The sequence below is a fragment of the Dunckerocampus dactyliophorus genome, chromosome 10 (genome assembly GCF_027744805.1).
Source record: "Dunckerocampus dactyliophorus isolate RoL2022-P2 chromosome 10, RoL_Ddac_1.1, whole genome shotgun sequence".
Classification (NCBI taxonomy): Eukaryota; Metazoa; Chordata; class Actinopteri; order Syngnathiformes; family Syngnathidae; genus Dunckerocampus; species Dunckerocampus dactyliophorus.
This window is the reverse complement of record NC_072828.1, coordinates 30,314,289-30,439,489: the sequence shown is the minus strand read 5'-3', so window position 1 is coordinate 30,439,489 and position 125,201 is coordinate 30,314,289. Positions and strand designations below refer to the sequence as shown.

The following is a 125,201-nucleotide window of genomic DNA, read 5'->3' as shown; positions in this document are numbered from 1 at the left end:
GGTATCCACAACTCATATTTTGTATGAAAACATAAACAAAAAAACGTTGATCTGCAGCTTGTGTTTCATGAAATTCCCAACAAGTCCATCATTGTCAACCAAGGAGCTGTTATAATGAACACGTCGGTATTTGTCACTGATGAATAGCTTTCCAGGAGAGGTCAAGTAAGAATAATGGCAACCGTCAGCTGTACGAGCAGCAAAGGCATGATTCTAACAGACTGTCAAAGGAAGGTTTGTTTAGGGTTTGAATGTATCTGTTCTATGTCGACGGACAGTTTCACATGTCTGCAGGGTTGTGTACTTCAACCTTTTTAGGTTTCTGACGGATGAGTCTGATGAGTGGTAGGCTAAACTATACACTGTCGTGCAGGGGTATTTGACTGAAATCATCAGTTAGGTCCAGTTTGAGAACATCATAATGTTTAACTTGCGTTATGATTGAGTGGGTGATATTCGCTCCTGATCAACATTTTAAGACCAGTTGAAAAAGGCCATGAATTTACATTTTCCACTATTGGATCTGCAGTTTTTTTGGTATTTTGCCCATCATCCATATGAACACATATGTCTTTCTCTTTTCTGTGCGTTTTAAAAAGCGACAGCTCAGTAGTGCACGTAATGGGCTACACCTATGCCGCCTACAAAACCCACTATTAAAACACCTCCAAAAACTTCCAGTGAGGTTTTATGGTTTGACATACATCCTGTGACCATGTAATAACAGGTACATTCATGATAACATCTAATACTTACAGTATTTGGCGTATTTCGGCCATTGTAAGTATTACTGGAACTTCCTTGCTCGGCGCATTGATTTCACATAGCAACGTCGTAGAAACCAATGCCTACACCTAGCGTTAACGTTTCCAAAACTCAAAAATAAAAACACAGCAGCAGTGGTGGCATCTCGAATACGTAGCCTTACTTGCTGACGCGCTACAGGCGAGTCTCTGGTGAAGCTAGTCGCTAGCCGGCTAGTAGCTAGCCAGTGTGTTTGTGTCAATACGCCAGTAATGTAGTTCAATCGGCGGAACAATGTTAATAATAATAATAATAATGTCACTGTAGCTAGGTTAATATGCACATCACATTATATGCTAATGGAGGGTTGTTGGCGCTTTTTGGAGACATTTTCAGACAACTTTCTCAGCCGAATTTATAGGATGTGCAGGAATGAGCTCGCTCTTTTTTTGAAATCTGTTTTTATATACGTGCATGGCTCAGATCAAGGGTACCCTTTGCTGTCTTCAACTTCACTTGAGTAGTATTTGAAACTGTTGTTCTAACAATGTGTACTATCCCTATCACTCTGACGTTTATAGAGTGAGGAAGCTTACCAAACCATAAATGAAGCCTGTTCACGTTTGTATTTTGCGCTAGCACGGCTATGTTGTACAAAAGTGTATATATTTGGACATTGAAATGTTACATGTAAAGCATGTCTACTTTTGTTGTGAAATTAACAATATTTTCTCTGATCATTTTGTCATGATTTCTACTTAGAATTAAAGAATGATGTCTGAAATTGGTTTCTAATGTGTTTTATTCAAATATTCTCAGTGTAAAAAAAAATAACTGTCGTGTAATCATTAGTGAAACGTACATAACCTTCGTGTCCGTTGATGAAAATTTTGAAGAACATAATTCCATGGAAAAACAAACCCCATGATGATTACAATGGTATATATTCATGGAATAATTACTCAACTCTGCAACTAAAGTGATTTTTTTGTCTATAAAAGAGTAAAATAAGATTATTTGAACAAAAGTCTAAAACACCCAAATTTCGTGTCCGGCCAGTAATGTACGTACACTTGGAGCTCACAGCATAAATTGCGTATTGCTAGTAAATATTGAATTAGAAAATAAAAATTGCCTTCTTGGGCCAAACAAAACTTGTGTCCTTCCGCCGGTTATTCCCCAAATACGCATTCAGCAGGGGAATGTTTTGTTGTATCCGCCATTTTGTGTTAGCGTAATGTACGTTCATTCACGAACTCGGAGAAGCAGCATCATTCAATTCAACAATCAATCTGTGGTTTAACAGCCATTGTCAAGTCTAAGGTAAGATTTTTTCATTTTTATATATATTGGAGAAGATCTTTATGCACTTTGAAATGCTTTTTTTCGTCGGGTGAGTTACAAATTTTGTGTTTATCGAGCAGTGTAACTCGTTTTGACAGCTGTTGTTGTTACTTCTCGTAGGTCGCCGTTCGTGTCGTGTGCACGAAGCGGCAAAAAAAACATGCGAAGTGGGCAAAATTATTCATCATTACTAGTCGGATTTTACTTACTTTTATCCGTCGTATTATATGTCGTTGACATTTATCCGAACCAAATAAATTCTCGCGTGTTCGTTGATAAATTGCTCCGTATTTAACCCGGAAGCGATCGGCGTGTCCCTCATGGGAGGTCAAAGATGGCCTTATAATTTTAGGTCTTTAGCATGATAATTCAAGAACCAATCACTCAGTGCATTTCACTGAATCCTGGCTCATGTTGCCACAGTGCTGCAATGATTAGCTTGTATTGTGGAGTTGTTAGGTCAAAGTTGATGTCATTACAGTCTTAAGAACGGCTGATGGGCTTTGTAGTCTTTGTAGTGATACAACAATGGCATGGGAAGGACTGAAGGTCCATTTTTCTTTGCCATATTTTCAGAGCTTTAACTCAAGATCTAGATTTGTCACTTGTTTTTATTTACTTTATGATACTCTCTCAAATAGAAGTTACTTTTCTAACAAAAGTCAAATCTATGCAGAGATAACAGCAGAAAGTCAACACCAAGTTATGTGCTGTACATTTAAGAAGAGTGAACTTGGGAGGGTTGCTATGGGAAATGGAAGATGTCTCCAGCTCTGGTATGTTGGGTGTGTGTTTTGCAATGTTTGAAGTTTGTGTTGATAACATTACCAAGGTCTATCCAGCAGTTTGACATTTTACCCAAAATGTAACACTTGTGTACCCTTGATCTGAGCCATGCACTTATTTAAAACGCACAGAAAAGAGAAATATATTTGTTCATGTCTCACATAAGGATTGTGGATTATGGGCAAAATTTTAAAAAAGTGAAGTTTTCCTTTCAGACCACAGCCTTAAAAAGTCAAAATCTTGGCAAAAATGTGGATTCAGCGTCATTTTCTGTCAGACATTCACACCGTCATGGCCTCTTGATGGCAAAGGCAAAAAAAAGCTTTCTCTTTTTGAATGCCGTCAGATTGTTGACAGGCACCACTGCTGCTGGTGTTGCACGCATGTGAGACTTCTTCACAGATCCTGAGGTTTATGCAACAAAAAAGTATGGTCAAAATTTGTCTCTAGTGGCCTAAATCCCAAAGAACCACGATCCATTCTTATACGCTTTGGAAGTGTTTGGCTGTTTGATAACCAAAAACTAAAATCCTATGAAAATCAAGGTGCCAATGCATGTGCAGCATGGTTACCACCTGGCTGGTATTGTATATGCAAAAAAGCATTCACACGTGATCCAACAGAGATTGAAACCAGGATCTCCTGACTGTCAGGCAGATGTTGCCTGTCTTTAATCAATAGTATCTAAATAGTAATGTCCAAATGTCTTGTACTATTGTGTGAAAAGTGCAGATAGGGTTATAGTATGTGCTCTGAAATCCGCACTCTTACGTAAATATTTGGAGCGGAACAGATGGGCTGGATCCAAAGGTCATGTTGTCGTAACACAAATGGACTTACAGTGCAGGCATATGTGGCAGCTCTTAAGGGATTATGAGTCATTTTGTCTGCGGTGGCATCGCAACGTCAGCCTTGCTTGTAATCCACAGTGCCTGGCCTTCACGCAGCACCTTGTCTGCGTACATTAACACAAACTCCCCACGTACGCGCACGCACACACACACACACACACACACACACACGTACACACGCACACACATTGAAGTCTTCTCTTGAGGAGGCTTCATTTATTCTACAGTACCTGTCTCAGAGAGGAAATGCATTGTGGATAATTGGGCAACAGCCTCACAAGAAAGCATCTCTTTTTCCGCGCTCTCATTATCTTCGGAGTTGTCTCTAATATTTGGGCCGCACTGGTTGTTAGGGAACACGTCCTCAAGAGAGTTTTTCACTAAAAGCAGCGCAGTGTAAATAGGACAAAACACACACTTTTGAGTTAGCTTTTTTTTATCGCCATGCCACGTGTGCTAAGTATGTTGCTGCAGGATATGCATTTTTGGGGGTGCGTTGCTGCGAGGAGTTGGCACGTGCACAGTGCTTGCAAATGTGCGTTGCTCCATAATTGTCCACTTATCTAATGACCGACCTTAACTTTCAGTCCTGTTCCCCGTAACGTTCCTGTGGGAACGCGTTGTCCTGTGCAGTTTAATCAGCAGATTTGACATCGTCCAAATGGACAACAGGTTTGCAAAAAAATACAAAATAATAGCGGAACCATCTCTGGGAGCATCTTTTTTGTGAGGTCACCACATTATTATGCCAGTGATGACAAAGAAGAAGATGTGTGATGGTGAGCGTCAAATTGGAAATGTGACATATTGCGACGTAGAAGTGGCGTACTAACTACTACTAAGTGGTACTGGCTGCTCAGTACAACACGGTAAAGTAACAAGATGACATATATGTGGTGGATCAGCTTGGTATTTACGCCCATAATCACACACCGCAAGCCTCGAAGGCGACGCTTACACACTAATATTAAAACAATACTATTGGAAACTCATTTTTATGACCTGCAGGGCATGCTGAGAAGCCCACACGCAGCCACCCTGGCCGGAGTTTTCCAAAACCGCCGTTTTTAAAGACGAATACCAGTGTTTGCGGGAGGGCGAATAGAAAAATGCGTTTGTAAAAAATCCGTATTTGTGTGGACATAGCCTGAGAACGTACTTCCATAACTGCTACATTTCACTCACACATCATTAAAGTATGTTTACTTTCATTTTATTATCAGCGTTTTTGCGCCAAGCAACGCCCAAACTCACTCGGTGGCGCCCCCACTGCAGCTACCTTCACCGATGTCATGACATGCAGTACACATATCTATCATGACAGGACGCACAAAAATATATTGATGACCCGTGTCGTCTGCCAGTTTGATCTTAAGCAGTCATGTTTTGGGAGAATTCCAAGGGTCGTACTTTATCTATTCACCGGGAATTTGCCCGAATGATCGCAAAGGATTTTAGGCAACGGCATCACATGTGGGAGGTACCTTTGATGACTCGTGAAGCAATGCCAAACTGGAATAACTCCACGAGGTCAGACTTTGATCATAAATGGTGTGTATGATGAATATGACACCCTGGAGAGATCCATACGTCCCTTCCATAATTAATCACATAATTAATCCCAGTCCCACCTAGTGGAGACAGGAAGTGCCCCAAAATTACACGCCTCATACATAAGCCAACTCCTCTGAGGTAATTTATAGCATCACTTTTGCATTTATACAGGGTGCATTAAACAGACGGGTGATGTGAAACATGAGTTTTCATCACCGGAGGTGAGTGGAGCATGGCGGCCAAGTCTGTTCCTCGCCATTTCCTGTCCAATGTACAGGTATAGTAAAATAGTATAAAAATGCTTTTTAAAAAATAAATGCATCTATGAAGATTTGTTTCAAACTCAACATACTTGCATCAAGTCCTGTGTCCTACTTGCACACCGACTTGTGTGAATCACGGTTTGTGTGGGGGTGTGCAGCATTTTTAATACCTGACCGCGATAAGTGAATTTCCGCGAAGTAGGATTTAATATTAATAAACAGAATGTTTTCATAGTTAAGAGTATAGAAAACCTGTTTGTGACTTTGTAAATACTGGTTTTAACATTAGTAGAGGCCTGTAGACATGAACCAACGCCCCACTTTTACACTCCTATTATTAGTAGACTACGGGATCAATGCAGGGACATAACAGACGGCCGCCGCTAGAATAGCAACTAGTTAGCAATGATCCAACCGCCATCCTTCCGGTTTCTGGACAACATGCTCTACCTCCTGAGCCACGGCCGACCACTTATAATATTTTCGAGACTCAAACTATTTGTTGGTGAATATATGCTGATTAAGTGTTCCCACAGTAACTTTCAGCTGAGAGGAATATATCTTTGTGTGCAATATTACTCATGGGAATCAGGAATTACTGACTAACTGATCGGGTGAAACGAGACGTTGCCCACTCTTAAGCCATAAAAAGCAATGACCTTTTCCAGAACAAATATTGTATAAAAAGACTCCTTGAGGGTTCTTAGAGTGCAAGAATCCATCCCAGGTACTGTATGTCCAAATGGCTCTTTTGCATTCCATTAACACAACGCAGCACCCCCTGGAGAGCAGCACGGGACATACGAAGCGATAAATGATTTTGGTATCACAGCAGGCCTCTGCTGTGCTGTTGTCGCGTGTGAGAGGAACACAAATGTTTTGGAGAGTGTGAAGAACACGCCAAAGGGAATAGAAGAGATGGGAAGCAGACAGCTGTCAGAATGGGGTGGATGGAAGTGTCAAAAGTAAAGAATTATATTGGTTGTTTTTCATGGCCATGAACGATTTGGTGATAAAAACCTTTTTTGCTTTGACTTGAGTGCAGATTGATTGGGAGGCGCGAATCCAGAAATCCTCTAAGGCAGACATGTTTTCTTTTTCTCCATCTTCATCTACTATATTTGCCCAAAAAACACCGTTGGTTGGGAAAACAGTTGGAAAGGATCGTGTCAATCACAACTTGCATCTGTACACTGCAGTGCAGATGTGGGTCGTACGCAAAGGAAACGGGTCTCACAGCCGGCTCTTAGAAGTAAACAATGGGAGCCGGTTCTTTGAAGTGAACAAGAAGTTGTTCTTTTTTCTTGCCTTTTTTTCTGATTGGTGAACACGTGTGGTGCCGTATGTGTCGACACTTAACAGAATTGTGAGGGACTGGTTTCATCACTACTGCAGTGCACGTTAGTGAGGGAAATTTGGCTTTTTTAAGGGAAGAATTGCTGTGGTAGGGGTACTATCAACACATTGCAGTCTGGTAATAAACTGTAATAAACACCTTCAGATGCAGTATATTAGCTCAGTGCACTTTCAGTCGAAGAGCTTCTCATAGAAGGCCTTCTTGACACACACACGCTCACATAGCACAATCAGAATTGTGCAACAGGTACATATGATTGATGGAAAAATACACGTTCTCTCTCACACACACAAGCTTGACCTTCACTTTCTGGAGGGGCGCAGCAACTGCTTTCTATGTTCTCTACGCCCATCATTCTGGGCTCTTCCATGCTGATGCTGTAACCAATGATATTGCTCTTATTTTTTAATACACTCCTGATCACAATTTACATGTTTTTTTTTTTTTTACTTTATTTAGATTTAACTTTAGTTTGTGCTGTCTGGGCAAACCTTTTGCACTTTTGAAAATGCCACAGCGCTGGTGTTTCAGGTGGCTGATAAGGTTTTTTTGTGTACAATGTTTTTTTTCCCCCCTGATCGCCGAGCATTTGGTATAACATCCTTCCTTATGACAGGCTGTTAACATCACAGGCAGGAGAAAAATGGGACGCTTGATTTGCTCACCTGCACAGTAATCGCGCCTCATTGGAGCGTTTTTTTTTTTGTGGTTATCAGATCTATTTTTAATGTTATTTGATTCATCGTTACGATGTCATAATTCCCTGATATAATTATCCTACACCCCTATTTAATATATTGAACATTTTTTAATGAAGAACGGCATCTTGGTTAGCTAACAAGTTAACATCAGCCAGGCAAACAGACCTAAATTGGCGACTCGTATTTCCACCTCATGCATGTAATCATACACATATTTCATTCATGTAACGATATGCAATAAGAGCCAAATCCCCCCGTGTCAGCAGTTCCTCCATGGATGGTCTAAACAGAGCATCCTGTAACTGAATAGATAAGCACTATTTGCCACTAGATACCATAATGAGTGTCTAAATTTAGGCCACTTGAAAATGCATGTTTAAACCCACTGTGCATTTTGTTCGACTTAATTACACAGAATGCTGTGCCCTACTTGGATTTGCGCGCTTTAGTATTTTTTTGGAGGACTAGGTAACAAGAGGGAAGAATGACTGCTTGGGAGAAGAAAATCCCAAATATAAGTGTCAAGTACGACTCATGCAAGTGTGTCAAAATCAACAAAGGGATCTCAAACCCGCTGCAACAAAGTTATTTCACATCCACTATGTTGCATTCTAATAAAGCACATTCTCCCTCAGTTTTATCATGACTGCCCATTTGTCTTGGCAGCACCACGCAAAGTTAAAAGCAACACCGGTGACTGAAGCAAGCCATTTGTCTTTGGTTTGGTTCGTCGAAGGCCAGGACCTCAGCTCTGGTGAGTGATCCGTTATTGTGTTCGCTCACTTGCCCTTGTTTAATGACATGCCTGTATGGGGTTTGCCATCATATCTTTCAAAGCTTATCCATCTTGGGCACCGGAGGTGTATAATGCCGTCGTGTCATATAATCCAGTGTGTGACAGCGGAATATATCAGCAATAACTGAGGAGAGAGAATGCTGTCTTGACAGCTTTTCCATAAATACTGTGTGGCTTATCATAGCCACACATCACAAAATTATTTGGCCTCTTCCTAGACTACACATGAATAATAAAAAGCATACTTAGATCTACTGTTTGAAGCCCTTTTCCCCTCGTAAGAGTCGGATTAAGGTTTAACTGTGCTTTCTGCTTGTATTTATGGCCTCCTTTTTAATTTCTTTATAAAGAAATGTAAAAAATCTGATGCATAAAAAAAAAATTATGTTAGACAAAGAACACTGGGGCAATAAAAGAGAGAGAAATCAGAATTATGAGATAAAAGTCACATATCCGAGAATACCGTCATCTTTTTACGAACATAAACTTGTAATAAGACGAGGACTTTGTGAAGATGTCAAGTTGAAATGAAGCATGCTTCGGAAACAAATATATATAAAATATACATATACATATATATATATAAAATATACAGTGGTGTGAAATGTTTTTTGAATGTTTGTCACACTTAAATGTTTCAGATCATCAAACAAATTAAAATATTAGTCAATGACAACACAACTATACACAAAATGCAGTTTTTAAATGAAACTTTTTCTGATTATCTCAATAGGATTCAGGTCAGGACTTGGACTAGACCACTCCAAAGTCTTCATCCATTCAGAGGTGGACTTGCTGGTGTGTTTTGGATCATTGTCCTGCTGCACAACCCAAGTTGCTTTCAGCTTGAGGTCACCAACAGATGGCCGGACAATTCTTCAGGATCCTTTTTGGCAGACAGCAGAATTTGCGGTTCCATTTATCACAGCAAGTCTTCCATGTTGGGAAGCAGCCCCAGATCATCACACTACCACCACCATATTTTACTGTTGGTATGATGATGCGGCATTACTTTTACGCCAGATATAATGCGACACAAACAAAAACAAAAAGTTATTAGTATTTTCCCAAAGGTCTTGGGGATCATCAAGATGTTTTCTGGCAAAATTAAGATGAACCTTAATGTTGTTTTTGTTCAGCAGTGGTTTTGGTCTTGGAACTCTGCCATGCAGGCCGTTTTTGCCCAGCGTCTTTCTTATGATGGAGTCATGAACACTGCCCTTAACTGAGGCAAGTGAGGCCTGCAGTTGTTTGGATGTTGTTGTGGGGTCTTTTGTGACCTCTCGGATGAGTCGTTGCTGCGCTCTTGGGGCTCATTTTGGTTGGCCGGCCACTCCTGGGAAGGTTCACCACTGTTCCATGTTTTCACCATTTGTGGATAATGGCTCTCACTGTGGTTGGCTGGAGTCCCAAAGCTTTAGAAATGACTGCACTCTTCCAGACAGATAGATCTCAATTAATCTCAGTTATGTTTTAATGGGGGGGTGCCGCACACATGTAGCACTGTTAAAAAAGCTCACGTTTTAACATTTGTAACATTTACATTTTACTTGAAGAAGCAGCAGAAATTCTGAAGCTGAACTGAAATGTCGAAATATCGTAGAAATCCCACACGCCATCCAGCTGTACAATACCTCACCTGCCTGTAAAAGAAAAGCAACAACATTATTGCGCTGTCCTGCCTGCTCCTCCCTTGTGTAAAGTATAAATGTGCTTATATTTTTACACACTCTTTCTAAAATTCCAAATCTTGTTTGGTCGTATATTCTGTTTATTGTCCATCCATCCATCCATCCATCTTCTATACCGCTTCTCCTCTTTAGAGTCGAGGGGGCATGCTGGAGCCTATCCCAGCTGACTTCGGGCGACAGGCGGGGTTTGTTTATTGTATTATGTTTTATTCACATCGCACTGCACTTTATTTAAGAGTCTTTTTCTTTTTCTTCTGCAATTGAGCTACTGTAACCAAGCAAGTTTGAATTTTGTGAGTGAATTGTTCTCTTGTTCCATTCCTGGGTTGTTTGCCATTTGTGGGTGGAAAAGGTGGGGATCTACTGAAATGAACCCACTATTATGACGTTTTCTACCAGGTACACCCAATTCAACATGATTATTATGCTACTGTCATCCCTCGTTTATCGTATATTAGTTAAAGAAAACATCACTAGAGCCCTCTAGACATGAGCTAACACCCCTACCTCGTGTAGTCACCTTTACACTCCTATTACCCAATGTAGTATAATAAGAAAAAATAAGACATAATATACTCCCACGTTTGTGAGTTTGTTTTTTTCTTACTTCTGGGACTTCTAGCTGTGGCTAATGGAACATTACTGACACCTAGTGACCAGTGTAGAATACTACATATTTTTCAATGTGTTTTCTGAATGTTTTTTATATTGGAATTATATTGTAGTTCATGGAGTTATTTTTACGCTTAAAAATGAATAATTTACACCAAAAAAAAGACAAATTTGCTTACACATGTAATTGTAATATTAGTAATTTATTAATGATATTATACTATAATATGAGATTATACTTAATTTATATTTAATTATAATAATTTGTAATTTATCTTGGAAATGCATAAAGTATCTGTCTATTTAGCTGTCTAGCAATCTAATAATGGGCCGGATTTTAAATTTGAAGCTCAAAGTGGCAAGGGATTACCCTACTATGATGTCACAGGGGTGGTGGTAACCGTCTGTGATGGAGCTGTAACGTAAGTAAACCAAAATAATCCATCATATAACGTCATCACGTTGTCAGAGTTGGGCTCTTGTCCCGCTTTCCTTTGTGCCTTTTGGAAAAATTTCAAACATTAGCATTCTACAAGCGATCAGAACCGACTGGATTCAGGAAAAAGAATGTTAACACTCCTTCAGTTGCAGCAAACTTAAATCCTAAATTGTCTCTCCAGGGAAGGCATTTGTGTGCGAGCGGCAACAGAAGAAGCAACCAAATCCGAAAAGAACAGCGATTCAGTCATACTGATACTGCTCTCTAATATCTGCTAGCGTGAGATAAATCTGTATTTCGCCACCTCACTCGATGGCTCCCCCAATGACGAATGCGTTGCTGGGACAGAAGTTTTGCAATGCCTGGGGAGATCTCCCAGGCCCATTGTGGCGCTCGTGCTGGACATCCCCATTGAGGCAGGAAAGAATAGGTGGCCACGAGGTGTGGACACAATGAAACAGAAGTCAGGGACCGGAACAATTGCTGGAGCTGTCAGGGGGTGACAGAAACCGTAATTAATGATATTTTCTATTTTAACAGAGGAGAATGGGCATCTGACAGAAGCGTTATTAATGAGCGCAGCCGTGGAGGGGGGAATAATGGCAGTTTATTAGCAGCAAGATGGATTTAACGGAGCTCTCACCAACAAAGGAGTTGGACACGATGAAAAATCGACACAATCTGCCCCGGGATCCAATAGGAGCAATACCAAAATGTTTGCATTGTGATCACTTTCTTTTATTCCCAGGAAACCATATGGTTGATAGCAAAGATGCCTTTTTGGCTCGCGATGAAAGAGAGCCAACCACGGACCCGTACCAAAAAAAAACAACAGACTTTTGTAAATAACTACATCAAACTTTAGGCAAACGCATATCGATTTTGAAAATAAGGGTGATTATTAGTGGAACCTTAGTTAGCTTGTTTGTCCACAGTTTGTGTACATTTTGCCGTTGTGGCGTCATTAATACACTGCATGAGTCCAGCTGTGTTCTTAATGTGTTAGCAGCTTGCGGACGCATGGAAACAGGAAGCGCAAGTCAGCAGTGATGTCATGGGCGGTTGACTGTCGTTCTTTGCTAACTAACACAGTTCCGGCACAAGTCTCAAAAACGTGAGCACAAAACACGTTGTCATTTTACAATTATAGTTACACAACGAAATAAAAACATACATGAACATTTAAGGTTACTTTTACCTTCAGACGTGATTTTCACGAGATCAACACGGACGCCACCTTCGTGTTTTGCCACGAGTTATTTCTTGAATTAAGTAGTGTTTCTCGCCTTCTTTATCACTTGCAACTTTCTTTGGCTCCATTTTGGCTTATTTTGCAGCCGTGATCAATAAGAAATCAGAGACTTGACTGACTTCTGGTTTCGGTTTCCATTTTGTTAGCAAGCTAGGAAGGACATTTTGTAAAAGTTTTGTAAAAGAGTTGTGTCAGATACTCGTTTTAGACGAGTATCCGTTACGGATAAAGCATTTTTGCCGAGTACGAGCATGAAAGGAGTACAGCTCATCACTAATCCATAATCGTGATGAAGGAAAATCCTTCACTGCTGGTGTTTTTTTTTCGTCTGCTTGCCGGTAATTTGGCAGTTGTTATAAAGTCAGTTGGAAAACTTTTATGGCATACCGAAGGCGATGCTTTTGAGAAAATTACAATGAACAAGGCTGACAGTTTATGTCCCTGTTTGCCATCACTGGATGTTTGCATGAATCACCAACTTCATACAGGTCATTAAAAAAGAATCTAACAGATCACTTCCACACATACACAGTACACGCGGAGCTGAATAATAATCAATAAATAAAACAACTTCTGATCAATCCATGTCAATTTCAGACTTTAAATTATTTACAGAATTAACCATTTACGAGTAAACCACGCCCAATCCTGGTTTATGCCCCGCCCACTCCGAGGACAGATCATTTTGATGGGTAAACAGACACGGATACAGAGTAGGGCACTCCAAAGCAGTAGCCAGTCTCCATGCAGTGTGAAAGTAACGGATGCCTAGTGACCACAATACTACATATATAGAACTATATAACTGAACACATACATAACTTGTCTTTCAATGTTTTTTGACCGCAGCAGCGCGAAAGGAACGGTGTTTTACCTTCGAGCTTCCACTGTAAATAAAAATCCTCACCGCGTCTCCTGATTTCATATTTGTGAGGCTGTTTTTAAACAGCCGGCTGCATTCATTTCAGCAGAGTGAAAAACGGCTACCATGCGACACAACAGCAGCCGCTTGCTTTTCACTGATGATTCGCAGAAATGAGCAAAATCACTCGCTCACACCCCCGCACCCCCCCGCCCGGCCACCCCACCCCCCCAGTTCATGTTATTGATTCTCATCCAGCAAGTTTGACTGCATTATGTTTGTTTGAAAAGTTAAAAGAATCCGCCTAATTTCTTCCCAACCAGGCAATACTTACCCAGATTAGAGTGGCCACTTCACGCTTTGTTGATGCTTCCAAGTGAAGCAGGGCAGCCCAGCTGCAAAAGCTGATCAAAAGATGCGATGTTAGCATCAAGTGCTTCAGCGAGGCATTCAGACAAAACATGGGAAAAAACATCATTTTTAGACACTTCCTTGACTCATGTTTGGAAGTGAATGTCTCTGTTTGTCAAGCAGCTGTGTGCATCCATACATGGCATTAATTCCTACTTTAACCCGCATAATACGACGGTTCCCTTTTTTCTCCCATTTGCATGTCGTTATTGGTAATATGCTAATGACATCCGCCGTGATTAGTGATGTTCTTCTAATCGTTATTCCACGGTGGACTGGGCAATCACAGAGGTAGAGAGTGGAGCTTTAAAGCACTAAGCTTCTTCTGACTGCTTTCCCTTTCAGCGGAGTAAGAGCTAAACATTTCCATTCAAAGGACAGCTTTTTTTTTCTTAGCATTTTGGCCAGCCTTTATTGATTTCCCCTTTAATTGAAAGCTTTTGCATCACTCAAAGAACAGGTTGGTAAATACAACCTATCGCATTGATTTTTATGCAAGAGAATGTGTCTCAAAAACAGACATTTTTTGTGGGTGCAGCAATAACTTGAGGCTTTTGGAACGCCACTCCCGCAAATAGCGGTGACCTACGGTACAGTAATGCCTCGTTTAGAGCATTCCTTTTATATAAATGGAATATGTTTGTACTTAGAGGATAGAAAACCTTCTAAATACAGAGTTCATAATTATTAGAACGCTCTAAACATGAAATAACACCCCCGTCGTCACCTTTCCACTTGTATTACCCAATACAGTGGTCCCTCATTTATAGCGGTTAATTGATCTCACACCCGACCGCGATATATCAATTTCCACGATCTAGGATTCAGTCTTAATAAATGGAATATTTTCAGATTTAGAGAATAGATAACCTGTTTAAGACTTTCTAAATATGTTTTTTAACATTAGAACCCTGTGGGCATGGAATAACACCTCTATAGTCACCTTTACACTCCTATTATTCATCGTTTACATCACATTGCGCAACTCTGATGCTGCAGGGTCTCGAGACGACCGCTTGCTAGCCGCTACCAAGCTAGCGAGCTAACCAGTTAGCCTCGAATGTATTTCTTCTTTCGGGTGGCGGGGGGGCGGACATGAAGTGATGTCGGGGGATTGAGAGTTGAGTTTTATCTTGGCGGGGGTACGGCCGCAACAGACGCCCGTGTTTTTATTAGAGATTTGTATTTGGGATTATTGTTCCTGTTGTGAGATCATTCAAACCTGCAATAAAAGTCTGGTGCTTGTGTGTCTCACTGAACATTACAATAACATCACTGGCCCCTCGTGACCCGTGTAGAATACTACATATCATCACAACGTCTTTGACCACGAATGCCTTACATTTGTATTTTATTCCATTCAGCCATTTTTTTTCTTGAATATGCTTAATTTAGGCCAAAAAAATACATAAAATTTGCTTAAATATGCTTTTTTTTTTTTTACCGTATTCAACCACACAACCTACAGAAACACCCCAGGTTTCACATGACTCCTTTGCCCCTGTTTTTGGACACCACCTCGGGTATTGTACAGTTTCATTTATCATTTCAAATCATTTCCCATTGTTTTCTGCATGTAAAATTATTTTTTTGTTCATATTTTTGGGTGTCTGGACCGGATTAACTAGATTTAGATTATTTCTGATGGGTAAAATTGCCTCGGTTTTTGTAGGAGCTGGTTTTTGTTGGACCTTTTCTACAAAAACTGAGGTACCACCGTATTTTCATGAGTGTACAGTCGTCCCTTGCTATATCGCGGTTTGAATATCGCTCCCTCGCTAAATCACGTTTTGCCCAAAATAATTCATAAAGGATCACTGTTTTGTGGTCACTAGGCGTCAGTAATCTTAGGAGACATGACGTTTGATTACATGACCCTTCACACTGCATGGAGACTGGCTACTGAGCCAGCAGAGCCCAGCCGACATGCTAAGGCTGAGGCAGACATGCCTTGGCTGAGATCAAATAGAAAAATACGTTCTCCTCTCATTCCGTGTGAAAGTGGTAAGTTTTTGGCTTCTTTGTCCTTCTTCCCCACTCCGTTTGAAACACTTTAAGTTTAGAATAAGTACATTGGAGAGGCTAACTAGTTAGGCCGGTAACTTCTTGTCTTGTCCCTGCAGTGACCCTGGAGCCTGTGCAATGTGATGAACAAAGAATAACAGGAGTGTAAAAGTGACTGTAAGGTGTTTTTTCATGTCTACAGGGATATAATGATGTTTAAATCTGTATTTAAAAAGTCCTAAACAGGTTTTCTATGCTCTAAATGAGAAAATATTCAGTTTATTAACACTGAATCCTGGAAATTCACTTATCGTGGTCGGGTCTGGAACCAATTACCTGCGATAAACGAGGGATTACTGTATTACTGTCACCTACGAAAAACAGCCCTGACCCGAACGTTCAACGTGACGACTAACATCATGGCTCCACTGACTTTCCACTCTATGCTCCTGCAGCAAGGACATTTTGAAAAGCATGTTTTGCACGCCCACATTCACACCGTTCAGTCTCCAATGAGCTCATGCAGAACAGGACAACACAACAGCTTAATCTTGCAGTGAATAAGCAGCAACTGCCCGAGTCCACTTATGAAGCAGTATCACAACAGGGTGCAGTTACTGGGGGGAGCTTGCCATGAAATGTAAGTGCAGTCCCTCCCTAATTGGCATTTGGCTCTGCTACTACGACCAAATCATTTGCATGAGCAGAACGGGCCATTGTCTTGGGAGGAAGTACAGGTAGATAACAGGCTAATCACCAAAGACAAGGCGGACAGAAAGCACAAGTTCAACACTGAGCCATAAAGCATTTGCAAAGTCGTGTCAATTACAGCATATATTCATAATATACTGTACACCCCTGCCTTGTTTCACCACATTTTATGAGGGCAGTAAAAGCTACGTTTCCAATGCAAGATCCAAGGGCCTTCTAATTGAGAATGCAGTCTCAGGAATAGCATAGGGAGTGATCTAATGGACCGTGGCCTTGTATGTTTTCACCTGGCGTGTGCTTTATGTGCCATTGCCTCACAGCAGGCACTTGGACCAACTTGTCTACTGCTTCTCTACTGAGATATGGACTGAAACGTGCACACGCTCCGAGCCTGTCGAGCATCATTACAAGTTCAGCCAATACAAGGTTGTACAAATGACATCAACGGCATGAGGCGTAAAAGATGTATCTGCATAGGTACATGGGACGAGTTTGTCCAGCAGGTAACCCAGCGGGAGTCATACCACCTGGAGAAGGCAAATAGATGCCCTCTACCATCCTGTGATTGGGTGAGATTCTGCTCTATCTGCCACCCAACTGATCCAAGCAGCTTCCTGTTGAAAATACTACTGACTTTGCATGGAGCAGCTGTAACTGTTTTATGGTGATGGTAATACAGTAATCCCTTTATTCATCACGGTTAATTGGTTCCAGACCAGACCCTGATAAGTGAATTTCCGCAATGTAAGATTCCTTATTGATAAATGGAATATTTTTGTAGTTAGAGCATAGAAAACCTGTTTAGGACCATCTTAATTCGGTTTTTAACTACGAAGAGCTCAAGGCATAAACTAACACCCTATAGTCACATATTACCTATTACAGTGGACATAATAAGCGCCTGTGCTCATGAGCTTTGGCTAGTGACCAAAAGGACAAGATTCAAGTGGTACAAGTGGCCAAAATGAGTTTTCTCCGTTGGGTGGCTGGGCTCTTCTTTACTGATAAGGTAAGAAGCACTGACATCTGGGAGGAACTCGGAGTAGAACCGCTGCTCCTTTGCATTGCGGGGAGCCAGATGAGGTAGCTCAGGCATCTGGTCAGCATGCCTCCCGGATGACTCCCTGGAGAGGTGTTCAGGCCACGTCCGACCGGTATGAGGCCTCGGGAAAGACCCAGGACATGTTGGAGAGACTATGTTTCTCAGCTGGCCTGGGAACACATCAGGATCCGCCTGAAGTAGCCGTGGAGAGGGAAGTCTGGGCTCCTGTGACCCAGCCTTGGATAAGCTGAAGAAGATGGATGGATAATAAGACAAAATAAGACATATAAAACGTTGTGTGTGGCTGTAAATGTGTTCTGGAGCTGACAGACAAATCCTGGAGGAGAAGGACGGATTGTTCCGGAGACATATGATGGCCAAAAGAGTGGATCACACTGCCAGATCAGTTATCTGTCCCGACATGTACATAGGAGCCAATGAAATGGGAATTCCAATGGTGTTTTCCAACCCAGCGGACAGGTAGTGGCATAAGGTTTCATAGTTGAATTTTAGGTTGGTGTGGGTTACGGCTGCAACAGTACGCCATGTTAGCAATTATTGTGCCTGTTGTGTGATCATTCAAACCTGTTGTTCCAGCAATCAAGTCTGGTGTTTGTGTGTCTCATTGAACATTACGGTAGCATTACTGGCACCTAGTGACCAGTGTAGAATACTACATATCAACGTCTTTGAATGCCTTATATTTGTATTTTACCTCATACAAGGAGCAACGCGGTGGAGTGGTGGTTAGCATGTCTGCCTGAGAACATAAAATAATTAGAAACCGAGGCAGAGACAAAAATTTGACAAAAATGTTTGGCGAAAAGCGAATCATACGAAGCTCGGGGCGTTTGAAAACCAAGGTTTGACTGTCATTGGTAGAGAAATGCTAAAACAAACATGAAAGGTGGACAAACAAGTCGGAGGTGAAAGGTTAAATAAATAACTGCGCAACCTACATGAAAGCTAAAGCTCGAGGTAAATAATCGCCGTTAAATGTGTTTTTGTAACGTTTATGTAAAAAGGTGGGTCACGCCAGCTCTGACATTTCAAATATGTCCACAATTATATGAATCCATTAATGTAAATCTTAGCTGGAGGCCATCACACGTGGCAGCTTTCAGAGTAAAGGTGGTATTCAGACTTCCACATACATTGTCCCTCATTGGAATTGCTCTTTTCATAACTGTACATTTTGCTCAAAGTGGGCGTGTTTTTGTCTGACGTTGGCACTGTGATTGTCTGAAACGAAAAGGTAAACGGATAAGTAACAATACATTGGCCAACCTTTTGCTAAGTAGACAAATAAAAACGAAACATTAAGTACACAAAGCAAACCCCTAAGCTGAATGACTTTGAAGTCGTGCAATATTATCAGAAAAAGAGTCAATAAAAGCAAACAGTCAGCTACCTCTCAAGACTTGAGTTCATGACGCTATCAAAGGATTAAATCTTCACGTGCGTTTTGCTTTATTTTGGAATGCGTATACAAAAAGAACCAATTTGCATTACCAGTATTGGCCATGGAAAAAATGAAGTGTGTTTCTAACACAGACCGGCCAGCATGCATGACAAGGAAACAAGACAACGGAGAACAACCACTACGTGAAAGTTGGCACAAGAGAGTAAGTCCTGTGTCGTTTACATAATGTCTCTATACACTACTCCACAATAGCGACAAGGCTGCAAAGCATCGTACATGTCATGTAAACATCTTTTGACAGCGATATGTTTACTGTGGGCAGCGTGAGGCCACATGTACAATAAAAAAGGCTCACAGTATCCGAGTGATGCGGAAAGTACGTTTTCTTTTCCAGAAGAGGAAGGTTTAAGACAAAAATGGACGAAGCAGGTGCAGATGGAAGCCCACCTCGAGGTCTGTTCTCCTCAGTGATCATTTCATAAAGGAACACCTTTACAAGAAGCATTTGGCTTGAAAGTACGCTATAAATGCATTTTGAAAAAGGACACTATTCCACCGGTACACAGGAAAGAAAAAGACAAGAAGAGCGACCCCTACGTCTAAGTTGCCACAGAATAGAGTAAGTCATGTCTTGTTTACATATTGCATTCTAAACACTCCTCTACGATAGCAACAAGTCTGTAAAGCATTATTCATGTTATATAAACATCTTTTCACAGCCATGTGTATGTTTACTGTGGTGGGGGGGGCGGCGGCAGCGACTGCAACTACAACAAAATCTAAAATAAATCAAGCTATGAAGACCCCTTTATGCTCATTAAGATGTAAAACAATAACTGAAGAATAAGGAACTCCAGAGTAATTTGCTCTTACCATTCTGTGCTGTGAAGGCGACCAATCGCCATCTCCATGGCTTGAGGCTTAAGTTTATGTTCTGCAAGTTCCCCATTTCATCTCCAAATGTTTCTTCCTCCTCGTAAACTCTTGCTCAAGTCTTGGCTATAATGACAGTAAACACTCTCTGTCTCGTACACCACTGTGTTTGTGTAGCTGAGCATACCACCCCCACTACGTCACATCTGGAAATGAGGCTGAGCTGCGAGCTACTCCGTCATGGCTGCTGCCATGAACTTTAAATGTCATTTTTGCTAATTTATTGTTCGCTTTCAACAAATTGAACAACGTAGAAGGTAATTACGAACAATATATCATATTTTTAAGCAAAGTTGATAAGTCATGTCATGGACCCTTTAACTTTCACTTTCTAGCGGGGCACGGCAACTGCTACAGTATTTACACTCTGTGTATCTTCATTCTTTGATCTTCCTCACAGATGCTAGAGTTCAGCGCAAATATAAGTATTGCTCTTATTTTTTTAATACAATTTGAAAAGCTTTTGTAAATTGTGTGATCACTGACTACTTCTGCGACAGCAACGTGGTCCAAAGATCCAGGAAGAAAGGCTAAGGAAAAGCAATGGCCATTACAGCAGTCCCTCGTTTATCGCGGTTGATTGGTTCCAGATCGAAGAAGAAGGATTCCTTATTTATATATATGAAATATTTTTGTAGTCAGAGCATAGAAAACCTGTTTACGACCTTCTTAAAAATATTTGTATTTTTATTATTTAGCCATTTTTATCCTTGAAAATTCTTAGGCCAAGATTGCGTAAAACTGCGGTCACCAACCAGTCGATCGCGAGCTACTTGTCAATCTTTGGGACTTTGCCGGTCGATTGTGAGAATATTGGGAAAAAAAAGTGCTATAACATCAGTGCCCTCCCCTCCCGGAGAGCGACCAATCGGCACGCATTTTGACCACTGAACACGCCCCTACGCCTCGCCGCCCTCCAGGCACACAACCCGCAAGCTCCAGCCAGCAGCCCAGTCCCCAAAAAGGTATCAGCACACGCACACGGGATGGTCTCGCCGTGAGGCTAAACAAGGAGAGCGAGTGAGTGACAGAGCGCAGCGATGTGCCTGAGAACACAAGTACTTATTGCGCGTTAATATGGCACCAAATCTGCCTTGCTACCCCAAAATGAAGGCACAAATATTATTCCATATATATGCCTCCAAAAAAAACCCTTCAAGTTGCGTCTCGTTAGGGCTGCACCGGTCTCTCTCTCCTCACCATCGTTCGCCCACGACACTGAGCAAACAAGCCAATGTGTAGTTTGCTCATAGAGCCCACGCCACAAGCCCGACCCCGACACAAATCCACAAAAGTAGGGGTTGCCAAAGTGTGGCTCACGGGCCAGCCGCGGCCTGTGGCTCATTTGTCATTGCATCACTGCAGAAAGAAAATGAAATGTAAAAAACAGTAAAAATGGTAAAGAAAAAAAAAAGAGCACAAGGCATAATGAGAACAGGGAACTTGGTCTTAAAAAGGTTGGCGTAAAACATGCTTAAATATGCAAAAGGCCAAATTCCACCAAGAACAGCAATAACTTATTAAGGTATTTATTTTGAAAAACCGTGATGTCAGAGCGCTTGTTTTTTTATTGACACATTTTAGAAATATATATTTTTTTAAAACAACAAAAATGGGGAAAAATAGAGCAAAAGGCATCAAGTAACAAGAAAAATCTGAAATGTAGAAATTAATAACTAATAATAACACAAAGCTTTCTCTTTAGATATGTATCAAGCCTTTTTGCAAAATTAAAAACTATAGAAAAAGGCTCATAAAATATGTTCACGTTTGGCAGGTCTGCTAACATATTTACAAAATAATTTCAAATAGAAGGACTCGGAGCATTTTCATTTTTTATAATCTACTAAAGAATACATCAAGGAAACCATCCTTGAAGTGAAACTGATCCCCCCAGAATCCCCCCTGTCTTCTTTGAAGCTTCTTCAACAATTAACAGCTCTCGGATGATTAGACTTTACTGCGTTTCATGTTTTTGCGCAGGTCTAACTTGGTCAGACATTTGTGCAATAATGCATTAGTGTGTCATAACTCTTCTGAGGTTTGAGAAATGGATTTAGTTAAGTGCAGGAAGTATTATGTGTAGCTCAGGGCAAAGCGTTGTGTTGAGTTGCAGCGGCCAATTACCCACTGTGCTGGTCAGGGGACAACGTGGAGTATTTGTTTACACCGAAGGAAATGAAACTATTTTCTTTTAAGTGCGCTTACAAATGTTACGATTTCACCAAAGAAAATTCAAGACAAGAGAAATTCTGAGTGCGGAGGTGAAAATGACGCGCGTGAGAATTCTGTTTCCTATTACGGTTTTCACAAGTGACCGGGTTTTCGCGCAGAGGTACTGAAGCGATTAGCGTCTCCTCTAAATGTGTGCCAAATCATGCTTGGGTTTCAAAGAGTCAGAGAAACACTATCTCACTTCAATTTCTGGAAACCTGTCCTTCATTCTTGGCTGTTTTACCTTATAAAGGTTTCCCTTTTAAATGCCATGTGGTTCTCAGAGGGCTTGATGTAAATAGCCAACCACGCGGACCGAGCGTCTGATGTTTTATCTCCATCTTTAGCTTGAACAGCTTTATCCATCAGAATCCCCACTGCTGCTCTGATGATTATCTAGGTTTTAGTTATGGATACAAAAAAATGTAGTCACTGGAAACCTCACTTATCTTCATACTTTCACATCACATCTCGATTTTCAGCACAAACATACTCTGACCGCGACACCGTGGCGACAGAGGGGAGGAGAATGAGGAAGGTTGATCCCTGGTAAGCTAAATATGGCCTCCGGTATTTAACAGAGCAGGAATGGTGATGGATCCAATATCGCTTATTGCTCAGATGAAAAGAAAGTGGAACTTAGCCATCATGTGTTGCGCCCCTCAGGAAACTATTTAACATTGCTACAAATCTACTTGCCTGACTACATATTGTATTGCAGAGCAGGGGTTTTCAAAGTGAGAGGCAGGCCTCACCGGAATACGTGAAAACGTCATGGGATGTGAAGCAGCTTGAGAAAAATGAAGAAAAACACATTTTCCTCTTCCGTTCATAGGCAAAATGAACAAAAATGACGAAATGAATGACGTGATTTTTCCTTCACTGAGCGAGAAAACAGTTTGGGATGAGCAGAAAATGTGTTTCTCGGGTCAAACTCGCTGCCCGTGGCCTATTAGCATTTGTGGCCCGCTACTTAAAAGGAAAAGTGCGCTTTTTAAATAAAATAGAAAATCAATTCCCAGTTATCAATAACATATGTGCACAATTTCTCACCATTTTTGACTCAGGTTGAGGTGTAAGAAGCACTTAGGTAGGGAAACATCCTTTAATTGCGCCTCACTAAAAAGAACTGACATTTTATCAACACATACATACGGTCTTCACAATGTCATCCGCCCATGACGCTTTGCACATATACGCCAAGCCGTCAGCAGCTGGATCGCTGCATTTGTGTTGCTATTTCACATCAGCCTGTGGCGCTACGTAATACCCAATGCTTGAAGTGATAGAAGTGTTCGTTGATGAGAAATTAGATTACATTACGTGAAAGCAGCATGATGTCAGCCAAGTCATGTCCGACAAAAAGACGTTCTCCTCACATTCCGTGTGGAAGAGGTACATTTTTGGCTTCTTAAGTTTAGAAGACATAAATTCGAGGCGAACTGGTTAGCTCGTTAGCTTGCTAGCTAGCGGCCGTCTTGAGTCCCATGTGATGTATACAATGAATAATAGGAGGCATGTTACCTCATGTCTGCAGGGCTCTAATAATGTTAAAAAACACATTTAGAAAGTCCTAAACATGTCTTCTATTCTTGAACTATGAAAATATTGTTTTTATGAACAATGAATCTGATGTCGCAGAAATTCATTAATCAGTCGGGTCTGGAACCAATTCATTGCCATAAACGAGGGAGGGTTGTACAAGGGTAAAAGGTAGTTCATTTCTTTAACTTTTCTTCCTGGTTCTTGGGACTGCATTGCTATGGGAGAAGTCGTCTATGATGACACAAGTTGAAAGGTTTTCAAATTGTTTTAGAAAATAAGCGATATATTGAGCAATGAAGAAGAATGAAAGTTGCCGCGCCCCTCTAGAAAGTCAAAGGTAATCTTGTGTAAGAGCGATAGAGAACGATGCACCTGTTGTGTCTTTGCCTCTTGTCCCAGTATTTTTCCATGAGTCATATCTAAGTGTTGCTCAACTCTGATTGTGCTATGTGAGTGTGTGTGCCAAAAAAGTGGAAAGTGGCAGTCTACTGTATTAGAATTGAAAATCAATTCCCAGTTATCCATAACATTATACTGTATATCGTGTGCACATTTTAGAATTTAACACTTTTGACTCAGGTTTAAGTGCAAGAAGCACTGCGGCAGGGAAACGTCCTTAAATTGCGCCTCACTAAAAACAACTGACCTTTTATCAAGACATATGTACTGGCTCCACAATGTTATCCGCCCATGATGCTTTGCACAGATGCGCCAGCCAATCAGCAGCTGCAGTATTTGTGTTAATATTTCACATTAGCCTGTAGCGCTACATAATACCCGATGATTGCTTGTCTGTTATGCTATATGATGAGAAGTGTTCGGGGCCGCTAATGGGAGATGTCTCTGTTTACCACTTTGATGGATGGCCTCCCTGATAGGACCTGAGTTACGTTCAGGAGTGTCACAGGAAAAACATGACAGATGGGCCCAGCTGGTGAAGATATCGACACTTTGACCAAACCATGAAGACATTCATCACTGCGTGGCTAAGCAGCACTGAGGGAACACGGGCGACTTCTCTTATGCGGCCCCTCAGCACGACGCGGCATAATGAAGCAGTCAGTGATCCCGGGTAGTAAATATTATGGCAGACACAAAGACAATATGAACACTGTAAAATAAAATGAAGCGACCCGAAGAACTTGTAACATGATTAACTGTCACCAGCGATTAGGGTCCAGTAATAAAGATAAATGAGAGATTTTTTTAAAGCTGTAATATAATATTAAGTGATGGCAGATATCCAGAAGTCAAAATGAAGAAGAGGACACTAATGGCTCTTTGGAACGTGTCGTCCCAGTCACGCCATCTTGTCATGCTGATAAGCCACAACTCCGAGTCGTGGTGAATAGATGTCATAATAACGCTGCCGTGCTGCACTTAGTGATTAAATATCTATCCTCCCTAATAACGTCACCATTTAGTTGTTTTCAAAGATCCCCATCAACACTGCGATGAGAGGCACTTAAATGTTAATATGATGTACGGTGTCACTCATCTTTGCCTTGCCGATCGCAACCTTTCATGTATCGTACTGAGAAATTAGCATAGATGATTAATTATACCAATATAGACGTGCATGATATTCACTTTTACAGCTGAATCAGTGCATTTTAATGAGGAGATTCTGAAGGAGTGGATGATCGTATATTCTCTTTATGAAAGATGACATACTGTAGTATGTATATGGGGTGGATCAACCCTTTGCAGCAGCGATAACCCTCAAATTACCGTAATCCCTGGTTTATCATTGTTAACAGGTGCCCTTACTTATAAATGAAATATTTCTGTAGTTAGATCATAAAAAAGCTGTTTAAGACCTTTTAAATACGTTTTCAGGGTGTCTTAGAAGACCAGGAGGCTTCATCAGTTCATGCTCAATGACTAGATAGGACAGCTCTAGTCTGACTAGATAGGACAGATCTACTATAGCTGTCCTACCTAAGGATAAACACACTGGAACTTGCACCAATTTCTAAGAATATAGCTGTCCTATCTAGTAGTCACCCTTCTTTTCTGTAAAGCACTTAATTACCTTGTGTACGAACTGTGCTCTATAAATAAACTTGCCTCGGATGAGAGGCGAAACATCTTCTAAAACAACCTGAACTGTCCAGTCGCAATCGATTCAGTGCGCTGAGAATACAAGTACAACGATCCGGTTGAATGAAAATATTCACAGGCATACTTTGTAGCGCCGTTGAGAGATGTTTCATGACCTGAGGGCTGAGGGTTGGGCTCGTGACTTGCAATTCTCTACCAAAACGCTAGGGGGCGGTGTTTTCCACAACTCATGTTGACTAGCTTTTTAGCTTCCCGTGTAGTCGTAGTGACCAGTGACGACTGAAGCAGCATCCATATCATTGATACAGATATCAGTGTGTCATTCATAAGACCATTCATTGCCTTGTTCTTCTCCCGCTGAGGAAGACTTTTTCATTGACTGGAAATGCAAAAAAGATGGCACCTCGTGGCGAGAATAAAAATATAGTTATTATTTCAGCCCTGCAGGGGAGACAGTTTGACATGACTTCAATTCAAGCATCCGCGTGTAAACCAGCTTATAGTTTATTTGAAGCTTCTATTTCGCGCATCTTAAAAGTGGGCCAGTTTGGATACCTGAGGAGATGTGTATTCACCGCACAGCTGGATGTCCCGTGAAGATCCCACGAGTCTTATCAGACTGTAAATTTGGCCAACATTCAAGGAAAAATGGTCTTTCCATGCATAATAGCGCCAGCCTGGAGACAGCTCATGGGTTCCACACAGCGCAAACCTCATTATTGGATAAAGTCTTTGTTAAATTTAGCTGCGATTTAAACACTGTGAAAGTGAGGCCAATAATAATTACAGATTTTTAAATAAATATATATATTTTTTTAATAACCAAAGCAATCTGTTCATTCGCTTAATTGTGTTTACTTTTCTCAATTCTAATCTCATGATTGAGCACATTAAGTGCAGTCATTTATGTGGCAATCAACAAGACAAATACAGACCCTTAAGATCATTCCTACATTGTGCTTCCACACTAAAATGCCAGCAATTTAGCATTACAGCCATCCCTCGCAATATCACGGTTCCATGATCGCTCCCTCGCTATATTGCAGTTTTTAAGAAATCAGTTAATTAATAAATGATTACTGTGTTGTGGTAGACTATGGTCTATTAGTCAAAACATATTGAAATACAAGTGATATGTAGTATTTTGGTCACCAGGCGGCAGAATAAGAATTGCACAATGTGATGTAAACAATAAATATTGGAGCGTAAGGTGACTATAGCCGTGTTTCATGTCTACAGGGCTCAAATAATGTTAAACACTGTATTTAGAAAGCCAGGTTTTCTATGCTCAAGCTACGGAAATATTCAGTTTATTAACATTGAATATTGCGGAAATTCCTTTATCGCGCTATAAACGAGGGACGACTGTACTAGGGTAAAAGCCAGTTCTTTTCTTTAGCTTTTCCTCCTGGTTCTTGAAGCCACGTGGCTATCGGACAAATCGTCAATGATTAAACAATAAAAAATTCAAATTGTTTTAGGAAAATAAGAGCAATGTATTTGGTTGCAGCGCTGGACTCTTAGCATCACTGAAGAAGAATAAAAGTTGCCGCGCCTTCTAGAGGGGGAAAGTTAAGCTTGTGTAAGAGTGATAGAGAACGACGCACCTGTTGTGTCTTTGCTTCTTGTCCCAGTATTTTTCCATGAGTCATATCTAAGTGTTGCTCAACTCTGATTGTGCTATGTGAGTGTGTGTGTCAAGAAGGCATGAGAAGACAGACTGAAATTGCATGAAGTTCACAGACTGAATTTAAAGTTTTAACAGTAATATCTAAGACTGGTATAGATAGTACACGATCTCACAAAAGATCTCAGTCAAAAAATGTGTCATGAAGAAGAAAAAAACATAAGTGGCATTTATGACGGAGCTATTGTCAGAGCAAGTGTCAAATTCACAAGCGAATACGATGAAATCAGAGAGAGGGAACAATGTTTACACAAGGACACAAACTAAAGCTGCAGAATACTGAAATAAGTCATTTTTTAAAGTATGGGGACACAATTCTGAACTTACCTATTTAATAAATGTTAGAATGTTTTCAAAGAAAACGTGACACGGCGCTTGAATGCATCCCGGTGTGTAAAAATGCACCAAACAGCCATATTTTAACACCAGAACTGAATGAAAATAGACTGAAAACCATGCATGTGTATTTAGGTAGTCGAGGGCTGATGCATCAGCTACAATCTCCACGTCAGACATGACAGACACATAGCCTTCAAGCCAGAAGCGTATTAGACGGTATTTCATAACCAAAAGTGTGCCTAACTGCGTCACGCAGTCAACTCGGTGAATTATTGTGGCCATTGGGCATTGCCAAAAAAATCAACCACCACCCCACTTTAACTTAAAGGCAGCACATGTTAAATTCTATATATATTTTTAATATACAAGTCACACCTGAGCATGTAGTCGCAGGACCAAACAAACTATGAAAAAAGGTGAATAGAACCTTTTGTAAATTCATTCCTATTCTAAGAGTCTCAGTGGACCTATCTAACATTATGGTGCAAATCCAGCAGGATGGTACGCAGTGAATACCTGGATGGCTGTCCTCACTATTCTCAAATATGGCCGCATGCCTGGATCTTTGGCGCCATGAAAAAAAAAGGGAGCGAGAGAAGGAGAGTGAAATCCTTGGTGACAGCTGCTTTCCCCATCGCGCTCCATGTTGTGGAGATGTTACGCTCCGAGCCGTATTGAGACAACTGACCCATTGTTCCCGTGGTAATTAAAGAGACCGCAGCTGAAGACACCCAGTCACACAGCCAACGGGTTTCCGCACACTATCAGATGTAAATCAATGAAAGGTCAAACCCTGGCACAGGCCTGCGATTGTACTCGCAGCTCCAAAATGTGGGCCGAGGCGGAGAATCAACAGCATTACAGCATAAGGAAAATAGTTATTGCTAAATAATACCAGGCAATTTGCAATTTACAACCGTGTCATTACGGTGGATCCCGGCACATTCAACATTCAGCATTCACAGTCCAGCAAATTTGTGGATTTTTTGTCAAACAAATACATATATATATATTTTTTTTAATGCAAAATAGGCATTTTTTTCTGCAGAAAACACATCTCATTCATCCTCGTCGGTAATAATTTAGAAATACGCACTAATACAGGTCAAATGTACAGCATACATGCACCACTTTGTACATCTTTATGTCTATATGCTGATAATGACTATCACTGATAATGTTTTTTTTTCAAGCATTGAGTTTTCTGTCCTTGAACGCACCATAATTGCTGTGAGATGCAAAAGTGAAACTTATGTGTAACTTCTGCACCTTGACTCCGATTCATACCGGTCAACCCTCCTGTTTTCACCAGGAAACGGCTGTATTTCCAGCTCTGCCTGAGCAACGCAGCTTTTGCACCACTCAGAAACACTTGCGCAACATCGGCATAACGCATCCTACCAGCATAAACCTCCGCCCCTCCTGGCAGAATTTTTTTTCTTGCATTGAGTGGATGACCAGAATTTCCCTTATTTCCCCAACATTTTCCATAAAGATGTCCCTTATTTTTCATGACATTATTTTCATTCATTCTTACATTCATTAGTGGAGAGTACTGAAATGGCTTTTCAATCTTTTTAGCCTTGCTTCCTCTGTCTTTGGACTGCATTACTATTGGAGAAGTAGTCAATGATTGCACGCTGTAAACCTCTAAGTTAAGCTTGTGTGCCTGGAAAGTGAAATTTAAGTCTGTGTGAGAGAGACCATCTCAAACTAGTTCTAATTATGCTGCTTACTATCTTCTCCTCTCAGTACTTTTCCTTGGCTTATATGTGAATGTTGTGTAACTCTAGTTGTGCTCTGTGAGTGTTTGTGTGTCGAAATGCCCTTCTACAAGCTTCCACAACATAACTCAATACCAATTTTCAATTAGCCTTTGGAGCATTCTTGAGCATATCTGATGAAGTTCAACAATTTTATCATACATCGTGAGAAGCGTTCCATGCTCTGCGATCTCGTCCTCCTCACCGTCCCATGAGCCCCGAGCAGCTGGAAAAGCCAATCATTTCACAGTCGCATGAAAAGCTGAAGACAGGCTTAGCAACAATGTCAAGCAAGACATTTATCAGCCTTGGTGACTATTTGATGCATATCAGCCGCAGCTTTGAAAACGGACTCTCCTCAGCAGATAATGTCAAGAAATGTCTTGGCTAATTAAAGCCGTGGTGTGGGCCCAAGCCACATTCCTCAGGCACCAATCTGATGGAGCTCTCATATTCTACCAGGAAGAGTGTTGGATCAGACTTGGCTTAACGAGGTAGTACCTGGATGCCAGTCATTCAGCATACCTGAAACCTATTTGGTCTTTGATATACATGTTTTTCGTCAATATTTGCTATGAAGGCAAATGATTGTTCAAAACAAGATAAAATGCATACATTTTTTTTAATGATAAACTGGAAGGTGTGAATGAGTTTAAAGGAAGGTGCTATCCAGACGGAAATGTTTCCAGGGCAAAACGTCAAAGTATTTTTCCGTTTCAGCCTTTCATCCACACGGAAAGGGCGTTCTGGGTGCCCTGAAACGGTATTTTCTTAAAATGGCCACCAGAGTGGGAAAATCTGAAAACGGCTATTTGTTGTTTCCGTATCGGTAGCCGAAACCGCTGTTTTACAAAAACGATGACGTCACCAATGTGTCTGCGTCACGTGACCGGAAGTGAGCTTTGACGACAAGCCAACATATCAGAATATTTCAGTCGACATTCTTCTTCTATTTTGTTGTCGTGTTCTCCAAAATAACTCGCAGAAGTAATTCCAGTTTTTCATAAGTCTAGATAAGCCACAGAAAGCGGAAGACGGACTTATGCACATGCGTTTTTTTTTCTTCTATAGTTTGGTGTGTCAAGTGGTCTGTTTACAGCGCCACACGTAGGTGTGCCTTGTGGAATTTACAACAACCGTGGAATTTAACCCCTGCAAAAGTGGGGATCTACTGCAGACTTACTTATATTCAGGCCATTAAGTCATCCTAAACATGTCCATCTGATTTTTGTTTGATTGAACAATCCCAATGTAGTGTTTGACTCCAGCCCTGTAGGTGAAGCTCCATCTCCTGGATCTGGTGGGTAACTGCCCCACTTGGACCCAATGCAAGTGGACTGTCAAGGCAAAAGGTGAAATTCTTCTACTGCACCTTTATTAAACATCACCATTCAAATTTAATGGATTCTTGTTCAGCACACCCTTCCACAAATCATGGAACTTGGTCTTTTATATTTGCGTAATTTGCCCAACAAAAGCCTAAAAACTGAGAGCAATACCTCCGGCAATACCTCCGGCAAGTGCTGTAAGTAGATTATGCTCGACCTCGATGTTTTTTCCAGCAACATGAGGGTCACTGCACCTCTGCACCGATGCAGTCCATTACGTTTTTACTCTCAAGAGAACCAGGCTTCATCACTATTTCACACTTGTCATGTGTTGACTTTTGTGTCCCTGAGCAAAATTTTGCAGCTTCAGTCTCTTACAGTTTTTTGAAAATATATGAATTAACAATTCGTGATGTTTTGGGGTTGAATAAAGCCTAACATTAGTCAGAAATATGCATATTTATGGACATTTTACATATTTTTGGCCTAAATTTGAAAACATAACATTTACCATTGTGTGTTTTGAAGGCGACCAATCTTCATCTCAATGCCTTAAGGCTTAAGACGCTGTTCTGCAACTTCTCTTTTTCTTCTCCAAATGTTTCTCTATTCTTTTCTGCTCGAAAACTATTAATGTATCGCTCAAATCACCCAAATCACTGTAAACATCCTCTGTCTTGTACACCAATGTATTTTTGCGAAGCTGAGTGATAGTACTCCGATCACGTCACTTCTGGAAATTAGACTGAACGACGAGAGCTAGCTAGCCATGGCAAATTTACCGTTTGCTTTCAGAAATGTAACATTGTAGAACATAATTACAAACAATATACAACATATTTAAGGTAAGTTAATAAATCATGTCAGGAAACCTTTAAAATGTACCATTTATTGAGTTATGAAATCAAGTAATGCTGTTTTTAATTCTAGAGCCAGCATATGATTAAATGCAGGTGCCAGTATTTCAGTGGTAAAATGTGCACGTTTAAAAAAAACATAGTAGTGGACAGACTGTGATGCGCGGAGCTGTGACAAGTCTGAAGTCATCAGCGAAGCTGTGAAATCATCGCTGGTTGACTGCTGAAAGTGTCCAGTGATGAAAATAGAAGCAAAGTGTAAAGCACATCTTTTCACAGTCTCTGCAGCTTGCTAAAAGATGTGCCAGCTTCATCTATTTGTACATTTTTAAGGGTAACGAGTGGACCTCATCTGCTTAATATACTGATAGCAAATATTATAATTCTTCCTTAATGATCGTCAAGACTGGACTTCATGATTAACTCGTCGACACCCTGCCAAGATTCCAAACCAATAATCGTATTATGCTACACCAGCCTACACACTTCATTATTCCTAATTTGTCCCCCATCGGTAGAGAAGCATCAGCTCCAGTGACACGTCTATAGGTTGCCGTACAACCTTTTGTGCTGCTGATTAACGTCACCATGCACAATCAAACTGTTTTCTCCCCACTACTTTTCAGAGACCAATCACACTCTAAGGGTAGCCAGCCCATACTCTTCCACACTAAACACAACACTCAACACAAGACGTCCACATCAATGTAGTTCCATGAAAGGGCTTTTCTTGGAACGCATAGTCTTCCGGTGCTTGGCAGCTTCATTGTTTTTTCTTGACATGCCTCATCAAACGTAAAGCAAAATATTATCAATATTATCGGATAGATATCCACATCCTAAGTAACATAAAAGGGTTCTATGTGTGCTATGAGTTGTTGTTGAGTGTTGTCCTGCATGTGGGTAGTGGGCGGTACAGGATAACCACACAGACCTCGGGAGACTGCCTGTCATCACATGAACACTTTATGCACCACTGCTGCTTTAACAGCAATTGCAGACAGCCGACCCCTTGTCATAGGGAGTGTTTACGTCTTCATCTGACCAAACTGACTGATTTTTTGATGAGGACACTCGTACTTCCATGGAAGTAATGAACATTGTTGGCACCCCCCTCCGTCTGCCTGTCATATTTTAACATTAAATCTTGTACTTTTGTATTCACAAATGAATTAAAATAGACTGAAAATCAATATTTAGTTAGTCAGTGGCTGATGCAGCAGCTACAATCTCAAATATAGACGTAAATGGTGTCCTTATTAAACAACACTGCCGTCTGAAATACATACAAGCAAGTTGTACGTATTCATGATCCAAATTAAGCATTCACAAGCATGAAAATGGCAAAATTAACAAAAGACGTGATCTGTGACAGTGTCTGTGACTTGTTGTGTGCACCTTTAAGAACCGTGGCCTGGGAAGTGACGTGTGTGACATAGCTTGGTTGGAGTTGACTATTAGCTGAGTGCTAGCTGCAGGTGAGCAGTGTAGAAAGTGGCTGACAGCAGCTCCTGTGTGAAAGTTCACTGCATGTGTTCTCTGCTTGTTAAAAAAACATTCAAGTATAAGTGTGACTCTGCCTTGGCTAAATTATTACTGAAACATCAATGGAGGCCCAATACTTTTGCACAGCACTTTGGATGTAAACAAATGATATTTCAATGTCAGACACGACATGCGAGGATTTGACAAAGTGAGCAACTGCTACTAGAATGTTCTCATATGAACGCACCAGTAATGATTAGCACAGAACATTAGCTCAAACATTTCATCTACATTTCATGTTTGGTTGTGATTCAGACGTGAACACAGCAACGGTAGCATTTGAAACATTACATTTTGTAACCCTCTTTAAGCACCTCCCCAAAATCCGCTCCTGGGAGAAGAACGGTAACCAGGGAAGGATGATGAATAGGCAGACATGTTGCCTCCATACCTGCCCAACTGTGGCCCATCCTTCTTCCTGCTACTTGGGGGCCCTATTTAATAACCGAAAACCCACTCATCCAACTGGGCTCTTGGGCTGCATTCTGATGGCAGATATATATGTAAACACCTGGAGTAATTACCAAGCGGGGCAGATTATTTATGAAATGCGCTAAAAGTCAAACTTTTGGGCGATTTTTAACTCTCCTATCCTAGTCCAAAGAAAGTATGGCATGTTCCCGGGAAGAGTGACTATTTAACGCCATTAGCATAATTACAAAATCAACATTGCATTGTAGCTAGGGTTGTGAACGATAAACCGATGCGACCGGATATCCGGTTTGACAAGCGAACGATTTGGCTGCGCCGGTAGCAGCCTCCTGTATTGATAATCGGCCATAAATCTTTAGATGAATCGATTGTGGAGACATGCACCAGCTATCGTGAGAGAAGCAATCGATGTGTTTTAAACTCAGCGAGAGCCCGGGCTGCTGGTGGATCGTCACGCAAGCTTCATGGCTGCCATGACTGAAGACGAGAATGGATTTAAATAGTAGCATAGTAGTTTGTATTATTGATTGGACTGAGAGTTAAGCCTTTATTTGATATAGATAGATAATAGATAATACAGCATGCTCGGGGATATGATGTGCACTTTTACACATTTGAAAATACGGTGAGAATGCCATTATATAATGTAAGATTAATGTCTATATCAACAAACATTAACCCTAGAATTGTATCGAATCCATCATTTCTACACTGCGTTGAATCGTATATCGAATCGTTCCGTTTTTAAAATATATTGTTTTTTTAATCGTATCGTAACCTGTGTATCTAGATTCGAATCGAATCGTCCATCACAGGGGTGTCAAAGTCGTGCCGTGAAGGGCCCGAGACACTGCAGGGTTGTTTTTTTTTCCAGCCGGTCACTTAAGCAGATGATTTTAATGATCAACATCTCTTTCAGTTTGAGGAAAGGAGCTCATCAATTAAATGTGCTGAAGAAGCTGATTGAGGAAAAAACCTGCAGTATCTCGGCCCTCCATGGCACGAGTTTGTCTACCACAAAGAGATTTACATTCCTAGCAGTTGATATCATGAATTTGTCTGTACCATTGAAGCTATACTTGGGCCCTATGATTCATGCGTTAACTTAATCAGGAATCACGGAATTGACCTATAAAAAGGGAATTCACTGTTAAACACGGAATTTCGCTGAAAGTGACATGTGGGTGAAATGATGGCATCATAAGAAGAGGGAAAGTTAGTGTGGGAAAGCTTCTCCCCAGCGGGCCGCTCAATCGTGAAGGAATCTCATCACAAACACTAATACTAAAATTCTAAAAAAGTGAAACAGAAAAAACAGAAGTTGGGAACGAATGAAACAGATTTCACAGGCCTAAATCTGAGTAAAATGACAGCTCAAGTTAAACAGACATGCCTTGACATTCATGGTTAAAGCCTTGCACATGTGTGTTTGCCCATGCCAGAAATAGTGGGCTCTTAGTCAAGTTAACGTACACCTGTTCACGGAAAGTATATAACATCATTTCTGGCGTATTAGCCGCTACTTTTTTCTCAAACTTTGGACCCTGCAGTTTATACAGCGGTGCGGCTAATCTATGGCTAAATTCTGACATCTCCTTTACTTCAGAACTACTACTAATTGCTTAAATACTGTGCCACTCATGAGTCAGTGAGGAAACGGTGTCTCTTTCTTTGTCATGAGCCAATCACGATCTATAAGGGAACTCACGACGAGCTTGTCAACCCATTGGAAATCGCAGGAGGTCAGTATATACAGTATAAGTACAGTATATATACAATATACAGGCTGGCAAACAGCTTTTACCTACAGGCCATCAGGCTTCTCAACGAAGCACTCACACACGCCGCACGCAACACACTCATAGCACTTTATTTACTTATTTATTTATTTATTTGTATTAATGTCTCTTCTGTTGTTGTTGCTTAATTTATTGGTATTTATGTTTCTTATGTTCTTATTCTTTCTTGTGTTTTCTTTCTTTTCTTGGGAGAATGAACAGAATAAGAATTTCATTGCATGGTATAACTGCTGTTTTACTGTGCACATGACAATAAAACTTTCTTGAATCTTGAATCTAGAATCTTGAATAACAGTATAACAGACATCTAAGGAAGAACATTAAACTAATCACACAGCAACTCAACACTCAAAAGGTGTAAAGACATGCATAGTACAAACATGCAACCCAGTGACAAAAACAACCCTTTTAAAGTGTTCCCATAATGCATTGTGTCTGAGCAACACATTCATGGGAAGCCTCCATTCATTGCAATAATGTCAGTCTGCCTCTGGGCTCCTCTGGCTCCCTCTGGTGGACAGAGGCAGCATTGCAGCCTCATCCATCCATCCATTTTCTATGCCAGTTGTCCTCCAATGAAATGTTTGCTCAGACAAAATGCATTATAGCAAAACTTTTTTTTAAAAATAATTTTAAACTCTTATTGTTACATGTTTGTATATGCATTATGCATAGCCTTTGAGTGTTAAGTTGCTGTGTGATGAGTTTAGTGTTCTGAGTAAGATGACACCGTGAGTCAGACTCTTATACTGAGTAATGACCTCCTGACCGGACTCGTGCGCTCCACAATATGCCATTTTATGACGTGGACATGTGCGGCTCGTACACCGGTGTGGCTTATATGCAGTCATGGAAAAAATGATTAGACCACCCTTGTTTCTTCAGTTTATTGATCCATTTTAATGTCTGGTACAACTAAAGGTACATTTGTTTGGACAAATATAATGATGATAACAAATATAACTCTTATGAGCTATTTTTGTTGCTATTTTTGTCCAAATGAAGGTACCTTTAGTTGTATCAGGCATTCGAATGAACAAGAAACTGAAGAAACAAGGGTGCTCTCATCATTTTTCCATGACTGGATGTACAAATCTGTTTAAATGTAGTGGGTGCAGCTTATACATTGGAATTTACAGTAAGTGCTGTTTGCAAGTCAGAATCTTCATCATGTCTGTAACAATTCTGCTGTGATGATCCGAGCTCGACATAAAGTTGTCTGGTACAGTTCACCTCCATCAAATAGTCTGTCCGTTCACTCCACACTATCAGTTGTTCCCCCAGAATTATACCAGTGATTCCTATTTTACGAACAATTTATCAGTGCTGCATTGGAGATAGCCTACGTTAATAAATATTTTCTTGCATCGACAGCCCTGCAGGTGCTGCATGGAGGACAAAATGAGCACAGCACCCCATTGTTGAGTGTTCAGGAGAGCTAATTGTGCCAATAGTCGTTTCAGATAGACATTTCTGATTGCGTTACATGAGTGTAATATTCTGCGTGCTGCTGATACTGGAAATGGCAATGAAAAAGACAAACATTGCTCCCTATCTACTCATTATCCTGGTTTGGTTATCTTGGACAAGACCGTAATTGAAGGAAGTCAATCTGATCAAGTGAACCTTCTGTAATCACTTTCAACCAATAAGCGAATTAATCAAAAAGTGCTGACACGGCAAAATGAATTTCCTGGTTTTAAATTAGGAAGAATGACAACAAACAGATGTGACGATGGGATATGCGGCTGTCATCTGAGTTGATGGATTTCACTGATAGCTTTTAAAAGACCGTGACAAATGAAAACCCGACAAATACACAAGCCGACGCTCACTGTTCCTGCAAGTTTCATGGCACTACACACGCAGATGCCAGGAATGTCCTTGTTGTGTGTGAAGTGGGAATAAACACAAGAAATAACCCAGTTTTAGGACGAAATATGTAAATAGCAGTGGCGGGCTGTGCATTTGGCACCTGGGCCTTCAGCTGGGGACTTCACCGACTTAATCCACCTCTTAATACCACCACTATCACGTCGCAATTATACAAACCATCAATAATACACAAACAATGCATGGCACTGTAGAGAGAGAGAGGCGCTTTGTGTATTGGGGATGAATACCATTACTACTAAAGCACAAAATCCAGTCAACCTTTTATCCTCCGATGCATCATCGCAGATATCCTTAAACTGCATTTGTTAGGACCTGCAGGGCAAAATCCACCTGGAAATAATGCTAAGAGTCTCAAGCAAGGTTTACAATTACAAGGAGTAGATACAAGCAGTTGCAATGCCAGCCCTGGAGAGGACGGTCAGCCCCCCCAGCCAAGGTCCAGCGAGGTCCAAGCGGTCTCTAAAGTGAAAATGAGTTCCTCTTCGTCGTATTCCTGCTGTGGAGGCGGTCCCAATGATCAGGAAACTTTTCCTGGTCTGATCTGATCTGGTTTCAACCAGTCATGGCTAGGCGTCTGGGCGTAACATGCCAGGAGACACATGGGTGTCATAATGGAAAGAACAGGGTGTTTTTGTTCCAAGTGAAAGGTCTTATGAGTGTGTTATATCTCTGTTGTAGGTAAGCACATACATGTCGCAGTACCAACCCAGAACAGAGTGGAGAATATTGCATTCCTTACACATTTCTGCGAGTAATGTCCAGTATTATGTAACTGGTGTAAATTTGGCATTCCACCAAATGCAATAAGCGTCAGGCAGCTCCAAACCGCTACATAATCTTTTTTTTTTTAAAGTTATTAACATTATAGGGTGGGAAAATGTGTGACGTTATTGTGGGCCAGCTAGCTGGCCTTGTGAGGCAAATCTGAAATCTGATTGGTTGAAGAAACAGCCCCATTGCTAATAGTGTTTCAAGATTCAATATTCAAGATTCAAGAGAGTTTTATTGTCATGTGCATGGTAAAACAGCAGTTATACCATGCAATGAAAATCTTATTCTGTTTAAGAGACATGGGCCATCACTCCTGATTCTGTCAATTACATTGACATGGCAAACCTAAGAAGCTGGAATCTGATTGGAGCCGTGCAGCCAAGAGACACACTACGAAATGAAGATAAAGACTGTTGGATTTCATGGAACAAATACTAGAATTGAAGTTGTAACTGTAGATGAGTGCTTGTGATAGTGTTTAGGCCAGCGGAGTAGGTTCTGGGGGCCCTGACGGAGTGTACTGTGTGTTGAATGAGGCATCGCTACATGTTGAAGTAGTGAAGCCAAGGTCATGTGATATTTCGTCCAATGCAAAACTGTACAATTTGCTGCAAGTATGACCAAATCATCGCTGGCCAAGTTAGCAGTTTAGTCAGGAATCCATAAGAGCAGATGAGACACCCAGATTCTGAAACTGGTTTACACAAGAAGGCTTGATTCGCACAATGTGTACCAAGTTTAAGAACCACTTCTAATCGATGCAGAGCGGAAATCAAAGTGCCACGGCATGTCCCCGGCTCCAAATATCCAACAATGTTGGATTTCAAAGTCACCTTTCCCACCGAGGACAGCCGTCACCGCACTGCAAAGTGTGGAAATGTGCTCCCGTGGACTGTGCATGTATTAGCCGGGTGTTGCCACGCACGCTCCGGCAGGTGACAGCGATTGTCAGATGTGACAGCGTGCAATATTATACCTCATCCCCCCACCCCCACCCCTCCACAATCATGAGAGGATGATGTGTTTGAATTATTGATACGTTCTCAAGGTTGAGTGCACGAGGCTTTTTAAATTGCTCAGAACGCAACGGAAAGGTTGTGTCAGGGAGGGTACACGGGCGACAAACACACTGACGCTAGTTGCTTCCTGGAACTGCGGCTCTTAAAAACCAAAGTTTGACTGTATTATCATTAAGAGTGAACGTACAGCACAAGGTTGCCCAAAGTGCGGGCCGTTTGTGTCCCGAAGCTCCTTTTTATTGACCCGCGGCACATTTTAAAAATGCAGTTTAACGCGAAAACTAAAACGCTGTAGTATTATGAGGAAAAATAATGTCATTTTCATAGCATAGAGCTGAAATATATATTAAAAAATCCTTTTTTCAAAGTCAAGATATTCTGAGAAACAAAAATGAATAACATTCTAATTTTTGGAAAATTAGGCTGCAGAAAAAAGTTAGAATGTTACAAGAATAAAGTCAGAATTCTGAGAAGAAAATTCACTAGACAAAAATTGAAATAGCTGTAATTTTACAAGAATAAATTCAAAATACAGTATTAAGAGAAAAAAGTCATAGTCCAACAAGAAAAGAAGTCACAATTTTACGTGAATAAACTCGTGATAAAATGCCATTTTAGTAGCATACAGTCGAAATATCAACATTTTTTTTTTTTTTAAGTCGGAATATTGTGAGAAACAAAATAAATGAAAGTTGTCATTTTTGGAAAAAGTCGTAATAACAGGGGAATGGCAAAGTGCATGTGGCATTTGTAAGTTTGCATTTGCATTTCATTTTTCACGATGTGTCCCTTGCTGGAAAAACGCTTGGACACCCCTGACAGAACAAGTAGCGAAGGGAATTTAGTTTCTTTTAAGGGAGACCAAAAACCAAAATGACTTTGTCATGTAAAAATATAATTACATCAAATGTTATCATTTTTATGCATGCTCACCCAGGAACAAACTATGATCAAATAAAACCAGGTCCAATCCTATTGTGTGTATTATTTGTATATTTACAGCTAATTTCCTTTGAAAGAACACAACATCAACAAAACATTAAACAAAATACACACGAAAATGTGCAAAACTAGAAGAAGATGCAACATCCATGTAACAGTTTTTGCTTCAGTGCCTCAGCTTTTACTTCCTGCTACGTAGGGTGACCGTATTTTGATGAACAAAATACTGAAATGATACTCCGAGTTTACGCATATATCTCTATTTGATGTAAAGTGTGCCTTTTGTGTATGGACAGAAAATTGTTATATTTCAAAATACAATCTATAAAAAAAGACTCAAATTTACCTTTGCTAAGTTTCAACGGTGCTAAAATAACTTTACAATCTCTGGAATGAAATCATTTTAGAAACGTTTCTTCTGTATTAGACACATTGGAAGAAAACGATAGCTTTTTTCTAGTCCTACTGGACTAAAAACATAAAAAATAGGATAAACAATGAAAACTAGGAGATTTTCACTTTACAAAAAAAAAAAAAAAGCAGGTGTTGCAGGACAAGACACGTCCTGTGAAAACAGGACACTTGGTCACCACATTTTCCTCACCTTTCCAGCGTGCAGTTCCTAATTCTGTCATGTTTTACAATCGAATCAACTCATTCAATACCAAAGACATTATTATACGTTTTTATGAACCTGAACGCCCGATCACAACAACATATTTATACGTCTTTTACGTGGCAAAAAAGAGGTGATGACGCAACCCCACTTTTAAGCCATAAAAACCGACATAAGGTGGCAGAAGTGCGTTTGATAAGAGCCCGGCAGAGATCATGTGAACGGAAAAATCACACGACGGGAGGAATTGTAGGGAAATTTTAACGCATGCGCATGCACACGCGCGCACGCGCGCGGACACACATGCACACACAGCTCAGTTCCAAATGTGACAATTGTAAATAGTTCACAAAAGCAAAACATATTTGTGTCCGAGTGAAAGTTATGCGTGAAATGTATCTTTTCACAAAAAGCTGATCTCCTGACTGTGTGGCCAATATGCTAACCACGAGGCCACCGTGCGCCCCCCCCTTCTACTTGATGATTCAATAAAATGTCAATTAAGTACAAGAGAAAAAAAGTTTTAATCTTTTGAAAGATTTTGCACCGATCAGTCTTTTTCCGGAAATCGATGCAATTGGGCGACCACGCTCTTCATTATGTTTCACCTTTTTTTTTTTTTTTTTTTTAATCCAGTCATCACTTCACTCGTCTCGTAAACACGCCTCCGGGCAAGAAGTCATTTAGAGACAAAGAACTGTCGTCGACGATGTTTCAACTTGGCCCCGAAAGTGACTTTTTGTGCTGGAAAGCCACAGCGGCGTGGAACAAAGTTTGTAGCGTAATGTGTCTGTGTTGTCAGCCATATTAACAAAGTGAACACACCATTAAACAACGTCATTAAGCACCGACTCATGCTAATGTCTTCCTTTAACTATCAATTGATGCTTAACTTACTGGTCTGAAAGGAGAAATTTGTTTTCTGGATTATTAGTCCAAAATAGGAAGTCAGCGAGCACTTAGAATGTTGCTGAGGTGCCGGCGAGGGAGGGGGCAGCGGAGTTAAATGGAATTGAAATAATTCAAACGGCAAGGATGAGCAGCGTCAGATTGTTTTTATTGATGTATTTGGAGCGGTTAGCGCGGAGTCAGTGGGTCGGTTTTTGCTTTTATGGTGTGTCCTGTGTGCGCTGTCCTTTTTAGCACGCCCATCTAAATGCTAATAAGAAAGCTGTTTTTAAAATGACCCGCAATGTTAGCACAACACACAGGCCTAATTGCACAAGATATTCCAAATCGTGAGGATAAGAACGATTAAGAAACCATTCTTTCAAGCGAGTTAGCGTGTTTTTTAATTTATTTTTTGTCTAAACCTGCAACTCAAGGGAGTAAGTGCAGTCGTCCCTCGGCGCTTTGCAGTTTTTCCTCTCTGACAGGTTTTCAAAGTATAGTAACTGTTTCATGGGTGACTACGGCCTATTATTCGTCACAAATATGAATAATGAATAATAATAAGCATTTTCAACCATAAAAATGGCTAAATGAACTAAAATACAGAAATCCCTCCTTTATCATGGTTAATTGGCTCTGGACCCCAACTGTGATGACTGAATTTCCGTGAAGTAGGTTCTTGATTCTTTATTTTTAAATTGAATATTTTCGTAGTTGGAGCATAGAAAACCTGTTTACGACCTTCTAAATTTTAACATTAGATACCTCTCGACATGAAATAACACCCCTAGAGGCACCTTTACACTCCTGTTACCCAATATAGTAGACATAACAGAAAATAAGACACATAAATAAAACAATATATTAAATATGTAAATAAAACGTAATATAGACTCATATTTTGGCATTGGAACTCAAAACTCTCTCAATGCTAACATGTGCGAGTCTATATTATGTCTTATATATGTTTTATTTTATCTTATAGGAGAAAATGTGACACATAAGACATAATATACTGTTATTATATATTATGGCTTATTTCTGTTTTATTTTCTCTTATAAGCGAAAATAACACACAAAAGACATAATACGCTAGTATCACGTTAGTATTGGAACTTGAAACTCTGCCAATGCAAACATGTGTGAGTCTATATTATGTCTTATATATTTTTCATTTTCTCTTAAGAGGAAATATGAGACATAAGACAAATACGACATAATATATAAATATGCCTTATGTTTTACTTTTTCTTATAATATATGTTTACATTTATATTATGTCTTATTTATGTTTTATTTTCTCTTGTAAAAAAAAATAGGACAATATAGACTCACACAGTAGTATTGGAACTCAAAAGTTTCCCAATGGTAACGTGTGAGTCTATATTACGTCTTGGTTATTTTCTCTTACTATGTCTCTGCTACATTGATTCATTCATTCATTCATTCATAAAATAAAATAAACGTATATAGAAAGCTGTAAAATGGTTTTCTATGCCGTAAATTAAAAAATATTCCATTTCTAAATAAGGAATCCTACTTTGCGGAAATCACAGTCCGGTCTGGAACCAATTAAGCGCGATAAACGAAGGATGACTGTTCCGTACAACATGACACATACTTTTCCTCGCACACCTTTCATGTGTTCCATAACGAGATGTGACAAGATGACCTCAAGTCGCCGCATTCCTCATTCATTATTGATTCCACTTTGGTGACGGAATGACGTCAGAACAATTCAAGACCTGCTTTTCCAATTGTCCTTCAAGCGCTGGAGATCCAGTGTTGCTGTGTGTTGCTGCGCATGACTGCACTCATTCTGCAGCCCCCACTGATCTGGTTGAGCTCATAGGTCCGAAACAGATGGCTTGGCTAACTTGCTGAGTGCGGTCCAAAATGTGAAATCCATCTTTGACTCTATTTGTTTCATACTTGCAAACAGAAGTCATTAGACACTTGGCTTGGGGGAGCGAGGTTACTTGTCACAGAGCCCAAACGTCATCGTCGGGATTTGGATTCATGTCACGGACGTTTTGGAGCAGCCAGGAATGTCTGAAAATAAGTGAAATGTGATGTTTTCAACCTGTTGTGTCTCTTGAAACCCTGCTTAAATACAAGTAGGACTTTGGAAGCTGTTCACTTAGCCTTTACCGCAACACTTTCTGGACTCATATCGATAGAGTCGTCCCTCGCTATATCGGGGTTCGCATGTCGCTACCTCACTACATCACGGTTTTTCAAAAAATAATTGATAAATAAAAGATCGCTATGTTGAAAGACAAGTTCTATGTAGCACTCGGCTACATCTGCTCACTCGGCATCAGTAATGTTATGAAATACTTTTTTAAAATTCCTCTCCCCTGGAGAATTTTTGTTGGTTGGGGGGGTGTGGGGATATTTATTTACTTTCCCAAATGTTCCTTGCAGATTGCCGTGGCTCAAGGATGAGCACTGCCACCACTGGCAGGTCAACTGACAGGGTTGACAGGTATGATTTGGAAACGTGGTTTTATTTCCGGCTGAAAGGCGTCAAATCACACAATTAAGTTGACACAAACTACACTTTGTCTATAAAATAAACACAGTAAAAAATATATGTCCCACTGCCTGGTTGCACATTTACTGTTCTTTTATCTGGAATTTTAGCATTGGTGGGTCGGGACCCAACAGTGGGTTGTGGATCCATTCTGGGTGCGGCAGAAGACAAAAATGGCACTAAAATATTAAAATCCAACCAATGTCTGACTAGCTGGCATGTATTCATTGCACAGTTATAAGTGAACTGTTTGATTTTGTGGTCTTATTTAGTGCAATTGTGATATTTCATTAGAATTCATGCATGATTTGTAGCGTGTTGTACTGCAACTGCACTTTGGACACGTAATTACGTGTTTTGATGCTTCGGGGAGGTCATGTAGGTGATTTTCTTTAAAAAAATGTTTGGTTTGACTTACATAAAGTAAAATCAATAAATGAATTAAAAAAACAAAAATGACAAATTAAAGTGGGTCAAAACCTAACGAGACCATTTGAGAACCCCTGACCTAAATACCGTTGCTATAAATACATTATGCGTTATGTTGCTCTTCTATTAATTCATTTCATGAAAATTAATCTTTAACTTTGCCACAATATATGATTTTCCACAAGGTAATGCTTACATATAATATATACATATAATACATATATAAAATGTGTAATAAGGGATTAGATTTCAGGTAGAGCTTCTCAAGGCACCCAAAGCGCTTCACAATGAAGTGAAGCCATTATTCATTCACACACTGGTGGTGGTAAGCTACATCTGTAGCCTCAGCTGCCCTGGGGTAGTCCGACGGAAACGTGGCATCCTCCATTGGCATTCACACACCAGTGTGGGCATCACTGGTGGCAAGCTGGGTGAAGTGTCATGCCAAGGGACGCGACGACAGTGACTGGAGCGAGGATCGACTGCCAACCTTGCAGTTTCTGGACGACCCGCTCTACCTCGTCAGCCAGTGCTGTCATATAATGACGTCATATTATACCATATTATCATTGAATAGGCGTGTAACAAACAAGAAAGTAAAAATACTAATTCAAAAACAGATTTGCTAGAAACTGTCAAGGTGTAATATCCAGACACGCTGTTATTGTGAAAGTCCAAGAAAGTCCAGAAAGAAAAACTGCTCATTCGCAAAGTGGAGCTTTTCAGTATAAAACAGCAGCTCCTTCTATTCATGACAATTTACGTTAAAGCGTGCGGATTCATGTTGTGTCATGAAACTATTAGAGCTTCTTTTCCGTTTATTTTGAAATATGACAATGAATTCCTGCGGCCTAGTCTTACAACATGTTGTCAGACGGACCTTTTCGGAGAGCCAAAAGCCACACCAGCGGCTTCAAGAAAGATTTACGAGCTTTAACGCCGGTGATTACAAGTCAAACATCAAATCTGGGCCGTTCCTCTCCAAACAAATCAGCGTCTCGCCCAAATATACACGACGATATTTTAACCACTGCGATGAATGCAGAATTCGCTTGTATTTGCCAGAAATATATTTCGTCCCCAAAGGCGCTTGGGGGTGCTTTTTTTTTTCTCTCCCTCTCTCTCTCGCCCTCAGCCCGAGCAATATTGTCCAGCTATTATAAGCACAAATAGGGGCCGGCTCGGTGGAATGTGGAAAAACGGGGCTGCAAGTGACAGCCGGGCAGATGGGCAGTGGATAAAGTCTTTTATTTCCACCATTGAGCAGCTCCACACCTTGGATAATAGGAGCCAATTGGGTTCAGCCCATAAAGAGGTTTATCAGTTCCTGTCAGCGTGGCCTGCAGGGCTGAGGCGACAAATAACAAGACGGCGAAAAAGAAAAGTGGTCGGAGTCCAGTTCCCTAACCGGCTTCCCCTCAGCCAGGAAGCCATCTGCATTTTTCAAAAACCCTCATTTCTGCTTGTGACTCCAGGTGGGAGATGAGAGGGTCCGAAGTCGCGCCGCAGCGGCGTTACAGTCACGTATCCATGAAGTCACGTGATTCCGGCGAGATGCACATGATCTCGGGCGGGGGGGCCGGACTGTATGCTGCCTGGTGATAGAGTACGTCACCCGCGGGTGCCTTCATGCACTCCCACGTGTGTATGAACACACAAACACTAGACTCACTTCATTCTAGTGTTCTTGTTCAATTATTCTCAGATTTGTACTCTTATTTAGTCTTCTTTTCATATTTAAAGCAATAGACACCATATTTGTCAAAACCCCCAGTCCTCGTATCGTTTTTGAAATTAACCAAATGAAGAACTGAAAGGATGTTTATATTTCTTTAAATTTGATTTTTATTTCATTATTATCTTTATTATTCTACAGTAGATGCATATTTATGTTCTCAGATTTTTACTGTGGTTAATGTTAAATTGTAGTATAGCACTATTTTTTTATTTTTAAGAACAGAGGCATGATTGTTGCTAACCCCCTCGTCCTCGTGTCGTTTTTGAAATTGATCTTGAGCTGAAAGGATGTTTAGATTTGTCGTATTTCATTTAAAGTGTCTTACTTTACAGTATCTGCATTTTTATACTCTATTCATTTTATTATGATTTATTTTCAAGACACTGGAGATGATTTTAGATGAAAGCCACTCGTCCTCGTTGAGTTCTGGAAATGTATCTTGAAGAGGCCCGCGTACTGAAAGGATGCTTTCATTTATTTTATTTTTACTACTATTTTATATTATTATTGCATTATATTTTATTCTTTTTTTATATTTATTATTTTACACTATATTCATGTTCTACAATTTTTACCGTTACTCATTTCATTATTGCACTATTTTTATTTTTAAGACACTAGAGATGGTTTTCGAGAAAGCCACTAGCCCTCGTATGCTTTTGGAAATGTGTCTTCTTGGTGTACTTCTCAGCTTGTGTCAGTCTTTCACTCGTCTTGCATGATGTGTACTCTTGGAAGTGGGCTGTCAAATGATATCAATAGGAAATCAATACTGTCAAATAACATGAAATATCTTTAGTATTTTTATTTTGCTGTAGCGGGACATAATAGTGGACCAGCCAGGACACGTCTCATGTTGCTAAGGTTACACTTTTGAGCCGTGTGTCACACTAGAACAATGATTATAGCAAAATACGGTATCGATATAAACAGATGTGCTCAAAATATTTCAGGCAAATTTCACTCTTTTAACTGAAAGCGACGGCAAAACACTGTAAGACAAATTTTGTTTGAAATATGAATGAAAAATGTGCATTTTATTGATATTTTTTACATTTTGAAAAAAATGTGTCCAATTCTGAGAGACAAGCGACGCATACGCGCGTCGTTCTGCATATGGAACTTCTGTCAAAATGTTCAAATGGATTACATTTTTAACACCCGACTGCAAGGGTGTCCAAACGTTTTCCACCGAGGGCCGCATCCTGAAAAATGAAAGGATGTTCATTTTATGTTGTAAAAGAAACGCTGCATATGTTTAAAAGACAAAACTTGGTGTTTTTATTAGTTATTAGTGTCAACATTTCATCTTTTTCTTTTTACTTTTTTTTCGTTTAATTCATCAATTATCCGGTGAATCTGCAACTGTTTTGGTGTTCCGTTCATCTTTTTTTGATGGAAGTATGTGATTTCATCCTCTCTTATGTGAATATTTTTGAATTTCCATGAAAGCTGACCTATTATCTTTTGTGTTTTAGTCAAAACGAGACACTCACACACATCAGCTTTGACTTTGGGAAACAGTGATGGACGTTTTGGCCTCTTTTCGGATATGATGCAGACCAAACCACTCGTCAATAAAAGGTTATTTACTCGTGGAATTATCTAAATGTTATTTTACTTTGGTTTATTTTATGCTTTGGCGTTGGAAGTCAAAGTTTAACATGAAATTTAGAAAAATGTTTATGTATGACCCTCGCCTTTACCTGCAGGCGGCGTCTTGAGCGGTGGTAAGCTAACCATGAGTACGTCACAATGACACATGGGGAAGATCCACAAACACAAGTCACAGATGAGCATTTAAAAGGCTGCTCGCTGGAAAAAAAACAGACCTGTGAAGGAACGTTCCTAAATTGATGCTTACGTCATTCAGAACTACGTTTCTTATTATTTTAAAGTGGGCTCCATTTGATTGAAATTTGAAACAAATTGATACGGGAAGGATGTAGTTGCGTTTGTCGTATTCTGTAACGGATAAAGTTTAAAAAGACTAAAACTTGTGTTACGTTTGCAGGTCCACACTATTGTTTGGTAGTGTAAGAGGGGGCAAAATGGCTCTTTTGATAGTAAAGGTTGCCGACCCCTGGTCAAGGGCCTAACCGATTAATGGATTAATCCCAACAACCAGCTTCAGATTAATCAACAAACAACATAATCGTGAGGTGCTGTGCTAATTTTGACCATTTCTGCTGTAATTTCAGCTCAACAATGCGTCGTCATGCTTCACGGTGTTTTGCCGCTACCTTGTGTCATTTCCAGCAAGACGACTAAAAAATAAATCTTTATATCAAAATGTGTCCAGGATGTGCTTAATTATCGTGTACATTTTCATCTGAAGTATAAAAAACATTTAGTGCCAACTTCCACCCATGCATCCACTTTCTGTAGCGCTCGTCCTTGAGCTGGAGCCTACCCCAGCCGGCTGCTGGACTGGTCGCCAGCCAATCACAGGACACAAATAAGCATGCATACACCCACGGACAGTCCCGAGTCTCCAATTGACCGAACATAGAAGCACAGCGATGTCCTAATGAAGGTTCAAACCATCACTCTCCTGACTGTGAGGCCCACATGCTAACCACTAGACCACTGCGCGGCCCTTCTGCCAACTTCAAAAGTCAAATTCCACTTTGTAATCGAGAACGAGAAGAAGAAAAATGGAAAAAAAAAGAATCATCATTGTCAATAAATGTTTCCTTATTGCAACTTTATGGCTACACTGTTGAAAATATAACTCTAAAATTGCAAAATGACCTCAACTACACAAAAGGAGACACACTCAAATTACACGCTGACATTTGAGGAGAAACAGAAAAGCACTAGATGATGCATTTGGGTGCCGTTATTCTCAGTGCTGCAAGCATCACGGTGGATAATGTCATTTTGCATGCATTAAAACAGGGGTGTCCAAAGTTCGGCCTTGGGGGGCCATTTGCGGCCCGCCGGCACATTCTAAAAATATCATTTAACAAGAAAACAGGGGGAAAAAAGGAAAAATCAGTGGTAATGTTACAAGTCGCAATATTACAAGAAAAAAAGCTGAAGAGAAAAAAAGAGAAAAAAATATTAAAGAAGTCAACAAAACAACAAATCAAAGTTATGTCTCAAAAAATCTTATGGGAATAAAGGCATAATTACCAGAAGAAAACTGACAAGACGAAAGTTGAAATATCAGCAGAAATGTAAAAAAAAACTGTTGTAATTTTACAAGAATAAAGTCAAAATATCAAAAGGAAAAAGTCGTATTCTAAAGAGAAGAAAGGTCGCAATTTTATGAGAACAAACTCGTAATATTATGAGGAAAAATAATGTCATTTTAGTAGCATTTAGTTGATATATTAAAGAAAAAGTCGTAATATTTTGACAAACAAAACAAATAAAGTTGTAATTTAGTTTTATTACTGTGGGGGGAAATGTGCAATATTATGGGAATAAAGTCTAAATGTTACAAGAAGTCAGTTTACAAGAAGAAAGTTTAAATGAATGGAAAACATTTTTAAAAACAGCAACAGAAATGGAAAAAAAAAACAACCGCTGCAATTTCACAAAAAATAAAGTCAAAATATTAAGCGGAAAAAGTTGCCTTTTAACGAGAAAAAAGTCACAATTTTACGAGAATAAAGTTGCAATATTACACAGAAAAAGAATGTCATCTTAGCAGCACGGAGTTGAAATATTGAAAAAACATATACATTATTTTTTAAAAGTCATAACATTATGAAAAACATTTAAAAAAAACAAATAAAGTTGTCATTTGGGGAAAATGAGGTTGGGGAAAAAGTGGTGATATTATGGGAATAAAGCGAAAACATTACGTGAAGAAAATCAGCGTATTACGAGAAGAAAATGTCAGAAGATTATTTCAGGAGACAGTTGAAATATTTGTTTAAAAAACAGCAAAAATGGGACAAAAAAGAGCAAAGTTGATCATGGGCTTTTTCACTAAGTGGCCCTCGCTGGATAAACTGTGGACACCCCCGCATGAGAAGAGCAAATCAATAACAGGAATAGCGACCATAACGGGAATACATTGGGGCAGTGCCGTGTGTCCCAAGCAACTATGCAAGCACCTCCCTAAAATGACGACTTTTTGAAAAGAAAATACGACAGCATGGATAACAATTTGGTCTTTTATTTGTATTTTTTGTGTTTTCACGACGGAGGCTGCCGAGAGAGAGCTGCTCGGCAGAGTTAGCCTGGTGCTTGCCGGAATAAATTGCTACCATATGTTGTGACGACAGGATCACTCAATCTTCTGTGTACCTGAACACCACATTAATCATTTTTGGGGGGGGATATTCTTTCCCTTTCATCACACAGGAATTTCCAAATAGGAGGGCCCCCCCCCTCCCCTTCCCGGTCTTTATTTCTCTCACACATGTCGTGGATTTCCATACGCGGGTTCCACGCCGCCATCGTTAGCCGTGCCACGTTTGACCGAGTTCAAGCTGGAGCAAAACTAAATGTTAGGTTAGGTGTGAGGTGAGACTTCCGTCCTGCTCAACACGTGGACTTACTCGTCCGGTTAACATGTTTTTAAATAAACAGCGCTGGGGGGGGAAAAGCAAATATGAGGACGAAAGCCAAAGAATGATATTTCCACCTACCTTTATTCGCATGGCTAAGGTTTCATTCCAGAACTGAGTATTGGTGCTAAGATCCTTCCACTAAGTCGAGCTAAAGTGAGTTTGTGGACAGCAAAAAGGTGAACGGAGTATTAAAAAAAGGAGGTGAAGTGGCCAATAGCTTTAGGAGAGAGCTAAGAAAGAGAGCGAGAAACAGGACAAAGGAGACAGAGTGGTCTTTATAGCGACGTCCGCTTGATGATTCAGACATGTCTTATTTGTTGGCTGCACTGCCGGGGAATTTGCATTGATTATTGTAGCCCTCAGCAGATACATTTAATCAATGTGGCACAGCGCGGCAGCCAGAACAGGGCTGAGAAAATGCGGGAGGGGTGAAGCTGGAAGAGACCAAGGCTCGGTCAGAGTGGAGGAGCCACAGCTCCCCCTTCATGCCGAGATGATGAGATCAGGACCAGCTTCTCCTTCTCCTCGCTAAAGAGAGAGACGGAGGAGAAAATGCAATCCCCTGCTTCCCGCCAGTGATAACACTTTCTATGGGATCATGCGTCTTCATTAAAGCACGCCGGGTGTGGCTCTTATTTCCATGTGCTTCCAGCCAACACGGCTGGACTGGGATTCTTCTTCTACACTGATGTGCTCCACTTGTAAAGATACATTTACAGCAGGGGGCAACGCTTCAGCTTCATTTCTTCATTTCTTCATCCAATTTGGAGTATTTCCATTCCTTTAAATGTGGATAAAATTACATTACAAAATTACAGCAAAAAATATTTAATTTTGCAAAAAATTACTAATAAAAAAAAAGGTTAGGGTTAGCATGATGGTTAGGTATTTATTTTTTAATATTCATATTCATCTATTTGTGGTTAAATGTACATGTTTATTTGTATGGATTGAAAACAATATACTTTCATTTGGCAAAAAATACAAAAATGTGTTTCTGAGAAATAAATAAATAGAATCCATGACTTTAGTTCTCAGTTGTTCAACTTATGTTTGCTGGAGTATAATCATGTACTTTTGTCGTTGAAGTTACATTTCCATTTATTTCGCATAAAGTTACTTTAAAAAAATATATGTTTCACATTTTTAATACATTTTATTTACATTTTTAGTAGAGATTTGTCTTTTTTAAAAAGTAACTTAGCAAATACTAAATGAAATTACCTTTTTTTGTGAGCATTTACAGGCTACTCATATATTTGGACTTAGTTGTATTTGTATTTGTATGGATTAACACAAATATACATACATTTTGCATAAAGTTACTTTCTAAAAAAATATGTTTATGAGAAATAAATGGATACATTTTATTTTCATATTTAATATATACATTTTTTTGTGTGATGACGTCCATTCTGGCCTCCACTGTGTGGCTTTTAGGTGGAATGTCAACAAACTAAATAAGTCATGAACTAAATAAGTTGTTTTTTGGAGTATTTCTAGGCTATTAATATATTTGTTGTTTTATTTGTATGGATAAATACATACTTTAATTTAGCAAAAAGTAAAAAATTCTGATTAAAATTAAAAATTCTCCAACTTAGGTGTTTTTTTTTTTAGTATTGATATTAATTTATTTTTGGCTATATTACATTTTATTTGCAAACAATATAATTGAATACTTTTGCAAAAAGTTAACTTAATAAAAATATGTTTCTGAGAAATAAAGAAATCTAATTTGATTTGATTTTGATTTTTTGAATACATTTTCATCTTTTCTTGTGGTGGCGTCCATCCCCGCCTACACTAAGCTGGCTTTTAAGTGGATATGACCTTGAAAGGTTATTATGTATCACCAAAAACAACAGATTCTCCAATGTAGCAACATAGCATATACTGTACGTATACGTGTACGAGTATTTATATTCATATATTTGTGGTCAGGTTGAATTATTTGTAAGACTGAAACAATGTACTTTCATTTTGCTCAATAAATGTTTGAGAAATATATTATTTATCGTGGTTATTTTCATTTTTAATAGATTTTTGTCTCTGATGAGGACGTCCATCCTGGCCTAAAGTAAGTGTAAAATATTCTAAAGTTAAAAAGTAACTGACTGATGTAATCTGTTCCCACCAACCAAAATAAGATCGGGCTATGGCATACTTTGTCACTCTCTTATCACTTCTGAGCGTTAAATAAGAAATCATTGAACAAGATGATGTGTTCTTCATTTCCGTGCCGTGAATTTCACCTGCAGCCTCTCAGCCAGCGTGGTCGTCGTACACGCTGCCAGTGCACGACGGGTCGGGAGCATCGCCTGACACGCATTCTTCTTCTACGGGTAGCAAGAGCGTCTCTCGTGAGGGGTGGAGACGACGCTGTTACGAGGCAAATGTGGTAGGGGGGGCGGTACACCAGGGCCCCTCTCACTGGGGATTGGTGGTGAGGGTAACAAATAGTTCTGCGTGGGAGGACTGAACATCACATCAGGACCCTGTTGTTATATTAACCTTCATTATTGGGTCTAAGCGGCCCCAAGTTACACTGATTTTTAATGTATAAGCGTCCACTTTTATGATAAAGAGCTTTGTGTGCAAATGAGGCCCGTTATGAACTACAACACATCAATCTTGCTGTCATAGGCAACATTCAAAGAACGATAAAGTTTGCTCGCTGCCTCCCTTTGTGTCCTGCCGCTACAAAGCGAAAAGCAAAGAGGAGCCTTCCGATATCTCTCGTCTCTGAAAGGCATATCTCAAGTCTGGCGAAGGCGTACATTCGTCTCTCCCCCAGGGTGCGGTGGCAGTCGTGCAGAAAAAAGTGAACTGCCGAGGACCCCACTGTTTAGCAAACATTCTGACTGAGGGGAGGAATTAATTATTCAGAGCCAAGGACCAAGGCAGCGCCATCTGATTGCACCACAAAAGAAAGGTCAGGCCTTTGCATGGGAGGAACGTCCTGGTGCTGCACTCTGCCAGTGGAAGGATGCGTACAGTAAAGCTCAATTAACAGGAAGCTGAGGTTTTAGGGCGGGGGCTGGGGGGTTGGGTTGGGGTGGGTGGACATGTGTACACTAACGTCAACACGACCTCGCTGAAAAATGTGCAGATGTTTTGGGAAGACTGACGAGCAGCTGGCGTGATATGGGCCGATCATCTAGCAAAGTGTTGAGAGAACTCAACGCAACAAGAAAGAAGTTGATGGATTGCTTTGGTCGCTGAAAACAAGGCACTGTCTGGCCAAATACGTCACTTATAAGCAGTGTTGGGAAAATGACTTTGAAAAGTAAACACCCAGAACAGATCCTACCAATTGTGGCACCCTGGGCGAGATTTTGTGCGGCACCCCCCTCCATCAGCCATGTTCATACATACGTACTGACGAATGTAATTGCATCACTTAAAAGCAGTGTTGGAAAATTACTTTCAAAAGTAAACACCTACAACTGGCCCTACCCAATGTGGCACCCTCTGCAAGATTTTATGTGGCACCCCCCTCCATCAGCAATGTTCATACGTACGTACGTACGTACGTACGCATGATTGGAATTCCACCACTTATAGGCAGTGCTGGGAACATTTTCAAAAGTAAACACCCAGAAGTGGCCCCACCCAATGTGGCACCCTAGGCGAGATTTGATATGGCACCCCTCTCGAAGCAATATATAACATTGTTTATACCGTTAAACCGTCTTAAAGTTGTAAGATAACTTACCATCCATTGACTTAAATTACAAATGGACACAAACTAATCGGAATTAACATAAATACCCTTAACTTCAAATAAACATCTTGTAAATAAGTCAAATAATAATAAGTGATAAATTATAAAAACAATCAACATCAAACAATTTCAATCACATGATACTCAAAGTTGACTCAAAGACGCCTTCCAATTTTCCGAGACATTTAAAATAGGCCTCCTCTGTATGGATAGTAAATTGGTGGATAGTAAAAAGACACAAACTCCAAATGCTCATAAAAACGCTTCCAAAAACACAACGACGCAGGAACCTGAGGTCAAGTACTTGTTATGTTTTGGAACGTAAACAATTTTTGCAGGAACAATTTGCTCTCCAAAGTCGCTAGAACTCGGGAAATTGAACCACCGTTGTGCGTCACGTGACGTCCCCGGTTTTACGAGACTTCAACTTGGCAAGCATCAGCGGATGAACTTCGTACGTACTGTATGGATAAAACACCGGGACGTCCAGGACAGGACACGGGAACGGTGCAGGCGTTTGAAATAGTAATTGATTAGGTTATTGGAAGACAGTAATGGGGGCATTTGTAACTCCCGGCACCGCCTATGATACTGTTTCATGGAATTGTGCAAATACAGACGCTCTCCCGTCCCAATTAAACAACTTGGACACACTTTGGTTTGGCTCTTCATTCTCTGGGATGTAATCCTAACCCTATCAAATTTCTCTGTGAAAGGCCAAAGCTTTCATCGAGCCTTGGGAAGAATGGCTGATTGTCATCGAGGCCTCGCTCCCCGCACAGAGCGAACCTCCACTGTCTGTTGCAGGGAGCAGATCACGAGTGCCGCGCACTTTACTCCACAGCAAAATCCAGCTTCAGGCTCCTCTGGGCTCCTGGATTAATCTGCCGTTAAAGAAGAATACCACAGAGGCCCCGTGGCATTGTGGTCTACTACTGCAGGTCATAATCTGTAAAAATTGCAATCCAGCAGAGCCCAGCAGCTGAGAATAAAACCAGGGGGAACAAATTCTACAACTGTGTAACAGGGGGGTGCGTCATCACCCGATTGGTGTGTGAAGACTCCACACACCAGTCAAAACAATTCCATTGGTTAATTCCATAGCTATCTCAGCCAATCACTGGCGAAGAAGCTCTGCCATTCCATGGAAACCAGGCCTGCACCAGTAGCGGCATCCACTACAACTTCCCAGAGCTCCAGTTTTCCCCAGTAACTTGGATTATACGGCAGGAACATCAAAAAGTGAGAAGGCAAAAAGGAGTAGGAGTAGAAACCCCAAAAAATAAATCTTTCTTCCACTTCTACTATTCATTAAACACAAACATTAAATGGTAGGCCTGGGCAATTTATATGCATCATCATTAGGAACCGGTTCATTTCAAGTACGCACCAAATATTAGCAATGCACGCTCCGCAAAGGAAAGCAACATGGACAAATGATTTAACTATTTTTCTCTCATGTATGCCTAATTTAAACCAGAATAATGAAAGGATGGAACAGACTCTTCCATATTTTGGAAAGCAACACTGAGAAGTTCATGTTTATATCTCAGCTTTGTGATACGGGTGGAAAAGCGTATTATTAGTATGAACTTCCATTTTTAGTCTTTTTCTCATTTTGGCTGTTTAATTTTCTAAATATTTAAACTTTCTTCATAAAAAATCTTCATACATTTTGTTCTCATACTATTACAATTTTATTCCCATAATATTATTGTACTATAATAATATATATATTATTTTTCTCAACATAATTAAAAAAAAATTACAACTTTATTTTTTTGGTTTCTCATAATATTACAACTTAAAAACAACAACATATTTTTTCTTTAATATTTCACCTCTATGCTACTAAAATGACATTTTCCTCATCATATTATGTTGTTCTCGTAAAAAAAACTTTTTCTTGTAATATTTTCACTATTCTTGTAAAGCTACAGTTGTTTTTTTTCCCATTTCTGCATTTTTTTTTCTTTTCCAACTATTTCAACTTTCTTCTGATGTATTTTCTTCTCGTAATATTATGCCTTTATTACCATAACATAACTTTTTCTCAAACAAATTTTGCAAAAATATCAACTTTATTTTTTTCGTTTTGTTTATGACTTAAAACAACATTTTTCTTTAATATTTCAACTCTATGCTACTAAAATAACATTTACCCTCATATTATGTTATTCTCATGGGCTTGAAACTGCTTTTCTTGTAACATTTTCACTTTATTCTTTTAATTACAGCTGCTTTTTTTCATTTCTGCTGTTTTCTTTTTTTATTTTCCAAGCATTTCAATTTCCTTCTGATAAATTTCCTTCTAGTAATATTATGACTTTATTACCATAACATTATAGCTTTTTCTCAACCTAATTTTCCAAAAATTACAAATTCATTTTGTTTTGTTTCTCATAATATTACAACTTTTAAAAAATAATGTATTTTAAACTTTATGCTTTATGCTACTAAAATGATGTTATTTTTCCTCATAATATTACGAGGTAATTCTCATAAAATTAGGACTTTTTTTCTCATTAGATCAGATCTTTTTTTCCTAATATTTTGACTTTATTCTTGTAAAATGACTGCTGATTTTTCCATTGTTGCCGCAAAATGGCCCTTTGGACACCCCTGATTTAGACACTTTCTCATTCTATTGAGAAACGAGTGAAATAATAAAGAATCACAGTCTATTTATGATCAATATCAGTAACATTCCATCGTGATCGTACCAACACATCCTCACTCTCTGGCTCTTAAACAACCGAGCACAACATTCCTTGGAAGTGGACTCAAGTTACAAAACTAAAAGGTAGATCAATAACTATCAATATCACCTGAAAACAAACATTTTAACCCAGATTTCCAACCCAATCACTCAATGCCCTCCTAATACCAAGGGGAATCCAATAGTTAGAACAATGTGACTCATACCCCTGCTAGTTGACAGACAGATACAAACTGGACAGGGAATCGGTGTTTCCTGCAGGGAAGAATTGTTGCAGATGGTCCAGCGGTTTTATTTCGGTCTCTCAGATCATTCATTTTGCAGGTAATAAAGTTCAGTGTCGTTAGCACCTTTACCCAACCTTTACGCCACTTGTGCTTTGTTGCTGAACATAGTTCTACTGTATCTCCAAAAGCGGTTTGATATTATTGTGCGGTAAAGCCATCAAGCATTGATGAATCTTCATTTATGACTTCAGGAGGTAAAGCAGTTAAAATCTACCTGCATGGTTTAGTGTTCATAATAACATGTATGGCACAACATGGTCTATATTCATTCATTCATTCATATATACTCATTTAATCCAAACATGCAGTTCCAGTGGCATGATGCATGATGGTTCTCCACTGAAGCTGATCTGATGTACAAGCAACGGAGTGACTTTCTACAAAACTGACCAATGACTCGCTGCATTTGATTCACTGCACTTGAAGTCAATTGCTTGACTTTGAAAGAGTGTTTTCCCCAGAATGGTTTCATCCAATTTCTCATCAATGCTGTGACAACCCAAAGACTCTGCGGTGTGCAAACAGAACCCGAATCGAACCCTGATTGGCAAACACGTTGCTGCGATACCCGCCTTATGGACTTCTAAGGGGGAAAACAGCAACACAATCCTCCCACTAATAACACATGCGGAGATCTCTGGAGCAATAAACTGATTCTGAGAGCACTCATCAATCTTTAATCCGTCCTCGGGCTCTGTGGGGCCGCAGTGAGTAAAAACCTTCCTGTGCAAAACCCAAAATCGGGCCAGACTGGAGTGTGTTTAGGGTTCAAGCAAAGGCCTGGAGGACTTGTTGAAGGTTGGTCGGGGCCAGAGCTAAAGAGACCGTTTAGGTTTTACTAGCCAATGGCAACCGGCATTCTGTCTCAGTCCCTTGGTGATTCTTATTAGAGATTTTAGGAAACCTATCAAATTTAAACCACTTAGGTTTGCAAAACCAGGTACAGTCGTCCATTGTTTATACGAAATGGGAAGAGACATTTTTTTCACTGTATCATGTAGGACAGGCCATGGCTGACTTCATGTCTTCATGCAGTGTTAAGGTGATGTAATGCAAGGTAATGTCTCGATGTTTTTTGTCATTGCTGCTGCCTAGTGACCAGAATACTACATATCACTTGTATTTCAATACGTTTTGACTAATAATAGACCAAAGTCTACCAAAAAACTGTGATCATTTATTCGTGAATTCATTTCTGAAAAAATGCTGTATAGGGAGCGATAATAGAACCGCAATATTGCGAGGGACGACTGCATTGTACTACAGTCAAACGTCGGTTTTCAAATGCACCAGTTTTTGTAGATTCGTTTTTTGACATTTTCACCAAAATTTTACGCCAGTTTTCCTACAGTCTTGGTTGTCGTAAAACTTGATTGTTTACCCTGTACTGCGACATTTTGCAGACACAAAGCGCCCGGCGCCTTGCTGATTGAGACGGTGAGAAACACTAATGAATTCAAAAATAACTAATTTCAAAGCACAAAGACGGCATACCCCAAAAAGAGTCTTCAGTAAAGGTAAAAAGGATGTTAAATGTTCATGTATCAATTTAGTTTGTCTTTTGTAATTATTTTGCATTGTTTTCTGCATGTAAAACTGTAATTATTGTCTATAAATTTTATTTGTTGTTATTATTTTTGGCAAACTTCTTATGGGAAAAATTGCTTCAATTTTTGTACATTTCACTTTTCGTCTGACATTTTGGAACGAATTAACAAGTAACTGTACAGAAATCCAACATACGCAACATTCAAATTTCACGGATTCATTTTTTCAAAATACATGAAGAAATCATCTTTAATTCATGGTTGCTTACGGCCTATTGTTAGTAAAAGGAAATATATGCATGTCGAAGTTAATTTGATGTATTTTTTGGCATAAATTAAGCATTATCGAGCATAAAAATAAATCAATGATTTAAAATACAAATAAACATTCAGAAAACGCATTGAAACACATGTTGATACACTATGTAGTATTTTACACTTGTCACTAGGTGTCAGTAATGTTACACTGGCCACGGCATGAAGTCCCGGAAGTAAAAAAACGGGGAATTCTCCCAACGCTAACATGTGTGAGTCGAAATTATGTCTTATTTTCTCTTATTATGTCTACTATATTGTGTAATAAGAGTGTAAAGGTGAGTTATTTCATGTCACGATTTTTTTTTTTAGAAACATAAAACTTACTTTGGGTGTGGAACCAATTAACTGCAATAAACGAAGGTTTACTGCATAGTCAAGACAAGGTGCTCAAACCGTCCTGGTAGCCAAGAGTTAAGAATGCGTGGGAAGGGGATGGCAACACTAAAGCGTCATGGTGTTTCCCAGGCATGTGAAAGTCAAGGACGCCATCTAAGCTGACAGGACGGAGGACGGCCTAACTAACGAACTATCTGTATCATCGCAACAAAGCCACAAACAAAGCAGCTCAGTGTAACCTGTGAGTCGTTGCCAAATGGATGTGACAGTTCTCCCCACCACTGATGAGTGAAACCATGGAGCCTCGCTGAGTGTACAGCGCAATGATGAAAAATTAATTCAGACACAGAAAAAAAATTAAGTGCTCCTGGAAGCGTGTGTTGTCCGTCCCTAGAGGTTGTTCTCTCGGCATTGAGGTCCGCTTTAAATGTGTCTATTCTGAGTAGAAGCCGGCAGCTTGTAATGTGACCTAAGTAACTGCCTGCTGACTGATGGTGTGAGCCTTCGCCCTGCCATATGTTTCTCTGACACGTCACAGCGCGGGAGACGCAAGTAAATAATAACAGTGCAAACAAAATGTGGCCGGTCAGTCCGACTCTTGAGGAAAGAGCAAAGGGAAATGACACCGTGATGCCGTGTCTTATTTTAATGTTGACCATGTTTTACCATACTTTTTTAAAAAGTCTGCATTGTCTTTCGCTGTGGTCTGGCGGTTTGGTCATCTGTCACTCTAAGACAGGAATTCTCTGAAAAAATTGTTAGTGTCTAGTCAACTAATTGGTGCATCTCAGGCGTTTCTGGCCCCCCCTGTACAATAAACAGGTGAAGCAGGTAGCTTCCTTTATTTTAACTGATGTCTTTCACCACGGCCACAATCATTGTCAGCTTCTTCCTTCTGGCCGGAGGCTCTTAGTCCCAAGATGCAAGACAAAAATGGTACAGATGTAGCTTTGCCCCAGCTGCCATAACAACACTGAACAAGCTGTAGTCACAGCTCCAGTACCTGTATGTATTTATTTGTATGATGTATTCTTTTATTTATGGTAAATGGGCTTTCACTTGCACAGCGCTTTTCTATCAGGATACTGTAAAGGCAATTTTTCTTCTTTAGCCTTTCTTCCTGGTTCTTTGGACCGCGTTGATATCGGAGAAGTAGTCATTTGCACCCTGCAAAACATGCCACGAAAAATATCTCGCCGGGGAAGCACGTTAAAAAGCTTTAATTTATTATGGCATTTGAAAAACAAACACGTGACGGAGTATGGTGAGTTTTAGAGGCTCACGATGCGATCATCAGACAACACTCGCCAGTATGTGCCTGGCAGGCAGAATTCTGACGCAAATTACCTGAAAAATGAGCAGCCTCTCTCAGCGGTGGAAGACACCGGGTTTGCCGAATGCTCTCTCACTGTATGATACCTGGAAGTCCAGCTAGATCACCATCAAACTAGGTACTCTCACATCCAAAGTCTCCTTCTAGAAGTCGTCTCATCCTCTGTAAGTTTCACCGGCGATACATGTTTTCTTGAAAAAGTAAGTCAAACATGTTTTTGTCTAAAAAAGGTGATTTTATGGTTCCCTTTATCATATCATATATCTGATAGCAGGGTGCAACCAGGAATTCTGGGGCCTATGAAAAAAAATCATGTTGAGCGCCCCCTGGCAATCAACCTAACTTCCCCCCCTTTACACGGCACCCCTGGATGGATGATTGGAATCGGCAGAATAAAACCCTGACCGGAGCATCCCCAGTTGCCACACCCCTCTAGAAAGTGAACGTGAAAGTTAAGCTTGTGTGAGACAAAGAGAGAACAATGGACCTGTTATGTGTTTGCCTCATGTCCTTGTAATTTTTCATGAGTTATTAAGTGTTGCACAACTCTGATTGTGCTACGTGAGTGTGTGTGTCAAGAAGGCTTTCTATAAAAAGTTATTAGACTGAATAAAAAAGTGTAGTAATGATAATAATAATAATAATAATAATAATACTGTCTAACAGTACTCTAAGCGTTTTGGAACTGTCACCACAGTTACTGATGATGCAGTATCAGCAATGGAACCAGCAACCTTCAGGTTGGGAGACGACCACTCCACCACCTGAGCCATGCCACTCTGCTTTAAGTTCTAGCTCGTTTACAGTCTGTCCTTGTTTGGGGGAACTTGAAGTAGAAATATAATATAATCTCATCCGATGTTTTTCGTACTTGTGGTATTGCAGGTCTTTTCACGGCATGTCTGTGTTTTTCCAGCATGTTAATGGATGCCCTGATCTCGCTGGCTGCAAAACAAGTTTACCTTCGGGTACCAATAAAGTAACCCAAGAGGACAGACTGCCAGCACAAGTAAAACGACTCACTGGGCTTTGGCACCCCGACCTGAATAAGAACGTCAAGGACACAACGAAAGAGGATATGGTAGGGGCCAATCGAACCATCTGTATCATCATACTCAAGCTTGTTTGGAGGCCACATTACCTCCCCTCGGCCTTTGTGGCTCTTTTTACCTCCACTCAGGAGGTTGTTTTCAGACTCGGGCTTGTCATTTTGTTCAGTCATTTATTTCGCTGCAGCTGCCTGGCGCAATTTTTGAAAAACTAGAAACGCATGGTCAGAGATGACCACAACGTGTCCTTTCGGGCATCGTCAAATTATTTACGGCACTCTGTAAAGGTTCTTATAATAAAATCAGCTCCAATAACATTTTAACTGTCTTTTGAACAGAAAAAAGTCTTTACTTTATTAGAAACTGAAGTACAGTTACAAAAATGTGGATGTGAAAAACCGTCACAATGACGAGTAGGATTCCAACGTATCCTCTGGGTGCCGTCTCTGAGATGGAGGAAGCTTGGATTTACACTGATGGGAAGCTGTCATATCTCCAGTGAATTTTGATGAGACACACAATGATGGCCTAATTAAAGAATAATGAAAACGCCTCCAAATATATATCATTTAGAACGGGCAGAAATATTTTACCTCGATCCAATTTGATAGAAGTATGCCACTATTTGTTGTTGGGAGATCTTCTGCTCCTAAACCATTGCACAGAAAAGGGTGAAAATTTGTCACAACATGCACCCCTACTGAGTTGCTCGTGCTGTTATTTTCCTGAGGCATATGCCGCATGGTGGTGCTCTTTCTGAAGACTAAAGCTTCACCCCGTAAGTCGGATTGACTTGAAATTTGTCGCTCAGCTGGGCGGATGCATACAGCGTGTGCCAGCCTGGGAATATCATCGCCAAATAAAAGGACAGCCATCACCATGGAAGTGAAAATGAGCATCTCTTTTGGTCGCAACCACTCGGCTGTTGCAACCATTATTAAAGATAAAGACTATTGAAGATTATTAGAGGTGTCATGTTTTCTGTGTGGGAGATTTTTTTTTTTTTTTACCAAACTCTGTGCCCGAGTAGTTGAATTTCCTGTTCACCCTTGTCCTATAAAAGGTAGAACAAGCTCGGCTGGGGGCGGACGCAGTGGGATGGGACTACTATGCCGGTTTAGCGCTTGGAGAAGCAAAGCAGGTGGCCAGGTTGATGACAATAAACAGACAGCATTGGCGGCCTAATTTCTTCATGTCAGACAACACCATATGCTCCTCTGCTCTCTTACCTATTTAGAGGATGCATCCACGTAAGTATGCAAGCATCATAGTCCTCACAATTAATTAAAAAGCGCAGGAAACGGAATGAACTTCGCTCCATATACTGTAAAAGACATACTATTAAGGGGGGGAAGACATCCCAGGGGTTTTTATATATTTATATAATGTGTGACGTGCCCTTGAAAAGATCTTGCTTTCTTTCATTTTTTTAACTGCTCCTGAACCACAGGAAATATAGAGAAAATACAATTTACTGCTTCATGTCACATGTAAAAGTGTCAGATGTTATTGAATGGATGCAAATTTCAGCATTTGCCAGGTCCCCAGGCTTATGTAAGGGGTACACTTCACACTTCAGGAACTTAGCAAAACATGTTATGCAACTAAAATACAACCTCAGGTGAAGTTGACCTCTTCTTTAGTGCAATTGGAGTTAAACATTCATTCTCCAATATTCCCCCTCCAATTCATTCCGCTGGGAGTCCCTAAACCTCCAAAACAAAACAAAGATGTCCCTTATTTAAATCCTTTATTGAATGGAATCAAATTGTCAACAATCGTCAATAATTTTCGTAAATTTTCTTTTTGCAATATTATGTCTTTATTCCCATCATATTATAACTTTTTCCCGAGCCTAATTTTCCAGTTGTATTTCTCATAAAATTCCGCCTTGCAAAAAATATATCTAATATTTCAACTCTATGCTACTAAAATGGCATTATTTTTCCTCATCATATTATGACGTTATTCTCATAAAACTGCAATTTTTTTTCTGGTAATAGTTTGACTTTATTCTTGTAAAATGACAGCATTTTTTCCAATTCTCCTGTTTTTGTGTTTTTTTTTTACATTTTCCAACAATTTCAACTTACTTCTGATAAATTTTCTTTTTGTGAATAATGTGATTTTATTTATTTAAATATTATAAAAAATTTTCCCCACCTAATTTTCCAAAAATGAACTATTTAAATTTGTTTTATTTCTCATAATATGACAACTTAAAAATATCTTTTTTCTTGACTATTTCAACTTTATGTTACTAAAATCATGTTATTTTTCCTCGTAATGTTGCCAGTTTATTCACATCAAATTGCGACTTTTTTTCTCATTAGAATGTACTTTTTCATCTTAATATTTTGACTTTATTCTTGTGAAAAGAAATGTTAAATTTCCATTTTTGCTGGTTTTTAAAATGTGCTGCTGGCCATTCAAAGAACAACCGCGGGCCGCACTCCGAACACCACTGTCAACTTCATGGTGATGGCTTTCCTTTTCTTTGGCACGCTGCCGCTAAAAGTGAGCTAATAAGGGATGTTAGGAGCAGGCACACACTGCATTCCTTTACTGTGCATTTTTTCACCGGCACATGCTGTAACCCAAAATGAAGTTTTTCATGAAATTTTGGGAGCGCGTTCGTAACCACGGAACATCGTAACCCGAGGACCACCTGTAACAGTTATTGGCCAATGATTGTTTCCAAATATGCAACTCCAGAGGGTTTCATGACAGCTCTGCTGCCGCACAGCCACGAGTCTCAAAGCGCTACCAGTAGAATTTATTCATGGGCATGTGACTGCAGACAGTGATTGCTGACACAGAGTCTCACAAAGCTGAAGAGATGACAGGTAACAGCGTAAACTGTGGCAGAGACAGGCCGATCCCTTATGTAGAAGTGAAAAAATAGGATGCCATACGGCTCGTATGTAACATGCAACACTAGAAAGCGGAACACGTTATTAACTCGTACTCATATTGCTTTTAGTCCGGCTAATCCTGGTCGTTTGAATTCTGTTTATGTCAGGGGTGGCCAAATTGGCGGCTGTTTTTATTGGCCAGCCACACATTCTAAAGATATAATTCAACAAGAAAACTAAAGAAAAAAAAAAAAGGAAAAATCTGCAGTAAATTTACAAGAATAAAATCAAAATATCACAACAAAACATTTGTAATCTAACAAAAAAAAGTCATAATTTTACAAGAACAACACTAACATTACCAGGAAAAATAATGTAATTTAGTAGCATAAATTTGACATATTAAAGAAAATTGGTGGGTGGGGTTTCGAGTCGTAATATCATTAGAAAAAAACTAAAACAACTAAAAACTCTAATTTTGGAAAATTTGGTTGTGGTAAAAAGTTATTATGAGAATGAAGTCAAAATATTATGGGAATAAAAGCATAATTATGTGAAGAAAATTTACAGAAAAAAGTTGAACTAGTTGTAAAATTTAAAAAAAAGTGGAAATGGAAAAAAAAATAAGAATAAAGTCCAAATATAATGACAAAAAAAAAAGTATAAAGTTGCAGTTTTGTGCGAATAAACTTGTAATATTATCAGGAAAAAATGCCATTTTAATAGTGATAGTATTCTAAAACTTAAATAATGTCATTTTAGTACCATAGAATTTAAATATGAAAGTAATTTTCTTTATTTTTTTTTTTTTATTCAGAATATTGTGAGAAACAAACAAAACAAAATCAAGTTGTAATCTATGGAAAATTAGGTTGAGGAAAGCGTTAAATCACAAAATAAAGTCAAACTATCATGGGAATAAAGTCATAATTGCGAGAAGAAAATTTACAAAAAGAAATTTAGAAAATACATTTTTGAAAAAAAAACAAACAGCAGAAATGGAAAAAAAAACAACTGTAATTTTACAAGAATAAAGTCCAAATATTAAGAGAAATAAACCGTCAATTTTACGAGAATAAACTTGGAATATCATGAGGGAAAATTATTTATAGTAACATAGCAATTATAATAATTCAGTAGCATAAAAAGTCGGAATATTATGAGAGACAGACAAAACAAAATAAAGTTGTCATTTCAGGAAAATTAGGTTGGGGGGGGAGTTATAATACGGGTATAAAAACAAAATATTATATGAATAAAGTCAGAATATTACACAAAAAAGTACACATTATTGAAGTGGAAATATTCAGAAAATTAAAAAACAGAAAAAAACGGGAAAAGCAGAGCAAAGACAAAGGTTCATACTAATAAAACACTTTGCTTTTTACCTACAATCACAAAACTGAGATGCAGTTTTTTTTAAAAATACAGTGGTGTGAAAAAGTGTTAGAGGTCATCTTGAGAACAAGACCAGACAAGACATTCTCCTTCAGGATCTTTTGGCAGAAGGCAGAATTCATGATTCTATTTATCACACCAAGTCTTCCAGCTCCTGAAGCAGCAAAACAGCCCCAGGCCATCACACTACCACCGCCATATTTTACTGCTGGTATATTGTTCTTTTTCTGAAATGTGACGTATGTACTGAGACACACACCTTCCAAAAAGTTCAACTTTTGTCTCGTCTGACCACAGAGTATTTTTCCAAAGTTCTTGGGGATCGTCGAGATGTTTTCTGGCAAAATTTATATGAGCTTTAATGTTCTTTTTGTTCTTGGAACTCTGCCACGCAGGCTGTTTTTACCTGGTGTCTTTCTTACGGTGGAGTCATGAACACTGACTTTAACTGAGGCAAGAGAGGCCTGCAGTTTTTTGGATGTTGTTGTGGGGTCTTTTGTGACCTGCTGTTTGAGTTGCTGCACTCTTGGGGTCATTTTGGTTGACCCGCCACTCCTCAGAAGGTTATTCCATGTTTTTGCCATTTGTGGATAATGGCTCTCACTGTGGTTCACTGGAGTCCCAAAGCTTTGGAAATGCCTTTATAACCTTTCCCACACTGACAGATCTCAATTCATCTCAGTTATTTTGTAATGAAGGGGGCAGTCACTTTCACACAATAGGTTTGTATTTTTTTCTCCCTTAATAACAACAAGTTTCATTTAAAAACTGGACTTTGTGTTCAGTTGTGTTGTCATTGACTAATATTTCAATTTGTTGGGTGATCTGAAACATTTACGTAAGTGTGACAAACATGCAAAAAAAAAAAAAAAATCAGTAGGGGGAAACACTTTTTATAAGTGGCCCGTGCATCCTCTCATTTTTCCATTATGCAGCCCTCGGTGGAAAAGGTTTGGGCCCCCCTGGTTTATGTTCTCAACACCAGGGGTCTCATTGTCAAATCTATAATCCATGTGGCGCACACTTGGACGCAGTCTTCTCATGAGCTCCACGCATGCGTGAAGGAAAGCTTAGGGATCTGCATATACAGTATATACAGTATGTATAGTTTGGAATAAATACCAACATTTGCGGTGAAAGATTCATAGCGCACATTCCACCCCGTGCTGATGCAACTTGTGCAACCTTTCTTTCTGGAGTGTTCCCAGGTGTCATCCTAACACAGAAATAAGAGGACAACAGCAGAAAGTTTCCAGTTTGAGCGTGGTGAGGGGGCTCTTGTCATCCCACCCCCTACCACGGGTTCCCTGCAAGATTGTGCAGCAGGGGATGAATTAAGCAGAAAATGGGTTTGTGCAGCCGACAATGGCGCATAGATAAGAAGAAGGACAAGTATTGAAAATGTCCTGTGGAGGAGGGTTTGCAGAACCGCCTTGTTTCTGTTTGACTGGAATGCCTCGTGTTTAACGGCGCAGTAGTGGGGGTCAACCATTAAGTGACAAAACAATATGACAACATTTGCATGGCGGCGTAGAAATACGCAAGTTGTCAGGCATAGCAAGCTCAGCCTTTTCAGTGTGACAGCAATCCCTTTAGGTGTGAGGCGAGTGCGGCTCAGCGGCGCAGGGGACGGCGAGAGATTTGGTGGCGGGGGATCGGTGAGACTACGGAAGTTGCATGCGGCGAGGTGTGTGTCAGGGCATGAGAGACAAAGCAACGATTACACACAATGAGGAGAGCAGAGTGCATGCTGACACTAATGCAGTCCGAGGGGAGACACGAGACAGAGTGCTTGTGACAACTGTGCGAGGCCGTCACACTGCTGACAGACGGCATTATAGCTAACAAATAGAATAAAATGTTGCTTTTTAACACGGGGATATTTCTGCTCCCAATGACTGAACACCCAAAGTAAACAGACAAAATAATATGAGTTTTGCTAAATGTTTCAGCTTAGCAACTTACATCAAAAACAATCTTTTTTTATTGAACAAAAAATAAAAATAAAAACAAAGGCTTGAATTTTGATGATTTTTTTCCCAAGGTCTGTAAAGTGCTTTTTTAAGTCATATATTGAAATGTCCCTTGTCTATTATATATTATATATTATTATATATTGGACTACAGTCAAACCCCCCCCCAAATTTTCGTCAAAACTTTATCGTACAATACTGCGCTTAAACAATTCCATTTGTCCTGCGCTGTATCGTTCCGTGACATGGCGTGGCCAAACAAAGCACCCTAGGTGTTGCTGTGCCTGCTAAATAACCCGCCACCAGGCCAAAGAATGTTGCACGGGCCAGCAATTGACAAAGAAGGTGAGGAACAATAACCCATCGCAAAGTACAAAGATGGGGTCCCATTTCATTCCTCTTTTAGAATTTCATTTGATTTTTCTGCATGTAAAACTATAATCATTCTCTATAAAATGTATTCTTTGTTTATATTTTTCTTTGTCTGGAACGACTTAAATGGATTCACATGATTTCCTGTGGGAAAAATTCCTTCAGTGTTCAACCTTTTTGAACAAAGTAATTATACCACTGTATAATCAGATAATATAGATGTTATTATGTATAATACATAATCTAGTAATATTTGTAGTATTAGTGTACACTAACTCAAAATAGAAATGTCACTTGGTCTTGCAAGTTATTATTCACATGTGCCTATTTTCTTTTTTATGCACTTCAAGTAGACAACTTTATGAAGTTATAATAAAAGAATAGCACACAATGAAATACAGGAATCCCTCGTTTACGGCTAATTGGTTCCAGACTCAACCGTGATAAATGAATTAGGATTCCTTAATTTATAAATGGAATATTTTGTATTTAGGACATAGAAAACCTGTTTATGACCTTCTAAATGTGTTTTTTTTTTACATCATGAGAGCCCTCTAGACAATGTCACCTTTTCCACTCCTATTACCCAACATAGGAGACATCATGGACGTCATGGACAACCAGCATCATCCAATGCACCGGATCATCTCCCAACAGAAGAGCAGTTTCAGTGGCAGATTACTATCACAGTCCTGCTCCACCGAAAGACTAAGCAGACTAAGCATCTATGTAATCTAAATAATCTCATAACAGAATATAACACAGATAGGGCACAAATAAGATATAATATAGATTCACACACGTTAGCTTTAGTAGAGTTTCTTTTTGTTGATCTTGTTCTACTTCCTGTTCTGTCCAGTACTTCCTGTGGTGGCTACCGTCTCAATGTAACAGTACTGACACCTTGTGACCAGTGTACAATACTACATATCATCATATCTGTGATTGCCTAATATTTATGCTTGGAAATACTTTATTTAGGGAAAAAAACAACATAAAATTTGCATATTTTTAGAAGAATAATAGGCCGCAGTCAACCACGAAGCCGCATTTATTACTTGATATAGTTTGGAAAAATCGTGATCAAGTGGAGCTGTGAAATTGGAAGCGTGAAGTGTCGAGGGATTACTGTATCCCAAAATGTAATAAACGAAATTCCATAAACTGCATGAACATTCATGATTTAGTCTGTTTTTAAAAAGTGCTACTAAACTGTAATGCAGTATGCTAGTAATCTTCTAGGGTTGAAACTATGTCTCCTGTAAAGGGTTAAATAGTCTACTTTGAGTTATAATAAACTTCCTTTTGGACAGATGTTTCATTTCATTCCATTTAATGTGGCGTCATTACAAGGTGTTTGATTTTTTTTTTCCTCCAAAAAAAACACAAAAATCATTTCAAAAAATGAGAGCCCATAAAGTTTGCGCATTAAAAGCAGATGCAGCGTTCCTCATGAAGTCATCCAGCCTTTACAACTTCAAAACATGGCTGAGAAGCCATCAGGATGTTGCACCATCATGAAGTGTGACAGCATATTCTACATGCACGGGGGTGGAGGAACGCTATTATTGGTTTTACTGAGTCTACCTGCTCTGCTTCCTCGGGGGCAGCTTCCGTCTCTTTCGACAGATGGGGATCCTGATGTGTTCCTGACTGCATCTCACTTAAGGGATGTGCTGAGGCGCACGCTGTTTGTAAAAGCAACACCTGTCTACAACGCTCCATGTGTGAAATATTTAGATACTTCTGTACAAACACTCATCATCGTACGCAACCCTCACATTTGAGTCTTCCCGGTGAGTACTGGGTAGCCCTTGTTGGTCTTAGAAAACACAATGTTTAATGCAACAAAGTGAGACTAAGCAAAATATGCACACTGAATTTACCATCTTATGCAAAAATACTGGTTTATCATTTGTTTGAAGTTTCCCTTGAAAATGAATTATTTCATCATATCTCAAGTTAATATGCCATTTATTGATTTTAAGGTGCCTAAATTGAAAGGGTAGACATTTAAGACATTTAGTGCTCTCAATATATATATATATATATACATATATATATATATATATAGTAAGTAATGACACAAAACGTTGAGACATTAGCTTACATTACATTACCCTGACACTGCATGAAAATATGAAGTCAACCATGGCATGTCCGACATGATACAGTGAAAAGAAGGTTCTCCTCCCATCCCGCGTGGAAGTGGTACATTTTTGGCTTCTTAAATTTACAAGAAATAAGTTAGAGACTAACTGGTTAGCTTGCTAGCTAACGGCCGTCTGGAGTCCCTGAAGCATCAGCATAAATTGCAATGTGGTGTAAACAACGAATAATAGGAGCGCAACGGTGACTATATAGGTGTTACTTCACGTCTACAAGGCTCTAATAATGTTGAAAACCAGATTTAGACTCAGGTCTGGAACCAAGTAACCGCTATAAACAAGGGACAACTGGATATATAGTTATAGTCGCTAGCACCCATCTCTTTTAGTCCAGCCCAAAATGTCCTAAATTGTTAATGCACATGTTGTACAGTTACAGTTTTAAATGCATAAAACAATTCAAAATGCATATAAATGACGAATGAAAGTGATAAATGATACTGGTACCTTCATTGAAGATGTGATTGTTGCCAAAGACGCAACGTGGCAGCAAGACCAACACGGACACCTCCTTCTGTTTTGCCATCCATTATTTCTTGAATTCAGTAGTGTTTCTCACTTCAAGACGTTGTTTTTTGTTCGATCACAGCTGAAAAATAACCCACAATGGACCCAAAGAAAGCTGCAAGTGCATTTGTGGTTCATAAAAACACATTAAGAACACAGTGTATAACACAACAAGATGTGCGGCATATTGTGCAATAACTGGAAAATGTACACGAACTGAGGCAGAAGTGTGGCGTAAATTTTCAAAGTTAAGCAAAGCACGCTAACCGGGGCGTACGCTAACCGAGGTTCCACTGTATATGTATTTACATGCGTTTTGAATTGTTTTCTGAATGTAAAACTATAACTGTACAACAAACTATATATTAAACGTGTTTTGTGTTAACATATTTGGCTTTCTGGTAGGAATTAATTGCACTTACATTATTTCTTATGGGAACAATTGATTTGGTTAAGAGTCTGACTTTCTGGAATGGATTAATGACGCCAAACAAGGTTCCACAGTATTTTGTTTACATATGAGCACCAAAGCTATTGATGTCAACATACAGATGACAACGCTGAGTGATCAAAGAATATCAGTCCCAAAGGAGGAACGTCTACTGTTCAGTAGCACTACTCACCACTGCCACTCATTTGGGTTGTGCTGTGCTGTACACACTTTGAAAAATAAGTGTCACAGCTTGTATCTTGCCTTTGGAATAGGTTACACGTAACCGCGCATATTCCCTAAAGGAAGTTTAATGTATTTACATATGTTGTCATAAAGTGAGCCCAAAGGCAGCCATGTCAAGGTGAGATCAAGAATTCTATCTGCAAATGTCATCATTGTACTCTTTCTCAGACAAACACACACTTTGAAAAATGGACGAGCAGCTCTCCCAGATCGCCAGCCAACATCTCAGTGTAAACTCTGCTCTCTTATGACTCCTGACTGGGAGACATTTGCGGGAAAAATCAACAAAGGAGAACTCTTCATCATTTTGGCAGGTAAGTCTCTTCACAAATTACCTTTTCCCCTCCCTCTGTCACACAGGGGATTTCACCTGAGTCTGCAACAACACACTCAATTCATTCACATCCCACCATACTGTAGCTCATCTCATATACTCTGAGTTATTATGCCATAAAGAACGTCACAAATACAGTAGATGAACTAATATGCAAACATGTTGTGGGTGGATACTGTATAATCACGAAAGTTCTCACCAAGGAGGAAGCTGTGGTATACATCAGGATGTAGCTACTTTGGGAGTGTTGAGACTTCAGAAGAGAGCTGCTGGTTAAGTCACAGTGCTGTCCACTTCTGTTATTTCCCTTTTGATTCTTATCATTTTTTTGCCGTTTGTGTTTTTGTTGATGCGAAAATTACTTCAATACACTATGTGACTTGGTCTGCGTCGGTATGACCCTATCGTTTATTGTATCACTCATTTGAGGTATCGGCATATAGTGCAAAGGGTCTTGTCTAAGGAACCACCTGGATGCTCCCATTTGCCCTGACCGGAATATGAACCCCAGTCACCTTTACCAAGCGCCAGTGAAAGATGGAGAAAAGGTGGGGTGCCAATACTAGCAAATAGTAGTGCCAGTAGTGATCGGGGCACTGGGGCCAGTAACCCCCAAGCGGGGTGGATGGCTCCAACAGATACCAGGAACAATGCCTGACATCTCTATCCAGAAGAGCGCCATTGGAACAGCTAAGATCCTACGTAGAACCCTCAAGCTCCCAGGCCTCTGGTGGAGGACCCTAACGTGGTAATATGACAAATGTTCGGGGGTACCGGGGTTTAATTCTTTCAACTGTGACTCAAAAAGTCAGTTTAATCATTTATTTTATTTGGAGTGCATACAAGCGATTATAATGCCAGCACTGGAGAGAACGATCAGCCACCTTACCAAAGTATTAGCAAAGCCCAAGCAGTCTCTAAAGTGAAACTGAGTTCCTCTTCCTCATAAGCCTTCTGTGGAGGCGGTCCCAATGATCAGGAAACTTCTAGTTAACTGTTTGTGGGTGCATTGGTATGATCTGGCCTCAACCAGTATTGACCAGGAGCGTCCAAGCCAGCAGACACAAGCATGACTCAGAATGAAACTGTGTGTGTGTGAGATAACGAAAAAGGGCCTAATTGTTCCAAGTGAAAGGTCTTGCGATTGCCTTGTAGTGTGTTTTCTCTCTGCTGTAGATAGTACAAGTTTCAGTACTCATCCAGAACAGAGTGGAAAATATTCCATTTGTATCAGGAGTGTAAACATACAGTATCTGCACTTGTCAAAGTGAAAACCAAGTGAAGTGACTGTCAGCATCTATCTGACTCTCCGAGTCACACCACAGTTAAACAACCAAGCCAAGCCATGGTGAGCTGAATTGAACGCAACCTCTTGGGGGGCGTTTTATGTACCAATGCCAAGCAATTTGCCCACAGTCAGTACTGTAGATGGATGTCAAAAATATCCATCCAAAAAGAGTGGCTCTTATTCCTCAAATAACTTCTTTTCGAGATAAGGCAGCAGCTGGCGTGACCAACTGTTTGAATCCTTGGTTTCATTTGCACTTGAAAGGCGGCTTGTGTCAGCCTTCCTCCAGGTTGCGCCGCACATCATTCACCAACTGCATCCAATGATTAAGCCGCGGTGAAGCGCTAATAAGCAGCAAGCATCACCCAACGGACTACCCTAATTGGGTCAATCAAAGATGATCCACATGGACTCGGAGAGAGTGTGCCAGCACTTTTGCATCTCTCTGCACTGACGATTGCAAATGAACAGCTAAAGGCCCGTGGACATTATGATGGGAGCCTTTGATTAAAAAGACATAGTCTCCTGATAGCTTGGCAGTGACGTTGCATATTGTGTTGCCTTTCCTTGAATGTGACATTACTTTATGCAACCCCCTTTTTCCTCAGCCCACAGAGAAAAGGGAATGATTTTGTTCAAATGTGAGAAAGGTATACTTGCATGTCCTCGACCCTTCTGTGGTGGATTCCCATCAGACTTGAGATTCTAGAGCCTCTTGTCCATCGCTTTGCATACTGATAGTGTGGGGGCGTGCGGTTGCTTTGGAGCAGCACCGTACACAGTCACCATTTCATTATCTATTAGGCTCGATTTTGCCTCTGGATGAAATGTTGCATCAGGGATATCAATCATACATCCTCTTTTTAAAACCACAGCAGTTTAGGATTGGTTTCAATTCAAATTAAGGTCATTGTGAATACACTGGAACCTTTAAAGTTGAATGTCCCTGAAGTTGTGCAATGTGAAATTCAACCAAATTTTGGGTTAGAACTGTATCTCTAAATTCATTTTTTTTTTTTTTAGTTCAAATTTGAACCACCACAAGCTTTAGCAACCATCCAAAGAATAACACTGCATACTGTATTTTGCTTTTTGTTTGGATTTTGTGACTTTTTTGCAACGCTAAGTCCTAAATAAAGATCTACCTGTGATCGATCACATCTAAAGTATTGTTACTTGTGGGTAAAGTTTTAAAATGTTATTTTAACATGATGCCTTCATCATTACCTCACTGACTGCCAGCCATGCTCAGAGAAGAGAGCTCCACACTGACAGAGTTTTTGGGCATTTTTGCTGAACTTTCAAGACCCACCGAAAATTGAGTTTTAGGACTACATAAACAATGGGCCTCATTCACGAAACGTTCTTACGCACAAATGTGTTCTTAAAGCCTTCTTACGAAGATTTTTGTCATTCACGAAACGTGTTCTTAACTCACAGTTCTTAGATCTAAGAACAAATTCTATGAACGCTCAGGAGGACTCTTACGCACAAGCAAAGCTTGCACTTTCAATGCGCAATCGCCCTCATGATGGATTTTGCAACCTGATCCCAAAAAATGTTGTGCAAATAAAATATCCCAACAATTATTTATCATCAGAACAACTAAAATATACTCCATGGATAAATATATATTCAAATCCCAATTCATCAAAAAAAAAAAAGGCTGGCTGGACGTGCGCTGCAGAGAGAGAATGTAAAGGGACCATTAGATTTATTTGCTGAAAGCCACCAATATTTGATGTCCCGCTTCAGGCTTCAGGCTTCCCTCTCTGTTCTTGCAGGTGTGCAGGATCATCAGAATAACATCGTAATGAAACGTGGTGTGTCTATTGCGCACGTAGCACCCCCAGATAACGACATGCGCCCCCAGCCACGTCTTGAGCCAGAGCACGGGGCTGCTGTATTAATTAGGCAGCGTCTAATCAAATGTAACCACAGAAAAAATACATTGTCACACACAAACTATGTATTTTGACTTTATTTTTCCATCATGATTGTGTAAATATTTTCTAGAGTTTCCGAAATGGTTTGGTTTCTGATTGATGGCCCGCCTCCCGTTTCCTCCAGATTCCTCCGGTGCAGTCCAATCTTTTTTTGAGTCTATTTTAAGTCAAACCACTTCTTTTTAACCTCTGCGGTGGTGCGTTTCTCCGTGGAAACGGCATTTATGTTTCCTGCAATGGTGCTCCATGCCGACTCTTTTTGGATGGCCTGATGACCGGTGGATACACGTGAAAATAAGGTGGTCTTGTGTTCGCTCACTCCTTGTAAAAGCACCTCTATTTCAGTAGAATTCAAGTTTTTCTTTCGTTTGTTGTCCAGCTGCTCCTCAGTCTTGCCCTTGCGCGTTGCCATCTCCGCCTCCAGCTGCCTGTTGTGCATGGCACATTTTGACCTTATATAGGAAATAATAGGCAGTGACCTATGCAAATTAGGCCTCACATGCACGGGCATCGCAGTTGGCATTCATCAACCTAAGAACACCGGTGCGAACGATTATCCCTACTTAAGAACGTGTCGTGAATGCGGCGCAGTTTCCAACCCGCGCCTTCTTAAGTACACTTCTTAAGAAGACTTTTAAGAAGATGTTCGTGAATGAGGCCTTTTTCTCAACTATTGCACAATGGGCTCTTGGGTCCATTGTGCTTTTCCAACAGTAAATATGGATGACATTTTTTTTTTTAAGTCACAATATCACATCATAAAAATAAAAAAACAGCAATTAATGACTGCATGCTACAAATCTTATGACAGGCCACCTCAAAAGATATAATTGAATTTCACAAATTTTTCCTGATACCCATAATGTACATGAATAAAGGATGTGGGATTTACAATATGAATTATGAACTGTAAAACAATGAGTGTATTGCAGTCCCCATGACTATCGTGATCAACTGCGATATACGAAGTAATAAAGATATGGTCATCCTATCCGAACCCTATCTCACTAGAAAGCTCAGACTCCCTCGCTTCAGAAACCGTTTGAATCATTTCGATAGTTTAAGACTTACCGCAACTTAAAAATAGCATTGCAAATCCTATAGCTTCAGCTTTCATGTTAAATGTTTAAAAAATGATTTGGAAAAGTCCAGCTGAATTGAAAGACTTAATATGGCCTACGGGCAGTCTGTCCTAAAGGTACCTCTGCAAAGGTAAATCTGACTATATGGCTCAGATATGGAACATAAAAGAAAGCCCTGGATTAAATGAGAGCTTCTAGAATGTGGAATGTCATCTTAAAAAAAAAAAAGACAAATTACAAGCTCAACAATCACAATCACCAACAGCCAAGATTAGAAACAGTGTGCAACTAAAGCACTCGCGTCATCAGTATAGAAAAATGACAACACAGATGGTCCCGCTGTCCACAGGGGAAACATCGTCCCTCTGTACTCGGAATAAATATAGGATGCAATGATTATATTAAGCAAGTGGGAGGCGATTAATTACTCCAGATGTATATTATGAGCAAAATATGGTTCTCCTTGAAGCCGAGCAGCTTAATTCATGTTGTGTGTATGCAAATCAAGCAACGCCATGTGAGAAGATTGTCTTTGTCGTGTAGACAAACTATTCATGAAACCTACATTGAAAAACTCTACACAAAATCATGTTTCATTTTGTATTTGTATTTTTTTAAGTAACCTTTGCAGGCATTTTATGGAACACAGCTGGAGGGGTAAGACAGGCCAGTTGAAAACCAAAATGAATAAAAGAAAAATGTAAGTAGGCCAAAAACAAAGTGTTGAAGTGTGTTGATACATCACTCAATATGCACTGTGGTGTCAGAGAATTCAAAATGATGTTGACAAACTTATAAAAACAGAATATCAACATTTTATGTTTACATGATAAATGATTTATTTTGTAAATGTTTCATTTTTTTAATTAAATTAATGGAATTAAGGACGTAAACAAAGTTTCTGCCGCTCAACAGAGCCGCGAAAGTCCTATCAAATAAAAATATCGTAAGGTGGCGATTTTATTGTGGGCGCCCGTATGTTTCAATAAAACGGACACCTTCACTCAGTTTGCTGTTGTGTCACTTTCCAGTGTATCGTCGCCGTGCATGCAAACATTGGTTGTGGAGCAACACTGGAGCAGTGTGCTCACAAGTGACTGAACCCTCAACATCTAACTGCCACTGTCAGCCACAAGGCCTTTCAATTTTTAAAATAAACCCTTTTCGCTCCAAACCTGTAAAAAATTCATCACGATTCAACACGGGGAAGCTTTTTTTGCATAGGCAAGTTCAATGATGCTTGGACAGCGTGAAATTCTTTGTGACTTTCATTTTCGTTGCCTGGAGGATAGAGGCGTTTAAAAACATTTCTGCACACATATACTACACACTCACAGGTAATCTATCTAATTGTGGTAAGGGAGGGGCATGCCTGTAAAATATTGAGCAGCTTCCATAACCTTTATTTCACCCTGCGTGTATGCATGCCGCCGCTGACTCTTTACAGAATAGCTCAGCGTTCTTAGGCTTTGGGGGACAGACAAACAAAGCTGGCAGGCTGAAAAAATGACCAAGGTCGAAAGATATCGTTGGTCTAAATTGCAGATTTTCCGGAAAATAAATTGCTCCGGAGTATAAGTCATACAATTTGAAAAACCGGACTGTAAGTAGCATTTATCTAATTCAAGACCAAGAACAGACATTTAATCTGGCAAGTTTAACTACACAATAGCGCACACTACAACACCTCTACAACACCTGCACCACCTGAACCATGTTGTAGTCAATATGTATTCTTTACACTGTACTCTTTACTTGCGTATCTTGCTTGCTTGCTGCTGTAACAAGTGAATTTCCCCGCTGTGAGATAAATAAAGCACAAATACAATACAAATACAATACCCTAGGATAGGCTGAATGTTCGGTATGTTAATGTAACACATAAACAGTTATTTAGCTCCACAACAGCATAAAGTAAGCTAAATTAATTAGATTAACATAACAAGTCAGCGAGTCCAACAAGCAAGTTACCGGTAAGCAAGTTCAACGAGCTCCCGATCTCATTCCACATCACTGAATCCATTGAATTAGCCTAGAACGCCCTCTATCGGCTGTCGATGGTAATGTTCACTCCTTGGTTCATGACAGTCAATATGAATTAAAGTTTTAAAAGATATTACATTATGTACAGTACACTGTATAGTTTTATATATACTTATAGCCCAGTTAATTGTGCCTTTTAGGTAGGACATGTCTGCATACACCCCACATGTGATTAAAATGTACGTATAGAGTATATACAATAAGTATATACAATAGAATGCCACATTTTAGCAATTCTTAAAATTCACGATTCCGCGAACTTTGATCATGTTTTTTTATTTGTGGGAAATCTTGCCATTTTGTGCTTATGATCTCCATAATCAGACCGATATTTACACCTTTACTCACACATCACAAACCAACAGGAGCTTATCAACCCAAATCCCTACCTCACTCACGGTGCAACCAAAAGTACCACTTGTAACTGCATTAACTGTACAGTTATCAAAACAGACACTTACCCACTAGTATACATACAAAACAATGACATGTTTTTATGAATTAACTTTATTTTAGCTATAGATAATAATATAGTATAACAGGGATATCTCAGAATTTTCTAGGATGCATTTTTTGAGTCATTTAGAAGCTTTGTTAACATATAAATATACATTAAAGATGTTATTAATGCTTCTCACAATAGATATATGTATCTCTAAATATGTCTGAATGCCGCTAGAATGTAATGAAGCCCCCTTAAGTTTCATTGTATATTGTGCGCCCTGACAATAAAGCACCTTATATAAATCCTAACATTTTGCTGTAGGTCTCACTCTTGTTATGCTTTATATGCCAGTGAAAGGGTTCGTGCATGGCACTGCGTGTTCCTAGTTCACTTCAGACGTGAGATGATGTACAGCATGTAACAACTGCAAGGTCATTCGGCTCATATCTTACAGTGAATAAATAGTGGCTTGGTGGTGATGAGGTTCAACGGGATCAAATGTAAGTATTTAACCACAGAAAAGGGGAGGCCACCCTCTGGAGAATCCTTGCACCGCGGGTCATTTGTATTCAACCATCATGATTAATGGCTTCAGACAGAAATCACCTATGGAACACTTAAAGCCGATCAGGAAACCAAGTTGTGATATGATGATTAATTTTCCTGACGGTATAACTGAGCATAAACATTACCTGTGAAAATGATTCAATCCTGATAAGTGATCATCACCATGGTTTATAAGAGGTTATGATTAAAAATTGTGTCAAATGTGCATACTTATGTTACATATACACTAACACAAGTGGTGCGGCAAGGTTGTAGTTGTGGTTTACATACAATGAAGTAACGGGATGTTTCAGTTGGATGCTAATATGATGGAATGCAGTACAGCGTAAATATCTGTCAAGGTTGGCAAACCCAACTTACTTTTGTTATCAGGATTCATGCATTATTTGCTGGGAAATTTGAATATGTCAAAAGAAAAGGTTCTCTCTTGTACTGGTAAAAAAAAAAAAATCCTGGCTCTGCAACACCAAAATAAGCTATTAGCAACTGTGACTATGAAAAACCTGAGCAGCATAAATTATTTGTCTCACAAAGTGGCTAATGAACGCATATATTATCATATAACTTATATGATATAATGTGACATAAAGAGTACAAATACTTTCATATGTGGGAAAAAGGACGACATAATCACCATCATCACCTGTGTTCCACCAAGTTCATTTCAGCTGATCTATTCTGTTTTACAGTAATCACTTTCTCGCAAGCACCAACCCCCTATCGCACTTCCATTTACAAACAAATATGAAAAAAATAACAAGATGAATTGTTTGCATTTTGTAAAATCCCTGGCCTCCTGTTGGGCTGCGGTTTCCGTGACCACCGCCGTATCTGCAATTCCTCCCACACAGGAGAGAATGGCATGACATTTAGCAGTGCAGCAAGGCTAGTAATATATATATATATACATATATATATATATATATATAATTTTTATTTTTTTGAAATGGCAAGGCTGAAAGGACCCATGCTGGCTGCCACGAGCACTCCCTCACACTCACACCTGCTAAGCCTGCTCAAATGAGGGCAGTAATTACACGCGTGGAGGCAAAGATCAACTAATTCATAAAAGGTTCAAGTAGTTGGACACCAAACGCGCATCGCTTTGAAACACACTTGGAGAGAGCTCGTTTTCAGAGTTTTAACAATCGGCACCTGATACATATCTGAAATATGCAAATCTTGTGAGACCTCAGCTCTAGTTTCTACATTTTGTGCTGCTTATCCCTTTCAGAGTCACAGATACACTGGTGCCTGTCCCAGATAACTTGGGAAAGGCAGCCTACACCTTAGACTGAACAGAATAAGATTTTCATTGCATGGTATAACTGCTGTTTTACCATGCACATGACTATAAAACTCTTGAATCTTGAATCTTGAATAGACTGGTTGCCAGTCAATTACAGGACATCATCACTGAGTGGGAGTGGGAACTCAATGAGTAGGGTAACCAGGACATGTACAAGGAAAACAGGACACATCCTGGGAAAACGTATTTGCATATATGCAGTACAAAAAAAAACAACAAAAAAAAATTCCCCTGCTGGGACGATTCAATGATTCTTCCCTTCTTCTTAGATACCGTGACATTTGCTTTTGCCAATGTTGCCTCCAGTTGAATCTTCTTAGCAGTTTGTCCTATTCTTCTCAAGCTTAATACTTAAAATCTTATTCTGCCCAGCCTCTGCTTCCGCTAATGCTCAAGCTGCTCTCGTGCTGGCTCTTGGTGGAGGTGATCTTGAGGAAAAAAGGCCTCAGGGAGGAGGCTGAGGTTACGCAGAATTAGAATTTCGACTCGCTGGTAGCGCTGTTCTGTTTACAAGTCTCACAGTGCCTGTCATTTCCCGCAGTTTGTCTGGTGACCGCATGCAGGAGCTGCCACTTCAACACTTACAGGTTACGTTGTAATGTTGCAAACAATCCAGAATGATAAGGCAGACAGATACCAACATGGGGTATAATACTACTGTATAGATAAAGCTGATATTGGAATTCATTTTCTTTGAAAGGAGAAAACAGCATAAAAACAAGCACAGCTACAGTGTCTTGGACGTGCCACTCTACAGTGACTTGGAATTAGCAATAAAAATGTTCAGCCTGCGGCGTAAGATGCACTAAATGTTAATAGATTTTAATGATTGATGCAAAGATAATTGGAATGTCAAAAATGAAGAAGTGCAGATGAACACAAGTGCTTGGAATAAAATAGCTGAGTGCTTAAAGGGGACTCTCAATTACATTACAGCCATGAAAAACATGACGCAAACATCGCTTCTGATAATACTACATGATGAAAACTAGACATGTGTAAGTGCTACTGCCTCATTTTCCCCTTGAAGTAATCACATTGATGAAGAACATCACAGAAACATAAAATGTTCACAGTGACAAACACTTTTCCCCAGAACAATAGTTATTTACTTCTAAAATATTGGAGTACTTAAAGCTTGTCTCTGGTTTAATAGCCTCATTCTCACTCGTGTGCCAGTGTTTGAGTGGCATAGCTCACAGTCTATGTAATGTTTGGGCTGTGAGTCTTATAAAGCATACAAATGTGACATTTTAATGGAACTTAAATATCTGGATTCCACAGAGAATCCAGATATCATGCGATATTGCAAGCCAACGAACAAAGTGTTGTGTTACTATTAGTTATTAGTATCAACATTTCAGATTTTTCTTGTTAGATTGTGAGGGACAGAGATGGCGAAGGGCAGACTCACCTGCCCAGACACCCAAGGAAATTCCAGTCAGGTGACAAGCATATGGAGGACCTCTACACAACGGATTCTGTGAGAACATCTCATTATATATCATCATATGCTAGCACTTGAGGGATACTAAGAAACATCATATGGCAGGACACATAAAGCACATTGCTTTCACTGTAAGGAATCATTTTATAAGTGCAAATATAACACATTTTTCTTACAGACTGTTATTGCATCTGGAACCAAGCGATGTGTGACAACAGTAGATCCAAAATCGGAGGAGAAAGTGTTTGCGGGGGTGGGCTGTATGCCCTCTGAACGAGCCATATACACACAGGAAATGTTGTACAAGTCGACCAATCACAGCCTTATCAGTCCACGTCAAGAATTTTTTTGGAGGTACACGTGAACACAATTAAAATATTACTACACCTTCAGATTCAGTCTCTTAGCTCAGTGCATTTGCAGTCTAATAGCTTCTCTTAGAAGGCCTTCTTGACACACACACACACACACACACACACACACACACATACTGAAGAACAATCAGAGTGCATTGGTCTCCATCTTGCTCACACAAGTGTAACTATCACTTTCACTCACTAGGTGGGCACGGCAAGTGCTTTATATATTCTGTACACCCATCATTCATCATCATTCTGGGCTCTTTGTATATCTTCCTTTTCGATGTAGAGCCCAGCGCTGTGACCAAATATATTGCTTTTTGTTTCCTTTTTAATTGTCTAAGAGTCTGGGAGTCGAGTTTGGGTGCCTTAGGATCCCATGTCTGCTATTCGCAGGTGATGAGGTCCGAATGGCCTCATCAGTTATCGGGGCGGCTTCTGGGATGAGACTCAGCACCTCCAAATCCAAGGCCATGGTTCTCAGTCTCACCCTGCGGGCTGGGAGAGTCTTACCCCAGGTGGAGGAGTTCACGTATCCCAGGGTCTTATTCACGAGTGAGCGAAGGTTGGCGCAGTGTCTGCAGTAATGCGGTCGGAAGCTGAGCCGGAAGGCAAAGCTCTCAATTTATCGGTCGATCTATGTTCCCACCCTCACCTATGGTCGTGACCAAAAGAATGAGATCGCGGATACAAGCGGCTGAAATAAGTTTCCTCTGTTTTCCTCACCCTATGAGATAGGGTCATCCGGTAGGGGCTCAGAGTAGAGCCGCTGCCTCTTCACATCAAGAGGAGCCAGTTGAGGTGGCTCGGGCATCTAGTCTGGATGCCCCCTGGACACCTCCCTGGTGAGGTGTTCCGGGCATGCCCAGCCAGCCATCCCGGGGCAGACCTTGGACACGCTGGAAGGACTATGTCTCACAGCTGGCCTGGAAACGCCTTGGTCTGCTCCCGGTGGAACTGGAGGAGGTGGCTGGGTACCGGGAAGTCTGGGCTTCCCTACTGAGACCCAGGTAAGCGGAAGAAAATGGATGGATGGTCTGATCATTGATTACTTCTCCAATATCAATATGGTCCCAAAAACCGGGAAGAAATGCTAAAGAAAATAAATACCTTTTACAATGCAGAGACTGAAGTCAAAACTGAAAGCTGACAAATACAACAAAATGCGTAGCTGAAGAGCAGCCAAGTGTACCCTTAAAGTGGAGGCTGCTCTTTGAGCGGCAACTGCATGCATATAACTACAGGCCTAATAATAGAAGATAGAATAATAGTGACTGTGCATGGAAAGGCATCATGCCTCACGAGGGGGTCCCATCTTAATAAATGAGCTAGCACTCAGATGCTTGCAAAGACGTCACCTACCAACTAGCATCACAACTGCAAAGATCCTCCTGGACTTGCATCGTGTTGTGAGCGGTGTCAGGTTTAAGACGATACTTCAATAATGATACCACTGCGTCCAACGTGTTTCCTGCAGATATAATGGCATGCATCTTGAGATGTTTGGAAAGTTATTATAATGCAGTATACAGGCTAATTTCCCCATACGCTGCAGAAAAATTGTATTTCAGAAAAGTCGCCATATCAACTGACTGACAGTTCCTAACAGAGATGCATCTCTCCCACTTGGGCTTTATTGATTGCTCCGACATACAGAAAGTGAATAAATGACTTACACGAACCTGTAATGCGTAAAGGGGCTGCGAACAGATGCTGAGATGGAAATAGACGGCAGATTTGGAGTCATTATTTATGATAGCGTCCGTCAGCTGAAATGATGAACAAAGTAAACTGCTGTGTCCGAGGCTCTTGGAAAGTAACGCGTCAGGGATTTCATGGAAAAATCTATGAATGAAGACGTCGATATGTGGTCACTGTCTGCTTTGCTAGTTCAATAGCTCATAAAGTGTGATCAGTGCTGGTTGTTGAGCTGTATTTTTTTAAATTTTTTTGGTCAAAGCCAATTCTAGTTGCTGTTGTTTCCTCAGTGCATTGAAATATTGCTCAATCTAGAGAGTTGACCATTCTGTAGTTGCAGGAACACAATGTTGTAAAATGACATTACATCCATATACACTCCTGATCAAAAAGTTCAAACATTGCAAGAATTTGTTGGACCTTAGTAGAGCTTCAAAATGCAGAAAGAAGAAATGGGAGTGAAACAAACTAATTTTTGTGAAAGCAGTTTATTGCAAACAAGCATTAAGATGAAATAGGCTGTTTATCAGCTGATCCAAAGTTTAAGGCCATAGCTCAAAAAACCCCTAAACGCCCCAATAGTAGAAAACAATAATTGAAAAAAAGGACTCAAGTACCTAGTAATTGCATCATTCTTGGTCATCACCTGAAAAATGTGTTTAGGCGTGCTTGTGCCAGGCATGCCAGTGTTTCCAGGAGGCTAGTGGGAATGTTGCGCAAGGTGGTGAAGATGGCTTCACGGAGGCATCCACTGCCTGGAACTGATGCCCATTTTTGTAAAAGTTCCCTTGCCATCTAACCCCAAATGTTCTCAGTTGAATTCAGATCGGGGGAACATGCAGGATGGTCCAAAAGAGTGAGCGTATTCCTCTGGAAGAAGTCTTTTGTGAGGAGTGCATTGTGAACTACAGCGTTGTCCTGTTGAAAACGCCAGTCATTACCACACAGACAAGGGCCTCCAGTCATGAGGGATGCCCCCTGCAACATGTCCACATAGCCATCTACCGTTTGACGCCCCTGCACAACCTGAAGCTCCAATGTTCCATTGAAGGAAAAAGCACCCCAGATCGTGATGGCACCCACTCGGCTGTGTCGTGCGGAAAAGATCTCAGGTGGGAACTCCTTGTCCATGCCAGTAACAATGGAAGCCATCCGGAACGTCAAGTTTACATTTTTTCTCAGAGAATAAAACTTTCTTCCACCTGTCATTGTCCCATGTTTCGTGCTCTCCTGCAAATTCCTTAAACTTGTGATGAGCTGATGAATAGCCTATTTCACATTAATTCTTGTTTTAATTTAATTCTTGCAATAAATTCCCTCCTCAAAATGTTTTTTGTCTCACTCCCATTTCTCCTTTTTGCATTTTGAAGCTCTACTCAGACCCTCCTTAACAGTACAATATGGAAACTCTTAAATATTTTAAACTGGTCTTAAAATTTTAACAAGGAGTGTATTTGCTTTTTTCTTATTGCTTTATGTAAGAGTTTTGTACTGACAATAACAATTATGTCTTAACAGTTGAGCAGTCCGGAGATTTGTTGTTATGTTTCCTTGACTGTTTTAAAGACTTCACCTGATGTTATGGCTTGCTTTGGAGACTTTACGGCCCTCTGAGGAAACAACCGTTTAAATTCAATTAAGGCTACAAAATGGCACAACTGAAAACAGTCCTTTGAAAGCTTTGTTTGCGTGCAGAGTGGATGTGCAATGACTGTATCCAGGATTGGATACCTAAACAGTGACAACGATGCCTAAAGGGTCGAGCACAGTGTGAATAAAACTGAATTGTGATCAGAAAATTGAACATAATTACTGATAAACAATAATGGAATAAACCAATGGAGCTTCTACCATCTCAGAATTTCATAATTAGCAATTAGTGGCGAGTGTATCATGGCAGGTAACGCTCACAGCGCCTACACTCAACTCACTAACCATGAACTCAACTCCTGAAATATCCCATTGTGTTAGGAAATGATTCATGCTTGTCACAAGAAGGGCTGCAATGGCAGATTAGGCATGATTATGATTGGGCTCATTTATTTTCAACACGCTATTATCTCTTGCAACACTGACTGAGCAAATGGCCAAAGAGTGTTTACGGCTGTGAGGCTAAACTGTCTTTTCCCGATCATTAGAAGTTAGCAATAAAGTCAAAAGTTCAAAAAAACATTGAAAAGGAAACAAGGACAAAAACACTTTAAACACACGAGCATTTAAGTGTAATTACACAAAATTGGGTTGAATTCAAGCATGACATTTAATGATTTCACAGCAAGTCTTGCTGTAAAATCAGGCTGAAACATACATGCTGCAACAATGCTGAAAGGTCCCGACTGATATGGGACGCCACGCAATTGAATATCTGTCAGGTTCGGAATGATAATTATATCAATTAGTCAGTCAATATGTAATCGCTAATATGTAGCTTGTGTGGAATTGTCTGTTTATTGATGATAGACGTTTGTGGTCTAAAGAAGAAGAAGACTTAAAAGAATATTTTTGGCAAAAAACACACACTTTGAGTTGTGCCTGAAATTACTATAAAACATGTATTTTAAAAAATTATTGTTTTCTAAATATCCTGATGCTAATTTGGTCAAATTCCAATTAGAAATGCATTCATTTAAAAAGTTACATTTACCGCCACAAGGACAGATTCAGATTCAGCATTCATGGACCCGTAAATTTGTCGATTGTTTGTAAAAAATAAAAAAATTCTAAAATTGTGTTCAATTTTTTGATTGGCATTTTTTGTTTACATTTTCTCTGAAAATAGGCCGTTCACATCTCATCCACCATGAGTGTGTGATAATTTATGAATACAGTGCAACCTCGGTTAGCGTACACCCCGATTAGCATGTTTTTCTGTTAACATAAAAAAATTTACACCAAAATTTTGCCACAGTTGTCATACATTTTTCGGTTAGCATAAAATATGACTTGCGTCCTCTTAATGTATGTTTTTTTAAATCACAAAACGTCCTTATTAGCAGCCTGTTATCATGCTGAGACATGGAAACAGGAGTCAGCGACTTGGTCAACTATCCTGGTGGTGTAGTGGTGCACACTTTTGCATTTCGTGGCAGAAGGCATGGATTTGATTCACGGCCAGCATTGCGTCAGGTGTACAAACTTGGCCAAAGCTATTCATACAAACACAGCCGTCCCTCGCCCCATCGCGGTTCGAACATTGTGCCGTCACTCTATCACAGTTTTTCAAAAATGTATTAATTATGGCTGTTTCATGGTTAACCGCAGCCTATTATTAGTCAGAAAGTATGCATGTGAAAGCAAATACACTATAAGGCATTCAGTCGGGATATGTAGTGTATGTGTGTTGTGATGTGTGTGTTGTCAGCTACCTAGAGTTGGCTGTATTTAGCTGAGTGTTAGCAATGTGGAGAGTGTGGCCGACAGCAGCTCCTGTGTGAATGTTCACTGCATACAGTATGTGTTCTCTGCTTGTTAATAATGTAATCGAAGTGCATTGTGAGTCTTTCCTTATCCACAAACAGTGCCATTAGAGTGGTATTCTACACTGGTCACTAGGCGTCAGTAACAAGACATTGATGAGACAAGAGACACTGCAGAAAGTACGGTGTCAATGCAAACGTGTGAGTCTATGTAATGTCGTATTAATATCTAGGATGTTCCATTTTCTATTATTATGTCTACTATATTGGGTAATACGAGTGTAAAGGTGACTGTGGGGTGTTATTTCATGTCTAGAGGGCTCTAAAAATGTTAAAACTTGTATTTAGAAGGTCATAAACAGGTTTTCTATGTGAACAACACGTTCTATTTATGGTTAGGAAATCTTACTTCGCGGACTTTCACTTATCACAGTCCAATCTGGAACAAATTAACCGCGATAAACGAGAGAGAGAAAAGACGAAAAGCCGAAAGTGGAAAAACAAAAACAAAAAACAAGAAAAACCCAGCATACAACAGCTGAAGTGTCACCCAGGCCAATAATGCTTCCACTCTCATTGCACCTTAATCCAACAATATCATTATCCAGCATCTTGTCCTCAGTAATTCTTCCAATTTGGTGTCGTCCTCACAGCCTTAATTATGAAAACAAAATGTTCAACACATTTTTTTCCTTTATTAGCAGGTGTCTTGTCATTCGACCGTTGGACTCATCCATTTTAATGAGCTTGTTGAGTAGATGTGAATAATTGATTGAAAACTGTTTTCCAATGGCTTGATTGTCACAAAGCAAGATAAATAGAGTGGAATAGACTCATAAAATATTTACGGGAGTGCTAGCCTGAAAAATGATGAATTCTTAAGTCCTTTAACACAGACTGCGGCGTCGCTATTCAGACAAGGCGCTTGACCATGAAGTCGTCGAAGGGCAGTGGAAAATAAAAAAGCCGATTTCCCTTTTCTAAGAAGGTCCACCCGGTACTGTTAAGATCATTTTAAACCAGAGACATTAGAATAGGTCGGCATGGATTCAAAAACACAGCTCTCTCGAGGAAATATAACGAGTCACTGTGCCTGTGACGTGTCTTCGGTTGGAAAGTACAACATTTTTGACAGGGACTGTAATTCAAGGTAGTAGTAAACACATCTGCTACCTCGCACGCACATAAATGATGAGCCCTCAGCTACAATAAATAAGATGCATAATAAAGAATCCCAGACAGTACAAGACTTACTGGTTACCAAATGATTTCTTTCTGCAGTGGCACTCGCACTGAATTTCTAAAAGTGGATTGGAAATATATATATATATATATATATTTAAGCCAACTGATATGGCTGACTGGAAATATTATGTATCTTCTATTAGCCCATCATTCACGGTACAACCTGCATTCTGCATTCAGAGTGTTGAACCTCACTCTATGATCACTTGGTGCCATCTACTGTTAAAGAAATCATATTCTTTGAGGACGCTTTGCATTTTAAAATCTGAAAAAAAGGCAAATTTGGCATCATACATTTTTGTAATGCTTATACTTATATTGTTTAAATGTGTAATTTCTTTTTCTGATATTCTTCTGTTTCTTCAAATAACCAATTTTCAAACCTTAAAATGTGATAAAGCAGTATAATCACTGATGCACGCCTATTTTTTGGTCAGTCAAACGTTCAAACAATATTGTGACAATCCTCCGATGTCACGCAAACATCAAACATCTCCAATGCTTCAGAGGCGTTGTTGGAGTTACGGTACTTCCGTGACCTTATTTACTGATTTGTGTTGCCCACTTAGACTAGCTGGGTTATTAGCATATCAGGGATGCAGATTAACATACATTAACATGCATTAGCTCTGAATTCATCTCGGCATCGAGTAGAACACCGTGTGCTCTGATTCTGATCCACAAAAGAAGTGTTTTACTTGTTGATTGGATGAAGCATCCAGCAGCAAGTTCTGTGTTTGCCTATGAACGTACAGGTGTGTATGCTGCAGCTTCATATTTTAGCTTCATGTTACTTTATGGAGGCTTGTGTCATGGGAAGGGGGAGAAAAAACATTACATTTTGCTGATCGGTTTTTCAGTCGTATGCGTGTGAAAAGATTTTTATACTATATGACGCGAACCTGAATTTAATTATTGTTTTGCTTTGTAACACTTTGTAGCACGAGTACATGGGAAACAAAATCATACAGTCATTTTATTTTTTCATGACAATTACAATAAGAAAGCAGAGTTGTTCAATTACACGTAACAAAACGTGAGCTAGCATAACTACAACTGCTAAGCTAGCACGTGTCCCCGTAAACTTAATTGACCTGTAGCTTCCCCGTCAGACAAACCAGATCCGAGCTAATCCCACTGCTTCTTTTTTTTTTTTTTTTTTTTTTTTTTAGTCCAAAGTCCAGAAGCTAGGTGGCTAACTCTAGCTGGCTATCTTGCTAGCTGTTGCAGACTTTACAGACTGCAGCCTTACCTCAGTTTTGGTTCTTAATTTGTTGCAAAAGGCCAGACGAAAACTGAAATGTACAAAAGTTATCGGAATAAATAAATAGATTTCTTTAAGATAATTATTTCCTCTTTAACTTCACAGAATAAAAATAAAATATGTCTTTATGAGACCTCTTAACATTAAAACAGTATCAGTCTGGACACACTGTGTTTATGTTAATTAGATAACGTAGACACATGAGTGTTTTCAGCCATAATAATTATGACAACATGTACCACGTGAAGGTGATAGCCACTTGTAGCTTCGACAAACAATCTCCAAACCCAATTGCTTCTATTGTTACTGTGGTAAAAAGTCACATTTGAAGTCCAAACACCAGAAACTAGGCGCATACTGCTCGCTAGCAGCTAGCTAGCCAAGCTGAGGCCGAGTGACAGCCAAAGCAAAGGGAAGCAAAGATACCAGAAAAGTCCAACGGCAATGAGTTTGATAGTTGTGTGATTAGACACACAATTACATTGACAACAAGTGTTTAAAAGAAATTGCGCTAGGATTATTACTACTGCTAAGTTAGCATTTACCTCGTGAACGTGATAGTTACTTGTAGCTTCCCCGTCGAGACTAACTGCATTGCTTCTTTTTTTGAAAGACAAAATGTCACATTTGGAGTCCGAAGACCAGAAGCTAAGCGGATAACTCTAGCTAGCTAGCTAGTCACAGCCAAGGTAATAAATAAAGATGCCAGAAAAGTCCAAAGGCAAAGAGTTTGATAGGTGAGTGATTGGACACGCTGGCATTGATTGGCTTAGCCGTTGTCAGTGGAATCCATTGACATTTTACAGACTGCAGTGGTACCTCGGTTTTCTTAATTAATTTGTTCCAAAAGGTCAGACAAAAACTTAACAGAATAAAATAAATGTATTTCTTAAAGAAAATATATCATGTTAAGTTGACAGAATAAAAATAAATATCTTTATTTACCAGACCTCTTAACAGTAAAACCGCATCATTTCAGTGTGGACAGACTATGTGTTTATGAATTAAACAACTTAGTGTGTTTTGAGGACCAAACATAAGTATTACAATGACAACAAACAAGCAAAGTGAGCTAGCAATACTGCTCCTGCTAAGTTAGCACGTACCTCATGAACGTGACAGTTACTTGGAGCTTCCCCATCGGACAAACAATCTCTGGACTAACCCCCATCGCTTTTTTTTTTGGAAGACAAAATGTTACATTTGGAGTCGGAAGACCAGAAGCTAAGCAGATAACTCTAGCTAGCTAGCTAGCTGCCGCCAAACTCGGCAGAGTGACGGCAAGGCAAAGGTCATGGTTTAATTCATTTTGAACATGCATAGTGTGCATGTTGCATTGAAATACATCCCATATTACAGAGAGTAAATAAAGATGCCAGAAAAGTCCAAAGGCAAAGAGTTTGATTGAGTAATTAGACACGCTGGCATTGATTGGCTTAGTCGTTGTCAATGGAATCCTTTGACATTTTACAGACCATACTGGTGCTCCGGCTTTCTTTATTAATTTGTTCCAAAAGGTCAGACGAAAACTGAAACGTACAAAAACCGAAGCAGCACAGGAAATAATATAAATCCAATTAATCCCTTCCACACGCCCACAATATGAACAAAAACCACAGCCAAATAACTGTCTTGAGGGGAAGAGAAGAAAATTTAAATCGAGGCATGTTTTATTTTGAAAAGTTGAGGTATGTCCTCGAGCTGCCACAAATCTAAGCTCCGCTCAGCCAAGGTGGCGCAATTCCACAAAATGAATTGATACATAAAGTGTGGGGACGTCAAAGAGACACGGGGGCAGAAGGGGATTAAACCTCACATCAAATATCTCTGAATTTATTTTTCTTCTTAGCATTTTGGTCATGACTACCTTAGTGGTTTGTTATCGTGGTAGCACACACGTTTGGGGAAGGTATCTCACCGAAACAGATTCTGCCTGAGGCCTCCGTAGCAGATGATGAAGCAGCACTCCAGGATACGATCAGTAAAGTTGATAGTGTCATACTTCCAATACCGATCTTTGCGGTCTGATGAATTGTTATTGGCTCTTTGAGTCCAGGCTCTATTACTGCAGTTATAAATTGAGTTCTGGCCGCCTGGTCACTCACTTAAGTGTGGTGTGAATGGCCTCCTTTTAAACAGGCCTCAATGTGGGTCTTGAAATTGTAATAAAATGAAAATACCGTGCAGGGCGCTGGAACGCCAGCAATTTGTATTACTTGAAAAGGTTCTTTTAGAAAGGTAACCCCAAAGCACATGATGGCAGCGTCTCCTCTATACTGCCAAGTGGAAAGGGGCTGACAACTTGAATTATATGCTTATTACCAGCAGGCCATGCGGGTTCTATGGAGCCACTGACACCTCCACAATAAACACCACACATCGCATGGCAGTCTATGTGGCAATCAAGGGCAGGGGCTAATGATAAAATGCAGAACATTTCTGCAATGCTTGTGAGCAACGCATCCTCTCAAGCCTTCCTTTCTTCTGTCAGTCAAGCAAAGCATGGCTACAGTGTAAGGGTGACATATTGTTGTAACTTCAGACCCCGGCGCCTGCAACGTGTGTAAACCAGTCAATGAAAATCAGTCATGTTCTACTTCACCATATTTTGTTCTTCTTTCCCGACGCCCTCCTGTTTTAATGGCTCCCTATCATTTTTCCCATATCCGAAATGCTTAAAATATTTGGCAGATGTTGGTCGCATAATGGCAAGTTTGACGCCTTTTGCTGACATAATTACACATTATTTGGAAAGTGGCAAATATGCAGTATAGTTGTGCACTAGCGTCACAGCGCTAGCATAAGCAACTGCAGCTGGCTTTCCCCCCGTGCACACACACATTTCAGTTCTAAATGTGAAAATTGTAAAGGGTTCATGGTACACGAGTACATGGGAAACAAAATCATCCAATCATTTTATTTTTTCATGACAATTACAATAAGAAAGCAGAGTGGTTAAATTACACTTAACAAAACATGAGCTAGCATAAATACAACTGCTAGAACGTGTCCCCATAAACTTAATTGACCTGTAGCTTCCCCGTCGGACAAACCAGATCTGAGCAAATCCCACTGCTTTTTTAAATTTTTTTATTTTTTAGTCCAAAGACCAGAAGCTAGTTGGCTAACTCTCGCTGGCTAGCTTGCTAGCTGTTGCAGACTTTACAGACTGCAGCGTTACCTCAGTTTTGGTTCTTTTTCTTTTGGTTCCTCCTTGTTGCAAAAGGTCAGACGAAAACTGAAATGTATGAAAGTTATCGGAATAAATAAATTGATTTCTTTAAGAAAATAAATAGTTAATGGTGTTATATTTGTAAATGAACGGAACGGATATTTTCCTGAAACTTACCAATGTCCTACTGCTGCTTTTGCACCGTTTCCTACAATGAGACCATGTTAAGCACTGATATCATAAAATACATACTGTAGATGATCTATTAAGCTGAAGGAGGTTCACTCATGACAAACTGGTGGCTTTTAGCCTATTTTAGAAGCATATTTTGAAAAAAAAAAAGTACTTCCTTTACAGGATGGGTTGCGCTCTCTGATAATCTAAAAATGACTTTCTGAAGGGAGCTGCAACCCATTGCATGAGCTGACCTGAGGCAATGAGATGTTCTCTCCATTTGTGAAGCAAACGAGTTCTTTAATGTTATTATTAGCTATGAACACAATGGGGAAGACCAGTTACTATGAAGTACACTGTGGTTTAATTTCGGACCTGCGGAAAACGAATCATAAACCTTCAGAGGAGAACAATATTGAAGAGAAAGCTTGAAGATTACACTCACTCTCCAAAGCATAAACAAAGCTGTAAAGCATCCAAATGAGAGCGCTGTCAAATATGCTAATTGTGCTGCGCAGCCACACTCAGAGAAGACAGCGTTGTTTTCCCCCAGAAAAGCATGGTTTGTTTTTTAGGGCAATGTTTTCTGAATGGCAAAACCCATCTGGATACTTCTAAGGATGTCTTTTCATGTGATGCAGTGTTTTTGTAAATGCGCACGCTTCTGACATGGTGGATAGCATTGGGCTGTTTTGAGCATCTCCTCCACTTCCTGGGGGGACTGATGCACTGTGTACATCACACAATGCCAGAAGTGGAGGGCTTGACAGCCAAAGCAATGGGACTGTCAGATCCGACTGAGGTTTTGTAGAGTTTGTGGTTCCAGCCAGGAAATTGAGAGACCTTGGAGAGATTCAATACAGACATGTCGTGGGTGTTCTCTCCAAGACTGTCCGTTTGACATCTTGACACTGCCTCCATCAATTTGGTCTCGCACCGTCAATGGCTGTGTGTCAACATATAGTACAGTGATAAATACGTGCATCAACAGGTTTTTTCGTCTTTTATTATCTCCAGTCATGTAATCCTTTTCATTCTGTGCGCGTTAGCAGGATACCAGAATACTTTGCAGCTCGGTAAAGGCTGACAAAACATGCAATTTTGGTGCAGATGCAAATAAAGCACAGGACTCAGGAATATTTAAATTTGCTTTGAGGAAAATTTGATTGTTCTGTGCAAACAGCAAACGGTAATGAGCAATTCATATTTCATAAATGTTTCAACATTGGTATGCATTCACTTGTTGGTTTTCTCTATACATCCATCTTCTATAGCGCTTATCCTGTTGTATCCTCTGTATCCTCGCCACAGGGAGACCTCCGCCCTGGTCTGGTCGCCAGCCACTCGCAGGGTGATAGTGAACAGTGCACTGGAGGTCCATGAAAGTCATCTTTGAAAACTACTACACAACCAATGGCCAAGGTAGTTAATCCAGTCTGTAGCCAATGGTTTTCACACAAAAGCCATATCATTAGAATCCACGTGTAGATTGAGATGAATGGATCGAGGTAAGTAAGGTGCCTTAAAGCGCATTGAACAGAAGAGCCAAACAGTTGTTGAGCGTGGCATTGAAACAACAGCCTTCTTAGAGTCATCACAAGACGATCACACATTGCCTCCTGAGCCCCCACCGGTCAAAGCCGATGGATGCACCACTAATCTCTATGCAGCTTTCAAACTCCAGACCTGCCAACCTTGAAGAACTTTTATGCGTACCACCGCCCCCAAAAACATGATTGAAAGACAATGTTAGGAATGGAATATGTTCCACTCTGTTCTGGATGGGTAATGCAACATGTATCTACAAGAGAGACATAACACACTCACAAGACCTTTCATACCTTGGCTGGGGGGCTGACCCAGTGCATTGCAGTTGTTTGTATCTACTCTACTCTACTTTCAATCATAAATTGTAAATCTTACTTGAGACTCTTAGCATTATTCCACAGCTGGTAGAAGAAAAGAACGTGGGTGGATTCTGCCCTGCTAACAGAGCAGGTCTTAACAGCAAAGCTCTGTGTTAGTAGTTAAGCGTTTGACGTGACATCAACTCTGTCGGCTATTTAAGCTTGTTATCTTACGATTGCAAATGAATGATGGTAAGTAAAGAGAGAATGACTGTCTATGTGTGACAACAGTCTGGACTACAAGTTGACCGATCACAGACTTGACTGTCAGAGTCGCTGCAATGCTACGAACACAGACGGAATTGAAACTGGAACCAGCAAAATGCATACCTGGAGATCAGAGAGCGTATAAGCGTATTCAAGGGTTAAAATACAGGCCGTGTACAAATAATGCATTCATGTTGGCAGGTCTGGAATTCTCCAAAAAAGTGGGGTTTTAGAACTTGGCTCTTCATCAAGAAACTCAAATGTGAAGACATGCCTGGGTGTGATGTGTTTGGTCTATGAAATCCTTTATTCCGCAAAAATGACGTGTGTTTCGGTCCATACGGACAAACCCCGACCACATAAAGTTCTGATATTTGCTCATTGTTCAGGAACAATGCACTGTCGAGCCACGATTCATCTGATAGTCCACTTAAAAGGGGAGTGCTCTCACAAAAAATGTAACTGTGAATCCAACAAATTGACCATTAACCTCAAGTAAGGAGGACATGATCTGATATGTTCCTTTCAACAAGACCAACCATCAGCTGCATTTATGGGGATTAAAGAACACAGGAAGAACCTTCATTATAAGCATCATGTCCAGCAGACTGAAACCACAAATATTCACAGTTACAGTATAGATTACACATGATGGATAAAGTGAGCCTGGACTGCAACTACACCCCTAGAGGGAATATTATCAGGGAGGTTAGTGGTTTCATTGATTGCAAGGCTGCAATCATCCCCATCTGATGTAGTGGCAGAGAGAGGACAAGCGAGTCTGTGGACTTGCTTTTACTCAAATTTGTTTGGTAGCATGACAACTTTGGTCCAAGCAATTTCATCGGAAGGAAAATAGAATATTTTGGATCACCATCACGTTAGGCTGTCTGTTTTTTTTTCCATTAATGCAACTGTCCAATTAAAAATTATTTAATTTTAACTGCCGCAAAATAAATAAAATCAAATGTTTTGAAATGATAAGCGCATTTAATTCCCTTGGAGTTGCAAAATAAATTAAGAGACGGTAAAAAAAAAGACAAAAAAATGTTCTTTGCAAATTAATAACTATGTTTTATGTTGTAAGATGTATTGGAAGCTGGAAAGAAAACATAATTGCTTGCCATGACAACTGAATAGGTTTTGTGACTGAAATCAAAGAGAAAATAGCTCTTATGAATGTATTTTAATTTTAAGGTCAAAGTGAAAACGTGAAATGTATCACCAAAGCCCTTAATAATCCGCAGGATTTCCCATACCAGATATCAACTATGAACATAAACATAAAAAATGAATTACTTCTGCTTCAAGGATTATTTTATAGAACTGGATTCCAAATGTCCAGCAGACCTTCACGCTGGATTATTTTTATTATGATTTGTCTCATCAGGCTCTGCACTTCATTAAAACAATTGACCGCAGTATACATACGGTGTACGTCTATGTGTGAGGGTAGTTTTTTAAATGTACCTTTAGCTATCTTTTTCTTTTGATTGATCTGATTTTCTTTTGTCTTTCAAATTTAAAGACTGTGAATGTGTGATGACTGACTGTTTCTATTCTGTTCTATTCTATCCATCTTCTACGTTTTTGGGAGTTGACTGTGATGGATATTGAACATTTGCACAAAATAATTAAATTAAAAGAGTTCAATTGGGGAGAAACATAGACAAGGTACTGCAAGGTACTCTTTCCTGACAAGGTTAGTTTCCAATTAATAACATAATATAATATTCTCAAAATAAAAATAAAAATATAACACAATAAAAAGTAGAAAAAATAAATAAAATATAATAAAAAATAAAACAACAGAATATAATATGTAATATGCAATACGCTGATCCTTTGAATATTCCTATCCTATCTTTATTCCGTAATGACAGTACACTTCATTTAAATTGTGTGTTTAAAAAAAATGTAGTTAATTATTACAGGTGATAATAAATCACCAACCTTGCTGACAATATCACCCACATGTTCTGGTATATACAAAATATTCTACAGAATGGTATGTCATAAAAGGGCTACTCCAGTGAATGGTGGAAAATACACAACTGAAAGATGATCCAATAAAGCACGAAACAATAACAGTGAAGTAAACATTAGATAAAAGCAGACAAATATACCAGGCCACTCCAGCCAACCAGTACGACAGTCTCAAAGATGGCCTGGTACGTGAGGCCTAAACTGTTAAAAGAAATGCCAGACTGTCACCAACGACAAAACAGCTACAACAATAAAGGCCAAACTCCCACTTTGTCTTTTCCAATAGATATGAAGCAGCCTTACCTGGAGGGGTGTTCTTTGCCTGGCGTTGGAGCTGTAAAGTACACCGGGAAGGGGGGGAGAGATCTCAAGTTCACTTGTTTGTCAGAGATGGGCTAGTTGGCGGTGTTGCTGGAAGCGACGCTCTTAAGGGCCCACTGTGAATAGAGGTCAGGATAATAGACACAGTCATGCAACAAAGACTGATCATCCCGTCCCCCACCACCACCCCTCCGTGCACACACACTTCCTGCGTGGCAATCAGACATTTTAAGGGCAGTTAAAATTCAGCAAGGGGCAGCTGAATGAACTGCGGTTAGAAAAGACTCCCAAGCTCCCATTATGGAGAGTAACCGGTGTCAATTCGCAGCAATTAGACCACTCAGATGTGTCAGTAGACAGACCTCAAATGAATAAATAAATAACGTCGACCACAAGTGCACGCCGATATAGCCTTTGGAGTCATTTGAGTCTCCCAGCGGTCTATTTCCGTCCAACATTTAGTCTTTCAAAAAGTGACGAGGTGTACCTTCCCTTCCTTATCCTGAATGACCTTTGAGAGAAAAGACTCCTTAGCGAGCATCTTACTTACCATGCATCTATTTCCACCACTCTGCAAAGTAAGTGTTTAACGTAGCACAGACCCTTCAACCCTCGTTCACTGTCAATTTTCCTTGCTAAGAACGAAAAACGCCTCATTTTCCACCAGTTTTCCAAAAACACGTTCATGTTCTTATGCTATTTGCCAATTTTTATTGTTATTTTTTTTCCTCATACGAACGCATTTCAGTGAAATAAATTCTAGGCAATGTTGCAAAATTGAGGCCCAGTAAGCATCATTGTTTGTTCCCCCAATGCTAACTTGTGAGAGTCTATATTATGTCTTATTTCCGACTCATGACTCTACTATATTGGGTAATGCGAGTGTAAAGGTGACTAGAAGGGTGTTATTTTATGTCTAGAGCAGTGGTGTCCAAAGTGTGGCCTGTGACTGACTATGTATCGACCCTCAGCACATTTTTAAAATACAATAAAACAAGAAAACTAATAAAAACAACAAGAAAAATGGAACAAGAGCAGTAATTTTACAAGAATGAAGTAAAAATATTAGAATAAAGTCATAACATTAATATATTAAATTCGGGGTGCACAATAAATGTCGGATGGATAACTATCAGGCTGATATCAGGAATTATGACCGATACCGATAAATCCATTAACATTAACAAATAGCTCAGATAACAGATACATGAAAAAAAAACGCTCCAATGAGGCAAGACTGTGCTGTAGGTGGGTTAGCATGAGCAAATCAAGCACTCCTTTTCTCCTACGTATGACGTGCTGCAAACACGTGTTGTAAAACAGCCTAGATCATGTGGGACCTCCCACAAGACATCTTGCACGCTCACTAGCTAACCCAAATACTTTGCAAAATAAAAAAACCCAAAAACTCTCAACACATTAAAATGCCAGTATCACCACGACGGTGCCCTGAAAACCCACAAAACGCCCGCGGCGCCGCTGCCGACGAAGCTGCCCCCTGCGGCGCGCTCCACCATCTACAAAGACACCAGCCCTCATCAGCCAGCGGACCACTCCATGCCCTGATTTGTACTTCTGGGTCGCTGATATTTTTTATGTTTTGTTCATTGTAGTGATGTCATGATAGTATGGAAGTGGAGCCATCAAAGCAAATTTCATTGCATATTGTGTACAATGACAATAAACATCTAACTTCCTGGTTGAGAACAAATCTACAAATACAGATTGTCAAATCCAACTTTTTTTGAGTCGTTCTTACCTCCAGGTGTGCACAAACTACAGTTAAATCCAAATTTTAAAAATAATATACAGTATATAAAAAGTCATCGGTTCTCTGTGTCTGTCTTGAGAAGCAGGACGTTATCTTTATCGGCTTGAAATAAAAATGATTTTGCATTCCTATGAAAAAAATGTGAACATTACAACAACATTTTTTGCGAGCATAACTGTCACACTTTGCTAATATATGTTGTAGCTTCACCTCAGGATGCGGAGACGTGGTGGCTGGCTGGGATAATCTTGACTGGCAATAAGTATTGTGCAAAGGACTAATTAAGTAAGGCACCAAATAAAAATGGAAGAGTGCTAAGGTAGTGATGCTATGAAGCAGAAACACACAAAGGCACTAGAGGAATCGCAAATATGAGTAAATAACCAACTGTGTATAGAAATACATGCAAGTAACAGAGTACGAGGTCGTCACAGGAAGATTCACCATGAGGCTGTAGTTGGTATCAAGAAGTATAAAGAGCAATCAAGAACACAAAGCACAGGAAACACAATGAACTAGAAACCAGGGACCAGCTGAACTAAGTAGGAATGCTGATTACACTTCAAGGAAAGTTAAGCCACAGCCTACATTGCCAAAACAGGAAACAAATATAAAATAAAAGCACAAAACAGTGAGTAAGCAATTTTTTGCACACAAGCATTAAAGTGAAATAGGCTGTTCATCAGTTGATCAAAGGTTTAAGACCACAGCCTTTAAAAGCCAAAATATGGGCTCAGGTTCATTTCCTGTCAGGTATTCACACTGTTGTGATGGCAAAGGCAAGAAAGCTTTCTCTCTTTGAACGCGATGGGATTGTTGAGCTGCACAAGCAAGGCCTCTCGCAGCGCGGCATTGCTGCTGAGGTTGGACACAGTAAGACCGTCATTTGAAACTTCAACCCGGCGGGTTATACAACAAAAAAGTCAAGTGTTAGAGCCAAAAAAATGTCAGTGGCCCTGAGCAGAAGGATCCGACTGACTGTCTCTCAAGACACGGGACCGTCCTCGACCCAAATGAAGGTTGCTACCAATAACCAGACGGCATCTGTGAGAGAAGGGTTTTAAGAACAAACCTTCAACGCAACAAAATTGCCTGTATGGAATTTGCACAAGAGCACCAAACACGGGACATTGAAAGGTGGAAGAAAGTTTTATTCTCTGGTGAAAAAAAATTTAACCTTTATGGTCCTGATGGCTTCCAATGTTACTGGCATGACATGGAGATCCCACCTGAGATGTTTTCTACACGGCACAGTGGAGAGGGCGCCATCATGGCCCTTCAATGGAACAATGGAGCTTCAGGTTGTGCAGGGGCGTCAAACTAAAGCCGGCTGTGTGGAGATGTTGCAGGGGGCCTCCCTCATGACTGAAGGCCCTCGTCTGTGTGGTAATGACTGGCTTTTGCAACAAGACAACGCTGCACTTCACAATGCCCGCCTGTTAAAGGACTTCTTCCTGAGGAATGAGCTCACTCTTAGGGACCATCCTGCGTGTTCCCCTCAACTAAATCCAATGGAGAACATTTGGGGATGGATGGCAAGGGAACTTTTACAAAAATGGACATCAATTCCAGACAGTGGATGCCCTCCCTGAAGCCATCTTCACCACCTGGAGCAACATTCCCACTAACCTCCTGGAAACACTGGCATCAAGCAAACAACAGCAAAAATAGAAAAATGAGCAGTGGAGACAAAGTAATAACACACTTTGTCACAAAGACCACAAAGCTGAGATGCGGATTGTTTTTTTTTTTCAAATATATATATATCTTGTTAGCATATCTACATGGGTTGGTTTACCATTATAAAAAAGTGACCCCCGGATCCTTTGATTTTTATTGGGATGGTTTGGACATCCCTGGTCTACAGTAGAGGGCTCTAATAATCTTATTTAGAAGGTTGTAATTGTACTACCAAAATATGGTTAGGCATATGGCTCAGGATCGAGATGGTTGTTTACCACATACTCGAATGGTTGCCTGTTAAAAGGGTTGTTTTTCTTGCTTTTTTCCATCTCTGTGTAAAAGAAGTCACATTAATGGCAACTGTCAGGGGTTTGTGGTTCCCTCTCAGAACGAGGCCAGTAAAAGCTCTCTTCCATGTCAGCAGAGCAGATTGGATGACCGCTTGAGGACAGTCCCTGACACGGCTGAAACAGGGAAGGAAAAAAAAAAAAACAGCAGACGAAGCTTTCTTCTGAAAGGTCAAAGTCAACACAATTCCCTCCATACAGGCAGGAAAAACCCAAACCTTTGCTTGTCCGTTTACACGACGCAGGTTTTCACCAAAATGGGTAAAAATGTTGTTGCTGCCATTTGTGAACACAAAAAAAAGCAACAAATGTGGATATTTTGGGGAATTGCCCCTTATTAACGCAGGATATCCTGGCAAAACTGGCAAAACTAATCACATCGGCACACAATATTGTGAAGGTTTTTGGATTTAATGCGTCTATGAACTCAAGTCATTAGAGTTACACTCCTACTATTTCTTTTCTTCAGGGTTTATCTGTCCTAAGATGGATAATTGGAACACGGTATCTATTAGATGGTTTGGTTTGGTTTAGTTTGTTTGAACATGAAGGTTACAATGGAATACATCTCATGAATCATCCTTTCACAGTTTCACCCCCCCATGCATTCCACATCTTGTACAGTACATATTATTCACTTCCTGCTTTCCATATCATATTTTTATAGAATAATCAGTGTAATAATAAATAATAACAATATAAAACAAACCTGACAGAACATCATTGTGATGATCGAGACTCTTCTGCTTGTATTTAGCAAACATCAACTGCTTGTATTGTTTTTGAATGTGCTCATCTCTGTACTTTGTTTGACTTCCTTACTCAATCCGTTCCATAGTTTCATTCCACACACGGAAATGCTTTCCAGCGTAGTTCTCACATATAAATGTTTTAAGTTTCATCTTCCTCTAAGATCATATTTCTCCTCTCTGATTGAGAAATACTGTTTGAGGTTTTTGGGAAACAAGTTATTATTAACTTTATGAATTATTAATAAAGGGTTTGTATGTTCTCTATATGCAGCATTATGAATTATCCTCACCGATCTAAAGAGTGTGGAGTGATTTTTGATCAAGAACATGTTTTGCTTTATTCAATATTAACGTTTTTCTCGCCACCTTTTGTTGTATATACATTATTTAATATGAGATTTCCAACAAATTTTTTTTCTCTATTATGATCCCCAGAAATTTGTTTTCCTCCACGTGTTCAATATCCACTGTATGGTCAAATGTATGTATGTATGGTCAAATCCAATAAAATACAACAAATGAGATTCATAATATGGTTTCAGATGAAGCAACAAGGAACAAGCAGACATTTCTAGTATTTTGCCAACTGGTACATTTCCAAACAAACAACGCTAGTAATTCATACATAACAGGTTTTTCAAAAATATATTAATTGTCATCACAGTTTCATGGTTTACTATTAGTGAAAATGCACATATTTCAGCTATTTTTTTAAGCACAAAAATGGCTAAATACAGTAAAATACAAATATAAGGCATTCTAGAGACGCATTCAAAGACTTGTGATGATATGTAGTTTCCTACACTGGTCATTAGGTGTCTGTCATGTTACTGCAGGAAGTACTGTACAATACAGGAAGCAAAAAAAGTAAAAACAACAAGGAACTGTGTAAATGCTAACATGTATTAGTCTATATGATGTCTTATTTATATCTTATTTTCTCTTATTTTGTCCACTACATTGGGCAATGCAAGTGTAAAAGCATTCATGTTAAAATCCGTACTTAGAAGGTCATAAGCAGGTTTTCTATGCTCTAACTATGAAAATCTTCACTTTAAAAATAAGAAATTCTACTTGCAAATATTGTTTCAGAAAATGCTTGTTAGCTAGCGTAAACATATCCAACGTAGGCCTTGTTTAGAAAGCTTAGACTTGTTTTGTTCCCGAGCCAGGTCGAGTGTGTTCATTAAGCAATAAATAAGTCAGTAAATCTTATTGAGATTCATTTGTTGTTCGGACATGTTTTATATTCTGATGGCGTGACAGCACTTTTTTAAATTCTCTTATTTTATATTTTGTTGGGGTTTGTGGCTTATTCTTTATTTAACCCTATGTATTAGTCAGAATATGTTTTATTGGTACAGTAGCTATAATAAATAGATCAAATGAATTTATCCTCCTCTTTATCATGCAACATATGCAGTGTGTGTCGTTTGCTAGGCCACAAAAAGCCTGGACTGTATGCAGATGACAGTGTGTCAAACATCAGCTCGTGCATTTTTTCTTGTTTTTGAGTGATGAGACAAGGCAAATAAAAGTTGGCATAATATATTCATGATTCTGTCATTCTCTGCATGCCAAACCTGTAAATAAGGCAGACGTTGTCAGTAAATGATATATTGCCCAACAACACTATGATGCAATAAATGGATAAGCAATAATAATACAGTGTCGTGTCACATGTGGTCTTTGTCCAGATCTGCAATGGTTCGGACCACGCATTGGTCCTGTGGGGAATAATATTGTTAACACAAGCTCAGGTCGATAAAAAAAAGAGAGAAATCAGAAACAAGTGCAAGAAACCAACATGAAAGCCACATTTTATACTTTCTTTTCAATCCCCACGGTAGAAAACTAAATGACAGGGCCAATGAAAAACAGCCGTCAACACTGTGATAATAACTCCTGCCTCAGCTGTAATCAGTGAGGAAATATAGATATTTGTCAAAGCGTTTGAAGGGATTAGACAAGGTTTTCTACCTCCTGCTGTACACAACCCAAGTCCTGCTGAGAAGAACCAGGACTTCCGTGGAAGCACCAAGCGGATTTGACTGAGCTGCAGTATTATTATTCGGATATGACCCAAACAAAGCCATCAGCATGGGACCGAGGCAGGGGGTGCGCTATTTATCCTCATACCACCCACCCCCAATCCCCGTATCACATCGCCTCCCTCGGTGCATTGACCATGCACTAAGGCCATGTGCACATGTTTTTAAAAATGCATATTTTTTATGCCTCTAACGTAAGTTTTTCTCCTTAAAAATTGAGCTTTTGGAAAACTGTGACCAGAGTGCAGATGATCTAAAACTATGGCTTCAGCGTGTGTGCGGACGGGTAAAACTGAGCTTTGTGATTGTGTCGTATGCATTATTAATTATTATTTTGATAAATTATATTTTATTTTATATATAATATATATATATATATATATATATATATATATATATATATAACCAGTCCAGGGTGTACCCCCCCCTCGCCCGAAGTCAGCTGGGATAGGCTCCAACATACCTATGACCCTAGTGAGAATAAGCAGCATAGAAGATGGATGGATGGATGGATGGATGAATTTCTAATTATACATTTCATTTAAATTGTATGTATTTCAATTAATACATGTATTATTTATGTATTAATTTAATATAATTGCACTTAATGAATTATATTTTAATGTATTTTTCATTTATTATTTTGTATTTATTGTTATTATTATTTAACTGTAATTTAATTAACAAAGGGAAGAAAACAACTCCAACCCAATCAATTAATTTTATTCATAAATATATTTATTTGTCATTTAAACATTTTAAATAATAAGCTATTCATAGATTTGCATGTTATTAATAAAATTATATATCATAATGCATCAATACAAATTAATAATATATATACTTTATAATTATATCATATATAGACACACTAACTCATGTTTTAAACCTTATTTAAAAACATTAACATGCATAGTGGAAGACGCACGTGCGTACGCCTTTACTACAGACAATTTAAAAATAATATATGATATATATATATATATATATATTATTATTATTATTAACATATTACTATATTGATGAACAGATGTGTTATAATGCCTGGCCAAGTCAGCTGGGGTTGCTTTTTCTGGCTTCTGATTGGACAAAGTGTGCACAACAGCCGGTGTATGTATGTTTAGGTGGACAGACATTTTTTAACCTACGGCCTAAGAAAGAAGAGGCTGAATAAAAGACTGAAACAGCAAGCGTAAGTGTTGATACCAGCTTGCTAAATGGCTGTTAGCGCGTCACGGAACAAAACATATGAATTCCCACTGCTGATGTACATCCAGTTGTTAACCTGTTGTGTAATTCCTCTGATGTAACACCTCATGAAAAAGAAATTGAGCCGCTCCCGACACTTTCATAACATTCCCGCCTCAGAATAAATGGGCTCCTTTATGAGAAAAGACACTCGGTTGTTAATGATTTTATAAGCAGAGAGCCCACCTGACATCCTTTCTCTATTACAGCGCTTTATTCAATTTGCGGGGCGCGCTGCAGGTGACCCAACCTATAAAAGGCCACTCCAGATGAAATTATCAGGGCTCCTTGAAATTTTATAAACACAGAATTGGTCTCAGAGGGGGGTGGCGTACACGGCGCTGATGCCTTCACCTTTAGCTTTGCATAAATCAATCTCGCCAAAGGTTAGAACACATCATGCGTCATACATCAATGCAGTTTTGAACATCATAACAATCATCCGGAAAAACACAACAAGAAGGAAGTAAACAACGTGGTACACGTAAAAGCTCATTTTATCGAATGAAGTCCGCCTAATGCGCTTAAGCAACAATGCTCGATATTGGCTTTCCTACCAATAGCCAACATACCGCCAATATCAACTGATATCGATATACCAATATACACATATAGTCCAGCACTTCATCACTAGTACTGATATCAACCGATTACCGATTTCCAGAACTTCATTTCGGATACCGATATGAACCGATACTGATATGCCGATATTATCAATAGCGATACAAACGATACCGATATACAGATATTTTCCAGCACTTCATTATCAATACTGATATCAACCAATACCGATATTTATCTCTTCTAATATTTATTCTAATATATATTTATTTGTAATATTTATTCATTTCTAATAGTAATATGAACTAATACCGATATACGGATATTGTCCAGCACTTCATTAATCATGGTGATATGAACCGAGAGCGATATACAGATATTGTCTGACACTTCAATACCAATACTGATATCAACCAATACCGATATTTCCAGCACTTCACCCAACTAATATAAACCAATATCAATACACCGATATTGTCTAGCACTTAATCACAGATAGATATCAACCGACACCGATGTACCGATATACTGCTATTGTGCAGAACTTCATTATTTAAAAATAGTAGTCATTCAAAAAAAATGACCAATAGTCAACTAAATTAAGAAAACGCAAATCCTTTTAAATAATGCTGGCAACGATGCAATTTGGAAAGCTGCACATTTCTACGTGGCACAAACAGAGTAAACAAGAACAGAGTAAATTGCAAAGTATGAAACTCTGGAGCGAAATGATAAACGAGGCTCATTCACACACGTACGCAGCATGAAGGAAGCATGTTAAATTAGAAGTATTAAAGGAAGAAGCGTTACTCCCGATGAGCTGATCATTATCGGTATCGATGTAAACAGATATCTCATTTTTATGCCAATATCTGCCAACAGATATTATCGGACATCCCTACTTTTAAGAAATAAACGTAGAGACAAATAAACATACATAATCCATGAACGTAAATTTGCATCACTGGCATATTTCAAGCCTTATTAATGTTTGCGTTTGGTACTGCCTCAACATTGGCAATGTCACAGCAAAAGAATCATGTTTACCCTTGAAGGAGCACAAGCTGTGTCCGTAGTGCTATTTTGTTCCAGTGGGTTAACTAACAAGAGGTGGGAGTTAGAAAAAAGCTCCAATCAGTAAGACTTGTTGCTATTTGCTGAGAACTTGCCCGGCAAAGAGCTCGGGAATATGGATAGGATCATTCAACTGTGTTCAATCCTGGTCGGCACAAATGCCTTCATAAGGCATTCAAGCATGACGTAAATGCATTTATGTATTGCATCCCATCTTTGGATAAATGGCCGTCTTGCAAATTTCAGTCTGTACATGGAAAAGCGACTGAGAAATTATATTTTGGATGTACTATGTGTTCAATTCCCAGTGTTTTCAAGGCAATAGAAACTGCAATGTTTTCCCAACTATTTGTCCCACTACTTTGGGGGCAAAACCTTTCCCCTTTAAAAAGCCTCCAAAAAATATATAGTTTTAATATAGTAGTATTACTTTCACTCTTGTTCTTCACAATGTCAGAATGAGACAAAAGTGAGCAAAGTACCTGTTTTTCTTGGTTTCTGTTAACCTTTTTATTTAGTACAGGTAATAGAACGTGTTCTTGTAACCGAAACAAGCCAGCTCATCTAAATAGGCCTTGTGAGCTACAGCAAGATGCGTCTCGTAATGTGACAAATATTTGACATCAATTCCAATTGCCTGTGAAAAAACCTTTAAAGTCAGTATAGGATGAGACTATTCCTGAAATCCAACCAGAATATCTCGGTGTCAACCACTGGCAAGTAAGACAGTTATGAAGATTACATATTATTATTACACCTACAGATTCAGTCTAATAGCTCAGCGCATTTTCAGGTTAATAGTATCTCATAGAAGGCCTTCGTGACACACACACACTCACACAGCACAATCAGAGTTGTACATCTATAATGGAAGAGGCAGACACACAAAAGATGCATTGTTCCCACTCTCTCACACAAACTTAACCTTCACTTTCTAGAGTATTTCTTAAACTGCTACACTCTGTACTCTGTGTACTTTCATTCTGGGTTCTTTTGTCGAACCTCCGTGTTGATGATAGAGTCCAACGTTGTAACACTGTGATGCAATTGAAAAACCTTTTCAGTAGACTGTCAGCTCAATGATGAAGACCTGGCATCAGGATTTAGAGCAGAGGGCCCGTTCTGGGCACGGGTTAGTCACTGCGATTTCAGATGGGAAGGTGAGCTTTTCATTACGACCAACCCGCATTTCTTTATTTCCGCTAGTAAGCATTATAGAACTTGATTGTGGTGCCAGAAAATCAGGTACAAGCCGCTGAAATGAGTTTTCTCCGTACGGTCACTGGGCTCTCCCTTAGAGAAAAGGTGAGAAGCAGAAGTCATCCGGAAGTAGAACTGCTGCTCCTCCGCATTGAAAGGAGCCAGATTAGGTGGCTCGGGCATTTGGTCAGGATGCCTCCCGGAGGCCTCCCTGTGTTCTTGGCATGTCTGACCGGTAGGAGACCTCCAGGAAGACTCAGGACACATTAGAGAGACTGTTTCTGTTAGATGGATGGATTATGGCGCCAGGTGCACCTACCTTGAGACAGGCTGGTCTTGCAACCACAAAAAAAGTGTATGTTCACTTTTCAACCTTACATGCTGGACTATTAAAGGCCGACTTGTGACCATCTGTGGAAAAGCAGATGAGAGTCTTCCCATCAGGTGAAGACTCTGTTGCAACTCTCATAACTAACAAACTGGCACCAACAGCATCCAAACCAAATTCTCCCACTTAGGAGTCTTAATTTCCATATCAATAAGGTGGGGACGCAAAAGAGAAATGTTGCCAGAAGACCATCGACACAGTTTGTGATTTTTTTTGCCTTTTCAGGTGTCTTTTATCCCAATGCAAATTCTAGCAAATAAAGCTCCTGTGAGAGCTTTTACAAACCAATGAGAGAGCTCTCCCAAATGGAAGAAGCGAAGGAAGAAGGGTGCAATCAGTCCAGGTTTGTTCGAGTCAACATTACTTCCTTCCTTACAGTTTTCGGAGAGAGTTGGGGTGAGACATTCAGATGTTTTTCACCGAGCTCTTTTCCAGGACAGTCATGCCGAGCAATTCTAACAGTGTCATTCAAAGCAGCTGCCTCTCTCAGCAAACTGTACGCCTTGCCTCAGCAATTCAAACCGCCTCCACAGACTGCAATAAAGTCAACAAAGAAGGGAGGCTATTCATCAATGAATGTGTTTGTCGGCAAAAAGTCGGTTCTGAAAGGACCTCAGTGACACCTGAATGATGACTTGTTTTTTTTTTTTAGTTCACATTTCAATTCACCTGTTTCCCAACTTCCTCCAAATAAACAAAGCCCTGAAACAACATTTAGGAGCATTCATGTTCATAAGCTCGGTGGGTTTGAATGCAAGTGCATGTATTTCAAATTGGGCAATAGTAGATTTTCGCGAGCTTGAAAAGTCTTAAAACTGATGTGAGTGTACTGTTTACAAGTAATCTGCTCCAGATAGCAAACTTTGCTCATTTCCTTTGTAGAAAACAGAGTTTCAGTAAAGGTATGCCCCTTAACCTTGAAACATTCAGGGTATACAGTATCCACATCTGTTTCCATTGTATAACTGGACTATTTTCCACATCAAAACATTGGAAAAACAAGACAATTACAGAACACAGCATATAGAAACTGACTCTGTTCATTTGAATTCAGAACCTGGGAAAGCCCAGCCACCAAAATAAAAGTTGCTTGGGAACTGGTCCAAAGTACTTTCTGTTGGAGAAGTATCTGTATAATCTGATATTTTCACCACAGAAAATACACGCCAGTTCATTATTTTGTTTGTATTTCAAGCCATTAAGCCGACATTAATCATATTTTAATAGCGCAGCAGCAAGCATGTACTAATAAGTGCAAAGTAAATGACGCCAAGAAGTATAGGGAGTTTTTTTTAACAGCAGTTGACCTCGTAGTTGGCACTTGACAGAATAAATTGAGGGACAAATACAACACTTGCATCATGTCGGCAATAAACGAGCAACATGTGTGGATACGCGGTGGCGGAAATTGTACTTTCCACCACAACACCCCGACACATTTCTGTTGGCGTCTGCGCGTAGATGACCTTTCGTCTTCACCGCAGACCCACTGAGAACTCTCCAGACAATGACCCACTCTATTCACATATGGACTCCATTACACGGCACTCCAGTGCAAGCATTTTGATGGAGACTTTTTTTTTTAAATACAGTGAATTATTACTTTTTTTCTCTTGCTTTCCTCATGCGTCCAAACTACATGTATACACATACAACAATCCAGATTTCAAACTAAGCAATCATCTATTTGGATTACAGTAGAGCTGGATTTTTCGCAGCGGGTCCGTTCCAGACTAACCAGCGGATGGCGAAAAACGGGAGTAACTGGGACGGCCATAAAAATGTCATAACAAATTTTGACACACGGCTCCCTCCACCCCCTCCAAACCCTCCCACCATTGTTCATTTGCATTTACCTTTTACAGTATATTAAAACATGTTTAGGAGCTCAATACAAATAAATGATAATGTAAGATGATTGATGAATGATGTTTTTTTTTTTTAACTGTGCAAGTGTCTCTCCTTCACAAAGTTATATGTAAGTTTCACTTTTGCTTTGCCTCACGTAACTATGGTGCCTTCAATACACGACATCTCAACGCTTGGTGAAAAAATATTATCAGTGAAACATAAAGACCTAATCGTAAAAATTGTGGGCTGTAAATTATGACTCACAGAGTGAATATGTGTTTTCTGCAGAAAAAATTGCCCATTTTCTGAGGAAAAAAAATATAAATGAAAAATGATTTGACCAAAAATCTGCTAATTGAATTTGCGGGATGGCAAATGCATTGGGGGTCTGCTGTATACAGTGTATGTGTCAAAATTGGATGCCCGACTCAGCTGTAACTAATTTGGTCCTCTAAAAAGAATCAACATAAGTGCTAGATGGGAATTTGTCCTACATCTTCTTTGATTTGCACTACGGTAACTACTTCTGGCAGCACTATTCTGGCACCCATGTCATTTTTTACACGAACATTTGATGAAGTGATTTGTAATGTTCCCCATTGTCATTGATCAAGGGAATTTAGTCAAATACCAATTTCAACTGCAGCCCGTTTCGTCACTTGGGGCAAACCTCATTTTGCGTCTGGATAGTACCTGCTTCAAAGTGACTGTCAAGAAATATATTGGTTTAAGACAAACCTTACAATTGTTAGATATTGTTATTATCATTACAACTTTAGATTCAGTCTAATAACTGAGTTGATCTTCAGTTTAATGGCTTCTCTTTTTGACACACACTCACATAGCACAATCAGAGTTGTGCAACACTTAGATACAGTATGACTCATGTAAAAATACTGAGACAAGAGGCAAACAACAAGTGTATTGTTCTCTCTCGCGCTCACACACAAGCTTAACTTTCACTTTGTCTTTCTTGAGGGTTGCGGCAACTCTTAATTAGACGCTGTGTACTTTCATTCTGGACTCTTTCCTGGAGTGCTGTAACCAAATATATTGTTCTTATTTTTTTAATACAGTTTGAAAACCTTTTAAATTGTGTGATCATTGACTACTTCTCGCAGTGCAAAGAAGCAGAGCAATAAAAGAAGAAATAGCCGTTACAGTATGTAAGGTAACTTGTGCATATGAATACAAGACACAGGTGGTCCTTGGGCTACAACGTTTCATGGTTACAAAGCCAGTCCCATAAATTAAATAAAAACATAATCTTGGTTAGTAACCAATCGACTCGGTCTGGAAATTGTTGCAGCACGCGTGACAGATGAATATGTGCTGCAAGGATGCAGTGTGCGCCTCATTCACAGCTACACAGAGTGAATAACATTGCTTATTTTTTAACCTTTTGCACTTCATTGTCTCCCAAAGCATAAGGCAGGCTCTTCTGGTGCAAATGCCATCACCATGGAAGTGAAAATGAACATCATGATTCTCGAGAGCAAAGAAACACCCACCAATTTTGGTTTTAACCTTTAGACTGTCCAATCTTAGAGGAAAAAGACTCAATGTTGCAGTGGGCCTTATGTTGATTGAAAGATTGTTTTATATGTTCTCCTGCCCCTTCCTTTCCTCCTCCCAGTTCATTTAGCTATAATTTAGGTATAAGATCCCACAAAAGTTATTTGCAGAAGGGAGGAGGTCATCCTTCCAAATATAATTTCAGTTGTTCTGTCCTGAGTAAAACACTTAGTGGACAATGGGGACAAGAGGCTTTCCAAAGGTCACGAGCCACAGGAAGCTGGAAGTGCAAATACATATACTATACGTTGCTAATCATTCCATATTGTTGGTGCAACAACATGAAGACTTTGTAGTGAGTATTAGGTGACCAAGGGGTTGTGCTGCAAGTGTTTTTGTAAGCAGCAGATTAAAGATCGAGACAGGAAGGGCCAGGTTTAGGGAAACAGGAAAAGTGATGCAAGGAAATGGACTGCGTCAGCAGCCAGCCCGTTCCAGCCTGCTAAAAGCAAAACTCCGGACCAGCGCAATTATGGAGTGGTTGCTCGGGGCACCAATGAAACTCGTACTTTTGACAGGTATGTCAGTTCAGTTAACAGTCTCTAGCATCATCTTTACATGTTTTAATGTTGTTTCCTGTCCAACTTAGTCATCTACAGTGCATTTCTCTTTAACATGAACACCACGGTCAGCATTAATAACAAGAGTACTCAGCCTGTTTAGTGTAGAAAATATTAGAACGTAATTACAGCGACTTGAGTTGAATGTGTCTAGATCACCAACAGTACAGCTATAAGAGCTCATATATAATAACAAACTGGTGTATTTTAAAACATACCGACGTGTATTTTGTATTTTTATTGGTGCAGCATGGCTCTCCAGTCTGATGGACCCCTGCCGATTCTCTGACATTTGTGAGTCTTGCCACAAACTTGCGACATGTAAGGCTTTCAACGGCTCCAAAGAGGCTTGCTTTTGTAACAATGGATATACTGGCGATGGGACTACGTTTTGCAATGGTAAATATTAACCTACAGTACAAACATTCTCATGGATACTCACAGTTCTTTTAATGTTGACTTGGATGTTGAAATGAGTGAGTGTAATTACAATCACCTGTATTTCATTGTTTCACCATGTGCTGGGGTCTATGTACATCAGGATGTTGTGTTTGGTATTTTTTTAAGATTTTAAATTGTATTTGAGCAAGACGCCGACCCTCCTGTTGCATATGGTGCAGCGTTACAAGTGTTTGAAGGAGTTGTAAAACAAATGGTTGTGAAACAACTTAACACTTCTGAGGTAAGACGATTTATATTCGGAGCCCATTGTCATAAAAGGAATGATGGAGAAGAATGTCCACTAAAACAGTTGTAAAATACAGCAGTAGAACACAATCACCTCTGCTGGACCACCATTTCTTATGATTTAATGCAGAAAATATAATTAAAAAATGAAATAATCTGTTCCAGGGTCAAACTGTCACCATAGTAAAACCCTATACTGTACGTGCACAGGGAATGTTTGTAGTAATTTGAACATTCTTTGCTGTGTGAAAAGAGTAAAAGTAGTGAAAAGAACTGAACCATTGTGTATAATACATATATATATAAATTCATCTTTAACCTCTTGCAGACAATTCAAAGCATCATATGTATCCAGCTAAGGCGAGTGGAAGCGTACATCCACACATACCATGCGGAATACGTGTGCAATTACTATTATACCTAAAGTCACCAATTTGCTTGACAGAATAAACACTAATAATACATTTTTATACGGTAATCCCCCGTTTGTCACTGATAATTGGTTCCAGACCGGAAGTGAATTAACACAAAGTAGGATTACATATTTATAAGCTTCAAGATTCAAAGTGTTTATTATCATGTGCACAATAAAGAAACACGTTTCCCTGTACAATGAAATTCTAACTTTAATGTCCACTCAGAATACCAGCAGAAAAAAATAGTACAAGTTTATGAATAGTAAAAAAATAGTGTAAAAATAGATAAGACAAAAGTAAAATAAATCACGATAAATATTAAGGCATAAAAATAGTATATACAAATGAAAGAACTGTGTGCTGTGCAAAAAGAGAGTAAATGGAATATTTTCATAGTTAGGGCATACAAAACCTGTTTATGACCTAAATACAGTTTTTAACATTATTAGAGCCCATAGACATTAAATAACACCCCTATAGTCACTCGTATCACCCGATATAGTAGACATAATAAGAGAAAATAAGACAGTGACACCTACTAACCAGTGTAGAATGCTACACATCATCACGTCTTTGAATGCTTCTTCTGAATGCCTTTGAAATTTGTATTTTTGTTCATTTAGCCATATTTATGCTTGAAAATGCTTAGTTTAGGCAAAAAATACATAAAATGCACCTAAATATGCATATTGTTTGACTGAGAAATGGCCGTAATTCAACCATGAAACAGCATGAGTTATTAATTAACATATTTTTTTTAAATGTAATTGAGTAAAGCTGCGAAATTTGAAACAGGAAGTGGCGAGTGGTAAGGCGCACGTGAAAAACATACAGTAATATCTATCAATATGTCTGCAGTAACTATGAATCTATCTTTGGGGCGTTTGAATTTGGAGGTGCCGCTGCAGAGAGACACAAGTTGCAGTCAGTTTTGTGCGTCTTCTTGCTTCCGGAGTTCTACATGTGCTTCCAGATGAAATGTAAACCCAACTGTAGCCACATAAACATTGGCAGATGATTTCTGGGACAAAGCCGGTTGAATAAAGTTCAGAGTAAAGTCTGTAAATCTACTGTCATAATTTCATGCTGCTAGCCGTCTTTGTTGTATAAACAGACATTTTCTGTGCTGATAGAGCAGATGAAACATGAAAGTGAGCACGCAGGAGCGATTGCTTGGGCATGACCAACTGCTAAAGCATCCTGTGCATGCTGTTAGGTATTTCCCTTTTGTATCCTAGTCACCTATCATGAGGAGGCAGGATATCCCCTCTTGGACAACCTTTGTGCACAAAGTACAGATGAGAGTGTTTGTCATGCAGAGACACAAAAACAACAGTGGACGTTCATGCCAGGTCACTTCCAGTAAACAGCGAGGACAGAGACAGGTCACACGTCCACTAGAAATCCTCCCTCAGAGCTAAATAGTTTTGAAATTCTTTGGACGAAACACAACCAAACAACAGAAACCCTAAAAGATTCAGAGTGTCATTAACACGTAGACAAATCATTTACAACCCGGGGGGGGGACATTTCATGTTAAATATTTGTATGAACGTGCCTTAGAGCCAAAACAAAAAGTGTTTTGTTAGAGACGGAAGAAGTCCCATGTTATCACCATTTGAGTTTTATATTCTTGACTTACTTGTAAGGAAGACAATCATGTTATATTTTTATCTTTAGGTTGTCTGCAAACAGCAAATCCCTCAAACTTCACAGACAAGCGAAAGGAAACGATCACAGCATATTACAACAAGTTGTTGAAAACTATGTTTTTTCTGTGGAAATAGCAAAATATCTGGTCCTTGCCTCAAATCAACTCTCCTTTCCACCTTTCCACCCGCCCAAGCTGCATCACAAGTGCACGACAAAAACTTGAGTTTCACTGACCCAGGAAGCTCAAGGAAGACTCGTGTTTCACTGGCTCACGTGTGCTCAATGACAACTAGACTTTCACTGATTTACAGTGTTTGATGACAATTCCTGTTTTACTGACTCACAGGTACAAGTGCTTGACAAAGACATGATTTTTACTGATTCACGGAAGCTCAACCAAGACTTGAGATTCACTGACTCCACATGTGCTCGACGAAGACATGATTTTCACTGATTCACAGGAGCTCAATGAAGATTTGAATTTCACTGTCACATGGGAGCTGAACGCAGACTGGAGTTTCAATGACTCAGAGGTGCTCAATGAAGAAATGATTTACGCAAGCTCAACGAAGACTCAAGTTTCACTGACACATACAGTAAGTGCTTGACGGAGACTCGATTTTCACTGACTCATGGAAGCTGGACAAAGACTGGAGTTTCACTGACTCATGGGTTCCTCGACAAATACTGTACATGATTTTCACTGATTTATGGGAGCTCAACTGAGACTCACAATTCATTGACCCATGGAAGCTGGAGTTTCAATGACTCACAGATGTTTTACGGAGACTCGAGTTTCACCGATACACAGGTGTTTTTCAGAGACTCGAGTTCCACTGACTCACGGGTACTTGACAAAGACTCCAGTTTCACTGTCCCATGTCTTCTTTCCGCAGATGACAATGAATGCCAGAATGTGACTAACATCTGCGGGAACAGAGGCAACTGCACCAACACGGTGGGCAGCTACTACTGTACGTGTTTGAATGGATACACGTCAACTGGACAGGCTGAATTCCAGACAAACGATGGCACGGAGTGTGTAGGTAATGTCCAAATGTCACCCACTCATATTTCAAATGTATATTTAATGATGAACATACTCGTCAATAGATACGCTGCACCGGTCTACAAGCCGCACGTTTGCACATCGTGACATGGGATGTTTAGTACACAGACAGATGTTACACACAAAGTTTAAAAATTAACAGTAGCCCACTAGGTGCACTACTGCGGTAAAGGTACGTCACTTCCTGTTGTACGGAAATGACGCTCATGGAAAAGAGCACCGCTTTTTATTACCAGAGTTTTAAACCTTTTGTGACTATTCCTGACCATAGCTTGTGATTACAACTCTGCAAATGAGTGCTGAGATTTCTGCCTTAATTCGGACTAGCGAGTAGACTAAACTCACCAAAACAAACGTATAGTTGGAGCCGACAGCCGTTATAGGCAAGCTATAAAGCTAGCCACGGCTTTGAATATACGGCTGCTCACGAAGCCGGACTCTTAAAACATCTTGGATTGTTCTTGAAGAGATATCTCCGGTTGACAAGGACTGGTGAGAGACACAAACTCGCTGTTACAGGGAATATTAAACACCAAAGGCAGTGTAAAACAAGCTAACGGCTAATTGACAACACTCGAGACGGTGTTGCTCAGCAACCGCAATAATGCCAAAGATGAAAGAGAGAGGAAGCGGATCTAGCGCCGGCTCGAGCAGTTCAAGTCGAAGCACTCCGGATTCGGTTAAAAGCATGGAAGGTGCCGGTTCTGTACCCGTCCCCCAGTCACCGATATCCAGAGGTGGGAGTTTGTACCCACCTCTGCGCAGCCGAGACCGGACGACAGATGGTAGTCTCGTACAGATGGCTATGGGACCACCAGATGGGCCTGCTCACACTGGTTGTGTCGGAAAAAGGAGCTGCGGCATATCAGAACCTATAAGGAGCTGCCGCCCCCTACTGTCCGTACGGCAGTTGAAAGTGATGAGAAAGTCTTTGTGCTGGTGTCGTCATCAGCCGTGTCTTCAAGAGGCAGGAGCAGAATGAGGCGAGCCACTGGATGACAATAGGTGCGATTCCCCACTTGAGCACTTGGCTCCTGGATGGGTTTGAATAATCCTTTCCACAGGCCACAATGATCGGGGGAATTGAGGATCCATTATTAAGACGACTTGACCAACCAAGAGTGTCTTGCCCTCGTTCCTCCACTTCACAGGACTCTTGCAGCCCTGGCAGGTAATGTTTGTAGATAATTCCCCATCTTTTCTTGCTGCGGCGCCCAATTTTCACTTGGAAGGGTCTAAAGCAATCAACACCGGTTGAATAGAAAGGTGGTTTGTGGATTCGTAGTGCGGCCGGTGGGTAATCAGCCATCTTGGGAATGTCAGGTTTGCCTTTCCATCGTTGGCACTCCAGACATGTATTCTGCCTCTCTGCCTCATATAATATAACAAAAATCTCCGTCTGATTTCAGTGAGAACTCTTTCCGACCCATGGTGGAGCAATATCTCATCAGTCTCCTTAATTACAAGCTTTGTCACATGATGTCTTGGTCCAAGATGATAGGGTGAATCAAATCCAGATCTATGCCTTCTGCACGTCGCAACCTTCCGCCAACTCTGACCAGCCTTCTTCATATTCTAGCGAAAGTGATGCAAGGCAACTCTTTGAAGGGAAAGAATGTCCAGCTCTGAGAGCTCTTAACTCCTCAGGAAAACACTCTTCTTGGACTCGTTGCAGCAAAAGCTTCTCCATCTGCAGCTGAATGCGAGGATGTAGTACTGGCATCAGCCGCCCTGTGAAGGGAGCTAGCTGTCTCCTGAAGAAGCCGCTTCCAAGTGGAGCACTTCCTGGAGTCAGGAAGCTGCGTGAGTGAAGTAGTGGACATGGATCCAACAAAGACAGATTTCCTTAGCTTTGTGGCATCTGGTTCCAGCTCCGATGAATGTATCGTGGGCCACTCCGTCTCGGGCAGGCAATGAAAATGTGGGCCTTTGTTCCAGCGATGTCCTTGGATCATCTCCTGCAGGGTGAGTCCCCGAGTGATATCGTCTGTTGGATTGTTCAAAGAATCAACATAGCGCCACTGAGCAGGGCCTGTCAAGTTCTGGATTTCTGTTACGCTGGTCCCTACAAACACTTTAAAACGGCAGGATTCTGATTTAATCCAGTATAGCACGGTCGTGGAGTCTGACCAGAGAGTGATGTGCGCAGGAGGTATATCAAGCTCAATCCCAATCAACTTGGCAAGCTGTGCACCTGTAAGTGTGGCGCTGAGTTCAAGGCGCGGGATAGATAGCTGCTTTTGGGGTTCCACTCTGAATCTGGCAAACACAAAGGACACATGGATGTGATGATTGTCATCTACCGTCTGCATGTACACTGCTGACCCATAGGCACGCTCAGAGGCATCGCATAAAATGTGAATGTGTCTGGTTGAAGTGGCAGTATCAGCGGTAGAGTCTGCATAGGAACGGGCCATTTTTAGGTATTGTAGAGCAGAAATCTCCTGTACCCAGCTCCGCCATTTGTCAAGAAGTGCCGCAGACTCGATCTGGTCATGCCAGCCAAAGTTGGACTTCCACAGCAACCCCAGCATAATCCAAGAGTGGGTTCGTTGATGTTATCGCTGGTTTGGGTTAACCACAGCTCACTACTAGCTGACTGCGCTTCAGGAGAGAGGTGAGCAACAACTTCTGGCAGATAACTTGCCCACTGCCGGATATCAAAGCCTCCCTTGCTCAAAAGTTCAAGCAGATTATCTATCAATGTTTTGGATATTCAACCTTCTCCAGACTATGGAGGCAATTGTCCACGTAGAAGGACTGTTCAATCACTTGCATGAGCAGAGAGTCTGGTGGCTCATGCTCTCTGACGTGCTGCTGTAGCGCGTACACCGCACAACAGGGGCTGCAGGTTGTACCAAAGGGTAAGACTTGCCACTCGAAGATCTGTGGGCTGTATGTCGTCTCCATGCTCCACCACAGAAATTGAAGGAGTGGTGGAACATCGCCTTTATATCTCTGCTTAAGGTTATAACATGCTGTCGGAACCGCAACAGGATCCCAATCATAGTAGGGCCCAACGTTGGTCCAGGCAGGAGTTGATCATTCAGGGACTGGCCATTGTAAGTGAAAGAACATTTGAAAACTACTCTGTCCTTTGCACTGTGGTGCACCATGTGATGTGGTATGTACCACGACTCAGTGGTCTTTGCTGCATCCTCTGTCGAAATCTCTTCAACATATCCTGTTTGTAGAAGCTTGTTCACATCTTTGCAATAAGAGGCTACACGCGGACGATCTTTGGCCAACCTGCGTTCAGTGCTGCGTAAAATTGGCACTACAGCATCTGTAGGTGCACATAGCATAGTGGCTGGTTGGCGACGTAGCAGAGGAGTAGCATAGCGCTGGATTCCGTCAACAGATACACGTTTAGAGTCCATCTTTAAAACGGTGAGCGCTTGTTGGTCAGTATGACTTACATTGATCTCTATGAGCAGCCGGTAGCGAGACAGGAACAGAGGGACCGCCTAGAAATGTCTATACCGAAAAGAAACAATAAACGATTATTTCACTGCTGTGACGTGTAATACCACCAAACTCACATCACAGATTAACTGCATCCTCCTGGTTATACTACAACACTTCGTTTGGGAAAAAGGTGCTTTTAAATACATTTTAGGAATTTTTATTGGGAATATCATTCAATGCACTTCACTTCTGTGAAGTGTAGTGCCACAAAACATCAGACATTAATGACCCCCTCCTGGTTATATTACACCACTTAGCACATTATACAGTAATCCCTCATTGTGGTTGCACACACTCACCAAGTAGCCAATGTGCCGTCCCAGAGGTCAGGGGAACCAGGGTAGAGGGCGGGTGGAGCCACCTGGCCTGGCCCAGCAAGGTGCACTGTGGTCAGATACACTCTACGAGCGCCCTGGTGTGCCACCATGGAGGTCGGTAGAACCAAGATATAGAGCAGGTGGAGCCACCTGGTGTAGCCCAGCAAGGTGCACTAAAGTCGGACACACTCTTCAAGCAGCCCTGGTGTGCCGCCACGTTCTCATGCTACACAATTGTAGCAAAACATGCACGAAAACATGAATAATGGCCTTATGTTAACAAGTAAAATGTGACAAAGTGTCTTTCACTCTTTTTCACTGTGTTCCTGCCAACTCTCCCGGTCCTTTCCCTGCTGTGTGAATCCCTTTCTCTGCTGTCTGAATCTCTTTTTCTGAGTTGTCGAGGAAATATCATAACATTGCCGTCCCGTAAAAACATTATACACAACTCACAAAAAGTTTGGGAAATTCTACTTTTGGGTGAAATTTCAGGATGACGATAAAATGCATGCTCTTTAGAAAGTGAAACCTAAGCCTGTGTGCCTGGAAAGTGAAAGCCAAGTCTGTCTGAAAGTGAGCGTGAAGCTGGTAAGACTGAGACCAATGCATCTATTATGTGTCTCGGTAATTTTCCATGGGTCATATCTGTATCATATCTATAGTGTTGCGCAACTATGATTGTGCTATGTGAGTGTGTGGAGGGTGAATGTATGTGGGTATGTCCTGAAGGGCCCTGTGAGAAGTTATTAGTCTGACAATGCACTGAGCTATTAGACTCACAGATTTCAGCAAATGAGTTACGCCATTAATGAAAGTTCTAAGAACTTGTGCAGCTGAGTAATTTCCTTTGTGTTATGTTGTAAATCTAACTAATTTGCTGACTGCCTGTAAAAGCATTTGGAGCACACACAGCTGTTAGGTGTTAGCCGCTGGAGTTGTGTGTGAAAGTACACACTGTTTTTTCATTCACCGAACTATGGAGGATAAACATGTTGGGAGGTGATTCTTCCCCGGGCCTTTCGCTTCCTTCCCATCTGCTGTTCGGAGAATTCACTTGAGAACTTTGGCTCCATATGCACCATGAATACCACCACCTTTGTTGCAAATGTACAATATACAGTACAGTGGTACGTCTGTTTCCCAGCCCACACACAGAATGGAAACATGTAACCCATTTTAAAAAGACATGTTATGATGCATTACTACAACCGAAAATAAATGAAACAAAGTTATCAATTACAATGGTTTGATTTAATTATGTATCATTACAATGTTATTTGCTTTGCAGAATATCCTTTAATCACATTGTGTGTACTTTGAAAGTGAAGCTAAGCTCTTTGTGTGCATTATTCAGACATTGATGAATGTGAGGGAGGACAAGCCTGCGGACCAAACTCACACTGTCATAATACCAATGGATCTTTCTATTGCACCTGCCAGCGTGATTACATCCCAACTTCTGGCACAAAGCACTTTCATCCAGAGAGAGGTGGAAGATGTAAAGGTCAGTGTGAGAAGAATAGACATGCATACTCACCGCATTTGCTCATACTTGTATTTAGATTTATGCACGGTTGCTTTCACGCTTGCACACAGAGACTCGGAAACACTGTAACCCACATGACAATCCCGGTGGAAGTGTTGCTATTACATAAATATGAGACTGTTTGATTGACTGTACTAACCCTTTTAGTGGAGGTCCACCTGACAATCAAAAAGCTGCTTTGTGCCATTGTTGTTTTTCAGAGCATCCCCAAAAATACTGCCATGATAACATTGGGTGCATCACAAAGACTGTCAACAGAACACTTGAGTATGTAAGTACCCCACTTTTGGTATTCAGTCAAATATTTTAAACACAGCTGACTGCATGAGATAACAAATGGGAATGCAACTACAGTATTTTAGCTAGAGCAAAATGATGCAACATGACCACAAGCACGTTAAACTCTTGTGATCCCCGGACCCAAAGTTTGGGACCGTCATTTGTACCCTTTAAACACACTAAGTGATTTTTAACTGAATTTCAGACCTGTATTCTTTGATTAGCAGGCTACTTCCTGGTCCATTGGCGATGATGTGACAATTGTCGCTTATGACTCAAACTTGAAAAATAAATTCATGTATCTTTTTCATTGGTACATCCTCAACCCCTCTACAAGGTTTAGTGGACATCTGTTCTGTATTTTTTGAGTCAGCAGAATTCATGATAATAATATTAAGGAAGCGCAAAATAATCACTTCACTGATCAACCGCGGAATGAACCAATTCTCTGGAACTGATTGTTAAATCGGGCCGCACGGTGGTCTAGTAGTTAGCATGTTGGCCAACACAGTCTGGGAGACCTGGTTTGGATTCTCCTTTGGGCGTTTCTGTGTGGAGTTTGCATGTTTTCCCCGTGTGTGCGTGTGTTTTCTCCGGGTACTCCGGCTTCCTCCCACATCCAAAAACATGCAGGTTAGGGGCACGGGGCGACTCTAAAAATTGTCCATAGGTGTGAATGTGAGTGTGAATGGTTGTTTGTCTATATGTGCCCTGCATGTCCAGGGTGTACCCCGCCGATCGCCCGAAGTCAGCTGGGATAGGCTCCAGCATGCCCCTGCGACCCTCAAGAGGAGAAGCGGTATAGAAAATGGATGGATGGATGAGTGTTGAATAATGATGTCTTGACGGAGCCGGGTCTTGAATCATACATCTTCTATGTCGCTTATCTGCATAATCTACAAAGGTTTAATCGAGGCACCTGGACTATGTTCACACTAGACGTCAATTCTGATTTTTTTTGCTCATATGTGACCTGTATCTGATTTCTTTCATATCAACTCTTGTATATTCGACCTACAGTATACGTCATCGAAAGGCGGGTTTTGCTGTGTGAGAGTTGGGGAAAGGTACTTGAAGATGTAGGCAAAAGTTCTTCTTGTCATCTGAAATTTATTTAAAAAATCTGTGTCAGTGAAGCGGCTGACGTTATTGTCCCATCACTCCTGGTTTCGACTTTGCAGCTTACTTCTTGATCCATCCATCCATATTCTTCTGCTTATTGGAGATCGGGTTACGGGGGCAGCTGCCTAAGCAGGGAAGCCCAGACTTCCCTCTTCCCGGCTACTTCATCCAACTCCTACCGGTGGATCCCAAAGCCAGTTGAGAGACATAGTCTCTCCGATGTGTCCTGGGTCTTCCCCTGAGACTGCCTACCAGTGGGACATGCCCTGAACACTTCCCCAGGGAGACATCTGGGAGGCACCATGACCAGATGCCCGAGCCACCTCATGTGGCTCCTGTCAATGCGAAGGAGCAGCAATTCTACTCCAAGTTTCTCCCGTATGACAGTCTATGCCGCTTATCCTCACTAGGGTCATATCTTCCCAATCACTTAAAGGACGATGTCTGGACCAGGAGGACTGAGGGTTTGAAAGAGACGTAAAAGAAGCCATTTACATCACACTAGAAAGTCCCTCCCTAAACCTGCCCTTGGGGGGTGCGATGGGCTGTCAGTGGTGGTGTGGGAGGCAGGTATTACTGCAGACCTGCCAACATGTATGCATTTTATCATACTCAGCATGCAATTTGACTCTTAAATATGCTTGTATGCTTCACTCTCCATTTACTTGATTTCAGTTCTGTCTGTACAATAAAAGATTATTATCAGTTTCTCAATAGTATTTCAAATCGGGGGAGTGGGCAAACCATTTATGTCCCCCAGTGGGAGCATGACAGAAAATAATTCCCCAAAGATTGTCTCATTCCACGGAAAGAGTGGAACGGTAACCTATTGTTATGTGATGATCCCTGAAGTGAGAAGCAGAAAGACAACCTCCATTAATTCTTGTGGTAATCTGCTCAATACAACACTGGGACAGAAACAGGAGTTCAGAGCATTCAGCGAGATTCCATTAAAATAACATTTACGTTTATATTTTGTGCAGGACAAATGAATTGCCCCACTGAATGTAAAACAAAATGCGGTCTTGTCTCCATTTAGATGAGCAACCTCACTGACCCCTTGAGCTTACTGAATGAAATTGCTGAGCAGACGTCTGGCGAGCTGACCTCAGTGGAAGTGATTGCCTACGTGGAGGCCTTGAGTCGATCGACGTTGTCGCTGGCAGCAGGAGGAAATGATCTCACTGTCAATCCCGCTGTTGTCCACTCGACTCTTACAGTAATCCTCGCTAGCCTCTTCTCTTCTTCTTCTTCTCATGACCTGTTTGGTACGGGGTGCTGAATGTCAAAATTCAGTCACAATTTTCCACCTTGCTAATGAATGGTGAACCTAAAAATGCTAAATGCAAATGTTACATTTAAATGTAAAGGTTAAAAATAAATGTTTAAACA

At 40.0% G+C, this 125,201-nt stretch overlaps 1 protein-coding gene and 1 long non-coding RNA gene across 4 annotated transcripts in view; one reads left to right on the top strand and one right to left on the bottom strand.

The window, feature by feature from the left end:
- Nucleotides 1-5,129: 5,129 nt before the first annotated feature.
- LOC129189319 (uncharacterized) lies at nucleotides 5,130-98,245 on the bottom strand. Of its 2 annotated transcripts, none has more exons than XR_008572784.1 (4): nucleotides 98,174-98,245; nucleotides 17,403-17,667; nucleotides 13,587-13,656; nucleotides 5,130-11,627 (listed from the first exon to the last, which is right to left on the bottom strand). It is a non-coding gene; the product is annotated as an uncharacterized LOC129189319 (long non-coding RNA). The 2 variants fall into 2 exon arrangements; XR_008572783.1 differs by lacking the exon at nucleotides 98,174-98,245 and adding an exon at nucleotides 50,795-50,915.
- Nucleotides 98,246-113,121: 14,876 nt separating this feature from the next.
- adgrl4 (adhesion G protein-coupled receptor L4) overlaps nucleotides 113,122-125,201 on the top strand; it is a 22,932-nt gene continuing 10,852 nt past the window's right edge. For both annotated transcript variants that reach the window (XM_054790009.1, XM_054790008.1), the window contains exons 1-6: nucleotides 113,122-113,210; nucleotides 113,502-113,651; nucleotides 116,905-117,054; nucleotides 122,217-122,366; nucleotides 122,609-122,679; nucleotides 124,849-125,028. In XM_054790009.1, coding sequence (XP_054645984.1) covers nucleotides 113,165-113,210; nucleotides 113,502-113,651; nucleotides 116,905-117,054; nucleotides 122,217-122,366; nucleotides 122,609-122,679; nucleotides 124,849-125,028 — 747 coding nt within the window. In that variant the 5' untranslated portion in view covers nucleotides 113,122-113,164. The remainder of the gene's footprint in view (nucleotides 113,211-113,501; nucleotides 113,652-116,904; nucleotides 117,055-122,216; nucleotides 122,367-122,608; nucleotides 122,680-124,848; nucleotides 125,029-125,201) is intronic.